Source organism: Mya arenaria, chromosome 11 (assembly GCF_026914265.1).
Source record: "Mya arenaria isolate MELC-2E11 chromosome 11, ASM2691426v1".
Classification (NCBI taxonomy): domain Eukaryota; kingdom Metazoa; phylum Mollusca; class Bivalvia; order Myida; family Myidae; genus Mya; species Mya arenaria.
In genome coordinates, this window is record NC_069132.1 from 21,761,011 (window position 1) to 21,905,189 (window position 144,179).

The window sequence follows — 144,179 nt, forward strand, 5'->3', positions numbered from 1 at the left end:
TACGTTATTAATATTGTTTAAAAGGAAGGACCATACAATTTGCAATTATGTCGCCACTTTTTGACACAAATTACACCTAAATTAAAAAACAACTACAATATTACAGGAAAATCTATTTTTTCGGGTACATCTTAATATTTGACCTTGATAAATAATGACATTGACCTTGAAGTAGTTAAGGTTGTTTGTTAATTTGAAGAACATCATGAGAGAAGCCATATCAACGAGAATGTTTCTCCTTATTACATCTCAAACATTACATCTCTACTGAATTGGCAATTTATAATAGCCATTCGTTTTTATCATTTTTAGCTTATTTTGAATATTGACTGTGTGTACGTCATTTTGAATATCTCCATGGTATCAGCATAAAGGGTGCATTCAAAATAAAATATTAAAAGAACATACATAGCATTTTATTTTGGTTCAAATAAAAGCTTGATATACATTATCATTTTTAAATGATAAAAGAAAGAAGCCAGTCAGATAGTGTATTTTTCTCAAAATTAGCATTTTGACCTCTAAAATGGCCTTGACCTTGAAAATATAAAATGTAAATAAACTTAAATCTGAACAGTAGTGAGTGTATGTTTATACTTAAAAGTGATTTGGATTTAATATTTACTTTTAAAATATCTTAACAACCTATTATTTGATTATTGTTCATATTACAAATTTTGGCGGCCATTTTGAACGCCATCTTGAATTTAGCATGTGGCCAAAGGCAATTTTCATAAACAATAGACTTTCTCCTAACACAAAATATAAAAATAATTTGTATAACATACCGGACATTTTTTTTCTTAAAAATGAGGATTTGGAACCCTGACTATACCGTATCCCTGGTCAAGTAAATTTTTGTTTATTGTGAAATATAATAAAACATAAAAACGTAAGCTACGCCTATGATTATCCGGGGCGGTGTTAAAGCTGCACTCTCATAGATTGAACGTTTTGACAACTTTTTTATATTTTGTCTTTGAACTAGCCATTTTTTGCGCAATTGCATGGGAACCAGTTATATAACACTGCTGATAAAAAAATTGGATTGCAGATTTTTTATATTAGTTCAAAAATTGATGTTTATGCATTTTTCTTAAACCGTTGGTAACGGTTTAAGCCATAAAACATTAATTTACGTACTGAAATATGAAAATCTGCACTTTGATCTTTTGTCAGCAATCTTTTGTCATCGGTTTGCAGATATTTAGGCAAATATTTGCTCTTTCCAAGACAAAAAAATAATAATGTAAAAACAATATATCTGTGAAAGTGTAGCTTGGAACTTTGGAAGTCAAAAGGCGGGGTATTTACCTTTACAGGTAAACAACATATGTTGGCGAACTGCATGCACTCTTTGGTTTAGACTGCATTGTTGGCATAGTAATGCATATATTTGCACGCCTTTGTCGATGTATTGGTTTACGTTGACCTTGTTGTTTCACCACTTAATTTGTTGTTAAAAATTGGCCATCTTACTGAACAATTAAAATTTTTGGTATTTGATTGTTTGAAATTACCCGCTGATAGTGATGAAGTAATGAAGTAGTAAATGAATTTACAGATATAAATGCACCGTATGCCCGAAGTGTGATTCTACAAATCTTAGTAAAATTGTTGTGTTTGTTAAATCGTTGTAAATCGTTATGGAACCTAAATCCTGATTGTATACTACAACTTTCATTTTCGTCCTTTCTATTTAGAGAGGCATCCGTCTGAAATGTGGTTTATCTGATAATTAAAGATGTTTGTAAAATGCATCTAGATTTAAATGACAGTTTCTATCACCAATGAATATAAATGTTTTGATGATGACCATTGCATTTTAATTATTATATATGTGACAATACAAAAAGAACACTTGTAGGACTATCACTTATGAATATAAATGTTTTGATGATGACCATTGCATTTTAATTATTGTATATTTGACAAAGCAACAATAACACTTGTAAAACTTAAGGCATTCTTGTTGGAAGTATTGGAATAAAAAACTTCACATAACTTTACAGAGAAAAGCTTCCGATGTAAGACGCAACATTGTTCTTACACACTTATTTACATGTATAGACATCTGGAACTAGTTTGTAAATTGTAATTGATATTGGAACATATTTACATGGTTAAAAGGCAGAATAATGTACATAACCTTATAGTATTAGACCTATTTCATTGTCTTATAATATGAAACGTATATTCTTTACAATAACAGTGAATATCGGGAGTGTTTATCATCGAGAATTGTCTCTTAAAAATTAACGAAAACCTTGCCCTAACATGCTCATTTCTAGCAGTTAAACAAATACAGCTAATCTCTTATTGGTGGCTTCTGAAAAACGTCACGTATGTTTTAGTTTATCATGATCGCTTAACAGCTAAACAAACAATGTTTCATGAACACCACCAATATTTTTTCCTGCATAAAAAACAAGCTCCTAAAAGAAATAATTATGAACCTTTCTGCTGTTGTATAACACTTTGTTTGAGTGTAGAGAAAGATATTTACCAACCATTGTAAAAAAAACTGAATGAGTCATACAAATAAGGTACATTTTGTATAACTGAGGTATTTCTTATTCGCTCAAATTGTATTCTATATTTTCTAACGAAATTTCGAGGGAAAAAGAGTTTTGGATCTCACAACAGATATAAAGATTTTTGTGTGCAATTTGAAAGGAACATTTTAAGCGAAACAATGGCACTGAATGGGCTTTTACATGCAAATAGTTTTAGAAAATTCCAAAATGTTTGTTTTTCATCATTATCAGATGCCATCACTTATTGGCAAATTTCCTAACTTAAAGAACCTGAAAGTTTGAACAAAAGTGGAATATTGAGGCCAGTTCATTTGGACTTGACGAACTTTGAATGCATCGCGATATATGTAAATTATGTTACACAATTGTTATATTACTAAAATGAAAATAATTGAACAAACATTATGCTGTTTTAAAATGTCGTTAGAATCTTATCTGCTACCAGTATAGTGGAATGTACCTTGGACCGTGTTTTCGCAGCGGGTTTATACCATCTAGCAATGAGATAAGAGAATTAATTGTATCACAATTGCGTACCAATTAACACTTGAAGCATGAATTGAATTACCTTCTTATTCCCCTGACTGTTTATCGTCGAGCCAAATTATAATCCGTGTCCGTGAATTTTGTGTTATGATTTATTCTAATTTGTTTTTGTGTGGTATGATATTTGGGTCAATTTGTAGTGCAATTAAGATCTTGGGTTTTGGTAACATTTCTCAATTTGTTAAAATATATAGAACAAGAACCTAAAACTGACAACATGTCAGAATATATCCGAATTAACGGCAATGCTTTGGGTGAGAATTTAGCGTGTATTACGCATTACATTTCCAACTTCGTTTTGGAATCCTGTATTCTATGATACTATAATTTAACTATGAGGAGTATATGGCTGATATATACTCGGCAAAAAAGTCATGCGATTAGGTATAATTTATAATGTAATGACAACATATTTTTATGTCGTACATAATATAAAAGAATAAATCCAGGACAATTGTTTATTTCAAATTTTATTGAAGTTTATTGCTATGAACAATGCATTTGATCGATTTGATCAGTACAGGGTTCAGGGTGTAAAAGTCACAATACAGCTCGTGACGGCGTATCATCGTTTTGTACGACCAACCAGTGTAATGAAATAAACAGTAACAATATCATCAAATACACCGTAAAAATGAAAAGCCAACAATATCAACAGAGTATCACATGACCTCAAAACCTTACTTTGATTGAATATTTTTAATAAAGGCGTCTACGTCATCCGTTTAAACGTTAATAATGTGTATATCCCCCGAAATTGTCCTTACATACAATCATTCTGGCTCTTAATGAATAAAGGATTTTTTTTAATTTTCTGTTGTGAAATCGCATTCAATTCCTTTTCAAGAAACCTTTGAGATCCACTAGGGTGCTATGTGGTGTTATACACATGAAACAAATGAATTCAGCGCCTGAATCTCGCCGCGCCATAAGATTCTGACGCAACGCAACACTGGACAACACACTGTTTCTAGCGACGTTTACTTAAAGGTATCGGTCTTCCTGGCCGGTATTGGCTCTGGATCGCCATGGCCGCGGCATTTCACGAACGGTCCTTGTCGCTTGAAAACGTTGCCATTAGCGATAAATCAATACACATTGTATGACTTTTGACTGTAGACCCCTATACATTTTTAATGGTTTTATTCTAAAGTAAATGACCAATGAAAAATCTTCAATATACATACAGTTGTTCAAATTGAAAAGTACTCTCACAAAATAAATACCATTATTTATTACTAGATATATTTGCCTTAAAAAATCATAAGGGAATACGTTGTCGCATGACTTTTTTGCCGAGTATGTATATATTGGAAAGCGCGCTTGGTTTAGGTCCAAATTAGAAATGAACAAAAAAGAAAGAGTTGCAGACTTTTTTTAGCTGTAAAAGCAAAACCATAATGAGGATGGTGACTAGTTTAGCAATAAATCTGGGGACGCTTGACTGTTTTATATCGAGATTTAGTGTCGCTACGGGAGGCGCCATAGTTGCCGACCGGTATGACGTTATGAAGGTTGTACAAATCAAGAAGTAGGAGGTCACTAACACAACAAGGTTAGTAAACCAGTTCGACTTAAGAATTCCGCCAGATAAACTACAACCAAAGATTTAGGGTCTACCCCAATGCAAAAAGGGGTAGGGAAGGCAAAAAATGATACGAATATCTTGAAACAAAAACATAGTTTTTTGTATAAAGTTATTCCCGTTAACATGTTAATGCCTTTTTATTTAAACTGATGAAGTCTCATTCTTTAAAAAGTTGATCATAGCTTATTACACCTACACTTGTTGCAACGGATGTATGTATTATACTTGCCAAATATAGAACCTCATCAAAACTAAATATTAAATGATTCTTTAGACATTGACGTGCTTTGGTCCTTCAAACTAACCTTTGCACTGGGGAAAGCCTGTACGGTTAATCAGCTTTTTGAAATAATTTATTCTTTGCTTTAAAGTATGTGTGTGCATTCATCATAATTAATATTTTATACATTATCACTATTCTAATGAATGCCTTTTGTAAAGGAGGAAATAAAGATTCTGTATTGTAGTCTTTTGTTTGTGAAGTTCACATGAATCATGTCACATAACATTTCGAAAACAACTTTGCGCTGCATCAAAATCGTTTTGCTGATCATACCATTTAGCATTGAGAAATGCACATTTTGAATCCGAATAATCAGAAAAGGCCATCAGTGTGTAGGCGCAATAATTTGCATCAGAAGGAAGTGAGTGTTTTGGAGGAAAGCAGTGTCTGTAGAGAGTCATTTTAGGCCTTGAGATTTTGTCAGATCCTACGCAGCTTATCTTTACGACCTCCTAGAAATAAATCGAGTTGAGTCGGGTTTCTGGCGAGTTCCGGCACTTTTCCCTGGACAAAATGTGACAGAAACTGCACACTGAACAAACGTTTCCAACATCTCAATTTTTATATTCACAACCTCATTTTTTTTTATCTTAAACAAAGCTCTATTCAAATTCAAGTTAAATTTTGGAGATGGTTTGATATGGACAAGAGTGAGTTTGTTTGAGACGAACTGGTGTAGCCAGATCGCGCCTTAAGTCTTACTTCAATTATGCCATGTTGTAACCACAAAATAAAACATGGAACTGGGAAACATTGTTTTTGTGTTGAAAGTTGAGTTGAACTGTTGAGAGTCTGTGGCCTACCTTAACACCTCTAAGAAACGTATGTTCTTGAATCTATAACAGATAATTATTTTATATATCAATTTTATTCAATTAAACCAACAATTCACTTTTCTAATTGGAACAGAACACATATTTGACAATTCATAAGGAAGCGCATATATATGTATTGAAGTATATAAAATGTAATTATTATTAGCCCTGAAGCGTTGGACGAGAATGTCTCGTCGTTAATACAAACACAATCTGTAGAAATATGACAGTTTATATAGGAACTGCCAATCATTTTCACCAATCTTCTCTCTGCTGATATATTAATCGAACAATGTGTCAGCCCTTATATCTGTCAAGTTCTTGAAACCCATACACGCAATATTGTTTTCAGATAAGAACAAATTAGAATGTTGAGGAAGGAAATGACGAGGATATAACACATAATTGGCGGTCTAGGCAAGCAAATAAATCACACCAATTCATCATGGCTAGTTATATAATTATGAAGTATTTGAGATTAATTGTTTATGTTGCTGACTCACATATTGTGAGTAATATTTACAAATATTGGTATAAATATTATATCACATCCTGAGAAAGGGAATTTGTAGTCCTGAGCATGTGGTAAAATATATAGATCTTTAACTATTGGAATATGTTCAATGGGAAAATAACTAACCAAGAGAAAATAACTAACAAAATGGGAAAAAAGTCGGTAAGTTATCGAATTCGACCTCTAGTTAATTTCGTACCACACAAAATGGCGAACAATCCAAATTCCAGTGTCTACGTCTGTATTTCCCAACATTTACAAAAGCGAAGAAAACAGAAATTATACATGTTTGGACAATCAAAACAAAAATACATGCATAAAAAGTCAGCGAACGCTTTTGAAAAAATCCGGCGTTATCAAACCGAAAGAAACAATTTATGGTTCATTCAAGCCTGCATTTTTGCCTCAAACATTATCATTACGAGGTAGCTTATTTTGATACTCGTATTTATCATTTGCTTACGTTCTGGTGCGCCCTTTTCACTAAGAACATTTTGTCAATGTTCATCTCAAATCTTATGTTTAAAAATATCCTTTTTATAAACAATCACGGCATGCAATGGAAAACAACACACTAGCATAGAACCAGGAGGGACAATTACTTTTCGAAATGGGTGAGGCATGCCATTCAACTAGTTTGCTCAGACCCACCTTGTTAACACATCATAATGTTTGCCAGACCATCAGTTGTTCACTTTGGACTCCTTAGTGACAAGTTCATTAGCATGTAAATTAGCAATGTTTATCTTGTTATTGTTTGTATTGTGTCAGTGGGCCACGAAACTTGAATCATGTGTTAATTATTGATATGTTGAATGTATTCAAGTTTTAGTATTCAATTCAATTAACGTTTAAAGAATTGAAATGATAATTGTGACGTTATATGATAAACTGTTTTCGGTTTCGGTCGGGTCGTTCTATTTAACAGAATGGGTGAAAAATATTTACTGTATTTTTAAAAAATGATATAAAGTATTTTTTTTAACATTTCGTGAAAACTTTTTATCGAACTATTGGTGAACATATAAGAAATGAATAGCTTGATTTATGTCATTAACGGAGTATGAACGTAGTTGGGCTGTTTTAATTGTGTGTGAAGAACTTAACCAGCACAACTGAGTTCATACCCCCGATTATGACAGCAATCACTGAATTCTTTCCAAAAATAAACATGAAATGTGTCGCGACATGTCTGTCTCCCTCAACTATAATAGCAAGCAGAAATTGTTTCCAATTTTTATGCGAAAACCTACAGAAACAAACTCAGTAGCCATAATGCAGCCAAAGGGCGGTGGCAGATCACATATACAGTCTTAAAAACGCGTTAGAAAGGCGAACAAACTATTTACGTATATACTTTGTCATACAAGAATGTAAAGATTAATCATATCTACGTCGATAAATGAATCTCATATTCGAAGATATGACTTGGGATTTAGATTTGTTTATTGTGTAATATTATGTGGTAAAGGACCATCAAAATGTTAAAACGGTTCAAATAAAACTTATTTTGTTAAATAAAACGTACCTTCGATTCTACTCAATTCGCTAAAACGGTACAGGTTATACCTAGGTGGATGTATTTAACTTTTAGTTTAAACATATTTATTTTACAACGATTATAAAATGAGTTATTACACCATTATATTAATCACTCTCGTTGGCACGATTTTTACGCGAGAGTGCGTTCTTGTGTTGTGGGGGATACGTCGATAAAAGAAACTCATAATCAAAGACTTTTTTGATACCTGTTCATAGTGATGAAGTAGTGAATAAATGACATGGAAATGTTTACATTATATTTGCGTTTGTAACTACATGTATCCTTGTTTTCCCCTAAATCCAGTTGGCATGCATTAAAACGTCCCTCAAAATATGTTTGTAAAAAGTATTATTTATGACTAGGCTTGTGTTTACAGAAACCATGACATTTGTACAAATATTAAAGCTCTGTATTACCACAATTTGCCCTTTATTATTAAAAAATCTTATTAATTTTTTTAAATCATTGTTAATCGTTATTAAAACTAAAATTCATTTGTATACTCCAACTTCCCTTTTCCCACTTATTTCCTTATATAAAGGCATCCGCATGAAATTTGTATGTGCTCTCTGGTTAACAGTTTGTGTGTAAAGAGCATCTACATTGATTTAACAGGGACTATCATTCAATAACATATATTGCTCCATAAATGCATTCTTGTTGGAAAATGATAATGAAAATTGCAGAAACATGCTCAGTAGTCAAAAGTTTAACCATAAACCTCGTTTAATGGCACAGGGTAAACGCCTAAGAAAATAGAACACAAAAACAAAACATCACAAACAAGAAACATGGAACAGCATCACAAAACTCCAAAAGCAACACAGTGCATATATACTATATATATAATAACTAGTTGTGTTTATCAAGGATCAAGACAGAATCTTCATCTTGCCGATGTTACCCAATTTTGTTCATATACTATCATAATTATGCATATAAGGACATATAAAACTATTTCATAAACTGTTCGCGATACTTTGAACTTATCTAGACGGTATAGAAAGCATTATCATATTGTTACAATATATATATATGTAATTCTAGTTCATTGTCTTTTTGTTATACGTTTACGTTTTGACAATTACAGTGAAGAATAGTGTGTGCACATGTCGGATTATTAATAAGAATTACACATTCAGTGTATAATTTTGATATGAAGATTTAGAAGAATATTTGTCAAAAATTGTCACACCAAAATTAAGGAAAATCATACCCTTGTCATAATCTACATTACATTAACAGGGACTATCATTCAATAATATGTAGTTCTGCATAAATGCATTCCTGTTGAAAGCATTGGAAAATAATAGTGAAAAACTGCAAAACATGCTCAGTGGTCAAAAGTTTAACCATAAACCTACTTTAATGGCACAGGGTAAACACCTAAGACATAAAACACAAAAACAAAAAATTACAAACAAGAAACATGGAACAACATCACAAAACTCCAAAAGCAACACAGTGCATATATTCTATATTTATTATAACTAGTTGTGTTTATCAAGGATCAAGACAGAATCTTCATCTTGCCGATATTACCCCAAAGCTATTTCATAAACTTTTTGCGATACTTTGAACTTATCTAGACGGTATAGAAAGTAGAATCATATTATTTCCATATATATGTAATTCTAGTTCATTGTTTTTTGTTATACGTATACCTTTTGACAATGACAGTAAAAAATTGTGTGTCCAAATTACAGTGAAGAATAGTGTGTGCACATTTCGGATTATGAATAAGAATTACACATTCAGTGTAAAATTTGATATGTAGATATCGAAGAATATTTGTCGAAAATAGTCACACCAAAATTAAGGAAAATCATACCCTTGCCATGCTTCTTTCTAGCAGTTAAACAAATACCGTTAAGAAATTAATAGTGGCTTCTGAAAGACGTCACGTACCTTTTTTACATTTTCATGATCGCCTTACAGCTAAACAAACGATGTTTCATGAACCCCGATAAGATCAAATTGTTCCTGTACTTCCTAAAATTAATAATTGTGAATCCTACTGTTGTATAAAGCATGGTTTGTGCAAAAGAATATCACTTATCAATGTCAACAACTGAATAAGTCATTCACTTCATGCTGTAGAACCAAGTGTGTTGAATTTGCTACATAATTATGTTATTCTACATCATTCAACGACATTCGGTTGAAATCTTGCAGCTGGCACACTTGATTTTGTGTACTTTATGACATAATTATATTTAAACAAGATAATCGCGTTGAAAGGGCTTTTCTCCTGCATATCTGTTTAAAAAATAATGAAACCTTTTTCGTTATCATTATAAACGACATCACCTGTCAACTGTCCTAACTGAAATAACCAGAAAGATTTAATTACCGCGTTTATTGATTTCAACCTTTAGAAGTATGTATGAATTACATAATTATCTTTCCCATATGAAAACCTAAAACCTGAAAACTCAAAAACTTTCAAAGTCATTTTCAGATGAACGCATAACTCATGCAACAAAAGGCTAACACTTCAGAATATATCCGAATTACCGGCGGTGCATGATGTATGCATCTAGCGTGTATAAGTATCGCATTTCAATATGCATTATAATTTTATAATAATTGTATGATATATTGATTTAACCATAGGACTTTTACGAACATATTTGTTTTTATAACGTACACATAGTGTATATCTAAATGAGCAAACGAACACAACTGTAAGAATAGCAATATTCTTAAATCGTTAAACCTTAGGCATTATGAGGATGCAGACTAGCATGGCAGTACATCCGGAAACTCTGGCTATTCTGTGTCGGCACTAAATGTCGCTGCTGGAGGCTAGTTTATTGCCGACCCATATTGCGTAATGTAAGTGGTAAAAATCAACAATAGGGTCATAAAAGAATTAGAAAAATTATCATCTCTTGAAAGGGACTCGCTCATGTTTTTGGACTAGAATTATTTTATTATTATTTAGCTTTGAGATATCGAAATTGGAAAATTACAATAACAGTATAAAAAAGTAGTTTGGTTTTTAGAAGGGTGCAAACCAACGCCTGTGAAGTAGAGAATAAACTAGAAAAGACGCCTTTACCACAAGGATATCATGACTTATACAGCAGTGATGGATAATTTGACCTTTTAACAGTACATTGATAACATCATTATGTAAATCAACAAATCGCGCAACAAGAAACCGCTCATAGCCGTCATACAAAAAAAAATCATTTTACCTAAAACATGAACGATTCCCTTTCATTTTTCATATTCTTTGTTTAAATACAGGTACAGCATTCATTTACGTCATTGACGTCCAAAAGTGTATTTGGAGTAGGTTTCAATATTGTAACATGGAAAATCACGTCATCAAAATGAATCCTTGACAGATACTTTTATTCCAAATATCAAATTATATTCTGTTAGACCAATAACACATTTGTTATATGAACAATATACATATTTGACAATCTATAAGAAAGCGATTTCATATGTTTTGATGTATATATACTGTAATTATAATTAGCCATGCAGCTATAGACGAGAATTTCCCGTCGTTAATACAATAATCTGAAGAATTATGACCGTTGACATATTGGAACTTACAATCATTTTTCCAAATCTGCTCTCGGCTGATATATATATCGAAACATATCTCAGCTCTGATATCTGTCGAGTTCTTTAAAACCATACGCACAATATTTTTTTCCGATAAAAAATGCAAAATATTGAAAAAAGAAATATATTTCAAGTTCGAGGAAGACACTTGAAAAACAACGATTCATCGTGATATCATGATATTTAGTAGTTGAACATTTCAAGAATCTATTCTCAGCACAGAATGAAGCTTTTTTGCAGGTAATGACTGTATCCAGTACTTGAAATTACTTGATCAGTTTGTAAGTTTGTTGAACTTCACCATTCCATCCACCATGAACAAGGAGTCACTGGCATCAAAGCGTATCTTCCTCTTCCCTCTTCTCCTCACTCTCCTCATCCTCATACTCCCCATCATCATAAGCATCATCATACGCATCATATTTTAAATTTGGGAATTGTTGACTTGCGACTTTGTGGTCAAATAGCTCCTTCCAGTTTCTTAGGACAGCTTACCTGGTTTTCCAAGTTCCCCACCACCATCTTGAATGTTGCGACTGGACTTTAAAATTGTTTGAAATCTATTTTGAGTATCTACAATTTCCCCGAGTGTTATGTGTTACTAGTAACATACTTATTATGATATATTCAAATATTACATCGACCTCCTTAGATTGATTCTTTTGTAACGAATTGAGTCGAATCGAATTAGCCCATTATTTAATATTCTTTTATTTGTTCACGTTTTCATATTCGTATGACTCAAAACAAACATAATATAACACAGTAAACACATTCAAATGCCAAGTCATATCTTATAGTCCGGCAGCCAAATGGGATATTTTGGCTGAACCTTGCATCGGAGTGTATAGAAAATGTTTTTAGCTTTTTAAGTAGTTTAGACCCCCTAGTTAAGGAATCCGTTTGATGGCCTCACACCACCCTTGGGGAAATCGAGATATTCAAGATGGCGTCCAAGATGGCGGCCAAATTTTACCAAAATCAACAATTGACTAGTAATTTTGTATAAATGCATTAATTCCTGTTCAAAATTATACCATTATGTATTTTTATTAGAAACCGATCAATTCTAAAATATTTCATATCATAATAAGGCCATCATGGCATCCAAAATGACCGCCAAAACAATGAAAATTGACAATTGAGTTAGGTTTTGTTTCAAATACCATCAATTGTTATACACATGCATCTCGTTTTTACATTACAATGTGTTTATGCAATAAAGATATCACAAATGACATTATATAATTACATATTTACCAAGATGGCGTCCAATATGGCCGCCAAAATAAACTTTGATTAACACAGACTAAATGAAACGAGCACAACCGTTTACACATATGTATAAAAAAAACAATGGCATTTTATTTATTCCAATTTACTTCTGAAGAATTACTGACAGAAACATTTGTAAGTGGTGTTAAAGACAGCATGGGTGACCTCAATGAAATTCTTTCAGAGCTGTAATCTAGAAGCAGAACATGAAAGCTATGGATAACTGTGTTATAAAGTCATTGCTGATCATGATTCTTAACATCATAGCTGAAACTGACTAGGGTTTTCATTTGGTAGCTATTAAATCTACGATCCGCTACTTCTTTGCAGCAAGACACGTACATTATGTTAGGTATTGCCGCTCCTATTTACGATCTATGGAGTCAATGCCCGGTTCATGTAAGGAAATATTTCGGAAAGGGGAGCATGTGATGCGTCTCATTCTTGGCGTTTGGAACGGCATTTCGAGTGATATGTTCATTGAGACAACATTTATGAGATACTGGTATGGAAAACAAGGCATTATTGGTAGTACATTGAAATCCGACACACCCAAGATATAGTCGCCTGGTCTACGCAGGTTGGAGGCAGATTGCTCAAGCCTTGCAAATAGTGAACAAGTTAAGCCATCTTATGATAAACCCAAAGAGGAAATGAAGGCAAGAATATTGAGTGACTGCAACCATCATAGATCACTGCAGGGAGCGATAAATGACTGTATAAATCCATTGGAGCCGTCGAATTACCCTGATGAAATCATCAACTTAATTACAGGTCAGATAGCACCAGAAACTGTTAATGTTGATCAAGATGTTAAAATTGGAATCAAACAAAATGGTTGGCCAGGGAGTTTCAATGTCAAGATAAGTCGCAAGATCAGGTGCCGTATTCACTAACGTCTTAAATCTGAGTTTGAGAATCAGGCTCAAAAAACTGAATTCTTAAATGTTTGAAAATATCTCTAATATAACTATTGACAATATATTCTTATGTTATAGCATTTTTATAACAACATTAAATGTTCGCTTTTCTGGGCCTAAGTCTCTAACTCAGACACAGGACGTAAGTGAATACGGGCCCAAAACACAAGCTGAAACACGAAAGGGTATACAAGCTGGTGATACGAAGGTCTTTAAGACATTATTAATTTTTACAAGAGTGATCGGTCTTCAAGCGAGCTACGTGACTTTGATGTGAAAGGTTGCTGACCTATGAGTTGTCCCATGTTCCAACAGCGATGTTTAGAATGTGACTTGCCAAATCCAAAATATGTGCTGAAAAAGTATTTGCAAGTTCAGGTGTCAGCACGTTCTGCAACAAAGCAAGTAGCATCGATAATTATAGACGGCTACTAATTTCGCCTAATAGAGGCAAAACAGCACAGAAACTGAAACACGGGAAAACAGAGGATCACATACGTAGCGCGTACATCAGTTGTCAACTGCAATGCAAATTCCTCCTCAGAAAGAGATCATGTCGGTAGCAACATTTCATTCCTTAGACATGTGAGTGCTTATTGTTAGTGGAGATGAAGGTTCACCAATTGAAGTTACACCAACTGTAATAATTACGCGTCATGACATGCGCAACACACATAAAGAAGCTGACAACATTGTTGCCCATCAAATTGTTAGTATAGTAAATGAAAATGATGGAGGCATTTGAGTACTTTCAGACGATACCGATGCTTTGTTCTTCTTCTTCACCATTACCTGGAACAAAGTTATTACGGAATGACCTGTGAAAGACAGATTATTGATATACATAACAGCCACAGTCAACAAATACAAACGTATAGTTCCAGATTAATTTGCAGCACACGCACTACTACATAGGATTGAAGGTACTAAAAGCGAGTTTCACTCGTGTGTGTTTGAGATGAAACATCTGACTACTCGACAGTCAACCGAGGATCAACTCGTTTCATTTCGCAATGTTACAACATGGAAGTTGTTGACGACGACATGTCAGAGGTTCTACAGAAGGTATTAAGTTCTAAGGTTAGGAAAGCGACGATAACTTTATGCTAAAATGTTCATTTTATCAAATCAATTTCAATGAAAAGTTACGGAATTTCATTGTATGATACTCCTAATAAAAGTGATGAGTAGGGAGTAGGACATTAATGTCATTATAGTCGCATGACAACTGATCTAGGTCTTTTAAATGGGCCATAACTTGGAAGATTTTTTTAACACTCTTCTTATAACGGTGGAGCTGAAATACACAACAGGTATATCAAACATAAGTGTTTGTTATTTCATTTCTTTATTCCAATTGGCATGCAATAAAATGCTTCTCATTTTTTCCCAAATGATATTACTTAAAAGGGTTGTGGCTAAAATGACCATTGAACTTATTTGTAGGAATATTAATGCTCTGCATGCCTACAGTTTGCTCTCATGTATTCTACAATTTCTGTCTTATTAAAAATGTTGAGTATGTGATATCTTTGTAAATCGTTATTCAAATCCAAATCCGATATGTATACTACCATTTTTCGTATTATCCCTCTATAGAGTGAACCGTCTGAAATGTGTGTTATCTGGTAATCAGATTTGAAAGTAAAATGTATCTACGTATAAATGACAGTGATTTTAATAGAAATGATCAATGAATATTAATGTCTTCATGATTACTATTGATTTTGAATAATGATATACGCGCACTGTAAAAAGAATGCTTGTAAAATACGGCATTCTTTGTGGTTGTATTGGAATATATAACTTCACATTTCGTTTTGCCGAGGTAAGACTCAACGTTGTTTTTAAACACTCATATTCATATGTGGAAATTTAGATCATAAACTATATCATGAATTGAATAACACATTATCATTAATTAAACAAATATGTATATGCTGCAGTTTATAAGATTACCTAAGGTGTACTCTAGGTCCACTGTAAACTGTCACAAAATAGTAAAGGAAATCCTTTCCTTAAACTCGCTTTCAAGAAGTTAAACAAATACCATTAAGCACTTATAAATGACCTTTGAAAGACGTCACGTTCTTATTTAGTTTATCATGATCGCTAAACAGCTCAACAAATATCATGTCTTGAGCACCGATAAGATCGCATTCTTGTTGCACAGAAATGTAGCTTCTACAAGAAATAATTGTTAACCTTACTACCTCGGAGGCTGTTGAATATAATCTGATATGTGCAGAAATATTTCAATTATTGTGAAAATACACATCATGTATTCCAATGTTTTTGTAATTGTTTCTTTATTTTCAACATTTTCAACGACATTTGGGGTGAATATGATTTATAACCTATAAAAAATATTGAGAAGGACGAAGGTGTGTAAGACTGTTCTGATTTGTGAAACCGTGAAACCATCTCGCCGTAAGATTAAATAATACGGCATAATTAGTATGTCATACACGTAGTTGTCATGTCATTACAAAACAATGGTATTGAGTACAATTATAAATGACCGATATGTGTACTTATGAACCAACTTTCTATCAATAAAGTTGGCAATAACTATTAACAAATTTGTTTATAATTTATTAAAACTGCATTTAACTTTTCAGTTTCGAAGACATTTTGATTCGTGCGTTCAACCCTGCCTTGGTTATCAGAATGAACTTGTACGAGTTAAAGATTAAATCCTCCAGTTCAGTACCGCTAGATTTATCTTTGATTTCAATTTGAGTTGGCCCCAATAAGAAACATTTATAAATACATGTACACATAGACAAATCAATCATAGAGAAATACTACAAATAGTTAGTACAATATTGGTTTTAGCCATTCCAAGAAGTGTTTTGTTAAGCTGTTGGCCCGCACTTTACCCCCACGCGTAAAACACACAACGTGATAACACCCCATCTAATCAGTGAAGGTTTGCACATTACTAATAAAACTGTTTCGGAAATTTTATGCCAGTCAATTAAGAAAACAACGTGAAAACGTACATGCGAATGCTAATAGCAAATGCAAAATACGAAATATTATTTTCGTTTGTGTCTTAAGGATTTTCTAGTTTACCTGCTACCAACATGGTGAAATGCGTTCACATTGTAGGAGAGTGAAGTTGTATGGGAAATAATTTCGTACCAATAATTTAAGAAAAAAAAGCTCATGAAACATAATATAAATGCTTAAATGAGCATTTCGTCGATATCTTTTATGTCGAGCCACATTTTCATAAAAGAGAGTTTTTTTATTTCTTCGATTATGCTTTGAACACAACGAACTGCTGTAAATCAAGGGTCGAATTAAGAGTGCGTGTTTTGGCATCAAGATGATCAAGAGGTAAAATGTATAAAAAATCCCAAATCTGACAGTACACACCTTCAACCATTTCCATTTTCACAAGCAACGGAAGAAGCAAACCTCAGAATATATCCGAACTACTGGCGGTGATTGAGGTGCGCGTCTAGCGTGTATTATTAGTGATATAAGTTTTTAATCTTATTATATCTCCAACTGCATTTTGGAAACATTTTCATGATGAAACAGTTTCGCCATAGGTACGTTAACGTAAATATAGATTTTTATAATGTGTAATGTGCACTTGCTTTTTGTTTGAACAAGCAAAATAAAACACTAACAATCAGTTTGATTTAATGATAAAAATTAAGACAAACTGGAGAGAAAGAACAATCTTGCAATACATCTTGGGGCGTCTGGCATTTTTGTACCGAAATGAGGTTTCGATGCACGCGGGCTCCTTAATTGCCGACTGTAAGTGCGATATGTAATTGGTAAACATCAGCAAGAGGGTAATTAAGAAACAAAGTTAGGAAATCAGTTCAAGTTTAAAGATACCGTACTAGTAAGTACAGAAACGTTATCACTCTCGTTGGCACGATGTGGCGCGATAGTTTGGTTTTGTGTTGTAGGTTGTAGGGACATCATATAATTAATAAAAACATGTAAAGGAAGTTAAAGCATATTTACAGTGTTCCTAAAATTTTGGAAAACAAAAAACAAAACAACAGCATTGTTTTGTCAATTAGCATTAGTAAAGAAATCGGACCTACTTTAAACAATTTCGCTCGAGTTTATGTTTTGGTGTATTAGTTTAAGCATATTAATAAAACAACTCGATGTCAATGTTCTAGTTAGAATGTCCCTTTCCTAACTAATCCTGATGGTTTCTTGCATTTTAATTGCTGAAATTGTCGCCGATAGTAAAAATTAATAGGAGGCAAACATAACAAAATAATAACACCGCACATGTACAGCACCGTATGTAATAGTATAATCAAATGATATTGTTAAAAAAGAATTCTTTTTAGAAATATATTAGGGCGAATAAGACCTAGGTTTGAAAATAAAATAAACTGTGTAGATGCAATGATGTTTGAGTAAAAAATACACTCAAAACACCACAGCAATAATTGTATATACTGATTTGCAAAATATATTTATATTCTTGGTTTCAATCCAACTTCCTTCCAGAAGACTTAACTATCGATCAACTATCATTTCTCTGAAACACGTTTAACAAGCTTTAGAACACTAGTCATTTTGCTCTAACTCAATATCTGACAAAAGGACCTCATTATCAAATAACAAGAATCTGTGATAAGCTTTCTGTCACGGTTTAATGATCTTACAAAACGAAGGCAAAATGTATATGAAAAACTACAGAAACAAGCTCAGTTACCAAAATTTTAAACATAAACCCCCTTTAATCAAGGTTTAATTTGCTAAATATTGCTAGTGAAACTCAAGGTTCAATTCGTTCACTTTTTTATCGTATTTGATGATAGATTTTACGTTTGTATGACTGGCAGTAATATATGACTATTTCAGATGAATCCACATAATCAGTCGAGGAGCAGACTCGATTGCTGAAAGTTTAGATTATTCAAAATTATATGGCATTCGTTCTTGTGCTGTCAAGGCTAGGTTAATTCAATCCTATAGTCCCTATCTATGCTGTTTTGCGGAAAACAACAAGTTCGTTTGCATCTTTCAAGAGATTGCAAATGTCATGGGATTTTGAAAACATAAGAGATAAGGCTCTCAAAATTAATTTCATTATGAGGAAACTTAAATGCCATATAAACACGATACCAGTAGAAATCCTTTTCTTGTTCATACGAACAATCCTTCAATACACAGTTGTAAAATGGGACAAACATATTGATAGTGAAAAGAACGAACTGCAACAAATTCAGATTGAGGCTGGTTTAATTATATTTAGAGCTTCTAACTAAGTTTCAATTACAAATATCCATGAGTAGCTATGTTGGTCTAGCCTTTTTGATGGACGCCTTAATCACAAACTCTCTCTTCTGTTCAAAATGAAAAATAACATTGCTCCTGGCTATGTATAATCATTTGTCCTTTCCACCGCTAGTTACATGCTGTACGCCCACGTCGCAATGCCCTTGATATTAAGACTGTCATGTCAGGCAACAACTTGTATTGATTTTCTTTCTAACCTTTTCTATACAAACATGAAAGAACTCTCCGAAACGGAACACCATTTTATTTTAACAGTTAAAACATATCTTAATAGGAATTCCCCAAACAGTAATATTTACCTACAAATTATGCATGCTCATCTTTGAACTAAAATCAGTAACATTAAATAATATCTGTCGTACAAAACATTATAATCTTGCCTCGATGAATAAAATATTTACGTATAATTAAGCACGGGCTATAATTAGCAAATACCAATAATACATTTACGAAGGAATGGCATGGTTAGTTATCTAAAAGCTATATTTTTGATATGTATAAGATATTTAAACATACATTCCAGTATTATTATATCTCAATATGTTACCATGGAAATACCGATTTTATCTTTGTAGATTGCGCATGTCTGTACATCACTTACGAATTCAAACAAGATGATAGCTAAAAATAATCGGCGTAATGAACGCTGCTTTTTTTTTTTAAGAATCTTGATATTGAAGACGAATACCATTTTGTGTGTATATGCCTTTATTTTTAGTCATTAGACGGAAATACATAACTATCATCAACTATTAATCTTCTTCTTCTTCTTCTTCTTCTTCTTCTTCTTCTTCTTCTTCTTCTTCTTCTTCTTCTTTAACTCTGCTACTAGATTTGAGCTAATTATGCTATGTTATAATGAAAATAAATCACTTTGTATAGGTAAGGCCACTCCTTTTTTATTTTTTGGTTTACAAGAATTTTTGCGGAAAATGTCCACCGGGCGGTCGAAAAAAAAAAAAAAAAAAGGAAAAAAGTCACAAAACATACTCTTGAAGGGTAAAAATCAGAGAACAACATAAAAACATTGAAAATTTATATCATTTACATGACATTTTAAATTTTTAAACTGCTATTAATGCATGTTTTAATACACTCAAAGTTTCAAAGTTCTAATTAAACACACAGTTTGAATCTTACATACTGTGCATATAAAACATCAATGAAATTGACTATAAAACATGTTTACATGTATAAACTACACTTTTTATCAAAGATACATTGAATATCACTCAGCAAGACATTTGTTAAGCTTCAAGGGTATGTTAAAGCAAAAGTGAATGCAGAACACTAAACTGAACAATATTAAATTGAAAGAAAAGAGAAGGCAATTTTACGCATTAAAACACAAAAAATTGCACTGTATTAAAACAATACATTCTATTTTCTAAACATTGTTTCAGTTATTTCAATATTGGAAAATGCCAATAAAGTGAAATAATTACCAATTTTGTAAATAAGGAAGTAACATTTTATGAAGATATTTGAGCTTTAACTTTGTGAAAGCAATTCCTAAAAAACTAAAAACCAAACTAGACCTAGATTTGAGTTTTAATAACCTTTACCATGGTGGGTCCTAGTTGTGTGTAGCTCGATCCATGCTAAGTTCGGATATTTTCGGACCAGGATATTTACCATGGGATGTTCACCAAATCCATTTCAAATTCAAATCTTGCAGCAAATTACCACATCAGTACATAAATATCACATAACAAAATAATAAATCTAGCATGTGACTTAACTTTATGTACCAATGATAGTTACAGAGAAATCCATAATTATGTATCGGATATTTTCATCTTCTTCCAACTCCGCCATTTTGTGTATACACGAGTTCACAGAGCATCTATACTTCATGCTTGTTTATTTTTCATTTTAAAGAGTATTCCTTGGTTACAACAACAAATCTCATTTATAGAGAAATATCAAGTTCATTACAAATTGAAATGGACTTATTCAAAATAGTTTTCCGTGTTATTTTATCTAAATGTTTTGCACACAACTCATGGCATTAGTATTAAAATGTCATTGAGACATGTGTTCAACTATTTCATTGTTTTTAATCTACTTTGAACCCAAACATGAATAAACATGTAATCTAGAATAAACACAAGCTTAACATTGACTCAATAACAAGTATTTCCAAACCATTTTGTGATTTTCAAATCCATAAACACCATCGACCGAACTTGTGAAACTAGGTCACCGGTGTCAAATTTTACTTTCGATTCACCACTCACACTTAGTGCACTGTTATTTGATATTTAACCATAAAATGTTATAAAATGTTTTTCTCACACATAATTTACAGATATTTGTGTCTACTAATTCGATGGCAGCCGCTGACAATTTTATTTTTATCTATAAACAACAATATTTTCATGACCTAAATTGGCGGGGAATAACAACCAACAATCACGTGACAGTTATTGTTTGTGTCGGCTGTTAAATTTGCCAATGTTTATTGCTATTGTTATTTTAACAACTCCTGCATATTTTAATTAATTATTTCATACAAAGAATGACTGTTGTCGTCAATTCCGCCATTGCCATCAGCGCTGCCATAACAGTTGACTGGCTCACATGCTATCACTATAAATTGGCAAATACGGCCACGGAACAACAAACCAGTCGAGATCTACTGCATTCGTACTCTTATCTGTGCGTTTTTCTTTCGTTTCGAACCAAAATCAATACGGTCGGGAAAATAATTTTGAAAAAATAGTGAAATTCATTTTTTTTTTTTTGTACTTTTCGGAAAATTAGACCCGCCGGTTTTGTAAACCAATTTATATAAAAGTAGTGGCCTAATGCTATTTGTAATAATTCTACATAATACTGTTTTTTTCTGTGTTATACACATTTATATATTTATACCTTCTTATGGTCGATTTTACCTCTATAAATTCTTCAGATCTAGTTAACATATTTGTTAAACTATGCACTTACCTTGTACATTAACATGCCATATCTTAAGTCATGTGTTTAGACAAAATATGTTTGTATAAATCTTTATAAAATGTCTTTCTGTCTGGACATCTTCTCTAGTAGGATCAATTCTGGCCCAATTCTCTCAAGCGCTAAGTAAAAGTTCATAGCAAAGTACTTATCTGTGATTTTATCGGTCGAGCCGTCTTTTGTTCCGTTAATTTTTGGACTTGCTTGCTTCTAAGGACTTGGTTAATGTTATGAAATGTCTCGTTTGTAATGTTTCCTTTCGTCGTTGTTAAGATCTGTCAAATCGTTAGCCAATAAATATATAACAAAGAAATCAAAATGATTTAAACAAATGATAATATTATTTTTTAAATCGTGTATATCATATTTTCTGACAAGTGTGCGTAAAATAATACACAGATGTAAAGAGCTAAATGGGAAATGTTTTGCGCGCGCCAAACTGTGACAAAATACATGATAGTTATTTTATTGTTTGTAATAATGTATTGCCTTGTACACGGTGGGGATTTGTAATGTTTTTATTTTAAATCGACATTCACTACGATTATGTATAATGAAAATAAGTAAAGCGGAAATACATAAAATTCAGAATAAGTTTAAAAGCCCAAAAGTTTACAAAATATCATAACTGGTCGTAGAAATTTTACTTTCCACAAAAACGAATTCACATGAATTATCGAATAAATACTATCTAAGTCCAACAACAGAACAGAACAGAACAGAACTTTTATTAGGCATAAACATTAACATGTTCGTAGCCAAATGCATATATATACATTCACGGCGGTAATATAAAACAGTATTGACATTAATATTGTATGAGAAGAGCATAAATTCAAGAACAAATATAAATATAGCTATTCAAATACTAATAAGCAATAATTAAATTAAATTAAAGCACTTTTGCGCTTTTCAGTGGCAATATAAACAAATTTAGCAAGTTTCCTTAATAATGCTGCATTTTCAGAATTTTCAGAACAACAATTCAAGAATAATTTTCACTCAAGACTAAAATGTAATCCTCATAAAATAATTTATTTAATTTTATTACTGCTTTAGATTTGTTGTTTTTTATGAAGACGTAACTATTTAAAGAATCGTAATTTTTACCGAAGACCAATAATAAGTGTTCCCTAATATACCAAATAAGAGTGTTACAAAACATGCTTCAAAATTCATTAAAAACTTTCTCTCAAAATCAATAAAAAAGCTTTTTTATTCTCAAGCCTTTTAACATAGACTAGATAGAGAACTATATTTTTAATGATTTGTGTCTGCTTTTTCATAGAAAATATGCGTTTTGGGAGCATCTATTGATTCCAGCGATAATATTGATTTTTTTTTTGGGGGGGGGGATTTGCATAATAATAACATGAGGTCCTTGAGCCAAAGTGCTCATTAGATATTGAATGTAAACCGATATTCAACTGAAGGTCACTACGACATTGAAGTTTGTTACACTGACCTCAAAATAAATATTTCTAATATCATGGTAAATACATATCTACCTAGAACGTTTAAGGCCCCAGTGCCGAACTGTTCTCCATGTTATAATCAGAACCAGATTTTTAGCTGACGATACTCTAAAGGTCCTCGACTTTAACATTTGACCAACTGATCTCGAAGTCAAAAGACTTTATCTGTTGGTCATGACCAACCTGCCTACAAAGTTCAACAACCCTAGGGCTAAGCGTTCTGTAGATATTGACCAGAAACTGTGGGGACAGACGGAATGACAGATATCTAAATGCCCTCATTTGTGGAATTAAAATCTCAGTTGCTGAAATAATAACGAATATAACGTTCAGTTATGAGTAAGGTATGATAAAAGCTTTCGATGAAAAAGGATATACTATACTCAGTTCAGAAGGGGTATAATAATAAAAATTGAGCTAGTATTCATAATTTTTTTTTTCAGTTTTTAACTTTAGTCGATTTCCTAAAAAGTTCTGTTCATGGCCAAATCAAGAAAGAAAATAACCTAAATTATATCTATTGCATAAATTAATAAAACCAAAGTATGTTTTATTTTTAGTGATTATATCATATAACTAGTTAACTACTCAACCTAAGACAAATTCTTTAGTTAGGAAATGACTTTATATTTTATAAATACATCCCAAGTAGCATATATGAGAAACGAAATTCAAATTAATTATAATTAATTATAACCATGTTAATGGTATTTGTTACCCAAAATGAGCATTTATGATATCTTAATTAAATTCACATGATTTAATTGGTTTACTTGCCCTGTGATTTCATTTGTTTTAAAGGTATTAATCAACAACCTCGTTTCACTTTTGCAACTTACCTTATATAGAATTTTTGCTTGTTAATTAGGAGGCGTCCCTTTCTAGTACTGCCGTTTCAGCGTCCGTCATGATTTATACCAGAACAAACTAGGTTTTATACACCTAACCACTTGGGTGCGAGACGAACATCTATATCCAACAGGCAAAGTCACTAAACCTACGAAATACCTCTATATTTCGATGCATGTTTGAATTATGTTTTCGTATTCTTTGGCGGGCGCAAAAAGTGTCGTAAATGTTTTGTTTCGTATGATATATGCTTTGATTTGACTTCAGTTATACTTAGGGCTAACATCTCCATTTCTTTTCTTTGTACAGACTTATATTGTTGGATTTGAAGTGTTAAACAAACATATTATTTTGTAATAGTTAACTGGTTTCTAGTAAATCAACAAAATGGTTGAGCCAGTAGCGTTGATGATGACATCATTCCAGAAAGGAATCCACGAATAAACATACAATGAAACATACAAAAAAGTGAAAACATCACACACATATTGGTTATGTTATCCTGCTGAACAATGTTACAGTACAGATGAAAAACTTTATCATTGGAGTTTGTTCGTTTTGTATTACTCTTAGCCTGCTGACTAACCAGTTAACATAAAATTAAGCGTTGATGGATTTGATTTCACAACTCTACAATTGCAAGCAAAAGCCAATATTCAAATTTGTTCTTAATATCAAATACAACAGGCGTCTCGAAAACAGCAGACGAATATTCCCTTCAATTATTTACAGAAGCATTTTTTGCATTACATTGTCTTGGTGCAAAGCTATCAAGTTGTTTAGAAAACATCTATCTATCGACACCACTTTTCAGTATGTGTTCCAATAAAATAAATTATCTTGCATAATCTGAATCGAAAAAACACTTACATCAGCTCATATAGAACGATATCAGAGCAGCTATTTAAAAGTGACTATTCCTATAAAATGCCATGCCAGTGATTAAATTAGCAGTGAAAAATATAATGCTATTAACAGAGAGCAGAGCAGCAACACTGCCGGAACTACTCTGTCAAAAGTAACGCTTCGGGCCTTGTCTGTCAGAAGTAATACTGTCAGTGTGTGTATACCACGTGATAAATTACGTCATATATGCTACGTCGGAAGGCAAAAAATTGCTTAAAATGAAGACTTCAATCAAACATAATTTTTCATTTACAAAACCATTTTAAATGAAACAAATGGAAGTCTATGCCGCTTAAAGAGCCCCGCATTTGTTTCGTATCCGAAATTTTATGAGTTCATTAGTTCATCAAACATTTCAACAAACCTGTTTCCAAAAAATGTTTTGGCCGTATTGTGAAAAGGTTTCTCGAAGTGTTTTAAGAAACTAAACTCGCAATCAAACTCTGGTAAAAGACCTAAGGTAGGGCTCCGAAAGCGGCGTAGACTGCGCCATGTTTCATTTAAGATGGTGAAGAAATAGTGAAGTTATCTTCGTTTAAAGTATTTTATCAACTCAAAATATTGCCTTCCGACGTAGCATTTATGACGCAATTATCACGTTGTATACATACACTGTATATGTACTGTGTTGTTTGTGGAGTTTTGTGCTGTTGTTACATGTTCCTGTTTGTGATATTGAGATGTTTCAATGCATTATTATGTTTAACTCAATTGAATTAAATTATAAGAAAGCATATGATTTGTGTATAGATAACTATGAGGGATTTTTTTAAATATTGGATATGTGGTTCATTTATAAACCGCATAAGTAAATGCTAATATTTTCCTATCAAATGTATTTTGTACCGTTATTAAGTGTAAACCGCTATTGTGCTCCTTCAACTATATATTAATGGACAGTTAGCCACCTACTTACCCCGAAACGTTTATATCAAGTTGATCAAACTATGGGGAATGTTTCATGTATTCATCAGAATTGGAAAATAGATGCTATTTTGAGGTGTGATATATCATACTATTTTTAAACATGTGGTCATTTAACGTGTTTCTACTGCATTATTGTAATTGAAAGCTTTTGAATACTTGAGTTTCGTTTTTTTACAGGAAAGTACTTGTTCCATTGCAAGATTGAAATAAGAGTTTCGGTTTTAGAAATAAAATTGTATTACCATTTTGTGACAAGTTTAACAGCGGCTGTCATGCTGTTCACTGACAAATAATTAATGTAAGGCTAACATGACCATTGGCATTTGCCAATGTAATACTACACTAAAACTTCTCATAATATTCCCAAAACATATTATTTTGAATCTGGCAATTCAAATATGTCCTCTGTTGCATTATGCTAATTGCTCTAGGGATCGTATCGTATGAATTATTTTATTTGCAGATTCCACTTTAGCCAATATTTTAGACATGTAATTAGTAAAAGTACCACGAGTGTATTCATAAAAAAAATATGGATACCATTCATTTCAAATCCAGATTGGATTGTTATAACAAAACTAAGGAAAGTAATAGCTAAGTACGGGTATGTATCTGTTTGCAATGTAGTTGTAGCAAATGACAAATGGCAAAGAGCAATATGGCTTGTCTTGGCCACCATTGCATATAATGGCGTCGTGTTACACCTATAAAATAAGTCGTGCATGTGTCATAAAACTGCATAAGTAAAGCTTTCAGTTGCCATGCATCTGCGATAACATAGAGGTTAATTGTTTGACATGTTTACTTTTAGTGTTCACGAGGTGAAATATATTGCAATCTTTCACTGAAAACAACATTTGTTTTGTTTATTATATATCTTAAAATAATATAAAATGACTTTATTGCAGGTTTTCAGAAAAGCGCGTCATATTGTATGCAAACCTAACGTTTTTCCGGAAATGATGTCGTTGAAATTTTGCCCCAGTCCTTTTTTCACGCTGACGTTTGTTTTGAAAGTGAGAGCGGGCTGCATTTTCAAAAACATTTAACTGTCTGAGACATTGAATCGGCATCGCCATTTTTAATGATAAATGGATTCAAAGGATAGCATTAAACAAATAATATACACATACTTATGTACATGGATAATACTACTGTTCGTATTTGGCTTCAGTAACATCTCATCTTGCAGACGTGCTTATAATGGAAGCGAAAGTGAGGGAAACTTTCAATAACACTATTTCATATTTCGGTTGCGGTTTAATTAGTTGACAGAATTGTGTCAACTATTTTTATATTTGTTTATACTATTAGAACATTTTAATAGGGGAATTGCTGATACGCCCGCCCGTTTGGTCAAGATTAAAGTATTTCACCATATTTACACTTAAGCGCGACAAATCCTACGACATTCTGTTGTGTTAGATTTATAAAATATTTAAAAGTGGTCAAAATAAGTGGTTTGTGTGAGAACAAACTAATAATATTGATAAAAAATGTCAAGTAAGAGCCGAAAATGCTGTTTTAAGCATATAAATTATAAGCATAAATGAATAAAAATCAATAAACGTTTTGATATCTTACGCCAAATGAGCATTTAATTGCATCTTCAATACGATTAAGGTTTATTCCGAGTTTACCGAGTTTTAGGGTTAAATTCCCGGGAATAAACCCGTCCGAATCCGATGACCCAAATTCTTTGTTCAACCGACTGTATCTAGATCCCCGGCCGCGACCAAAAAGTAAATACAGAAGTATACATGTATAAATTTTGAACGCGTTCATTTTGAAACTATTTGCTTTTTTTGATATTGCGCTTTGTAAATTGTCGATATTGATAACGCGTTTTGTATGATTTTAATTGCGTAATCACGCAAAAATGCAGCTTAACGCACTATAATTACCGCACAACATATTACGAATACTAATAACAGCGCTACTTTTAGCACGCTACTCATATGCAGAACGCAGCTCCGGACTTATTAGAGCAGACTGGTCATGTAATGTAGGTCGTAGCCCACCGCAGTTCTAACAGTACTCGTACTTTTTGCATATGTAGACAACCAAACACTATGGCAATGCACACATATGTACGTCTCTCTAAGCGTTATTTATAACTTATCATTGTAAGAATTCATCCGAGAAGCCGTGATATAAATAAAGTAAAATTGCGAAAATTAAGTAATATTGGGACGTGTTAAGAAATATTGATTCTAAATGGAATTCCGGAGGCCTGTTTAAAACTTGATTTTTGTCCAAAATCTAGCCATCCTTACTGAATCCAGGTATTAGGGTTGGGAAGGGGTGCAAGGGGTGACATCCTTATAGCAAATTATAAACAAAACAGGCTTAGAATACAATTTGTTCTTCTTGTCACAAGTCATTTCGTTTAACTGAATGAAGTGAAGGTCAAAATATGAAGATTTATCACAACTTGTAGGTCAGTGATTACTGCCAGTGATAACTGTCCCGTAGCGTCTCATTTTATGCTAATTGGGAGTTTTTATCTTCTTATTACGATCAGATATATCTTAATTAGAAGAAAGAAAAAAATGAAATTGTTAGGAAATGCAACAAACATCAGAATTTCTCAAACTCGCAAACAACAACAAGCCAACCCATTTGATATAACCATTAAGTTATTAACAAATGTTGATTCATGACTAAGAAGTGCAATGCATGTAATGATATATTGATTTTGGATCGATGTTAAGTTCCTGTAAATGTACGAAAGGCATCAAGCATTGTCCATTCTTTAATGTAACCGGTTACAGAAGAATCGTTTGTATCATACGTTTACGTCATTGCAAAGGAAATGAGAACAATGACATGATATATTTGACGACTCTATTCTGTTAAAATTAAGTTGCTCGCCAATCAATGTGGTCGACTTATTTCTGGGAAGCAGTAGATATAATTTGACCGAATTATATTAAGACCGGAAATGGCTGTTTTCAGTGACAGACTAGCTCCTTTAGAAACACTTCCTCAACATGCAAATAACTGTTCCCACACGCTGATTGCACTTTCCGGTATGCGACCATGAACAAGTATATTTCCCAGTACGAAATGCCTGCTTTCCCCGTAATTCGGTCCACCGGCCGGCGAACATGTGAATAGTAGTGTGGATAAAACGAAAATAATAAATGAAATAAAATGGACTTTTTTCTGGCGGTGCACTAGCCGGGACCACTGATCTGCTGGTTTTATATAGCTCTGTTCTATTGTGCTATCGTTTTATAAAATTGAATAAATGTTTCGATCATGTAATGAGGAATTCGTTTGTGTTCAAATTACTTAATAACTGTGTTGAATCTGAATTTTAACTCGATGTTTTAGTTAAATGCGATTTAAATTGCCCAATGACAACTTGACATTTCCACTCCTTTCTCTAAAACATATATTTATTGAATCGTTGGTTTATACAACTATTCTATTCTATTTATCAAATTATTTTCTATTCAACAAAAAACACACACAATTAATCTCGGGTGAAACTTGATAAGAAATTGCACTCATTACGTTTAAATGTATATGTTATATAATTATTTTGAGCTATGAAGCGTACGACGAGAACATCTCGTCGTTAATACAAACACAATCTGTAAAAATGTGACAGTTTACATGGGAACTGCCAATCAGTTTCACCAATCAGCTCTCTCCTGATATTCTAATCGAACAATGTGTCGGCGATGATATATGCGAAGTTCTTAAAACCCATACACGCATGTTTTTCTCCAGATAAGAATAAAGCAAAATGTTTAAGAAAAGAAATAGCACACAATTCGCGGTCCAGGCAGGCAAATAAAGTACAACAATTCATCATGCTTTCGTGATATATTTATTTTTGAGCCTTTCAGAAAACAATTTTGGCACATAAAAACGATATGGTATCAACCTTTAAATTGCTGTCTCAAATACTGGAGTAAAACTCACAAATCCTCGTACTAAATAATCTATCTTTCAGTCTGCTTAATTGACGGTAAGCAATCTTATTGGTTAAACGTATAACCGTAGATAATGTCGTGAACTCCGAATTCTAGCTTACTATAAAATAAAAAGAAGTTTCTAACAAACAAACAGATCTGTATTAATCAGCCCAATGCATGGTTAAATACGAAGACCAGATTTACTTCGATAATCAAAAACGGACATCCGAAATTCCATGCATAAATAAGACAGCAATGGCTTTGTATCAAAGTTCTCCTTTTATCAAACTCTTAGAGAGGCGGCATTGTCAAACACGCTTGTAGAATTTAATTGAATTATGTTTGTTTAGTAAACAACGTAAACAAACTTGAAAAATAAATATTAATAAACATTAATTACCCAGAACTCCTTTCTTTTTATCTTGATGCGTTTATGCGTTTTCGTTTATTATCAATATTTTCGTCAAGTTTAGAATCTCAAATCCACTGTACACAAAACAAATCACGACATGCAATGAAACACAATAAAATGGCGGGACAATTATCGTCCGAAACAAAGTTGAGGCATGCCACTCAACTTTTCTGCTCTGTAACACCTTGTTACAGCAACTGAATTTTTGCCTCACCAAAGACATTGAAACCATAATATCAGCTTTTTCACCTTGGACTTTCGGATAGAGAAACTGTAATGGAGATTAAGAAACAATAATAATTGACAGTTTATTAACATGAAGTGTGCTAAAATATTTTTCTGGTCTTCACGTTATCGAAAGCAAAGCTGACCTTGTTTGTAAGTTTCACACCACGCTCTAATGTTACTGCACGATTGTAAACATGTGATGTATTCTGAAACTGAAGTCTTGATAAAAAACACTTGCACAGATCAATATATGTGTACTATCTGTCTAATAATCATTTATAAATAATTATTTGGAAACCCTTCACAAAAGATACACACAATAATTAGTAATATTGGTTTCAATTATTGCATTAATGAGTGCAAATTAGCGATATCAAATATAATTTATCATCGATTATAAAGATAAATACATCAACCATGGCATTAGCATTACTTTCGTAGCGAATTGTGTAGAATCTAACGTAATACTTATTAAAACAAATAAGTTTTATATCAACGCGTTTCTACATTTGTATGGCCCAAAACAAAAAAAAAAACTTAAAAAGTAAACACATTCAAATACCAACGGGTATCTTTGAATTACAGATTCATTTACTAAAAGAGTCATGATTTATTTTAAGAGTTCAAATAATATATTCCACGAAAAATTAATGGGGTCGGTGATTCTTGGCGCACTTTGGTTCAGACTGTATTGTTGGCTCAGAATCAATTAAATGCATGTTTTTGCACGAGTTTGTCAATTCATTGTTTTACAGCGCAGTTCGTTTTTTGTTTCAACATTTTTTGTTATAAAATGGCCATCCTACTAAACGATCAAGATTTATTGTATTTGATTGTTTGAAACTACCCGCAGATAGTGATAATGTAATGATTGAATGTCATGGGTATGGTTATCGAGATACCAATCCAATATTAATGGGAACTTTAACGGCTCTTGAAAGGGTTATAACTGGGAAGAGTTTTGTAACATCCTTCGTTTAATAGTCGAGCTGAAATGAAATCGAAAATGTAGAACATACATTAGTGTTTGTAATTAAATTTGGTTGTCGCAATTCAATTTGGCACACAACAAAACATTTTGTACAAAATAATATTATTAACAGATTCAATAGATACCATGAAAACAACTTGTATGGATATAAATGAATCGTTTGACTACAGTTTGCCCTATACAAATTATATCTTTTTGAAATTGTTGTGTTTGTGAAGTCATTGTTAACTTTTAACAAAACCCAACTCGATTGTATACTACAACTTTCTTTTTACGTCCCATCTCTTTAAAGATGCATACGTCTGAAATGTGTGTCATCTGGTAATCAGATGTAAAATGTGTCTACATTAATTTGACAAACAATTTTTTATAAACACAAATCAGATAATTTTTCCTGTATAGAAAAGACAGCTCCTAAAAGTAATACTTATGAGCCATTCTGCAGTTGTATAAAACCTGGTATGTGCAGAGAAAGATGTTCACCAATCATTGTCAAAACCTGAATTAGTCAAACAAATAATGTACATGTCGTAGAACTAAGGTATTTCTTATTCGTACCATTGTTATTCAACATTTTGCAATGAAATTCGAAGGGAATATTCAGTTTTGGATCTTACTACTGACAAAGATTTTCGTGTGCAGTTTGAAAGGAATATTTTCCGCGAACAATGGCAACGAGCGGGCTTTTACATACAAATTGTTACAGAAAATCTAAAAAAAAGCGGTACCGGCGTTGCTTGGGTGTCAATCTAGCATTCATTATGTATTATATTTCCAACTGCATTTTGGAATCTTATAATTGATGATATTATAATTTAACTTTGAGTACTTTATGGTAAATATATTGATTTTATAACGAACACTTGATTTATGTTTTTATGAGCAAATGAACAAATCCGAAAGAATAGCAGATTTCTTGAGTCGTAAAAGCAAACTTATAATGAGAATTCAGACTAGTCTGCCTATACATCCGGGAACCTTTGGCTATTTATATCAAAACAAAGTGTCTCTGTTGGAGGCGACATAATTACCGACCGTCATTGCATTATTTAAGCGGTCCACATCAAGAAGAAGGTCTATAAAACAACGAGGCTAGTAAACCAGTTCAGCTTAAAGGGGCTGTACTCCGTATGATGAAACTTACTAACTGAAGTACCACAAAGTTTACAATTAATTTATTTTTAATTTATTTTTCGCAGTTTTTTTCGTATGTTTCCATTTAAAAAGATTACTAGGTATGTCTACCTAGTAAAATTCATTCCTTATGCGTGATTGGCTAGTCGATGTTATCACGTAATATAACAAAGTTAGGTATATATAGCTTAAATATTCCAACCGTTTAGGGTGAGCCTTCGTAGCACAGTGGGTACAACACTAGACTTTTTTGGCGACACCGGTTCGAACCCGGTCTCCGACTCGATTTTTGTTCTACATTTTGGTATTTTTTATTACAATTATGATATCAAATAGTAAAACATTTTTTTAAATAATTGTCCTGAGATTCGTTACAGGAAAAAACTTTTTTTGCTGCCAATCTGGTGTACAGTATATCTAAGGGTTCAAATACTTAAAATATTGGACAATTAATTTCATTTTCGTCCAGGGACAAGTGACGCAACTCGCCAGAAACCCGATATTCGAGTTTGGTCAGCTAATATCTGTAGAAATAATCTGCGCAGTGGTTTGACCGCATTATCTCAAGACCGGAAATAGCTGCCTATTGACACAGGCTACACACAAAACGACTCAGTTCCTCCTTGTGCAAATACTTGCAACTTCAAACTGATGAACTTTTCTGATTAATAATTGTGCATTTCGCAGTGCTAAATAAAATGAACAGCAAAATAGGGTTTTCTCATGGTTATGTAGGTCAATACCGCTCTATTCAAATTTTAAGTGAAATGTGTATGCCATTATAAATGTACATTGCCTTTGCCAAAGCGATAAAAAATACAAATTAAAGATACAGGGTCTAGGATCACATGGCAAGGGCCCAAACGATAATGAATTACAGACACAAATATACTAACATAACATACACAAATACAAACAACAAAAACAAACTTTTACCAAATACAAACACCACAAACAAACCATACTTTCATCAAAATTTCTTTTTTCGTTATGTGATGGGATTTCCACCTTGAAACCATTTTAATGCAACGGAAAGTTGTTTTTGAAACTTCAACTTTTCATTTATCCTTTTGTAAATCTAAGAAACGTATATTTTTGAATCTTTGACATATACTATTATACCATATATCAAATTATATTCAATAAAACAAATAATCCAGTGTTCTTATAGGAACAGAACATATATTTCACAAGTCATAAGAAAGCGCATTTATATGTATTGATTTATATAGAATGTAATTATTATTAGCCATGAAGCGTTAGACGGGAACGCCTCGTCCTTAATACAAACACAATCTGTAGAAATATGACAGTTTGCATGGGAACTGTCAATCAATTTCACCAATCTTCTCTCTACTGATATATTTATTGAACGATGTGTCAGCCCTTATATTTGTCAATTCCTTAAAACCCATACACGCAATATTGTTTTCAGATAAGAACATATTAGAATGTCGAAGAAAGAAATGACGACAATACGACACTTAATTATTGGTTCAGACAGGCATATTAAGCACACAAATTTATCATGCATAGTTATATATTTAGTATTTGAGCTTTTCTGAACACTATTTTAGATAAAGAAAAACGATATGATATTATATTTTAAGTTGATGCCTCAAATATTGTGTGTAATATTTACGAATATTGGCATAAATAATATCTAAAATCCTGTGGAAGGGAATTTGTAGTGATAGCCCTGAGCGTACGGTTTAACGGATAGGTTGTATCATTGGATTATGTTCAATGGGCAAAATTAAAGAGAACATATCTAATCAAGGTACAATATAATCATTATAAAATTTACGGTAAGCTATTGAATTGGTTTAGCGGCGATCCCTTGTAAATTTCGTACCACACAAAATGGCGAACAATCCAAATTCCAGCGTATACTCAACATGTGCAAAAGCAAAAAAAACACAAAACAACATAAATCCGAAAGTCCAAACATGAATAAGACAGCATAAGCCTTGAACAATTCGACGTTCTTGAACCGGAAGAAACAATTCAAAGGATATTTTTTGCTTCAAAAATCATATTTACGAGGTAGTTTGTTTTGATACCCGTATTGCTCATGAACGTTGTTGTCAAGGTGAACGTTCGTCTCAAATCCAGTGTACAATGTTTTTTATTTAAAAATCATGGCATGCAATGGAATGGAATACAATACACTCGCATAGAACAAACCTGGACAAAATATTGTCCGAACAGGGTGAGACATGCCACTCAACTGGTTTTTCTGTCCCACCTTGTTACCAGATCTGAATGTTTGCCACACCATCAGTTCGAAAGCAAAATAGTTAGCAATTTTATGATCATGAAATGTGCTAAGACATGTTTTTCACCCTGTACTTTATCGACAGCAAGCTGGCATTATTTCGATGTTTGCCATCACGGTCTAGGAGGTTACTGCACGACTCTTAATCAGTTTATTGAAACAGCATTTTGCATATTTACTTATTACGGTCTAATGAATATCTTATCACTATCATTATACAGACAATATTGTGGATAACTAAACAATCTTTAATAAATAATAAATACATGTTTTACCTAATCAAAAGCGATGCCGCTTGATGCATTCTGGAGTTCAACTCTTTATGAAATGCACCTTGCTTAGGCCAATATATGTGTACTACTCGTATGTCATTTTTTATAAAACAAATAATTAGAAAAATTAAAACACATAAACCCACTATACTTACTTATGTTGGGTTCAAAAATGGGTGCGACTTAAGCAAAATCACATATAATCTATCTTCATTTATAATAATAAATACATGTGCATCCATCTTGGTATTACCTTAACCGTCTGATTGAAGTTAGTCGAATCGAACGTACGTATTATTTAACAAAATTAGTTTTATTGACACCTATTCATATTTTATGTTCCATAACCACATAGAATTACGCTGGAAACACATCCAAATGCCAATTCGTATCTTTGAATATGAGTTTCATTTACAGACGTAGATAATATTTATTTTAACATTATTATAAAAATATCCATGAATAATTAATACGTTATTGAAACTAATTTTGAATTAAAAACATATGTCCGTGAACAGCGTGCTCGCCCTTTTTAAGACTAATGTGATCCTACTGCATAGTTATAATTAAGCAAAACAATGGCCTTGATTTTTTTTATACATATCGTTGTTAAAATAGAATGAAATCTTATCTGTTTATCATTATAAATGCCATCACTTGCAAAATGTCCTAAATAAGATAACCTGAAAGGTTAAACACATTTGAATTACGCGTTTATTGTATTTAACCTTTAGTATCATGTATGAATTAAATATATTTCTTCCCATTTAAAGCGCTATCAATTTAGGGTGGAAATAAGAGCTCGTGTTTTGGCAACTATACTGAGTTTGTTGAAATTTAAAAACGTAGTCACATAAACCTGACAACACAACAACTCTACAAATCATTTTCAGATGGACGCATAACTCATGCAACAAAAGACTAACACTTCAGAATATATTCTTATTACTGGCGGTGCATAATGTATGCGTCTAGCGTGTATGAGAATCGCATTTCAATCTTAAATTTTATGATATATTGATTTAACCATAGAACGTTTACGAAAGCATACTGTTTTTATTACTTACAATTTGTTTATGTCTAAATGTGCGAATGATCAATACGGTAAGAATAGCTAACAATCAAATCAACAATAGGGTCATGAAAACAACAAGGTAAGAAAACCAGTTCGGACTTGAGGATTCAGCAGTAGAAAGTTTTATGAACAAACATAACGAAGTTGTAAAATAAACAAAGGAAAACAGAACAACAAAAACGTTTTTTGGATACACTTAAAGAGTTTTTATATTATTTAACTTGTCCCCAAACTGTAGGCGACGGTTATTTTTTATAGATTGGTTTACGAACCTTGGGACCCAATTCGTCAAAGCTCCGAATAAAAGTTTCGTAGGATGACTCGCTTTAAAAAAAAATCTGATATTGATTAATGAATTAATTTGGAAACTCTTTGACAATTTATTATATATAACAGTATAAATGATAAACTGTATGAACTGTACGTAACCCAACTACGCAATAATCATTGCCGTATCATTGTCTGATTACCTCCCTTTCTTGAAATTAATTAACTTAGCTTCCAATTAAAATAATTTATAAAAATATCAGTGAAACTTTGATGATTTTGTTTAAAAAATATTTAAACGAATTACTGCCCATTTAAATATAAAAGTTAATAGTACATGTATATAAAGCAATATTATAATCTTTGCGTAAGGAAAGACACGTAATATGCAAATATCTTAGTGACGTTCTGCGCGCTCAATTCAGACTTTACTTTCGGTTGTAAGTCATATTTATTAATGCCGTGAAGGAATTTGATGTTAAAATGTCAAAAAGGTAAAAGGGAAGTCATTTGATATACACACATTTCGAAAGGTCTACATTACGGAAAGATACTGGGACCGAGACTTTAAACATATAGATAATTTGTCGTTTTATGAATACAAGTTCAGTTTTATTATCTTTCCTCATTTTAACTGAAAGAGTATAGAATATCCTTCTTCAGCCAAAGCTTGCGTCACACTAATCTCATGACTAAAACATTAAACCTTTATTTTATAATTGTTAGTATCACAACACGTAGGATATTTATACTCACAAGGGTGCCATACTGTTATCTGATCTTTTGTCCGTCAATATCCAGAGACACGGGGGTTGTCAAACTTTGTAGGCAGGTTGGTCTTGACCGGCAGATAAAGACTTTGAACTTTAATGTCAGTTGGTCAAAAGTGTTGTCCTTAAGGTTACCTTCAACTGAAAATCGGTTTCATATTAATATATGAAGAACATTTTAGGCCCAGAGATATCAAACTTTCTAGGTAGGAAGATCATGACCATCATATGAACTTTATAGATTTTGGATAACTTCAGTTGAAAATCGGTTATTTTTCAATATCTAAAGGACGCATTTGCTCAGGAACATCAAACTTAGTAGTATGATACGGCATGACCAGCATATGAAATTAATTTTGAAGTCAGTGGTTGTCAATCAATAATCAATTGTCAAGTTGGTTCTGACCTTAAGCTGAACATCGGTTTCTGATCAATATCTGAAGAACGCTTTGGCCTAAGGACGTCAAAATTTGTAGGAAAGTTGTTTATGATATGTGTAACATTGAAAATAAATAGTAAACGAGAAATCATACCATTCCATTGGAACAATTGAACTATGGATATTATGTAGAAAACAAACAGAGGTGTTTTATTTGCCTTAATCATTATATTAAGAAAAAAATATCTTAATTATTAATACGCTAGCGTGCACAAACACACGCGCACACCCGCACACTAACATTTTAGTTTGCATGCAAGCTAATACGCACGCACGCACGCAAGCACGCACGCACGCACGCACGCACGCACGCACGCACGCACGCACGCACGCACGCACGCACACTCTATTCTTCTTCATTGGGACAATACCAATAATCAGTTGTTTTAACCCCGTAGTAATTCCTGGTAACCGTATAACCCTATTAAAGAATAAGATTTTATTATATAATTATTTTGTTCACTTGCCAGTTTGTCATATTTCGTCCAGGGACAAGTGCTGAAACCCGACAATCAAGGTTGGTCCAACAATCTCTGGGAAGCTGTAGAGATAAGCTGAGAAGGGTCTGACCAAATTATTTTAAGATCGGAAATGGCTGTCTACAGACACAGGCTGTCTCCTTTAGATTCACTTCCTCATTGTGCAAATAATTGCGCCTACACATTGTTAGTGTTTGCAGACAGGAGACGATCCGAATAGTGTTTCTCAGTCCTAAATGACATGGACAGCATTGAATGGTTTTCTCAAAGCTTAGTGTATGTAGACCAATGAAGTTCTTTTCTAATTGTTAGGTAAACGCGCATATCAATTTAAATGCCCATTGACTCTATTCGCTTCTTGACATTTCAGCACTTGTTCATTCAAGATATGTTAATGCATCGCGTTAATTTCTTAGAAATGTCAACTAAACATTCCTTTACTGGTTCTTTAAGATACCGTGTTTCTTCATTCCTTGACAGATACTTTTATTCTAAATATCAAATTATATTCTATTTAACCAAAACACAATTGTTTTACGAACAATAAACACATTTTACAATTTATAAAAAATACGAATTCATGTTTTCATGTATATATACTGTAATCATAATGAGCCATGAAGCGATAGACGAGAATTTCTCATCGTTTCTACAAAAACAATCTGTAGGATTATGACGGTTGACATAGGAACTGCCAATCATTTTTCACCAATCTGCTCTCTGCTGATATATTAATCGAAAATTGTGTCAGCTCTGATATCTGTCAAGTTCTTTTAAAGCATACACACAAGATTTTTCAGATAAGAACAATTAAGAATATTAGAAAAATAATTGTATTTCGCGTTCCATGCAGACAATTGAAAAACAACACTTATTGTTATATACTAATATTAGTTGAACATTTGAAAAATCTATCCCATGTTTAAAAAGGCTTTTGTGATGCTTGTGTGAGCTTTGTAACATTCTCTCAATATGTCCAACTATAAGAAAGACGATATATCATAACACATTTTAAAAGCTATTTAACCGGAACGGTTTTGCAGATTAAACATCGCAAAATAGCTCTTGCAAAAATGTTCATCAGTCTGTTGACAAATCCGGCGTCCTAGAAGTCGAAGTAACATTTTAGGTGATTTTAAACCTTTACTTCTGATAATGTATTGAATACTTGGCGTAAACCAGGACCGAAGAATTACTCTCCGAAACGGCTGAAGCATGCCACTCCAGTGAATCCTTCCAACATGTTCCCACATCTGAAATGTTGCCAAACGGAATTGAAAGAAACCCTTATTTTGCTATGCTTAAAATTACATCCGTGTTTTAAGATTGGACATCTTAGAAGAGGAAAATGCATTTTTGCATATCGGACAAGTGTTTCCGAACATATGACCAGTATAGGAATAATTGATCTTCTATCCACCATTGAAAAGAGCTACTGACAACAAGGCGCTAAAGCGTTAGATTTAACATTAATTAACGTTATTTCCCCCTATTAAAACCTGTAATTTTATGAATTTTGTACTCGATATGGCGATTCCCTCACGAAAACTATACACGTTGTGAGCAATGTTGTTCTTCTGATTTGAGAATGGGCCTAATTTTTACATTTTTTATGAAAACTAAGGCATTGGCACAAACTTCCTCTCTTTCTCCGCATCATCGTCGTCGTCGCCGTCGTCATCATCAGCATCATCATCATCATCATCATCAACATCATCATCATCATCATCATCATCATCAATCGTATTGTTTGTGGTCCTATATTTCAAAATTGTGAAACGTTGACTTGCGTCTTTGTGGTCAAACAGCTCCTTCCGGTTGCCAAGGCAAGCTTACCTGGTTTTCGAAGCTAGCCACCAGGATGTTGGAATGTATTACAGGACAGTCAATATGTTTGAACACCATTTTGGGTATCCACTCATTCTCCGAGTGTTATTTGTTACTAGTAACAACAGTTATTCAGACCTAATTGTCAATATCAAAATATTATCAATAACAATAAATCAGTTATTTTAGATAAATAATTGTGATATGATATATACAATTAATACATCAACATCGTTATACCGTTTCTTTTGTAGGATGGAATTGAGTCAAATCGAGATAACGCATTATTTATGCGTACAGTATTCTTGTTCACGTTTTCGCATTTGTATGACTCAAAACCAGCATAATATTACACTGTTAATTCACTTGAATGCCAATTCGTATCTTTAAATGACAGTTTCATTTATCGAAAAAGATAATATTTATCTAAAGATTACTTTTTAAATTTTCATAAAAGATTCATACGCTAATGAAACTAATTTGAATCCAACAAAAGCTGTGCTCGCCTATTTGCATGTTTTTTTAGAATTCACTCAGAAACGTAAATCTAGCATATTCACATCATTACCGAATCATTGTTTAACAACACAGTTCATTGCTGTTCATGTTGACCGTTATGTCAAATGCGAATAATGAGCGATGTGAGTGGTAGTATTTTACACACAGAAAACAAAATATGGTCATTTTATCAAATTAATTTCAGTCAAGAGATATGTTATTTCATTGTATGATACTTCTTGATGAAAGTGGTGAGTAGTAAATAAAATGTCATAATAGACGCATGATAATGGCTTAATGCGAACGTTAACCAACTCATCTTGGTCTATTAGAAGGGCTATAACTTTTATGGATTTGTTACACAATAATATTGAACGTGGAAGTCGAATTTGTTTACACTGTTTCAGGTATTTAAACATCCGGGTAATTGCAAATGAATTCAATGCCTTTTTCGAGTGCCAACAATATGTAGATAAGAGATACAGCAAAAAGCAGTCAGTATTACAGCGTGACACACACAATATTATTGTAAACCTTTGTTGATGTTGTATTCTGGGCAGGAGGCCTCTACTTACAAATTAATTGTGTTGCGTTGTGACACAATTCGTTTAACAGCGGAGCTGAAATATATATATATATATATATATATATATATATATATATATATATATATATATATATATATATATATATATATATATATATATATATATATAACAAACATTAGTATTGTAGTTCCATTTGATTGTCTTTATTCCTGTTGACATGCAATGACATGTTTTTCATTTTGTTTTCTTCAAAATGACATTATATTACAAGGGCGGTGGCTATTGGAAATAATTTGTACGGATATTAATGCTCTGCATACTGACAGTTTGCTCTCAAGTATGCTATAATTTCTGTCTTATTTAAAATGTTGATTATGTTAAATATTTGTAAATGGTTTATCAAATCAGAATCCGATTTGTATAATACAACTTTCCCTTCTCGTCTTATCCATCTTTAGAGTTATCCATTTGAAATGTGTGTTATCTGGTGGTAGGATTTGAATGTAAAATGTATCTACATACAATTGACAGTGACTTTCATAAAAAATGATCAATGCATATTAATGTCTTCGTGATTACCATTGAATTTGGATCATTATATACGTGCTTTAAAAAAAGAACACATTCTTGTTGGTTGTATTGGAATATAGAACTTCACAGAAAGACACTTCATTTTGCCGAGGTAAGACTCAATGTTGTTTTTAAACACTCATATTCATATGTGGAAATGTAAATCGTGGTTTACACATTATCATTTATTAAACACATATGTCGATGTTTCAGATTATACGATTACGTAATTTGCATTGTAGTTCCATTGTAAAATGTTGAAAATTGTCACGAAACAGTAAAGGGAAATCCTTTCCATAAAGTCGCTTTCTAAAAGTTAAACAAATACCATTAAGCACTTATTACTGACCTTTGAAAGACGTCACGTACTTCTTCAGTTATTATGATCGCTTAACAGCTCAACAAATATCATGTCTTGAGCACCGATAAGATCGCATTCTTGTTGCACAGAGACGTAGCTTCTACAAGAAATAATTGTGAACCTTACTACCTCGATGGCTGTTGTATAAAATCATGCATGTGCAGAACATATATATGGACTTCAATCATTGTTAACATACACGTCACGCATTTTACGAAGTTGTGCGAATTGAAAAGAGGGTATGAAAGAAGTAGTGTGTTTCACATTATGTAGAACCAATAATTTTGTAATTGTGTCTTTATTATTCAACATTTAAACGACATTTGTGGCAAATATGGTTTATAACCAATAACCAACATGGAATGCATCTCGCCGTTGGATTAAAATATATAGCGTAAATAGTATGTAATACTCGTGGTTATCATTGTCATTACGTAACACTGAGTATTTGAGTACAATTGTAAATGACCGATATGTATACATACGATCCAATATGAGCAAACGTTACGATGTGTAAACTATTATTAACGCATTTGTTTACAATTTGTAAAAAATGCAACTAACATTTCAGTTTGGAAGAAATTTTAATTTGGGTGTTTTACGTTGCCTTGGTTATCAGAAAGAACTTGTACGAGTTAAAGGTTAAGTCCTCTGGTTCGTTACCGCTACGTTTATATTTTATTTCAAATTGTGTTTGCCTCGTTGAGAAACATCTAGAAATACATGTAAACATACAGAAAACAATCATACTACAATTAGATAGTACAATATTTGTTTTAGCCATTTTAAGAAGTGTACTGTTAAGTTGTTGGTCTGCACTTTGAACACAACGAACTGCTTGTGATTGTGATGAGACACTTTGGTCAATCAAGGGTTGAATTAAGAGTGGGTGGCTTGGCAACATGTCTAAGGATCAACAGGCAAAATGTATAAAAGTCACCAAAATCTCACAGCACACAGCTCCATTCATTTACAGATGGACGCATTTCACAAGCAAAGGCGCACTATTCAGAAAACAATCCGAACTATGCTTGAAATGTGCGCCGAGCATTTATTATTAGAATAACAAGTATTTAATCCTATTATATCTCCAACTGTATTTTGGAAACTTTATTTTTAGATATAACAGATTTGCCATCAGGAAGTTTATATATATTTTATAATGTGTAACGTACACTTGGTTTTTGTTTAAATTTCAAAAGAAAACATTAATACACTTTTTGCTTAAATGGTAAAAAGTAACGCAAACTTAAGACAGATCAGTCTGGCACAACATCTGGGGGCATCTGGCTCTTTTGTACCGAGAGTAGGTTAATATGCAGGAGGGCTTCTTAATTGCCGACTGTTAGTGCGTTATGTAGGTGGTAAAACAGCCAGAGGGTAGTTAGGAAACCAGTTCGAGTTAAAGGATACAAGTAAGTACAGAAACGTGAAGAATTATCAGCTTTATACCAAATCCTTATGGGTATGTCATATTGTGTGTTTAAAAGATTGCATCGCATTTACCATTATTAATATGTTTAATACACCATCAATATATAAATGCATTTTTATGTAAAGAATAATTGTCGTATTGTTCTTTTGGTTGTCCAACTTAACATTAACAATTATACGACACGTTTTCATACACATATATATTTAATAGGATACATGGTATTGGCAGTTAAATTATACTAGTGTTTCTAAACATGTTTGAAAACAAAACACAAAACAACAACGTGGTTTTGCCGGTTATAGTGTATAACGAAATTGGAACAACTTAAAACATTTTCTATCGAGTATCTGTTTAGGTGTTTTATTTCAAGCATATAAATAAAATAACACAATGTGAATGATTAAGTTTGCAAAAATCATTGGATATATGAAATCTGTTAGGTTGTCCCATTCCACGATCGCTGCTGAAGGTTTCATGCATTTTTATTGCCGCAATTGTTGCCGATGGTTAAAGTTCATTGTCGGCAATCATAACACGGAACTGAAACCGCACATGTAGAGCATCGTAGGTAATCGTATAAAAATATAATTGTTTATATATGTTTATAAAAGTATTGTTTTTATCAAAAAAAAATTGGCAAACAAAACAAAGGTATTAAGTCGCAGATGTAATGATGTTTGAGGTATCTTGAAATAGAAATAAACACAAAACAACACAGCAATAGTTTAGCATACTGATTTGCAAAATATATTTGTATGCTTCGTTTCAGTCCAGTTTCCTTCCAGAAGACTAAACTATCGATCAACTATCAGTAGTTCTCTACAACATGTTCAACAAGCTTCAGAACAGTACTGAGGATTATAATAACGTCTGGCATATGTACCTCCTGATTAAGTTACAGGAATCTGTGAAGGGGGAAAGCTTACTGTCATGGTATAATGATTATCTCACAATACGAAGGCAACATGTTGTTCTCTCTGGTTCAAAGTTTAATTTCCTTGATATTGCTTGTGAACCTAAAGGTTAAATTCGTTGACCTCTTATCTTAATTGATGACCCAGTTAGTAGGATTGTCAGTAATATAAGATTATTTCACATGAATCTACATATTTTAGTCGCGGAGCCGTCTAGACTATTGAAAGTTGAAATACTTAAAAATGATATTGATTGCATTTGTAGTTGTGCTTTCAAAAAATAAGTTAACTTCAATCCTATAGTCCATATGTCTTTGCCTTATTCTGGACAACGACAAGTTCGTTTGTATTTTTCCAGAGATTGCAAATGTCGTGACACTTTGATAACGTTAGAGATAAGGCTCCGAAAAAAAACGATTATGAGAAAACTTAAATTCTATTTAAACACGATACCTAAATAACTATTTCTTGTTCATACGTCCAATATTTGAATACACAGTTGTAGTATTGGACAAACGCATTGATAGTGAAAATAACGAACGAGTTACCTGCATTCAGAAAGAGGCTGTTTTTATTGAATGTGGAGCTTCTAAGTACGTTTCAATTACAAATATATATAAGGAGCTCTGTAAGTCTAGCCTTCTATCGGACACCTTAATCATAAGCTCTGTCTTCCTTTCAAAACGAAAAAAGCATTGTTCCTGGCTAATTATCACCACTCATCCTACCCACCGCTAGTTCCATGCTGTACGCCCACGTCGCAATTCCTCTGATATGTTGATTGCCATGTCAGGTACCAACTTATATTGCTTCTCATTCTTACCTTTAATATACAAGCATGGAAGAAACTCTTTGAAACAGAACAGCATTTTATTTTAACATTTAAAATATATCTTAACAGGAATTCCCCACATGGACCTTCCTTTTATTAATATGGCAATATTGACTTACAAGTTTTGAACTCATAGAACTAAAAGCTGTAGATAGCTGAACCGTCTCAAAGGCTAACAATTTAAAAAACAACAACATGCAATATAATATTATGCCGATGACCACTTATCGTACATGTTGCAATAACCGCACAACTTTGTTAACAGGCAAACCCGCTTTGAACTGCATTAACACTGAAAACCCCCCGATAAGTTTACTTATCGGCCAATTACGTTGACCATAACAAATGTCTAGTTGCAGAATAACGCTTTCACTCTATCATCGCAAATTCTTTGGCCTAATCAATAGAGTAAGTCCTCACAGTTCTTTAAAATATTAACACATAACCATGCATGTAAATATACATCGCATAAAATATTAAAGGATTACCATACGAACATCTGCTTTCCAAGAATAGCACTTTTTGTATGAAATAGAAAATTTGATAATAAAAATCTATTAATTCCTGGTCGTACTCATTTTAGTGCTTATGACACATAATGCTCATATTAAAAAAAAAAAGGTCGCCTTTACGTTTGGCATTTTCAAAGCCTTGCCCATCAGAAAAGAGCAATAGAGTGTTAAAACAAATATAAACATGCTACGCTATTGCTTGACCTTTGATACGTTGTATAATAATACAAATGTCTATGAAAGAAACGAAGTGTTTTCAATTTGTTTAGCAGAGAATATTTCTGTATTTATAGCAATGTGCTTTCATGATATATTTTAATACATATATTCAAAATCCAAACGTTCAATGTAAATTTGTTCAAGCTTTAAGTTTTAACAACAGTTTTGACAAAATCACATTTGTTTCGATGTTGTTGTTTGTCGCGAGTACGTCTGTTTGAAATGGGTGAAACACTATTTTAGCTCGGAGCACAGGAAAGAGAACTAAACTCGTCAGTTATCGAATTATTGTTTTTATTTAATAAATCACCATTTAATTGCGCTCATCGTTGCAGCTGCATTTAATGTTAATGCTTCCCCAATAGGATAAATCGTGGTCCATTTCTCTCAAGCCCCAAGTAAAGGTTCATAGCAAGGTACTTCTCAGTTTTTTTTATCGAGCCGTCTTTTCTTCCTTTGATTGTCTAATCATCTGCGTCTCTAGTGTGGCTTTAAGTGATCATTAAGGCACCAAATGTCGTTTCATAATTTCCGTCTGATAATAATCACTTGCTTCTAAAGTACTTGTTTAATGTTATGAAATGTCTCGTGTGTGATGTTTCCTTTCCGTACTTGTTAAAAATTCAGTCAGATCGTTAGTGAATAAAAATATACAAAATAAATCCAAACGATTTAAAAAAAATGATAATATTATTCTTAAAATCGTGTTTATCATCTTTCTTTGTACAAGTGTACGTAAAAAGTCCATTTTTATAAAAGAGTAATGGATTTTTTGCACGTCTCAATCTGTGACATCAAAATACATATTTGTAATACTAATCATATTGGTATTTGTAAATATCGCGGGAATATGTAATGCTTTTGTTTCAAATTGACATCCACTGAGATTAACTTATTTCTTTCAGATGTTTAACTTTTGATTATATTACAACAGCCGAACGCGAGAGAAATAAACACATTAATAAACGTGAACAACAACCAAACTGTTTACTAACATATTTACAAAAGAAATAAAAAGAAGTAAAGCGGAACTACCTAAAATGCAGAATAGCGTCAAACTTTCAAGAAAAGATAACAAAAATGTCACTGATTGCGGTAATTGTATTGTCCAACGACTGAAATTCACACAACTTGTTGAAAGCACTATATGACCACCAGCAACACTCTCAGAATACTTTCAACTCAAGGTTGAAATGTAATTTATGAAAATTCATTATTTTAGAAACTTCTATACATACATAACTTTTCAAAGAATCCTCAATTTTACCAAAGACTTATGAGCAGAGTGTGCTTTTAAATAGCAAATAAGAATGTCCTAGAATTTTTCAAATTTCCAAATTTCGTTCAAATTTCGGATCATTCATCGCTTCATGCGATAATTGTTTTTATAATTTGCTTATTTTTACCAAAAAACTTAATTTCTTTAAGTACCATTATTTTATTATAGTGGATTACTAAGCTATTGATTCGTTCCTGTAGTTTATATTTTATTAGTAAACAATATCATAGTTATGTTTCGGCTATTTTTTGGTTACCAAAGATTCCATTGTATTACTGTTCTACATTGATTTATTGATTTGTTTTGTGAGAGTTTCATCGAATAAATAAACAACGTCCTAGTATATGTGTAGCTATTCGTTTGTCCCAGTAGTTTTCATTTAATGAATAAATTGCGGGATTGATGACATTTCCGGGGTATGAGCGCAGTTGGGCTGGTTCAGGTATGTGAGGTCCTAAGGACTCAACGCGTAGTTTAACCAGCCCAATTGCGTTCATCTCCCTGAAAATGACATCAATTCCGCAATTGTTCAAAGACATATATACCAAAAAAACAACAACAAGAGCGCCTTTGAGCAAACATCAAACGCTCGCCTGTTGTTTGTGTTTTTCATTCGAAAAAGGACATAACAAGAAAGTATTAAAACCGAGGTAATGGGCCTTATTGTTAGTGTGCGTATTGTGTCTGACAACATGTGCACCAATAAGACAATAAAACGTACAGGGACAAGTACAGTAGCAAGGGCCAATACAACAATGACAAAAATACTATCACGATCTCCCGACATATGGTTTGAAACACAGAACTAATAACATATGGTGTAGATGCTATAATATAGTTCGTTAACACGGAATGTATATTTATCTGATAAACTACAGAAACAAGCTCAGTAGCCAAACTTTTTAACATAAACCCTGTTTAATGGCACAACGCAGAAGACATTGAACGCAAAAACAAAGAATCACCAACAAGCACAAAACATCATAACAACAGAGTGCATATATATTTTATAAACAAACTAGATATGTTTTTCAAGGTACCGCCTTGGAACGGTCAGTAAAATGTAAACTACAGGGACGTGCCCAATGGTAAAAACACAGATACGTATTTAACCTGTTAAGCTGGGCCCAAACGAAACTAGAAGAGACACGACAAGAGTGGTTTAAGCGAGATACATAAGTCGTTTTAACCATATAAAAAATAACACGTATGTCAACTCTTTGGCACCGTACTTACCGGTATGCCAAGAATAAGTTTATAGACAGTCGTTTTAAATTCATACTTTCGGCTAGACATTGGTTTCTGTAATGATTCATCAGCGATTATAGAGTACATTTTGTGTATATAAACATATTGCAGCAATCTTCTTAGTAACCCAATTTGATACCAGACTATTTTTGATGCAAAGCATCAAGGACGCCGCGAATAGTTTTGAAACATGACATAAAAGAAGCAGATGCAGTTCACCAGCAGAAGTTAGGGGAACCTGGATACAGTATTTCTGAGCTGTTTGTTTCCAACGAAATCAGATTTTCAGCTCAAGGTCACCACGACCTTGACTTGTGAACAACAAACGTCAAAAAAGTTAGAATGCTGGTCATTCTGTAGGGACCTCTTCCAAGTTCGAGGTCTCTAGGTCTAAGCATTTTTTTTAATTATCGATAAAATACTGCGTACAGCTTACCGTCACAACGATCTATAACTTCGACACACTGACCTCGAAATCAAAACGGTTCATTTGCTGCTCATTACCTACCTGCCTACTGCGTTCTTCAAATATTGATCGGAATCCAATTTAATGTTACGGCCACCAACAACTTGACCTTTGGTCCACTGAACTCAAAATAATTATGTTTCCTCTGCTAGGCATGACTATACTTAGTTTGAGGTCCATCAGCCAAAGCGTTCAGGAGATATTGAATGTAAACCGATATTCTACTGAAGGTCACCACGACCTTGACCTTTGTCCCACTAACCTAAAAAATAGTGCTCATATTATGGGAAAGACCTACCTAGAAAGTTGAAGGTCCCAGAGCCGACGTGTTCATTATAAATTGATCGGAAACCATTTTCCAGCTGAAGATAATCTTAAGGTAGCTACAACATTGATCATTGACCAACTGACCTCGAAATCGAAAGGCTTTATCTGCTGGTCATGACCAAGCTGCCTACAAAGTTGAACAACCCTGGGCCTAAGCATTCTTCAAATATTGATCAGAAGCCGTGGGGACAGACGGATGGACGTTTAGACGAACAGATAATTATATGCCATCTTTTGTGGCATTAAAATTTCAGGTGCTGTAATACTAACAAATATAAACTTTTAGTAAGGTGTGACACAAGCTTTGGGTGAATAAGGGTAATTCTATACTCTTTAATTAAGAAGGGTATTGATGATAAATACTGAGCTGGCATTCATAAAACATCTTTAGTCATTTCTTAATTTAAATCGATTTCAAAAAGTTCTGTTCATTGCCAAATTAAGAAAGTAAATAACATAAAATTAGGTGTATTGCAAAAATTATTGAAACCAAAGTATGTTACATTTTTTAGTAATTACATGTATGACCAGTCAACTTCTCAACCTAAAAAATGTTTTAAGTTAGGAAATGATAATATTTTTTTATGAATACCAACCCAGTTGCATATGTAAGAAAATAAATTCAATGTTTAATGCTATTTATTACCCCCAAAAAGCATTTATGATATTTAAATTAAATTCACATGAGTGAAAACTTAAAAATTAGCAAGAAACCAATTGTCTGAAAAACAAACTGATCTGTATTGAGAGCAATGTTAAAAGTACATCGGGGTTCGTATTACAGAAGAATTATTTATAAAAATGATATGTTTCCAAAAATATATTAGAAGATGTTTGTAATACTTTAGCATGATAATAGTAGTATTCATTTATTAATCTACATTTAACAACAAATATCCTTAAAGTTTAAAGTCCAAGTCGCATTATATTTTTGTAATGCATACGCGTACTTATCGAAATAGTGAATTCTCTTAACCTTTTTGACATTTTTGATATTTTTAAACCTCAGTTTGATAAACGTCTATACGAACTTTGTATAACACGAGACATTCTTAACTTAAAGAATACAATATTGATTTATAAACGAATCTTTTTCATAATTTAACTAACAAGTAATTCATTTAAGTCTTTAAACGTATCCAAAGGTTGTACATACGTTTTTTGATGTTTCCTATTTCTTTAATCAGTGTATACAGTTATTTGTTCATGAAGTATTTTTTCTATCAAACATATTTTATATATCCATGTTATAATTATATTGTTGACTGGTTCAAATTGATCACGTGACTCTCCATGGTACAACATTGAAATCTTTTCCAAACTGACGTCGCGTTTCCGTCCATGAAAGCCGAGCTCGTTATTGTGAATTCATATAAGGGAATAATTCAATCAGACTCATTCTTATTCGGAATGCTGTTCAATTTGATTGACATATGTGCCAACATGTATATCTTAATTCTGTATTTCGAAACATTGACAATATCTCTATACTATCTAACAGTCCTTTTATTGGTGTTAGTCTTATCATGACATGTGAACGGCATGCATTTTCAAAGTGAACTACACAAATATCACTCTTATTTGCATCCAAGTGCTCTCATTTTGCCATATCGACATTGATTGTCACACAGGAAACGCGCACACGCTGCGTGACATCTGGGAGCTATAGTTTATAACTGATTTATACAATATTTTATGTTAGAATGGGATCTTTTTCAAAACACACAATATTTGTCCTACTCATCATTGCGTTGAATTTATCATTAGTTGTTATTAGCTTAAACTTTAATTGTTGTACTTGCGTGGCGTTTCCATATGCGTAAACAGGATTAATGATTTAAAATATACACAACTTCGTTTCCGTTTGGCAACTAAACTAGGACAGCATATTAGCTTATGCTAAATACTTGAAGGAGTCCTTTTCTTAGAACCAATGGTTTCAGCGTCCTTCTTAATAGCTGCAAGAACCAACAAGGGTTATAAACCCCTTACCATTTTAGTGCGAGAAGAATATCTTATTTACCAGGCATAATCTTCTACATTTCGATCCACGTTTGACTTATGTTTGCGTATTCTATGGCGTGGGCAGAGCGTCTGTTTCGTTAATGTTTGGTTTCGTATGATAATTGCTATGAATAGACATCAGTTATACATAAGGCTAACATCTTCATTTGTTTTTCTTTGTAAATATGTATATTGATAGATTTGATGTGTTAAACAAACACATTTATCTAGACGAGCCAGTAGCGTTGATGAAGACATCACTCCAGAAAGAAATCCACGAATACACAAACAATGAAACATACAATATAGTAAAGACATCGCATTCACATTGGTCATGTTTATAATCCTGCTGTTCAATATTACAGTACGATAAAGAAACATTATATTTTGAGTTTGTTCTTTTTGTATAACTCTTACATAGCCTCCTAACCAGTTAAAATATAATGTAGCGTTAACGGCTTTGATTTCACGACTCTAAAATTGCAGGAAAAGCCAATATTAAAATTAAAGCTAAATGTCAAATGCAGCAGGCGTCTCAAAAACAGCACACGAATATTTAAGATAAATGCCCTTCAATTATTTACAGAAGCGACTTTTTTGCATAACAATGGCCTGGTGCAAAGCAATAAAGTTGTTTAGAAATACATCTATCTATCGACACCACTGTTTCAGTATGTGTACCGATAACATAAATAACCTTATATAATCTGCAAAAGAAAATGCATCTACATCAACCCAAAAAGAACCATACCAGAGCAGCTATATAAGAGTGACTATTTCTAAAAACTAACATGACAGTAATAATATTAGCAGTGAGCAGCAGTGCTGTGGAACAAAGTCTCTCGAAAAAAATGGTATTAACAGAGAGCAGCAGTACTGTGAGACCTAGTCTGTCAGAACCTTGGCGCTCAAAGGTAATGCTATTCGCAGTGAGCAGCAGTGCTGTAGAACCTAGTCTGTCTGAAGTAATGATATTTGCAGGCAGTGAGCAGCAGCGCTGTTGGACCTAGTCGGTTAGATGTAATGACATTAGCAGTTAGCAGTGTTGTGGAAGATAGTCTGTCCGAACGAATGATTTTTGAATTGAGCGGCAGCACGGAACAACCCTTTTTTCAGCAAGCGTTTTATCGGTCGTTCTACTGCGTCTCTGCTCTATTGCGACGGCCTGATTGGCTTTCAAGTCTTTGTAACCACCAGAACGGATGTATTCCTTCTGTTTATTACGAAATATCGTCGTTATTTCGTTTAAAGCTTTTAGTATTTTCAAAGCCTTCATTTCGTCGTTGGTGTCATAATCGACGTACAAACACTTTGACCTTGACCATTACAAGGTATTAAATGAAGCTTGGTATACATATTGTTGATTCCTTGTTTGACTAAGAAACACAACAGACGAGCGCAGGCATTTGCTTGACAACCTTTTTATGTATTTCAAACGTTTTGGAAAAAATGTCAAATTTATGAGTGATGTAGTTCGTTTGAACATATGTTTTTACAGAAATAATACATGTTCGAATGATGATTTTTATGAAAATGATCCTTACACTTTTGAGGTCATCAATTTCTATCACCAACATCATTTATGACGTCTGAAACTCACTCCATTTATGTTTATTTCATTTTATCATTAAACTACTAATATGTAAGGGCTAACGTTGAATGCGTTTTGAAACATGTACGTGCCTGTACATATTACGGTTGATTACAAAGAAATTCTCAATGATTTCAAACAACATATTTATCTTTATTTTACACAGACATGGAACTAGAGTAATATATCTTCAAACTCCATTAACGTTTCGTTAAGTGCGTACTGTGATTGCATTTGAATAATTGATTTTATTGAGATTTATGAGGTTAACAAGAGAGCTGAAAATATATACATTTTACATGAACCTGTTCCTTTCACCATGAGGCTCCAAAATAACCAGTTGCGCATTTGATTTTACGCCATCCATACATACCCGGAAAACACCAAATGAGGTTGTGGTCAAATACTACTTATTAAATAGGTATTTTATTAATTTATTCGTTGATTCCAAACTGGAACTCTTGATCAATGATGTTTACTAATCAAACTTTTTGCACTCAAACATGTCTTTCTAATGCAAAGTAATTTACTTAACATTCCACTTCTTTTATGTTCGTATGTGCATGTTTTTTAGCGTTTAAACATGTTTATATGTGTACGATAGTTCATCCAAATGTTGGCGGATGTTATCGACACTGTTGTATACACAATTGTTGTATTTTTGTAGAGGGTTACCCCAGGAAACTTCCTAAAAAGTTTCATTGAACTTGGACTGGTAGCTTCAGAGAAGATGCTTTTAAAAGCAAAACAGGAAGTCGGCCATTTTGTTGTTGTTGTTGGTAATCGTGACCCCTTGTTGTATTTTTGTAGAGGGACACCAAAGGAAGCTTCCTGTAAAGTTTCATTGATTTTGGTAGTTTCATGACATGTTTTTATGCAATTGTTGACGTACGGACGGACTGACGGACTGACTGGCGGACGACGGACAAAGACCGATAACAATGCTCTGGTGAGCTAAAACAGATTAGAACATGTATAATTATAGTTAGAGCAAAAAAGCAAAACATGTAAATACCAATAATCAGCCATAAGCACAATACAGTATTGTTGTTGCACGGTCATAATAAAGTACAAATAAGATATCAATGGTCATAAGTTTAAGTGGAACCCTTCTGTTGTAAATTAGGATCAGCCGATGGATACCTTTTCATGCGACCGAAATGTTTTCAAAATGAAAACGAATGGATTTCCGTCATATACATGAAAGTAAATGTACAATACAATCTTTCCAAGCAGAGTTAGTATGGGCAACATTTCATAGCTGCACAACTGACAAAGATTCACCAAAATCAAATAACGCTTATATGCAAAATATTTTGTATATACGTGGAAGTATAAACATTTCCACAAAACATTAGCAAAAACATTAGCAACACACAGTCTATTTCAGAACCAGCATTCCACATAAAGGCGTCAAAGTATAAGGTTTTCGATGCGATACATAAAATCGTCCTTACTCTTGATGATGACGCAATATATTGTCCACGCATCTTTTAAAACCTGTTTCCTCAACGTGTTACGTACACCGCCGTATTCCGTGTCTTTAAGTTTGTTGTTTGCTTGAATAGTTACATTCTTGAGAAAGAACTCGTACTCTTTATGTTTCGAGTTTTGCGACAATATTGACCAGCTGCCGGACCGTCAGTGACCCATTTATAACACTGTTTTCACTACTGTAACGTGCGACCGTGAAACAAACAAACACCAGAGAGCCGAGCTTTCTGAGGTATTGAAACAAACACCAACAGATCCCTTCAGGGAAAAGCATGCTCGACCCTGAAGGGGTCCACTGGTCTTTATATACACTAACTTCTCTATTCTCACACTGCCCAGGATTTGCTAATTTGCATATTACCAACCAAGTTTACATCCGGTATGAACGTACTTCCGTTTATACGGAATATTATTATGAACGCACCTCCGCCGCTGTAGACCTCTGCCGCCTACAGGGGACCGTTACACTTCAACCATCAGGAAAGCAAAGCTTTAAAGATTGTTGAAGTTCCAACTTACTATGCCTCACAGGACAGCTGAGCTTTCTAGCAAGTGCATAGAAGTGGAGACTATGAACGCACATCCGCCGCATACAGCGGACCGTTACACTACTTTCCACGTATTACCAAAAATCTCTAGAAATGATATTAATTTGTTCAAAGTAATTAATTGTTCAGCCAATTTTGGTTTATTGGTGAAATTGGTCATATTTATAACTTGCTTGGCACTTTCAATGAAATTCTAAGCTATGTAATGGTCTGGTGATTTATTGGCATGAATACCTTTACAAACATTTGATGTGACCTTTTACGAATTGATCCCTTTCATTCAAACCAATTTGTGTAACAAAATAATGATGATTCTTCTCTAACTGGTTTTCAATCTCTATTAAACTATTATCTTAACTTTGTATGCAAAGTTATGGAAAAAAGAAACAAATGTTTATTATCTTTAGATATCATCGCCAATACAAACAAATGATGTGAAAAATGAATGCATTTCGCCTTTCATTTAAGGTGCAAAATATAGGTTTCCACTTCATAGATGCACAAAAGTAAGTTTTAGTTTCAATGCATTATTATGCCTAACTCAATTAAATTGATTGATTTGTGTTAAGATAAATAGATATTAGCGATATATAGGTGTTGGTTTTTAAATATTGAAATTTATGATTCAATTAAAAAAAAAACCTTTATAAAGACCAATATCTTCTTCTCTGTACACAAATCATGGCTATGTTTTGTTTGATCATAATACATTAATTTGTTTTGTACAGTAAATAAGTGTAAATATTTGTATGAAAAACCTCTATTTTGGCCCTTCAGCTATATATTAATCGACAGTTAAGTGTTGTAGTATTTATTTAAATTCAATGCTGCATTGATGTGGCCCTTGATGTGTCTGTTACTAAGTAACTTGTACTACTGGCTGGGACGGATGAGAGGTTGATTTAGTTTACACCGATCTATGCCTTATAGAGTACGTTTGGCGCATACAGTGTAATAGGGTTACAGGGTTAGTAGGTAACTTGATATATCGGGCCACCTACTAACCGCGTAACGTATATCAAGTCGATCAATTTATGGGAAATCATGCATTCTTCGGAATCAGAAAATAAATGTCATCTTGGGGCGTGATATATAAATATATAATACATTTACTAAATAGGTGGTTATTTAACGTGTTCCTGTAGTTTCGACTGCACAGTTGTTACTGACAGATTTACATGTTTGAATCTCGTTTTTTCAAAGGAAAGTATTTATTCCATCGTCTGTTTAAAATAAGAAGTTCGGTCTTAAACTTAAACGTTACCATTGTGTGACAAGTTTTGATTTAATTGAGCAGCGGCTGTCCTGCTGTTCACTGACATATATGTAAGGTAAGGCTTAGATAACCATTAGCATTTGCATATACCAAAACATTGCAATGGCACATAATATTCCAAAACAATGCTATTTTGATTCTAGAAATTAAAAGATGTCCCATGTTACATTATGCTTACTGCTCAATGGCTTCATCGTATTAACTATTTGACTGACAAATTCCACTGTTGTTAATATTCCAGAAATTTGATTTGTAAAAGTACCATGATTCTTAATAAGAAAAATATATGGCACAAATAAATAAATTTCAAACCAAGATAGGATTGTTCAAATGGAATTAGGAAAGTTATAGCTAAGTATGTATCTGTTTGCAATGTACCTGAAGCTCGCAATAAGCAAATAGCAAATGTAAAGGGCAATCTGGCTGGTCTTGGTCCACATTACATATGATAGCGTCGTGTTATACCTGAAAAATAAGCCGTTAATGTGTCATTAACTGCAGAAGAAGAAACATTCAATAATGATGCATCTGCGATAACATAAAGGACATTTATTTGTAACATATTCTTTTGGGGTTCACGAAGTGAACTTTATTGCTATTCTTTCACTGAATCCTACATTTTGCTTTGTTTATACTTATATGCCTCAGTTAAGATATAATATGTACTAATTGTAGGTCTAAAAAAACGCACCATATCGTATGCGAACCTTACGCCATTTCGGAAATGACGTCGTTGAAATCGTGTCCATGTCCTGTTTTCGCTGAGGTTTGATAAGGACGTGAGAGCGGGCTGAAAATTCAAAACAATTGTTGTTTTCACTGTTTGAAACATCATCTTTATTTCACTGATAAGACGTTTTAAATCACACGAAAGCGTATTTACACATAATATACATATATGTATATGGATAACTACACTATTCTTCTTTTGGCTTTAGTGCCATCTCATCTTGCAGACGTGCTTATAATGGGAACTAGTTTGAGGGAAACATTCAATCACACTCATTCATATTTCGGTTGCTGTTCAACTGTTTGGCAGATGTGTCAACTCGTATATCTTACTATCTGCGGAAACATGTTCCAATCTATTTTTGTTCTTGTTGCGAATTGATTTAGAACGAATTGGAACAAGGAAAAGGAAATTACATTTTTCTGTTGATGCTGTAAGGAATATGTTTATAGAGGTTTTGCTGATACGCCTACCTGTTAGATTAGCCATATTTTACAATTAATTTCCCGTCGAAATTTATTCGTTGTGGTAGACCCATAAAATATTTGTCGTTGCCAGATCTTGCAGCGTTCACGAAATATACTTTGAATGTCACAAAGTCTACGACTCATTACAGATGATTTGACTATTGGAAATTTTCAATAGAAAAAAAATATGACGTGGTTATGTAGTTGGTGTGCGTCAAGTAAGTCGTGCGAAGGTTGTCGGGCATTGCCTGGGGCTGTTTTTCACGTGATCAGCCCTCAACGTTGTCTGATCCTATAACGGTTCGTGAGAAAACATTTCAAATGTCTCATTTTTGTCCTGCGAGAGTCGTTCTTTGACTTAACAAAACTATTCTGGTAAACAAAACAGGATATTTATTGTACGGACAGACTCACTACAGCCACACGACATAATCAAAACGCTTAATGTGCCGGAAGGTTTTCGACCTGCTACGCTTTGTAAGTATAGTCATGCAATTGTAAAACAAATAAACGTAAACATCTAAAGGCATGGTTAAGAAAACAAGACAAACGACAACAACAAAAATCAACAACAAGAATAATAACAACAATAACAACAAAAACAACATCTTATCAAGCTGCTAGTTAAGAAATGATACTGCTATTGCCACAAAACGATATTAAACAAAATACAAACAAATTCAGTGCCTCTCCTTGTTGAAATGTATAATTTCATATTTGTATGTTTCTTACCGACTGGGGTCATTTACAGTGTTAAAAAAGTCAACAGCAATGATGTCTGTTATTTACGTCCAACTGATAAAACATCTATAGTTGTCACATCATTGACAGGTCGTGACGCGTGCGTTTAATGGAAATTTTTTATACATGAAGCGATTGTGCCTAAAACTGGTAGAGACGGTTAAACAATAAAACTTGAACCTTAAAAGTTAGAAATGATCGGAACCAGTTTTCTCAGATATCTAAACGATGGTCATGAAGGAGGCTTTGGTGATATATTCATATATAAGTAAGACTCGCTACGCGTTAGTTATCCTTGTAAGAAATAATCTGAGAAGCCATGATATACAAATAATAAAATTGCAAAAATCAAGCAAATTAGGATGTGTTAAGACCTATATATACTATATGGTATTCCAGATGTCAGTTCAAAACATGATTCCTGTCAAAAATCCAGCGATATTCTGGATTCCAGGCATTAAGGTTGGAGGAGAGGGTGCGAAGGGATGGGATCCTTGTAGCAAATTTTAAACGAAACAAATTGTCATTCTAATCATAAGTCATTTCGTCCAACTAAGTGAAGGAATGTCTTACATGGTCGCTATGTCACCGAATACTTGTGATTCTCTGATCGACCAATGAGTGATCGTAATGGTGCGACTGTAAAATGATGAATGTTCGATAACGACCTTTAATATTTGTTTTCAAACGCTTGATTCAGTGATAAAAACTACCTTGCTGGCTCTAAGACCTGATACATGATTTACAGTGGTATGATGCAATACTGTCATAATTGCATGACGTTTTTATCGCCTGATATTCAAGTATTCTTGAATTAGCACTCTGTCCCATTTCTCGAAACGTCTTAAGCTTGAAATACTTAATAGGCTCATTTCAATCGGGCAAATACATACTTAATTGGATTTTGATAAATAAAAATTATTTATTTGTGAAAATCATAAAGATAATTCCTACTTAAAGCCTAAACACTATTAAAGAACTAAATATTGAACAAATTATAGAAAACAAAACTAGTGAGCTTAGCATTATCCTGTTCTTAGTGACATACGATGTGTGGAAACATTGGGCCCAGAAGAAGAGTTTCGTCGTATTGCTTTTTGTTATGTCATGCAACACGATTCACCGTTGATGATTGACCGTAAAGGGTTGCCCAGTAATTTGTCATGATTTATTTGACTATAGAATACTACCGATGCCATAAAAACAAGGATAATACTTAGATTAGATCATAGATAGGTTTTAACGATACGACCGAGTACCAGTATATAACTATTGGATGCCCGGTACCCCATAATATTTCCGTATAATTTGAAAGGTGTTTATGTGCAGAGAAAACATATGCAAAAGCTATCATGAATACAATTTTACAAACAAGCTTGTATGGTCTTGATATAGTGCGAAAATTTTCATTTCTCATCCAATAGTATTTGAAACAAAGAACTAAGGTATAAACTGAAGCAATTTTATCTGTAATGTATTTTCAATTACTTTTCGATAAGGACTTATTAAGCAATTTACTTTCAAACAATATTAAAATCATATTGGGTCATCAGCTTGTAATATTTATCATTGTTGCCAACATGACATCTTCTGCATCGGAAACCTCGAACGAATGTATCTTAAGTCTTTTTGAGTGTGAAGCATGGCGTTGCGATAGCAAAATAATTAGATACATGTTCTTAAAGTGAAACATACATGACCCGGTGGGCTTGTCTTAAATGACCCATTTTTACAATATATAGCTGTGATTGAACATCGCCTATGCATTAAATGTTATTGTTGATGGTGATGATATTGATTGTAATAAAATTACGCACATTCCTTATAGGACATATTTATTTGCCTACGGCAATATTTCCACGAACATCATTGCTGCATACACGTACATACACGTGCTTTAATATTGACATATAACGTACACGCACAAATAAGCTAACACCAACGGAGATCACTTTTATTGAACTTTGAGAATGACTATTCCGATAAGAAGGTGGGGTCTCACCCAGCTTTAGAAATTATATCCTTCCTTGGAACGTAATTTGTCAGCAGTAATAGTATTAGCAGTGAGCAGTAGCACAAGAGACAAGCACTAATTATTTTCTGGCGAGCGTGCTATCGGTCTCAGCTGCCTTGGTTCCCCTGTTACTCTCTAACTTGTTTCGACTGTCTCATCGATGTTACATTCTTTTCCTTACAGCAGAACGGATACATTTTTTCTTACATGTGCTACCCCCGAAGGCTGCTGGATGTGTCCAAAGTCGTATTAATTGGTCTTCAGATTTACGAGCCTTGCAGGATAATCCTGTGGTGAGTTGCCTTAGTTTATTGAGATACATTAAAATATTATCATTTTGGGGGTTATATTGTCATGAAGTATAAAAACTTTTTTTAATCAAAATTGACGTCCCGATAATTAATTATTGTCATAATATATCAAGGCTTTATAACATACTATGAACAATAGTTCATTAAAACAATGATATCACAGATTTCGCTATGATAGCATAGGTTATGGAGAAGTATTAGCAAACGGCACGAGAAACCTATGATATCAACCAGTATCACAAGTTATTTTGATAACCTTGGATATTGCGAATTACTGTGCAAACGGCTTCATATCATAGGTTTTTATTGGTCTGTGAGAACTAATATCATAGGGTTTTTATTGGTCAGTTAGATATGATAGCATAAGTTTCCTTTGGCGATATTTTATCACTGTTTATAGACACTGGTATGGCGCGTCGGGTTTGATCTGCTTTATTATTTATTTATTGTTTTATGTGTAAAATTTTAATGTAATGGTTTTCACCCACCAAACTGATGTTAATGATATAAATGATCTAAAAATTGAAACATGGTTGGTTCAATCCAATCGGATGAATTAAATAATGAATTATAAATTGCCGATCTCTCAATTACTTCTTATTTCAATTTGTTTTGAGGATAAGCAAATAAAAGCCTAAAAAGGACTTAATCTTAATATCTCTTTCATATTCCAAAACTACCAAATGACAGCCGAAATATTTCCTTATCGAAATCACAGGCACCAATAAGATGCACAAAACAGTCCCAAGCCATGGAAGTCTATATATTGTATATTTCACCTATGCAATTTCATTGAAAACTAGCGAATGCTGATTATGCAGGATCCTCAAAATCAAAAGCCAAACTGTCGCCAACTTAGACATTTTAGGCCTCCTGTAAAGAATGATGCATCAAGAATGATGCATAAAGATTGATGATATCAAACAAAATTTATTGATCATTGAATAATTAGCATACATCGCCATGTCTTTATCAAAGTCTGCCAACATCCTCTGGTTGCATTATGTTTGTTAAAGCTGCACTCTCACAGATTGAACGTTTTGAAATCTTTTTCATTTTTTGTCTTGATACGATCCAATTTAGCGAAAATCCATGGAAACCAGTTTTATAAGACTGCTGACAAAATATTCGATCGCAGAATTTTATATTTAAGCTCAAAAATGATGTTTCATGCATTTTTCTTAAATTGTTAGTAACGGTTTAAGCCATAAAACATTAACATTCGAACGGAAATATGTACATCTGCGATCTGATCTTTTGTCAGCAATCTTTTATCATTGGTTTGCAGATATTAACGCAAAATTGCTCTTTTGAAGACGAAAAATAAAAAAGTTGTTAAAATGGTAAATCTGTGAGAGTGCAGCCACCGATACAAGGGATACAACTTTCCTTGGTTATAACCAATACTGAGTGCAACGTTTTTTCCCAGAAGCCTACTTTCAATGCTTTGCGCTAGGCAAGGGGGTGTTACTGATACCAACTGTAACGTTTTTCGGTTTTACGCGGTCGGGAATTAAACCCGCGACCATCTGCACCCGGAAACTAACGTTCAATGCAAGAAAGCTTCTGATACCCGTTGAAATGCCTTTCATTATGACGCGGCCTGAGACTGAACCTGCGACCTCCCTCAACCAAGGCTAATGTTATAATACCACAAGGCTATTGAAGCAGTTCAAATTTTATATCTGCACGGGACAACGAAACCCATTTAACCAGAGCCTTATTCAGAATTTAAGTCGTGTTGACATATACGACGTATGCATATACAGGATGTAGGGCGTTAAAACTAAGCTTCCCGGTCGCCCTGCTGATCTATGTTGCTTTTGACCAATACCCTACACTTCAAATGGGCTTAGATTTAAAAGAATGTTACTGGTAAGCATCTTCTAAAGCATCAAATGATGATGTTGTAATTTATGTTCAAAACAATCTTCTTGACGATTGCTTTCAAACATCATAGGAGTTAAACATTTTTTCCGACTTCCGACACTGCTTTTTAGTCAGAAGACCGCGAACAGTACAATTATTTCTTTCACCTAGTCGTGACACATCATGCTGGAAACACTGTAGACGCTACCAATAGGCACTGATGAATGGGATACTCAAAATTGCTGAACCACCAGATGGATTCATTTTCCGTATGGCTAACACTATGTATTGTATTTCTCTTGAGATACGTAAGACGTTTTCGACGTAATCGACGATTTGTTATACAGCATGTTGTAAACACTTATCTTCAAAGTGTAAACATTTTCTAATTTGATGATTCCCTCAAGATTTACCTTTCATTTGGCAAGAAATTGAACTGAACGACTTATTTAATTTATGATGTGTAAGCATACACCTCATGAAGTTTAGCGATGAAGTTGAAAATGAGAGTACATAATATACTTGCATGCACATCATTTCCGTCTTGAGTCTGGTCATTTATTACTGCCTTAATAATGGGTTGATATATCTTTCATGGCTAAAGATAAGTTGATATATCTGTAATGGCTGAAAATTAAGGGTGATATAGATGTCATGGCTAAAGATAGGTTGATATATATGTCATGGCTTAAGATAGGTTGATATAATTGTCAAGGCTAAAAATAGGTTGATATATATGTCAAGGCAAAAGATAAGTTGATATATCTGTCATGGCTAAAGATAGGTTGATATATCTGTCATGGCTAAAGATAGGTTGGTATATCTGTCAAGGCTAAAGATAGGTTGATATATCTGTCATGGATAAAGATAGGTTGATATATCTGTCAAGGTTAAAGATAGGTTGATATATCTGTCATGGCTAAAGATAGGTTGATATATCTGCCAAGGCTAAACATAGGTTGATATATCTGTCATGGCTAAAGATAGGCTGGTATATCCGTCAAGGCTAAAGATAGGTTGGTATATCTGTCATGGCTAAAGATAGTTTGATATATCTGTCATGGCTAAAGATATCTGTCATGGCTGAAGGTAGGTTGATATATCTGTCATGGTTAAAGATAGGTTAATATATCTGTCATGGCTAAATGGTTGATGTATCTGTCAAGGCTTAAGATAGGTTGATATCTGTCAAGGCTAAAGATAGGTTGATGTATCTGTCATGGCTAAAGATAGGTTGATATATCTGTCATGGCTAAAGACATGTTGATATATCTGTCAAGACTAAAGATAGGTTGATATATCTATTAAGACCAAAGATAGGTTGATATCTGTCAAGGCTAAAATTAGGTTGATATATCTGTCATGGCTAAAGATAAGTTGATATATTTGTCAAGGCTTAAGATAGGTTGATATATTTGTCAAGGCTGAAGATAGGTTGATATATCTGTCATGGCTAAAGATAAGTTGATATATTTGTCAAGCCTTAAGATAGGTTAATATATTTGTCAAGGCTAAAGATAGGTTGATATATCTGTCATGGCTAAAGATAGGTTGATATATCTGTCATGGCTAAAGATAGGTTGATATATCTGTCATTACGTGAACAATTGAAATGCTCCCACTTTTCAAATCATTTTGAATGCTTAAGTTTATGTTCCGGTTTTTGATACATATTTACTACGTTCTATACCGTACAGCATATAATTTCAGTGGCGGTTTAATTAGGGGGCACAAGGGCCTTGGCCCCACATCCAGTTGGCCGTCAAATGAACCCTAAAACACCTAATTTTTACCTTAAATCGATCCCTTAATAATCAAAACGCTGCAATATAAAGTATATACACAGTCGGTCCTCCACCCCAGTTAGGAATTTCTGGATCAGCTAATTTACTCGATGAACAGTATTTCCTTCGGGTCCTTCCCTGATGATGTTATTGAGAGCAGCGTCTTTCGTTATATTATGTTTTTTGACATGTATCTTACCGTTTAAGCTTGTTTTCAATTTAGGTAACACATTTTACCACACTACAAAATGTTATATCAGCTATCGTATGAAAGTGTTAAGATGCAGAAAATATTGTCAAATTATTTAGATCTAGGATTGTTAACAAACCAACATAACTAAGTATTATAATTATGTGAATGTTCATTTACATTGTTTTCGTAGCTTGCAATGAGCAATAAGATATTTGCACGTCGTCCCTACTTGCAATACATAGTATGGTTTTATGTTAAGCCTCATCTATAAGTCATTTATTCGTCATAACTGCGTAGACGGTGATTTCGTTAAAGCTGCATCAGCTATAATTACACTGTTCTTATTTCTTCTCCTCTAACCAATCACATAAGAAAGGACAGATGGTAATTTTGGATAAACGTGAGGGGAACATTCAATCATTTTCGGTCATATTTCGGCCGATGTTCAGTTTATTTAAACATGCGTCAACTCGTATATCGTATGTGCCCGTGAAAACATTGGCCCCACCACAAAACAATGTTGCAGTTGTTTTTGTGCCGATGCATATCTTCTCTAAGAAACGTAAATCCCATTATCGGTAAAGCTAATTGTGTGCGTGTGCCGTTTGTTGGTGTTGTTGGTATGTATGTATGTAGACGGTGCGTATACGACTGTGGCTCTTGTTTACAGTTGTTTTTGCCCTCTCCTTGTGCAAATAAGCAATGTTTATTTTAGATTCTTTGATAACTTGGCTTGTCCCTGTAGCTTCATTGTGTTCATTGGGTCCTTTGAACACATGTGTTTCCTTATGATATGATATAAAATGTTATGCGTTTTTGATACATATACCACGGTTATATAATAGAAAAAACAACAGTAGTATCAATACAAATAGTATTGTTATAGCGAAGTTTATATTTAGTATTACAACATACATTTTAAGCAATGAGAATGGGCTAACAAACAGCCTAACGGGACGTTAGATAATTATTTTTAATGCCATGCAGTGAGATAATTAACATATGGCTATTATATGTTATAAACTTATTTTGATTAACATAAAATAATGTTTAAACAACTTCTAAAAACGTCTGAATTAATACTTACCCAAATGAAGATGAACTGTATAATTCGTGTCTTGTATTAGAGCAATGTGATACAACATACTTACCTAACTCGTAAATAAGTTTCACCAAGATCGACACATACATTTATGAAATATCAAACTGTAAACATGGTGTGCATTATACAATTCAAAATTGGGAAATGATTCTTCAAAACTTTATTTTTCCGAAAAAGAATCGGCACATCCGGGGACTTGACATTTAGTTATAGCTACCTTTAACCTCCATTGGATACACATTGTACTGACCGTTCGAAGGCGGTATCCTAACGATGATTAATTAAGGCATGTGCTTTTTGTCTGCTGTATCTGACAGTTTTTGTGTCTCGATCGATGACGTAGGCCTGCTCGTTTGAATAAACTATTAAGTTTGAGTCATATAAATGCATCATATTATCTGTAACTTATCATAAGATGTGTTATTTGAGTACGATAATGTAATTGACAAGAAACCATGAACAATGTTAATAAAAGATTTGTTTCGTTTTTAAAGAATGAAAATTAACCATTGCAAGTACAAAATGAGTTGAAATAAAAATGAGAGAATAATTTTATGTTCTGAATCTTGGTCATTTAATTGATATGACACTTAAGTAATAAGCAGACAATACTCGAATGATTCTTAAGCTACACGGGGTCACCAATCAGGCATCAACATTATCATAATGATGAACGGAAAAATAAGAGAAGTAACATATTCATGGATCAAAAACCTCTTAACTTGAAAATAAACGACGTTATAGGATCCGATAAAAGAGACATGATTCTTAGGTGCTGTTTTTGCAAAGTTTCTCATTTATTTGAAAAATCAGATATGCACGAAGATCATCGAACCTACAGTTCTCATAACTAAGAAGAGTTTGTTTCCTAGAATGAAATTTAAAAAAAACAACAACCTTTGTTTCATTATGTACTTTTGAGTTGTCTTAGTGTTAGGGCTCGTGTTCTATTTACTACTTAGGTATAAGTTCCACTGAGGTCAATATTATAGTCATGTACATTAACAATAACATTAACAAGAAATAGAAAATCATATAACATAAATAAATCTGAAATATAGGTACAGTCAAACCTGTTTTAAGTGGCCACCTTTGTGAAAAGGTAAAGGTGGCTGCTTACTACAAGTGGCCACTTAGTCCAGGTTGGACTTTCCTGACACTTTGGCTTTGTTAGGATTGATAACAAAAACGTATGGAAAGTAGTATCTTTGTTCGAAAATGCATCTGTTGAAAACTTATGTTCAATGTTCTTTTATCTGGCAATACGCAATTGACAAAACATAAAGCGGCTTGTCCTGACCGGTTTCGTGTAGTTCCTGAATAATAAGTCATGTTATAAAACCTAATAGATAGGGATTCTGTCGATTACCATCTGTGAGTGTATAATTTACATACATATAGCTAATGTTATTAACCGACGTGGGATATTTTGGAAGGCAACATTACATATGTAAATATCGTGAAGAGACAAAGTTAAGCATGTTTTGTTAGATAGCGTCATTCAAAATAGTTTGTAGACTGGTGAATGCAGCAGTTAAATGTTTGCTCGTTTTCAAACGTTGGTAATATGGTAATGTAAAACCTTTATTTAATTTTAGTAAATCGAATTCGCTTGGTAAATACAAATAGTTCTTTATCAGGGATCTCTTGTCCAACAAAACCGCTGAAACCAAACCAGTTAACACAAGTAGGCCGAATCTTTTAAAAAAAAACAACAAAACTTTATAGTCTAACACATTATTGTTTTCAGATACAACGTAGTAAAATATATCAGATTATGAATGAATTGCTATTTTATTATCTTATATATTAACGATTTAGTGCATGATATAATTATGCTACCAAGTAGGTGACATAAATTCGACGTAATATGGAGTGGCAGAATGTAAACAAAAAGTGTTGAACAAAGAACACATATCGTGACATATTTCTCAGATATTGGCGAGTGGCTTTGACTATCACCTTTGTAAATAATATGTTTTTTAAATCTATACGCATATACACACATTGCAACAAACAAACACCATAACAAAATTCAAACGATATATTTCTTCCTTCAGATAGAAAATAGTCTATACATGTTTGACAAAGTTAAGTATAGCACACACAATTGCTTGAACGAATATGAACACGTGTTTTGCCAATGTTTAATTTGATGCCAGATTACAGGTTCACTAAATATGAGACGAAAGTTGTGAAACAATAATACTTCAAAGATAATCCACAAATAAAGGCGATTATGAAATTAGTACACCAATTGACTCGAACGACTGGATTCAAGTTGTTCAAACGACTGTGAATGGCGTTGATTAAACACGGAGTCTACATATACATGCCATTTAAATTATTAATAGAAGAAAGGATGCTGTTCCTTACAATGGACCAGTGCAGCAAGAGGAAGCATGTGCTTTTTCTTTTTTTATCTAAATTTAATTACTATTTAAAATGTATATTTGCAACGTAAGAAAACATTTTCTGTTATGGTACCTTATTTTTCAGAAGTAATGCAATTGAGTTTAAACAGATTTTATTCAACATGTACATGTATAATTATTACAAATTAATCATCAAATTTAACATTAAACACATTTACAATATTAACATATGATATGTTGAATCGAATTGAAACGAAAGCAACAATTATTAGGTTTCTCTCCATGGAAATTAAAGTACACATTTTGCAGAATAATGAGAAGGTTAGCCGATTTCATATACATGCATATATGGTGTTTATGAAACTTGTGAAATAATGCAGAATATTATGTTAAGAAAACTAAACAATGCATGTGTTTAAGTGTATTAACATGACGATTTAGGCAACAAATATAAAGAAAGAATGAACAAAGAAAACATGGATGAGAACAGAGATGGTGAGAATACATGAACGAGATTGATGATAGTTATAATCATGATAGTTGGGTTCATAGACTATTTCGTGAAATAATCAGCTATTTGAAATGGTAAGTAGCATGAGGTAAGTTTCGAGCGTGCTATCGGCTTCAGCTGCCTGGGTCCCTCTCTGACTTGTTGCGACGGGTTAACTTGATATGCTCCAATATTTTCCACAGGTTGCCACTTTTGCCCAAAATTTGTTTATTTGTCTTCAGATATAAGTCAGTTATTTACGAACCTTGAACAACAGTCTTGCTGAGCGGTTAAATTGTGTATTGAGTTACATCAGTCGCATTTATAAAGACATTATAAACATTTACGGGCTTATTATCTCGTACGGATGTATTTAGTTGTATACTTTGTTGAACACTGTTTTCTTATGAACTATGATTCTAACATATTGATTTCAAAAATAACTTAAACAACCTTTTTTGGAAATATTCCAACAACTATTGTATCAAGTGTTGTTTATTAAGAAACGTACTTGATGTTTAGCTATGACTATTAATGTTGGCGTCTGTTGGGTATTTCCTCAAAGACATGGTCTGAGGGTTTTATGATACCATGACTGAAAACATGGAAATAAAATGATAGAAATAGTTATAGGAGGATCACATTGTTGAGAACCATTGGTAAATTACAACATTGTATATAGAGGCCGAGCGGATATCAGGTCACATAAATTAACTGTTGACAACACTTCCATCTTATTCGGTATTATAATTCATATGTTAAACCAAGGTAATCGTTTACTTTTTCCCATCATTTATTACACAAAGGCTTTTGATTATGTTTGTAGAGAGAGCCTATGGTACAAACTAGTTAAACTTGAAATTAGAGGTAACATATTAAACATTTAGTTTTATCAATGTATGATACTGTCACTTTTAATTATGAACATAATGATTTGTTTCGAGTAGGGTTTGATTGTGTGCTAGGTGTACGGCAAGGCGGAAGTTTTTCCCTCTCCTGTTTCCCGTGTTTTTAAATGATTCAGAAGATGCTCTACACACAAAGCCCTAGATGATATAGATGCTGATATGTTTAAAATATATTTGTTTTGTTTCATATGCTAATGATTTAGTTAAATTTGCAAATTTTGAAAATGAACTACAATTTATTATGCTCTGTTTAAAAATATTAATTGATGGAAGCTTATAGTACTTACGAATAAAACTAAAAGTATAATGTTAAATAAGGAGGGATACGATTTTTATTACAACAATGATGAAATAATGCTTACCAACAGGTTTCGTTACCATGGTATAGTGTTTGGGAATGGAGGATTCTTTTCTGGCCCCAGTTTCTCGAAACTTCTTAAGTCCCTTAAAACAGGATTAAGCTAATCGCACTATTTTTCTTTGTCTTTAAATCGAGTATTATCAACTTCAATCAGAGTTATTGGACTTTAAATAGAAATTAATGTTATGGTCATCACATTAAACCATATTTTATTTAGCAAATTCACATTTAAGTATGTGTTCTGTCTTATTGAAATAATGGACTTAAGCCTATTAAGCTTAAGAAGTTTCGAGAAACTGGGGCCTGATGCTCAAACTACATAAGCTGGTTAAGCATTGAAAGCTATTCTTCCAATGAATAACTATCTGCATAAGTTCACTAGCAAATCAGTAAGGAATAGACGTGATTTATTTGGTAAACACCTATTCTAAATACTGCTGGAAAGTCCTCGGATTTGCTAAAGGCATCCAAGTTGAACGGGTTCATTTACAATTTTGCAAACATCTCTGCTTTAACGATACGACAAAAATTATCTGTACGGAGAGATAGGAATACTGGGTATAACTATTGCATGGTAATGATATTAAGTATTATAACAAATATTCGTATCATGCTGGAACAGCATCATAACAAACCAAATTGGTGTTCACTCACAAAATACCAGCTTTGTGGTCTAGGTCTATATGATGCCAGGTTTTATCAAGAAATTGGAAAAGTTTTTTTTTGTTAAGTGAAACAAAGATTAAAAGATAATTTCATACAAGATTGACATAGTAGATTAGACATGACAAGTAGGGCTTGATTTTACAAAAAATGTGTCTGGATTTGATTCCAACAATTATTCAACATATTGAGTATAACTACATTTAGAATATCGGTTATCTTCACTAGTTTAAGCATTGAAACGGCTCGATGGAATTGACAGCAATCGACGCCCCTAAATACTTGTATGTGCACTGTTTGTATTTTTCTAGAAGATGAACACTACTTTCTGCTAGAACGCACATTGAATAATGACCTAAGAGTTAGATATATAGGTATTATAGATAAAATACTGTCTGAATAAGATGAGTTATTAAATGCAGGAAATAAACGTATGTTTAAAATATTAGTGCGTTTATTTATAAGGCTTTCGGACATAGAAATAATACATTATATCCAACATTTATAGAAATTCAAACATGAACTTTATGTGTTAAATCAGTATCTTAGCAGTGTATGTGTACGTAAGCACGAACTTGTCTTTGTTCAATGTTAATAAATATCTAATTACTAAAATATATAATCACTAATAAAGTCATTCATAATATGTATTGTTATAATGCTGATTATAAATCATTCATAATTGATCATGACTTGTATGTTAACATGTATACTCTTAAAAAGTTTAAATACATACAATTATTGCATTGAAGTAATGGTTTTGGTGTAGAAAAATATTTTTTGTGCAAATAAAACGAAAAAAAAATCATGCCTTATTAAATATTGATTTAAACACGATAACTGCATTAAACATAAATTGATTATATAACATTCTGAGAAACATTATCTAAATCATGTATTTTGTAAGTACTGTTAAATCATTAATGTTCGTGGGCATGAAATTTCGTGGTTTGCCGAAAAAAAAAAACAATTTCGTGGGTACTTGAATTCGTGGATTTTCATTTTTGAAAAAAAAAAACGAAGATGCGATCGTCCTAGATCGTCTGCATAATATCCACGCGCTGGCCCGTGATTTCCGTCTTCTATGTCACTCGGTTTATGACACTCGCAAATGTGGTACGACAAGCCAATTAGTGCATATACCCATGTCACTTATCGATTTATTTGGGAATAAAGGTAATAAAAGAAGATGTATCCTGATCATAAATACAGATAGGGGAAGCCATTGAATGCCAATTAAGAATTTTGCAAACTGTGAAAACAACGAAAAGGTGCGTATATTGTCACGTTCGGTGCTTCAATATACTAGTAATCGATTAATTATTTTATTAAATAAAAAAATCGAGTATGGACACTCATCACGCACGTCTTGTAAACTTGGAGATTTTCATTAACAGCACACGTTTAAACACGTGCTTATAACTGTCATTTGCTGCATAAAACACATTTAATTGATTTGGTTCATTATTTGTTAAAGGCAGTTATAATATATTAACAGAATAATTATCGTAAGTTATACAGTGAGACAGGTTTTAACACTGTATACTGCGACCTCTGTAAAGAATATACTAGAGTATGTACGTAACAAGGCAATTGAAAAAGTGAATAAGGGTTTATATTTCGTGTGATCTTGAATTCGTGGATCACCCAACCCACGAAAACCACGAACATTAATGCCCCACGAACATTAATGATTTCACAGTAGTTAATGCATAATCACTCAAAATATATGTTTGTTATGCATGTGTATGTTTTGATTTTTAATACGAATATCACTTTAATGCATATAAAATCTTCATTTATTTTCGAAACCAGGATACGGTTGAAATATGCATTTATCAATTAAAATGTTATCATTGGTATGTCATATGTTGTCATGTACAAATATTTTGTTCTTGTCGCCATTTTGTTAGATATTCGGCCACATGGGTGTATGATATTCGGGCTAAAAATGGTCTGATCTGTTCACTAAACGGATCATTTCAATTTTTAGTTTGCACTGTTCTGTATTGTTCTAAAACATTAATCTGAATGTCAGACTGAATCTTGCGTGCTATTCATTATGCAACTTAAGGGATTTAAATGATAAACTTATACCTATATTGGAAATACAATTTGTCGAAAGTGACTCTTCTGGGAATAAAAACCTATTTGCACAACATAAATACCTTTCAAAAAGATACTCGGTCGTAGAAAACCAGCGGTTGACTAGTTTATGAAGTGGTTTGAATATTTCACCATACTAGAGATTGTTCCTGGTTAAATTGTTGAACGGTTATGGATATTTAGTAGTTGGTTGCTCGAGGAAAAGAATAGCAATGCAATACAGTAATTGACAGAAAACAATGAAAAAAAACTTGCACACTTTTTCGGATTCCGAATTCGTTTCACGTGGAGAAGCTTTGACTAAACTTAGATCAATACGGCGTAGGATGACCTAAACAAGATTATCGACTTTGAAACAACCACAGCGCTAAAAATATCGTTTATTCGATACTCATATAACATTTTACAATGGCCAAGGACATTTCGAGTTTCACTTTACAACCTTTACAATAGCAAATGGGATTTCTAGTGACATTTTAAATAACCAATGATGATTTTGATTATATCCAATTCATCCCTGTTTAGTTCACAGAAAAATGTTACTTATATATAATCATAAATTTTCGAAAAAATTTCAAGCTTTCAGAATCATCAATAAGGCATATAATCTAGCAAAGGTCACATTTGTATACTTTTCCATTTGGTAAATATATAGACTCAGACACGACTGCACAATGACTGTGTTGCTGTTTTTGCACTTGGCATTTCAGTTGAACTTAATATGTCGAATACATCCTGAAGAAGAACGTTTGTGCGTAAGGCAGTGTGACAAATATGCATGCAAGCACTAAAATCATAATTATATCTTCGGATACAGTTCGATTAATGGAAACAAACAGAACACGTTACAGAGGCAGATCAGGTCAAGTTTCTTTCCGAACAAACGAACATGACTTATCATGCTGGCAAGACTATAATTTCTGATTTCATGATTCACTACAATGCACATTTTTTTTTGCAAAATATTTAAACACGTTGCAATTTTTTTTTATCAAACAGATGGGACTGTTAAAAGAACCTCATACACAATTAGGCAAAGAATTTCAAAATCAACGTAAATATACTAGCAAGAACGTCTACAAATTAGCTGGTCCCAGCCGGCATTCCATTTAATGCTTTTTTTGGAAACCTGAACGATAATTCAGTTAGACGTCATCACCGCGTAGACAGTGATTTCATTAAGGTTGCATCTACGGTTGTATGTTGTAACAATTTAAAGAAAATCACAGTTCTAATGCAGCTTCCATGTCTTCTCAGCTAATCAATCTGATATGAAAGACGAGTCAGTAATTTTGAACAAATGTGTGAGGAACATTCAATCACACTCTGTCATATTCGGGCTGCTGTTTAATCAACCGTCGGATTTGTCAACTCGTATATCTTGATAATGTTGTTTGAAAAATTGGCCATATCTCAAATGAAATACAATTACTCAAAATAGTAATGAAGGTTTCTAGACAATGTAAAAGCAGATCGAAATATCAATAAAGTTTGTAGACATTCAAATTTCATTTAAAACTTTGAGCAGTTTGGCTGGGTCTAATTGATCTCACTGCACCAATTATTTGTGCGCGACTGTGCTGGGAGCCATTTGACGTCACCTGAAAAGGCAGCAGTAAGAGCAAAACGATTTACACCCCAAACTTAACGTTTGGCTCTGTGTTGAACATTATCATAGACTTGATAATATTTAAAACCGCATATACTTGTGCAATATTCCAATATTCGTACAAGACAACTGTCGAATAACATATGAATACAAGCCGAGGTCTTTAAGGCCATGCATTTTGAAAATAAGGCTGCCCAGGGCTCTCCTGCTCTGCGGCCAAGCACTTTAGGGTGAGGTAAAAAGTAACCTATGTCTATGAGGACTTTTCCGAGATATCTGTACTAGAAAACTGTTTCGAGCACGGTGTCAGCAATCTGGAAACAGTAATTAGCTCTCTCGTCCGTGGATGCCGGTAATGCATGCATTTATATTTAGAAGCGTTTATGAGGACTCGCCATTTCTTGCGCAAGACGTGAAGAATATTTAGCACAGTTGTTTTTTGTTGGCAAATATATCTACTATCATCAGCAAAGGGTAATATGGACACCGGATAATCATCAACGTCCACAGCAATGCCTTGGTTATTGATTTCAGCGACGAGGTCATCAAAAATGCAGCAAGAAATGTCGGCGACAAATTATTTGCTTGAGCTACTCGAAACTTGCAGTCAATCTCTTCTGTCAACTTGTTAATTGTAATGGCGGACGCTGTATTATTTTAAATTGACTTAATGATGTTAAAAGAGTTACCGCTGTCATACAGAAGCAATAGTTTGCAGAGCATCATCTCAACATTACTTGTGTCAAATTTCAATTTCAATCGGATACAGTTTTTGCAAAAGTGCGATAATTGGTGTTTTTAGAACCGCACATGGAATAGAGTCAAGATCACTGACTTCGTTTTTGTCCTTATAACATATTTCGTTACTTCTTCTAACGAAAATGGGTGGTCAAGAATATCTTAAGCGTAAGCGTTGAATCAGCCATGTGTAATTTTGTGCTCATGTTTATGGATTTTTGCGCGATAATAGAAATTCTAATCAAAGACGTTCCTATTCACACTACTGTCTTTCAAAATCCATTCGCCAGTGCTCATGGACTAGACTTCTATCGGTTGTACTTGTGCCATTTTTGATTTTTGTCGACAATTTCAGTGGTTATTGCCGTGTCCTTTCTCGGACCTAGGCATTTTATTTTATCCCATAATTCATTTTAGTTGTTGAAACTGTTTCAATTTCGGTCGAGACCGTGCGTGGATAATCACGGTTGATTTGCTTTAGTCGTTTATAAAAACGCTGTCTGGCCTTAATGTAAAATGCTCGCAAATAAGAACAAATAATATTCGGACCCGTGCATTTCGTAAAGTATTTTTCCTAACATGAAGCTTCTGCGAGAGAATAGAGAGTTTATCATTCCAAAATGTTTGTGTACTATGTATCGCTTCCCGGTGCAATTCATCGTCGTATGTTTAGATAAAGGCGCATTTAATCGTTTAGTGCTTCGCATGGTTTTGTATATTTTAAGTCAATTTCAATCAAGGATATCACTTCAATAAATGCATAACGTGCAAGAACACTATCCATGAAATTGCATTCTTTTTTGTAAAGTTTGTTATTCGGATGGTTAATGTTTGAAGCAGACTTAGATGCTCTTCATGTTTTCATTCTCCGCCAAGCCGCTTATTGTGAACTGACCCAGTAACAGTGAATGATTAAACATCTTTGATTTCTGTCCTAAATAGCCGTGAAGGTTATAATTACTAACAATAGACTGAAAAACGTTTTTCAAACGATTAACAGTTATCATACAGGTCGTGGGTTATCTATAGATTAATACATGGTTGACCATGGCTTTTGGTTGTTAATTGCCCCAGTGAAAATAATTGCCCTCAGGCTAAAGCCTTCGGGAAATTATTCCTTTCACTGGGGCAATTATCAACCAAAAGCAATGGTCATCCATGTATTATCCTGTATAATACATATGTTTTGTCTTTTGTCAATGATTTCAAATGGATTTGAAATAGGGATGGAAGCTAATATCCGAGTATCCGGATATCCGGATATCACGCAAGTATTCGGATACCAAAATGGGTATTCGAATATTCGTTAAGAATTAAAATTTCAATGAAATAGCTTAGCAGAGACATAGCAATTGTTATAAAACTTTTCAGATGAAATATTTCAGGTGATCAACAGTGTCTGTCGCGAAGCGGGTATGTGTCACAATTCGTCTTCTAATTGGGTGTTTGCACAAGGCGTGATATTGTGTCATTGTGCAATACCCTGTGAAGTTCTATGACCTTGTTTACAATGACAAGTGTTGTTTTATGATCTCAGATGTGCTTAATTGACACTAATTGGCACTAGTTGATATTAAACGGATTGATCATTAATCCGTAGGAATTGATCGTCCAATCACATGATAAGGGTCGTGCAATCAAAGCTATTAATGACCAATCGTATTTTTGATGAATATGCATGAAGAAATTATTGCTATCTGAACAATAAATACAAAAACAAATTTGTTAATCCTTTCACTTTTCAATCAAATTTCCATCATTTTGTAATTGTGTTTTGAATTATTAATCGTTATTCCTGTATCACGATTTATTTCCTATTTAGTATTTATTCACGTTTTATTTTGTGTAGTGTATTTTATTTTACATACGATATGTAAACATGTTTTGTGTATTGATAAATAAAAAAAGTACACGCATGTAAATAAAGAAAAATCAGATCGTCTTTTTGTCTTCTTATCTTTTCCGCAATTATATCCTTCATTACAAAACACCGCAGAAATTGTAGGTATTGCATTAAGTCAAACAATGTAATGAAATAAAATTACAATCAACTATCAAATAATCAAAGCGTCATTTAACATAAAACCTGCTGATAAATAACAAACTCGAAAGCACGTGGCAGTAACCAAGCAACCACCTCCGCCGAAGTGACTATCAAATTCGCGAGGTATTTATGTGGTATGAGTTTTATGACGTACAATAAGTTGATTAGCTTTGATTATAACATTATAAATTATTAAGACTGAGAAAGAATGAATGAAAAAGTGAAATTGCCATATGACGAATTATAAATTAAGTGGACAATTATGTCAAATGTGACATATAATAGGAAATTTACTTATTATGAAAAAAATTTGATACGAGTATCCGGATAGTATTCGAATACTTGATACGAATATCCGGATACTGATTTGGTATCCGGTGTCCATCCCTAATTTGAAAACATGACTTTGTGGAATAATGATGGATATGTCATATAAGTACCCATGTAGTCTGGACGCCTTAAAAATGAGATATAACAAAATGGTTTTGAATGGCATTAGGTGCGAAAAATAACGAGTGACTGGAAATCAAAATAGCAAACCTTTTCGTACGTGTTTTCAGAATAAGCCTGCAATTTTTCCATTCTTCAAATATGTCCTGTTTTAGAAATCTAAATCGGCTGATTGTGATGTTCATTTCAATAGGTGAGCACAGCTAGGGAGTCGATCAAGCCTAGGAGCGGTTTCATAAGAATCTCGGCTTGAATGACCCCAGCCATTTCGCTGGAATAATTAACATTTCTAAGCGAAAAAAAGTTTTAAAAAACTTTTCAACAAAACATTTCCTTGTCTCACTGCTTTATGACCTTTACCGAATGTAAACATCCGGTACGGTTTCGGGTAGTACTCGTTGCTGAAACACGGAAGATGTCATTATTGGTAAAACTAATTTCACTGTTATTGCACCGATAGTTCCATTTTAATCCCTTTAAAGCTTTTAATGTTTAATTGTTTGCCTACCAAGTATACGGTAGCCATTTTTATTTTCGTGAAAACGACGTCAGTGTGCACGTTTTTGTCTTCGGCAATTATGCCATAATCGCCCTGACGTGCCATGATAATCTCACGGGCGGAGACGATAATCATTATTGCGGAAACGAATTTTTATAGTAAAATGTTACTATTTATAGTAACATGTGTATTATACACAAATAATCACCCACATAATTGTCTTTGGTTGAAAAACATGTGAACCCATTACTCACTGTGAAACAGCCATTTTGACTATTAGCTTAGCAATAACAGTTCGTGAAGGTAAGTGGTCAACTTTATGCATTATATCCGACAATTAAGTTACTTGTTCATGGGTTCGAGTCACCCGATAACAAAATAAAATCACAGTTGTTAAACACATATATCAATGAATCTCTACCATAGACCGGACATTCTGGAGGTAATAAGCATGGGAAAAATAAAACTTGCCTAGAGCACATCGGAAATCGGTGCGGTAACTGCTGCGGGTGGCATTAGTCCTGTATGACGCTGCTTGATTCGGCCATTCGTGTCAAAATGGAAGACATGTTCATGAGGTAGCCCGCGCAAAAAGCTCACGCGTCAATTAATCTTTCGGCATGGGACTTACTGCTCTATAAGAAAACTTGAGCATACGTAGCATTGTCATAAAGAGTCATTTTCTAGCTTAGGGGAAAAACCTTTCAAGAGAGCGGAAACTTATTTTAACATACGGGTGCTTGTTCTGAATTCGGGATGGGGTCGAGTGGCCCCGTCAGACTGACACTATCTGAAACTTATTGGCATAGACCATTTATTAGTCACTTTGCCTTGGTGAGTATGTCCTCTCCGTCCGTGAATGGAACACCGCTGGATATGACAGTGACACTTTGTTACGTCATGGATTGTTTTGAGGATTGCGCGGTTGATTACTCGACGAGTTACTCAAGAAAGAATCGCACGGTTTGTCTGCCGTGTTTACATGGCCTTGAAGCTCTTGTTCATTTTTCATCAGCGTATATTTTTGTGAACTCTGTCGGCCAAGCTCAATGGTCATGTAATCTTTCAGATGTTCAATTTTCTGATAAATGTAAAGAATCAAATCATTGCGTTGCTTATCAATTTTATTGTCTTATATATAAATGTATTTTCTTAGTCTTTTCTGTCCTACTTTAAATTTATAAACAAAAGAAACTCAATTTTGATGTAACAATCAAGTCTATTTTCATACAACTTGTTGCATATCCCAGTTATTGAACGGCTGGCTATGGAGCTGGAATCATGACGCCAGGTTTCGTCATGGAAGCGGACTAGGGACAAAATAATCGAATACAGGATCGGTGAGGACGGAATCTTCGTTCGGGCACAGAACTGCACTTTTCCCCCCGATAATGTAACTAACAGAAATAAGTATCTTCTATTTTTTTGCTTTTCTTTCCTTTCCTGCACATAAAAAGCTCTCAGTATCCAAAGTCAGTAATCAATGAATATAGTGAAAACGATAATACGCAAGAACAATTTTATTGCCTAAGAAATTTGAGTATTTTGAATATTTAAACGACGAACCAAATATTTCGTGGCCGCCATATTATCGATCACGTGTAAAACTTTATTAAACGTATGAAATTACTAGCTTGAGAATGCAATTAACGCACCAATAACATACAGCCAGATAAGAATGAACTCAATGCCTTATCGTGTTTTGTATTGTGTTGATAATGAAGTTGAAGCGCATATGAAATGCCCAATCAATGTAATTTACGTCTATCTGGTAAAAGCTCTCCACATATATATAACGTTATTAACAGATCGTTACGAGGGCATTGCCCACACGCAAATTGTTAACTTCGACATCGTGGAAAACACTGTCTGATAACACAGTAGGTTTTCAGATATTTACTCTGTCGATGATCTGTTGTAAGTACCGTTGGAATCTAAATCTTTTAAATTGATGAACGACGCATATTAATTGTTTCACTGGTTTAAAGAAGCTATAATTACTACCGGCCAATTACAATAGGGTAGTTTATACGAATGCATGTTCATTATGACTAAACAAAAGCGCACAGGTAATTGAAACTAGCGAGTGTCTCTTCAAGCACCAGCGCGATCCAGATATACGCTTTTTAAATTGTTTATAAAAGAGCCATTGAATTTTCTTACATTGGTCGAATGCAAGCAGGTGATGGTCGTCTCTTTAAATCAAATGAACTAGAACATACATTTTGTTTAAAAAGGAATGTAATTGTTGCTGACTCTTCTCAACGTCCTTTTAAATGGATCCAGCATGTACAGGAGATAACACAGGTAGAGAATAAACAAAGTAGACGGGATCCTAACTCGCGTGAGAAAAAATATTATGCTGTGCTCATAATTTGTCACAGAGTATTACTGTCAGTACTAGGCTGTAGCGCAAGGATGTAAATATTTTGCGGAGAGTGTTCTATCGGTCACAGCTGCCTGTGTTCCTGTTTCCCTGGCTTTCTGATGATGCTCCAAAAGTTGCTTACAGCAGAACGGAAAAATTTCATCTTAAACGTGCTACCTCCCAAAGGCTACTGGCTGTGTCCTAACCTTTATTAATTGGTCTTTAGATATCATTCAGTAATTAACGAGCCTTGAAAGATAACCTGTGGTGAGTTGTTATGTTTATTGAGATATATTGATTAGAGTTATCAGAGTATAGTTGGATTTATTACTATACTTATAAATTTAAATGTGTTACATTTATTGAATAATTGTTTTAGACTATTGAGTTGTGTGTATAAATGCAAAAAAATAGTTAAGATAAACACCAACAAGTTATGTGTGTCAGACATATGTACCGGAAAAAATGAACGATTATTGAAGAACAGTATAAGGTAAGATAGCAATATAAATAAAGTGAAAAATAACTAATCTTGTTTTTGTTTTTTTAAATCTCTTTATCTTGATTCATACAAAAACAATAAAAACAATGTCAGTTGGCCTACAGTGGTATCTTTTATGTTTATTATCAAGTAAAGCTATTTCTTTGAACATCTAAATGCACAAACACAGTATGAAAAGTCCATGTTTATAAAACATATACATTTTTAATCTTAAGATGCATCTATGAAAAGCTCATTGATCGGCTTGATATTCATTTTCAATTAAACGGACAGACACGCCGAATTAATATTTGATTAATCGATAATAATAAGACAATTAAAAAGAATACATTTTGTGTCATTTGGAATATATAATTAGAACGTTTTGGTAATTAAAATGACAATTTTTGCATGACATAAGAATCAAATATAGTAAGAAGTGTCAATTTATTTAGTTTGTAAACATTGTTTTTCCCAACTATCTTACAAGCACATTTTATGTCAAATTGTAAACAATAACAAATTAAAAAAACAAACAAAGATAAACTGTGTGTGAACTTGTTGTTGATAAAGTAACAAAGCTAAACAGTCAATGCTTCATGATGACTCTCTGTCAGTCCCTGACTTGAATACAATGGTTACAAAGTCATAACAGCATATGTGCATTTACACTCTCAGCAATTCTGACTAGTAGTACTTAGAACAAGAAATAATCAACATAGTCTGAAGGAAGCTCGAGAAAATGAAATAACAACTGAGCATTTTTCTAATACTATTTTATTAGATAATATATATTACAACTATAGCTGAGCTATCATTCTTCATCATTTCAATGATAATCGTATTCAACTGGTCATTATCCGCTTGTATAGTTGCTATTTCGGCGGCTATGCTGTTTCACTCAATTATAAGTTATTTCCTTTTTTAACTAGGCCAAAGATACATAAGCGGAATGTTAAAAAAACGCAAAGATATAGAACTCTTCGGCCCTAGAGTACAAGGCCTCATTCTTCGATTAATCGATAACGGCAAATCGATATCGCCGAGAAAATCTGCCAACCACTAATAAAAACACGGAAGGACTATACAACTTACCGTGGCAATGCGTTTATCCAACCATTTATCAATGACGACATCGTGATAACTGTGTAATGTTAGTTGTGCCTCCAAACAGGATATTGGTTAAGTTTAAGGCCACTAGGTTTGTCCCTGTAATTGTCATTGTTTCTTAGAAAAGCATTACCGCTTTAATTATGTAATTGTTTGCTCGTCGTAAACTTTTGGAATTTGATATCTCTTTCAATTCTAATTCTGGTAAAAGTACTGGTGCCCGTCCACGAAACCCTTGTCTTAAATTACATGTTCTGAAAATCAATTAGTATCCAGGCTGTACATCATCAATCAATTTTATTGATATATACGAATATCTATGGGGTAAAACAGTTCCTATTTTTTAATGAAAAAAATGAGCAAAATACTCATTGAACTGTCTCTGAAATTCAATTACGGGAATTGCGTTTTTATAATTTAGTGTGTTATCCTTTATATACTTAAAGCTTATTATTTTTAAATCAATTACATTAATTTTGACAGGCAAGCGATCCACGATATTGTCAAGAGTTGTATTTATCTGTCTTTCTACACTGGAAAAGACAACACATGTCAAAACTCACGGAAAATAATTTAACTTTATGGCTGCTGATAATTTCCGAGAATTACAAGTGTCGCTATCAATACTCCACTCAGTCTACACAAAAACCTTCTATAAGCAACAACAACAACGATAACAACAACAACGATAACAACAACAACAACACCAACAACAACAACAATAACAACAACAATAACAACAACAACAACAACAACAATAACAACAACAATAACAACAACAACAACTTTCAATGCATTCAGGCAATAATGCCTATAGCATACAAACAGTTTATGAGCAAACAGGTAAAATTCAACGAGAAGTATAAAAATAAAATGTGAACAAAAAGATAAATGATTGTCAGTCAGTAGTGGTGAATTATTTTGCAATTAAAGATAAATATACATTAATTAATAAGCACTTCTACAGATAACGATAAATTGATGTTAGCAAATTTAGGAGGTATTTTCCAAGCCGGTGATAGGTTTTATATATGTACGTATTAAAAAATGACCTTGATTAATCATATATTAATGTTCGATAGTGTCAGCATCAGTATATACACATCATACATATATATACATATAAATCACACAAACAACACAAATGTGTAAACAATATATATAACAAAACATATAACGATGACACGAGTTAACTGATGATGTATTTTGAACAACAATTCCACAAGAAAGGTAATTCATGACATACGGAAATCTTGCTAATATTCCTTTTATCCTGTCTCTCGCATACAAATCAATCCAATTACAAGGTGCCGTGTAAATTCTAGTTTATTAGGGTAGTTGGCCACGTGATATATAAGTAAAATCAGTTGGTCATGTGACGGCGAAACGGACCTTTTTTCTATTCTGAAATGTCAGAGGAAAAGCACACATAATGCTTCAGTATCTTATTAATAGTCCGCCAACAACCGACCTCAACAATTACTCGCCCAGAAAGTTACATCACACTACATGATAATGACACTGGCAAAGAAAATCGGCCAGAAAATCTACTTTTGCAATAACCTCACCCACCGCAGTTGCTGAAAACTGTGCAGCATCCAACGATAATTAATTCCATTTCTGTTGTGAATGACAAAATCTCTATTACATCATAAATGAATTCTCTCTTTACCGGTGCAGTTCTGACCATCCAACATTATATTCTTTAATATCAACATGAATTAAATATATTTAACATGTGGCGGTTGTTTTTAAACAATCGTGCATTTAAACCATGACTTCTGTACACTAATGCAATAATATCGTATGTTACTTACTTAATTGTTTTATCATATGATAATGTTTGTTGACTGATCCATGTTTACGCAATATAATTTTGTTTTGTTTTGAATTGATATTGACGTATTAAAATAAACTACTTTGACTATAAATGTATTGGATAAAATTGAAATTGAGAAGTCTTGAGAACTATCTTTGGGCATATTTAAAATAAAAGAAAAAGTTGTCCCTCTGTTTCGAATATACTTGTTAAGGTTAAGGGAATTTATGGTGTCTGTTTGTTTAAAATAAGTATCAGGATAAATAGACTACTAGGTTAGTGCCGTGGATAGTGAGTGTTCATCCGGCACGGCTACGGAATTTATTTTTAAAGTCCACCACGGCAATTCCCTAGTATTCTCTGTAGTCTGGCAACATGTGTATTACTTTTAATGTGAATAATGTAATAAAGACTTTGCACGACAACTTGATTGGCGAAAAAAACAAGGTGATTGTTACCTCGAAACCTCGAACTAATATGCACGTTAAGTACAGTTTAGAATAAGACACCCACTATCTTGTTTTGTTGCGAACATTACAGGTTTGATGTCATTAGCAATTGACGTTGCTAAAGTGCTAATATAGTTTGTCAGTTTATCAATAATATAATATATTATTTTTTGTTTTGTTTTCAATTATTCTAACTGCCGTTCAAATTGACGCTAATGATGCTTTATGACGCCTTAATCGGATAACGACAGCTCCCGATCATAAAAAAGTACATATGAATTAGTTTGTCAAGGGTTTACTTACCATGTGACTAGTATATACCTGCATTGGTTTAACTGTTTCGACTATTAATATCAGGGTGGCTAGGCGTCATGTAAATTGGCTCTGTGTAGGGGATTTTTGAGTGCCGTGCACTCGAGCATATTACTATTGGGCGTCCGCAGATATTAATGCATTCGGAAAGATATATTATTCCTATATAACGGCCAATCTGTCAATGCCTAAAAGACACTAAACGAGAGACACAACGCCACAATGAATATAAAATATTGTTATAAATAAATCTTTATGATACTGCCTTGAAACAATGAGTGAAAACAGCATACCAAAGTCATTAAAAAAAAAGTAATGTAGGTAAATGAAAAAAACTGCATATGTATTCATGGACGATGAACTCGTCAATTATATATGAAAATAGTTTGCAAATGAAATGAAATTGCAGAAAACATTAATGTTGCCTAATAGTATCTATAACGGACCCTACCGACTTATCTGTCAAGTCAAAAATCCACTCCCCCAAGGAAAAAAGAAAAAAAAGTTACACACACATCGTTCTAGAAATACTGTAGACCAAAAACAAGTAAGCACGGATTTTTTGGATGATTAAAACTGCTGAATCATTCGACGGGCGAATTGTAAACACTTTGTCTTCTTATGCTCATTGGTGGACCCAAGTAATAGTTACTTGTTGTACTGCTGAGAAAAAATAAACGTGCTCGTCAATCCGGTAAAAAACGTTGACATTGCGCTTGATTTGAAAATCACTTTGTGGATTTGGATGGAGCTAAAGCCACGGCCATTAAACGCTACAAATACTTATGCTACTAAGTTCATTTGGTAAAAAGTAGTATATTCCATACATATTGTTTAAAAGTACAAACACATTTTTGTTCTGTTACGTCCATTAGGTGGTAAATGGTTGTAAAAAAACATTTTTTTTATTTAAACTGAGTAGTGCGTGTGCTGTATTGGAACAGTAATGATTTGATGCCATTATTCAAAACAGTTCTATGTTTTCGCTAATAAGCTGTAAATACTTGTTGCCTGATTATACAACAAGTCTGCTTAAACATTGACTTCCAAAAGACTGTTTCATCAGTTACGTAGGTTATTTGTGCAATAGTTTTCATAATACTTCGCAAGTGGATGTAAACAAGCATAATGGTTTTTGGCATGCGATGATGATATTTGAAAGAACGTGAATGAAAATCGATCTCCGATTAACCACTTTACAGTGCATTTTTGTCATGAAACCGCATTCCGCAAAAATAGAATTTGTGAAACTAATTTTCTGAGAGGGAAATGGAAAAATGGCTGTAAAAGGTCAGTTTAAGTTTATATAAAGAAATTACAAGCAACAACAAAAAAGGTTACGCATTATTAATTGATTTCCTTATACTTTTCATTGTTAAAAGTTAAACTTCATACTGGAAAATATGCCATTTCTACCGTTTCACGTACATAATAAGCATTTCTTTTCATATAAATATGTTTAAATCCAACTAATTTAAGCAATAGGAAAGGTGTGTCATGTTTCTTCTATGGAAATTTATTCACTTTAAAGTAAGGCACTGTTAATGATTCATGATTCTAATCCAGCAGGAAATATATTAATCCCTGAAAAATTCGTTTCTTATTTTTTTTACATTGCATGTATTGATTAAGACATCACCTGCAAATAAATGAAAATCCGGAGAAACTAATCAAACTCTCCCAAAGAACAGGCTGTGTTTATGATGTGTTGTTTTTGTGGAAACAAAGCAAATAAGCCAATTTCTTGTTTTCTTTGAAATTCAGAGCTGTAAAAAATAATCATTTTACAAGGTATCATATGAATTGTAGTTTGATTTAACAAAGTATCTACCGCCATGTATATATGTTTTGTATATGACCTCATTTGCCGTCTTTATAGTACGAGTGAATAAACGGTGTTTGACTTGACTTTGACTAGACAGGCATAGATTTATACAGATAAAGAACATCAAAACGGCTGTTAACGTACTGCCAATTATGTGATTTATTAAATCGAATTATTAAAGTGCAAAGCTGTGTTTCTAAACAATATGTATTGACATTTAGCAATGCTTCATGTACATTGTCTGAAAACCTTAATTTGTATTTTGCGTATTTGTTTTTAATTTGATATTTGGCCAATGTTCTCAAACAAGACAATATTAAGATAGACGAGTTGACACATCTGTCAGTTAATTAAATAGCCCCCCTTAAATGACAGAGTGTGATTGACTGCATGCTATTCATATAAGATAGGGAAGCCAGATAAGAACAGTGTACTTTTCTAAAACGTTAAAACATATAATCAATTATTGCAACTTAAATACTGTCAATGTCTATGCGATGATAGCGTATAACTGAATATTATCGTTCAGGTTTGAAACAAAACCCTCATATGGAATGCCGGTTGATACAGGCTTATTGATAGTTACACTTATAAAATGTTATATTTTGAATAAAATCTCTTTTTAAACTTCTTACCTAAAATACATTGTGCATGACAGAGGTTCGAAACTGTCCCATCAAGATGGTGAAACATGGTCTGTTTTTATGTTTTGCAATAAAATGTGCCTTTTTTACAAAATGGCAATGCTTTAAAATAATAACAATATATGTCGTGCTAGTTTGTTAGAAAAGAAACTTAACCTAATGGACGACCATAACTCATACAGTCGTTGCCATTTAAAGAAAGCGATCCGAAGATATACCATTTAACTGCTTACATGCATATTTGTAATACTGCCGTTTTCATAAAAAAAATCAGGATGAATTTTATTTAATGATTAAGCGTAATACTTAATACAGGCCGATGAGTCTTTGCATAGGCTCAAAATTATGTAACAATTAAAGTACCATTGGAAACTATATTTCTTATAGTTATGAACAAACGCAATATGGTACGGGGTAATAGAAAAGAAGCAATTCTATTTACTACCAACCAATTAAAATAGCGTAGTTAATATGAATACATGTTCATTGCAACTCGACACGAAGCGCTCAGGTTATTCAAACAATCGAATGTGTCTTTAAGCGCCGTTGCGAAAACGTAAGAAGATTCTAGATATATATGTTATTTGCATATGTTCATTTCATGAGAGCAACCGATGGATTTCCTAACAATGGTCGAATACTAAAAAGAAGTGCAAAGAGTAAGTTAATAATTGTTATATTTTAGAATGAAATGGTTTATGAAAAAAATTGTTTAGGAAGAAATGTTTTGTCAAGACTATTCCCAGCGTTTTTTACATGCATTAAACATATACAGGTATCATTAAAGTAACACAGGAACTGAAGTAGAGCATTCATGATACAACAACTATTCCCGCAAACAATGACGGCGGAGTGTTAACTCGCGTAAGGAAATATATTCTGCTGTGAAACCTAATTTGTTACAAAGTGATACTGGAGAACCAAGCTGTAGTACAAGAAAAGGTATAAATATTTTGCGGCGAGCGTTCTACTTGTCTCAGCTGCCTGGGTCCCTCGGTTTCTGCGGCTTTCTGATGCTGCTCCAATAGTTGCCTACAGCGGAACGGATATATTCCTTCTAACACGTGCTGCCTCTCGAAGGCTGCTGGATGTGTCCAAAGCTGTATTTATTGGTCTTTAAATATTATTCAGTAATTTACGAGCCTTGAAGGATACGCCTGTGGTGAGTTGTTATTTGCTTATTAAGCTACATTGACTACATGTTTAATACTTTAGTTCGGATTGTTTTAATATAATTGATTTTAATGTTATTACAATGATAGAACACCATTTATTCTACTTAGCTGTGTGTATAACTGCTTTAAAAGAGAATTATTTCTGTCAAAATATGTACCGGAAACCCTCGAATGATTATTAAAGAAAGGAATTAAGAAATACAGTAATTTAAATAGTGAGAAATATTTATCTTGATAAATAACAATTTTGTATTGATATACTTTATTTATGAAAATGCAACAACGCTAGGGTTAAAAATATTAATTATTGCTGATCAATTAATGTCTAGCATAATTGTTTGTATAATGTTTGCATCAGTTAATTATTGTTACAGAGGGTGATTTTAATAAGAAATGTCATTTTTTACTGACAATTGTTTTTTATGCTTCTGTTGATATATACTCTTTGGTAAACGTGAATCTTTGAAAAATGAAATTTGTTTGAGGCCTTTTTAAATATTATTTTGTATTTATTGTTATAAAACACCACGTAGTATTGCTTAAAGTGACACTCTTATTCAATATCAGTACATACACATGTATAACAAACATCAATTCATCAATTTTGACTGATAAACCTTGAACTACTTACTAAATGATGCATTTATGGAAAATATTATTTACTGATAACAAGATTGGAACCGTGTATTTAATTGCAGAAAGCGCAAAAACATTAAATGATTGGTGAATGCTAAAAGATTTACTGTGGTCTACTATAGTTACATAAGGTAGAAGTACCATGTTTTATGCTCATTTCTTTCATATTAAACTCGGGTTTCTTCATAAGAACCATTGTTTTCGACATTTATTCATCCTTATATTAATATTAAAATAATATCATTAATTGTGGTAAACCTGATTTGGGAGTGAGAGTGCATCTTTAAAGTAAAAGGGTATTTACAAATTGTTGAAGACATTTGATTTTGTATAAAAACGACATTCAAATTGCTAATATTTCTTTTTGACATGACATACACAATAACAAATTTAGAGAATAGTGTATTTCGTCACGTCACTGACACGAATGGAAATATATACACTTTCTCTTGGCATAAGGTTTCACCTCTCGTCTCAATCTTCAAGAGTTCAACCGAAAAGTTGTGGTTGTTTTTAAGTTTGAAAATTAAGTAAGTAGTTCCAAATACATAGAACATATACAAAAGTGCATACACAACCTTGATATATTGTAAATAGATCATAGTATATTCCCAGATGGCTTACAATGGTAAACTTTTGTGTTCAATGTCAAGTAGAAACACCTTAAAGCAAAGCTCACAATGTGGATAGTCCAGGTTTTAAAAACATGTACATTTTTATCTAACTATGAAGCTAAAAAACACGAAACAACTTACAATGTTCTGACCTTGGAAATGCGTCTATCTCACCATTTGTTATTTACGACATTTTGATAGATGTTTAATGTTTGTGTATTCCTAGGTTGTGTTTGCCTAAGTTAGAATTTATTGCAGCTCTTAACAGAATTGTAGTTAATTGCTAGGCTACTGGGCTTGTACCTGTATATTTAATTGTTTCTCAGATAAGCATTTACGCTTTGATTTCAGTAATTGTTTGCGTCACGTTTAATTTGAAGTTTAATGTGTCTTTCAATCCATATTCTCTTAAAAGAACTGGCGCAATCCATTAAACCCTTATTCAAGCTTAAATGTTTTTTTTTCTAGAAAATCAAGTATATCACCAAGCACTTTTAAGGATATAAATTGAATATCTATGGAGTAAAACAATCTCCTATTTTCTAGTGAAAGCAAAAACGAGTTCAAAGGCAGTTACTGTAGTTTATTTGTTGTGATTTATGAACTTCAATGTTGTTTTTCTACTCTAATAATTTCTGGAAAAAAATAGTTATCAATACCCAAGCCAACACAACAGCCTTCTATATACACAACAACAAAATTTGTCAAGTTACTGTTTGTGATTTACAAAAGATATATAGATTGTAAAATTCGGCGTTAAAGTTATTACCAAAATAATCGTCATAAATGCATCGTAAACAACGTATTTACTAGCCTTTCTTGACTTATCCACTGCATGTGTTGGCTATAGTTAATTTAATACCAATTCAACGAAATAATTTAAGGGAACGTTTTTTTCTTCATGATGTATGTAAGTCGATTTTACTAAGTAAATAAAAACAAAATTTGAGGTCTGCCTGTGTTTTTCATACAGTGGTGTCTCTCGTTTACAATGCTTTGGTTCTTAGCACTGTGTCTCTAAATAGGGCCTTTGTGGATGTTTTGCTGCTGGACTAGTAATTTTAATTATACTTCTACAAAAAAAAGATTGAATGATTCCCGCTCCTGTTAATATAAAGAATCGTTATGTACGTTACAGTAAGATTAAACGGAATGTTTGACAATTTATACATTTTATATAGGATCAAAGACAATACTATTGAATAAGTAACATTCCATTTTCGCTGATAGTTCAAAGGTGGTTACCTAATATACCGATAGTTATGTATATGGAATCTGTGTATTGTTGTAATTTGACGTTGTGTCATCGTAATATATTTGACTACTGGGCGTGTTCATTTTGAAGCACACAATGGAAACTACACTGACAAACCCGATAGCTATGACAGCAAAAGCACAAAACTCCACAAACTACTCACTGTGCATATATATCAAGCTTTCGTTATTAGAAAGCAGCATACTTTGTAACTCGTACGAATGTCAATGCCTAATGTATGATACAAAACTTAACCATACTCATATACCTTATAAATACATGTAGTAATTTTTATTTGTTAATAACTGATCTGTCGATTGCCATGCATTTTATGAACTCTTAATATTTCATCATTGATCATGGGTCATTTTGACATAATTCAATGCGTATATGTCACGTGTTGGATTTGACATAAACGTCTGTTCTGTTCTGTTCTGTTGATATTGGAGAGAGTTCCTTTCTTTTGGCATAAGTTTGACCGGTAACCATTTGGCAAAGTTCTGACGCGCACTAAATGAAATATTCAATATACGTATATGCATATTGCATGGTTAGTGACAATGTTGTACCAGTTGTAACTACATTGAAATTGTACATAGCTTGGGTTTTAAACGACGAGTAAACTTGACTTGATTTGTACAATGACTTAAGTTGATCAAATTGTATTGCTCGTTTGTATAATCATCAATACATAAATAGCATTAATACATACATACATAAACAACATAAATGTGAACGTAACCTAACATTTCGATGACACAATACACACTGTTATGTGCGCATACAATTAGTCGCTTCTTAACAAAAATGTAATTCAATGACTTTTAATTTCATTTTTAGGCAAATACGTGAAATATAACTTTTGGTTCTCATTTGGTGAAATATATTACGACCTTTCACTGGATCAAATACAAGGGCAATAATTCAGGTACGCCCATGTTTACTGATTTACTATTTGGGGTAAAAACGTCCTCGGTTCGGTGAGTATTAACACTGATTTCTATATGTTTAAACGATATATTCAAAAAACGACATTGCGCATGGAGAGCGATTGGTTGTTTACGATGACGCATGTTTTAGATGGAAATTATGTCTGTATGGAAGATACCTCGTGGAGAACAATACATGCATTCACAAGGCTTACCGAGTAACTCGATGCACTTTAATTTTCAAGTTTTCAAGACAATTTTGTACCCTTCTCTTTCGAGCACAGCTTATCTGATACCGCGTTGTGGTCAATGACAGACATTTTACTGTTTTTCGTGTGAGGATCGCCAGTGTTAGAGCTAGAATGTCTATTGGTTCACTCTGTGCATTTTTAGAATCAGATTAATCATAAATCTTGATATACACTTACATAACGATTTAAAGACGTCGAAGGTTTTTTTCCCCAAATCCATGTATGTGTACTAAACATGGGCGCAACTGAAATAAAAGTCCCTGAAACAAGTATCGTCTCTTACCACATACCAATTTTTACTAATATCGAATGAATCTGGTAACGTGTAAGTTAAACATATTTAAATTACATTTTAGATTTGTCAATAACATATTTTTTTTTTTTAATTATTCGCACTGCCGTACAAATTAACGCTATTGATTTCACGCTTGAATCGGATAAGGACCGCTTCCGATATATACCAGTTGTAAAACAAGGTAATATATCGATTCCAAGTCCATGTGCATTTGCTTATCATGGGTAATCATGTGATTAGTATATCTCTATCGGTTAAACTGTAATGGAAAAAAAACCCAGAACAGAACAGAAAAAAAACGTTTATTAGATTTATTTATTAGTTCATTGTCCTAAAGCTGCACTCTTACAGATTGACTGTTCGACCACTTGTTTTAGTTTTGGTCTTGGAATGAGCCATTCTTTTGCGTTAATGACTGGAAACCAGTGATATAAAGCTGTTTACAAAATATCATTTCGAAGTTTAGTTTTTCATTTCTATGTTCGAAAATTGATAATTTATGGCTGCTTCAAGAAAAATGAAATTTTCGGCAGTTTTTCTCTTACAAATGAGATTTGCTCTATCTTGAGTTATCGTATAATTATAACTGAATTGTAAACATTGACGTCAAAATCAGAATTAGCATACTCTGAAATTGAGAATATCAAAACTGTCAATCTGTGAGAGTGCAGCATTATTACATATAGTTTTAAATATATTCATGTCACGTATGTAAACACATTATAAGCTCATGAATTATTTATTGGTTAACATTGGCAATGAGAACAATTATCATTACTTCTTTACGAAGTTGTACTATGAATAATGAGTTATTTAATGACTGGTGTGAAACATTTTGCAGGGAAGTTTCATTAGAGCAATATTGTACACTTTAGACCAAATTTTGTACAAAGGTCAAGTTATGTTTTCACTTATGGGGACTCAATTAAATAATGTATTAGTCAATATATGTATCTTGATATTATGCTGTCAGTGCAGCTTGATTATAATATTATGACAAGAATCATTACTCAAAGTGAAGGGCCCTTGGTCTTCTCATATCCACGACTAATGAAGGCCTGTCCTATGATGTCCATACCAAGTTTACGACTAATGAAGGCCTGTCCTATGATGTCCATACCAAGTTGTACACTTCATATGTTGTCTCAATAATTACATATAACACTTCACTATGGGGAACAAAATCTTTCTCCTAAATTAATGCTGTTCACTATCGAGCAATGAGATTATTCTTGGGCACTGGTAAGTACACACCCAATGTAGCAGTCTAAAGTGAAACGGTTAGAAAACCGAGAGGAGTAGAGCAAAGTTATGTGTATATTGCCATTGGCAAAGATGTTCTCACGTTTAAATAAAAATATATTTGACTGTGCATGTTATAAAAGTGGTCGAAGGTATAAACACTTAGTTTTGTAGTTGAAGATAAATTGATGACAGAAGGACAACATGCTTATGCACAATTGACTTTTTTCAAGAAAACATATGATTGATAATTTATCACAAATTATGTTCAATACTCATACCAATCAGTGGAAAAAAAATGATATTGAAGGTGTGTCTAGCATGAATGGTTTTGGCAGAAATAAGTTACAGAGAATACTAAGTTAGTGCAGTTGTTGGAGGAAGTTTATCAGGTAAGGCGGACGAATTTATCGGGTGAACGAAGCCGGATAAACTGTCTCCATCCACGGCACTAACCTAGTATTTCATTTAACCTGTTTCTTTAGTTATCAAAACACGAACAAATTACCCTAAAATTATCAAGTTACTTTTAAAAAAAGGGAGACAACTGTTTTTTTTCTGTAAACATCGACACACTAGGTATCCTGGTTGAAATATGAATTTATTTCAATACGTCAATATCAATTCGAAACATAAAAGCCATGAAGCGTGATTAAACGTGGATCAGTCAGCACACATGGTTCAAGATCACGAATGTTTACAAACAGTCGCCACAATGTTCAATGGATTTAATTCATGTTGATTTTAAAGAACAACGTGTTGGGTGTTCATAACTGCATCGGCAATGAGAGCATTCATTTCTGTTGACTGAAATTTTGTCATTCATCACAGAAATAGAATTAAATATCGTAGAATGCTGCACATTTTTCAGCATTTGCGGGTGGATTAAGTGCACTTGTAGATTTGTTGGCTGATTCTCTTTGCCAGTGCCATTATCATGCAAAGTGATGGATCTTTCTGGGCAAGTAATTCTTGAGGTCGGTTGTTGGCGAACTATTGATAAATTTCTGAAGCATTATTTGTGCTTTTCCTTTATCGTTTCAGAATAGAAAAGAAGTCCGTTTTTGAGGTCACATGACCAACTGACTCTAGATAACATAACGAGGTCAATTATCATAATAAACAAAGTTTACACGGCACCTTGTTATCGGGTCGATCTCCATTCAAGTGTGACAGGATAAAGACAGATTACAATGTTGAGCAGTACCGTATAATGAGTTTGCCATTTACCCATAGATATGAACAGAACAGAACAGACAGTTTTTCGATCTGCACTAGCTAGGATTAAATGTGATGCTGCACCCATTCGATTGAAAGCCAACGACTTAATCTATTTGGCTGCAATTTTGTAGAATCAGGAATTCTTGTTCGTTATAAATTTGTTCTACTGAAAGAAACTGCTTAAATCAAAAAGTGAATTGACGATTAAAAAATTGAATGATCAAAATAAGTCCGCTGTGACATTCGACCAACCCGACTTGATAAGTATGTTAACATAATCTGTTTTGATATACTTAGAACTAGATATAATGTGCTGCATAATAAAATTTAATTTTGCATAATTTGTATAACATATGTCTTGCCGTTTGTTTCTTCTGCAAAGACATGTTGAAATCTATTACTGATATCTACATACTATAAGGTATCTTTAAGCGAACACACTTTACTTTTTTTAGTATATTTTTGATAAATAAGTATAAGATATGAATTTGAATAATTGTTTTAGTCTCTCTTTTTTTTTCTTTAAGATCGGCCAAGTACGTGTTTGAACTGAATTATGTACGTATATTTTGTATGTATGCAAATGGACGAGACTCTAAAAAAACTATGAAACTATTACTACTACTATCACACCCTTAAAAGGTGTGGTTTTACCATTTAACCGCACATTAGTCAATGTTTAAGGAACACTTAACCATAGACACAGTGTAACAATACCGCACACTTAGACTATAGGAATATTGAAATATCGTTACAAATGAATGTTTGTGCTAGCCTATCCCACGTTATAAACATCAAATTAGAGAAAACAACAACAAGAGAACTTTAAGAAAACTTACGTTTGTATTGAAGGAACTGCACGCGTATTTAACCCGATAAGCTCGACAAGTGTATCCGAGAGTAATTTTCGATTAAATAAAATGAAAGAATACAAGATATAAGCATCAATAAGGGACCATATCGACCTAGCTGTCTAATCAAATTTCTATCCCGCAGGAAGGTCTGTAGACGCTACAATAGGCTCTGATGAATTGGATCCCCAAAATTGCTGAACCATCAGATTGGTTAGTTGTCTGTACGGTATATACAATGTCCTATAATTCTCAGGTGCTCTTTATTTAATTGACCATTTCTGGTTGGACCCGAATCACATGTTGAACTATCGTAATGTTGTTGCAAATAAACGCGCTCGTCAATGAGGTAGACAAAAAAGATTTACTTTCATTGCATTGAAAAGACGATCAATTGTACCGACTTCACTGTCAGCTTTAAGCTGTCAGCTTCAGTCTTTCAAACGTAAATGTATACGCCAGAATTGCTGATATCGATAAACGTTGTCATTCGATGGTTGAAGTCATTTGACAGATCATAGACGTTGCTCTTGATTTAATATTCACTTGGTTGATTACGGCTGCGCTAAAGCAAAAAGTATTCAAGGCTTAAAATACTTAAAAAACTAAGTCCATTAGAACATACATATTGTTGAATGTTACAAACACTGAGAACATTTCCGTGACAGTTACTAGGTGGTTAATGGGTTAAAAGCCAACTGTCTTAAATTGAATTGAATGGTTCGTGTGTTTAATTGTACAACAATGCTTAAATGCCATTAATCAGGACATTCGTATGTTTTTACCCATAGGCTTGTGTTTGTAGGCTTGTTTAAATTAGATTCTTGTAAGCTGCTTACTACTCTAGCGAAATTAAAATTCCACATTTAAAACATTTCTACGTAATTGTCCCCATGTAAAGTCTAACTATATGCCTATCTTTTTAAGTTATTACGAAGATATATAAATATATAAGCTTAGACATTAACATAAATAAACCTGTTATGTCAGTTTTGTATTTGATGCGCAAAAGATTCCATATTACTTCTTGGCGAGTTTATGTGAACAAGCATTATGCCTTATTATAACATCTCATTTTTTGGCATACACTGAAGATATTTGAAAGAACTTTAATGAATACCATTCTCCGATTAACAGTACATTTTTGTTGTGAAACAATGTTTCCGACAGTGCATCTGTGAAAATAGTTCTGTGAGTAGTCCAGTCAAACGTCCGAGTTTAAAATCAGCAAGTGGATGGTTTTTAAAAATGTATGCATTTTATTTCCAACACTTAATGATAATAATGAACTTCTTAAACCTTTGTTGATTACTGACTTGCCTTGTGCCCCTACACTGTGTTAATTTCTTTAATGCTCGTCAAAAAGGCTTGTCCCTGTAGTTTTCAATTTATTTTCAATGTGTACATCATGCTACAAAATGAAATGCCATGTAACTTAACATAGCATTGTTCGATAACGCGAACGTCTATCCCATTTTCAATTATTGTAATTTCTTCTTTTAATATCTTTTTAACCCTATCTCATGTCTCGATAATGTCATAAAATTGACATTTTATTTAAAGACTGAATGTTTCAGTATTGAGGATCAACTGTGAAATCCAAACTGATCTCATGTTTTCATACATCAATGAACTGCAACACTAAACTATTCCATTTATATTTTAACACTCATTATTTGCAACTTGTCTCAGGGAAAATTCAACTGCGATGTTGAACACAATGCTAAAAGGAAAATTGAACGTAGTATAATTGCAGCTGTTGAAATAGTGTCAGTTTAATGGCGCCATTGACATCACGTTATTTTGTCACAATAAACCGTAATTTTGGCCAATCAAAAGTGTCGGTTGTGTTGTACTATCGAGAGTTATGACGAAAAGGTTGCTTTCATTGGGTTATGGAAGCGAGTTAAAACAGGCTAACTAATGCGTTGCTTTTACATTTTAGTATGCCCATCTTATATATAACCTATAGTAAAACGCAAAGGCAATATTTTCGACTGTCATCCCACACTATCACATTTTGCCGCACTGTCATCCTCTGACGTTATCAAAGTTTTTGTTCGATATGATTAAATAGATATGGACTGCTTTGAGAGTGACAGTGAATATTGTCACACTTCGGAAAATACTAACACCTTGGCTTCGCCTCCGTGGACAGTAATTACCACAGGTAAGACCGGCCTTTGCTGCTATTGTAACTGTCTCTGTAGTTTCAATACAAATGCCTTTTTGTTATAACCGATCTGGACTCTGTGTTTTAAAGCTAAGTCTTGAGAGATCGGGTAATAACTTCTGACTAAGACCCGCCTTTGATACCCAATAGTTTAGGAAGTTACTGTAAGAATGTGGTTTAATTTCATGTTCCAGCTACCGCGGTAATCATCTACAGACAGCAATTTTCATAAGTTTGTTTACTTCTTAGTCAAGGTCAAAGTTAACTGAAATGTTTATTGATAAATCAATACTTTTTTAAGAACTGCTAATAAACAATTTAAATGTGCAATCTATCCAATAGATAATCTATGAACTCTTTAACCAACTGCTATGCAATTAAATGAACCGTACAAATGACAATTTAAACATATTGCCTTTAATGTAAAGAAGGCCTTATACATATGAAAGACATATGCACTTACCTAAATATATACCTTAATCAATATATGTTGATGCATGTGTGATATATCAGTGAAGTATTTTCTATGTTGTTTGTTTATATTGCTTTTTTGTGCGCTGTGTGTACCGACTGGGCTTTGAGCTTTTGCCTTCAAATAGGGTCATTGTTATTCTGTGCTTGCTACTTGGCTTGTCCCTGCAGTTTTAATTGTAATATTGTAAACGTAGTTTGCATTGATGTAATAAAGCATCAATTTCAGACCGTTATATTTATTTTTCCTTTCCCTGTCATAGAACCGATCCAATTGTGACGCGTGTTTAATATAAGAAGCCAATATGATATAAGAAACGGTACGTATGTAGAGTTACCAAAGAGCTTATACACGTTTGAGGGAACGCAGTTGCTCATTACATATGTTTCTCTGTAGATTCAGGATGAGATTTGCTTTCATTTATTCTGTAGTAGGCAGTCAAAGTGTGTTTACTAGTCCCCGTTGGGATCTAATGAACGCGAACTCGGATCAAAAAGACATGTTGGTCCCTTGTTTGCGGCAAATAACCAATCAATTCCGACAAGGAAATTGAATTCATTGCTTCGTCTTTTGTCTTAAAAAGCTGTAAAAGTAGCACACATTTTTCTGTTTGTGTAGTTGATTTCATTGAACACTTCTTGCGTTCAAATCTATATTTTTAACATTGAAATTAAATTTAAAGGAAATCTAATTTGATTTTATTATTTTGAATAATGATATCTTGTATAACCATACAAAAACACATTTAATATGATGCACGATCAGTATACTGTTTGAAATTCATATAACGTCCTCTTTATTATGCAAGGTAACTTTATCTGAAATGGCTTGGGGTAATGCTCTAGTTTAAGCTGAAAGATGTCAACAATGTGTTATTCCATGGGGACCATATGGGTTTGTCAACTGGCCTTTTTGCCGAATTTCAAAACAGGAGTCTTGTGGGATATAAAATCAATTAAAGTTGATTGATGCACGAAGAAAGAAATCCTAAGGGTGCTGAAATTCATATTGTTCTTTCAGACATTCAATAAGCCCTATGCATTGTGACAACAAGACAAATGTCAGCTTTAAGTTAGCAGCAATATTAAACGTTAAATAAATCTACAACCCGTGTATTATGTTGTCGGATAAATACTGTAGAATTTCTTTGTAGCATTCTGTTGCGATATTATATGGGCATTTTTGTCAAATCGTACGTTTATATTGAATCATATTTCATCATCTTTAACAGCAACAAGCATTTGACACACGCATGCTAAAAGGTCAGAAAGCTGTGGAAGGCGTTCAACCTTCAGAATTTAAATAAAAAAAGTTTTAAATATGCACCATCCGAAACCATGTATTGGATGAGTGTTAAACAATTACAGCGAGTTTTTATTTTGCTGTACAAATGATAAAAAAAAAATTCTAACAAAAAACAAAAAAATTGAAAATGGTTTTATGTGATTTACAAAAGTATGATCGCGAAACATGTGGAAGTATAACTGCTTCGTTGTCATCCAAGACGGTTTATCAATTACTAGGTCACATTTTGATATATTATCTAATTATTTATCTAATGTGCAAAGACAATTTCTGACTTGTCTCATTTGCGATTCACATATTGAACAATGCTAACAAACACCAACTGTTTACACGAATGTTTTCGTTCTCGACATGTTTTAGCATTCTAGTTTTCATTTTATCATATTGATATATTTATAAGGAATGAATAATTAATGGTGTTGTTCGTGCGGTCTGTTTGTTGTGATTGTAATAAATATATAGGTATATTTGTATGGTATTTATACGTTTGTCAGTCTTCTTAATTGTCACTACAATCACAAATGTCAGTTTGTTTTTATTTCAAGAGTATCTTTGGTCCAAAAAGCCCATATGATAAATATGTCACATAATTATATTGGCTGGGTTTTTTTTGGCGAGATTCACGATCAGTTGTTGAAAATGCACGTACATCACGATCACTTGTCGGTGTACTGCCAAAAGAGTCAATGTGTCCATCCATGCTTAAGATCATCGTATAAAAAATACCATGGAAGTTATATTTGTGGCGGTATGAGCGATCAACAAGGTTTTATAGTCACTCGTTGTTTTACATAATGATATACAGACTGATAGGCCGAGGATAAAAGTTCAGAATGTCATCCCCGACGGCAAGGGACAACGGTTTCGACTTTTACCGAAATTACCATGAAATAACTGTTTCATTACTTGAACAAAACAAAAGTTTATTCAAAAAAAATAGAAAAACATAATTAATTACCTGAATTCTTTTAATAGAACAAAGTGTTGAATAGATTAAAAAAAGTAAATGATATGCCGCATAAAAACATTTAGGAAATTCCAACGAATGCGTGAAAACTGTTTTATGGTGACATTTGAAGCGAGAAATAGTTATATATAATTAGCGTCCTAATTATTGCCCCAAGACAAGGTTTCCATTATGATACAGACGACAGTCTGCAACAAGGGATGTAGTAGCAATGTGGTGACCATTAAAAAGGAGTTCCACACGGGCATTTTATCTTCGCCCGTGGGGAAGATAAGAATTTCTAGCATGGTTAAATTATTGGATCTACTTATCTGAGGTGTGAGAATAACAGTTCATACTGTTGACCGGGAGTTAAATCCAATATCATGTTAAATAGCAAAAAGTGACGTTCGTGTGCAGTTTACTCGCAAAACGTGCGAATGCTATGCCTACGAAATATATATTGTCAATTATATATGATTTTAGCCTCACGGCCAATTATTTTCGAAGAAGAAAAAACGTTCAACGTATCTGTTTTTAACTATCCAAAAGGACGAGGTTCAGCGAAATACGGAAAAAAGTAGTGATATGTACACTACTCAATAAACTGATGCATTTATGTTAATATACACTGAATGTATTGTGTAATGGCATTTATTGCTATCTATATAAAATGATTTCCAGATAACTTCTTGGTGAATCATTGTGAACAATTCATACCATCTGATTTCTTGGCATACAAAGATGGTAATTGAAGTGAAGTTATAACAAGCTCATCCTAGATTAGCCGCTTAACAGCATGACTTAGTTAAAGAAAAAAAATGATGCAAAATGCATCGGTGCGTACGCCATAAATGAATATGAAAAGACATCCATCAAAACACAAGAATATCTGATTGTTCATGCACGTGCAAATATATGAGAGTTTGTCTGGTGTTTACCCTTCAGTTGTAACGTTGTTGATAAACCCTTGTCATATCTTATTGACATTTCATCGATCAACTCACAAATCAGACATTTCGTACAAATATATGGATATACTCCTTCAGGAAATGTTATCAAAACAAGCGCATTGCAGTTGAATTTGATTTAATTTGTGCTTTTGTGTACCTACAAGAAAAATCGCCGTCAGTTTTCGATATGGAACATCATTCACTGTCCTTTAATATTTATTTCTATTGAATAATTTTACCTACAACAAGGTTATTTGGTACATATTCTCTTTGGCGGACAGACGGTTTTGCATTGGAAACAGTTCAACAGAATACATTAAATATATATAACAATGTGTATTTAATCATAGGAGAGACGGTGAAACATGCTTTGAAGTAATTATACATATATACTAAGAAACTATCCCAGACTGTTAAATATATTGCCTAATCAATCTGAAATAGTCACGAAATAAACACAATTAATGGGCACATCGGCGAAAATTGTCTTTAGACTATTTTTGGTCGAATTTTATCGTGTTCACTTTTAGAAAGCAGGTCAGCTTAACTCAAAACAATAAATCATAGGAACAATGCATATGACACTTTATAAATTCAGATTGTACAGGAATAAGTTTACCAACGTAGTTTAGTTTCTGAAGGAGAAACCTCATATAATATAATTTTATGATGATCAAAATCAAAACCATTCTTTATGAATGCAATATAGATTACAGGGACAGGCACTAGAGTAAGTGTAAATAGATTGTATTTTCAGTGCAAATGTACGTTCCTTATTTTAGAACACAGTTTTAGTTCAAATACATGTACTTACATAGACGTGTCATTACAGTGATTGTTGCATAGCATTGTTTAACTATGTCATTGATACTGCATATTTCCATTTGTTTCCAATATTTGTAAGTATGATGATTTTTCCGTAGGGGAGAATGTTCACTTTTTTCACATTTGACTATCACTGCAAAAGTATCAGAGACAACTAAAACTGTGTTGGTGCTAGTATTTTGGGTCTCTGGGGGGTCTGCCCACTTATGTAATCAATGTGCCTGGAGTTTCTGTCGTAAAAAACCCATCTATCAAATAATTTGATGTCTTATTGATGTTATGCATCTTTTTTCAAGAAGAGTACATTGAATTTTTGAATCCTTTAAAGAGACTCCTCGTTTTTTTCAATTTTACAAATGCACATGCGTACTTTTAAAATAGCAGCATCAATCAGTCTTGTATAACTATCTTAACGATACCATATATTGACAACCGGTAAACCAACTAATGTGTCCTACACCAGAAAGAAATGAGAATTAAGTCTAATAGGGATTTTCCATCGATAAAACAAATGGACAGAAAACATGATAGTTGCCGTTCAGTCTCATTCATCGTGAAGTTATCCGGGCCCTATCGACCTGGCTGTCAGGTCAAGATCCTATCCCGACCGTTACAAACTATGACGTATCTTTGTGGAAACGCTGTAGACGCTAAGCCCAGGCAGTGATGAATGGAGTCCTGATACTCCTGACAACTGTTAAAACATTTTGAGGATTTATTTTCTACTCTGTGAACTTCTATGGTTCTCTGTTATAAATGGTGTGTCTGATGCAATGGACTGTATGTTTTGAGACAGTTTGTAATTATTTCAAATTACAGAACTCGGCATACCATAGGGATGGAGAAGGTTAAGATGATATATATAAACACACATCATTTGACAAAAGTTTGTATTAAGATAAAGTGACGATTGCCAATCGAATACGAGCTTTTAGTATCACTCAGATACATTTTTATAATATTTTCAAGAAGAGCATAACACATTTCAATTGATAAATATTAATTTTGGATGAAAAATACAAAAAAAGGCTACCACGCTTCTGAATAACAAGGGAATATGTCAACAATTGTGTCAATGTGCATTCGTTGATGACAAAGAAATACTATATATTTCATATACTTCACCAACCATTATATGCATAACAAGTACGTAGAGTATTTTAATTAACAAGCGTATGTTCGATGTATCATTTGATAACTTCAGTACGTGTTGGCCAAATTGGTAAATAAACCCTCGTTCTGGTTTGTTGTTCTTACTTCCAGATTATTTGTACTGGTCGCTCCACCTACTACCCGAGTTATTGAAAATATACACGAGCTTGAAGGTTACCATCTCCAATGAGAATTAATGAAATAACAAAAAACAAAGGAATCACTTTCCAACATGGAACAAATTAAAATTATGTTTTACAGAGCTCAATGCTCAATAATGAATCTTAATATTTACAGTATACATATGGCAATAGGGCAATTAGAACTTAGAAGTAGTATTGTAAGACTCATATCTTTCCTATTTAATTTCTGTGAAGCAAGGGTATCGTTATAATTGACATCTTGGCAATGATGGTAATTGGCAGAAGGTTAATGCAAGCTAATCTCCTATTAACCAATACATATTGATTATGAAACAAAGATGTGCGGATAAGCAACAGTACATGTTTTTGTGTAAAGAGATAAACTACTTTGTTATCTGTATAAAAGTTAATATTTGTGAAAGTATTTAATACCCCAATAACAAACAAATTATTTAACGAATATAAATGTTTCTACTAAAAATATGTAATTTCTTTAATAAAATTACACAGTTCGATATGAATTGCCAATGTAAATTCTGCAATTCATTTGAGATGTGTTACAACATACCAGAATATCGGATCACTTCAAACGTCTGCATGAGGCATACATTCAGTTAAAACCTCAATACTACATTACATGTGACTTCAATTTCTTAGATTATAACATATTTACTTAAGACTCGGAAACAAATTATGACGTCATGTCCGTAAAGTAGTTCATTTTCTGTGTCTAACGATTAAGCTTGGTACTTTTGGAAGACCAACATGCGATTTCATTAGCTGGAGGAGGTTTTCATCTCAATATATCATAATTGATCGAAATGGAATATTCAACAATCGGAAGTTAACTCAAATAAGTATTTTGATACTTGCAAATCTTCGTACTGGCACGAAAACAGACATTGTGATTTTGTGTTGCCTTTTTATGCGTACGCAAACAGATTTACAACTGGAGATCGTAAATTGACATATCAACAATGATAATTTAGACTGAGCGTATCCGTACTGTTAAGTTAAGGTGCAACCAATGCATAATGACCGAGTTTTAACTCAATTGCTAAACTTGCAGCTAACGTTTTAACCATTCGGAACGTTACTAAACGACCATTTACTCATATTACATAACACCTATGGGGGACTCTCTCATATTCTACAAGGTCAAACATTTTTATGTAAGATTACATAAACACTGGTAAATAGGGATTTGATGTTATCCTTATAAAAACATAGTTCAAAAATACTTAAAAATATTTATTGAGAAAATGCCCCCATCTTGTCAAAAGGTGTAAAAAGACAATTAAATAATTTCAGGCTTTTATTTATAATTGTTCAGTCTTATTTTTAAAAAATGTCTTGCTTTTCCTTACTTTTGCTTATGATTTAGGCTTCAAATTATTTTAAAACATGTTTAAACACTGTTGCCAACATGTAATCTGGGAGGTTATTGTTTTCATACACACTGTCTTTGAGCTATGCATTTTAGTGCCAAATCAGTTATGTGCATTCGCTATCAGAAAATATTCTGAATGAATCCTGTAGAATAAACAATACAATATCGGTAAAATACCTCTCCTACATACATATCACATGCATTATACACTTCCTAGAGATGCGGTTACCAATTACGGAAGGTTATTTTTCTAATCAGGATGTAGTAGTCCATTAATGTTGCTGACGTTGCTTGTCCTAATATTTTACCATATTCTCTTGGGATCTTGTTAGTCGTCATAGCAAACGCGTTCAATACATATTATTCCGTTTAAACACCCGACTTTCTGCCTACATTATTATAAACAGTGTTGCAAATCAATTTAAATTCAATTGACAAATGAAACTTAAAACACGCTTTCAACCTAAAGGAATTCTGTGATTACAAATTTACATTTCAATATTTAAAAAAAACAAACTTGGCCTTATTAAAAAACCCGACCCTAGCAGTACAAAGGGTTCTAAAACAACACGACCCTACCAGTACTAAGGGTTCTAAAACAACACGACCCTAGCAGTACTTCTAAAACAACACGACCCTAGCAGTACAAAAGGTTCTAAAACAACACGACCCTAGCAGTACAAAGGGTTCTAAAACAACACGACCCTAGCAGTACAAAGGGTTCTAAAACAACACGACCCTAGCAGTACAAAGGGTTCTAAAACAACACGACCCTAGCAGTACTTCTAAAACAACACGACCCTAGCAGTACAAAGGGTTCTAAAACAACACGACCCTAGCAGTACAAAGGGTTCTAAAACAACACGACCCTAGCAGTACAAAGGGTTCTAAAACAAGGGCCAGGATGTATTGTATCATGTAATGATGACGCCTCACTCAATAATGATTTTCAGTCCTGATATCAATTTGACAGCATTTCTCACGGGTAACAAATAATTGTAGAATAGCAAATGTTTCGAGTGTATTTGTGAAAATGATGTAAATATGTTTCTGTCTATAGATCATTGTCGTTGACCTGACCTTGTTCCCCTTAACATTGGAGAAACAACGTTCTGTCATACATTTAAAATGCTCCAGCGAATCTTCCACAAAAAGGAATTGATGTAAATAGAAATGCCTGTGTGTTGTATTAATGTAAATGTTATAAACAAAAGTATAACTCTGATCGTCTAGAACGTGCGAAACTAGCTCATTGTTAACAAAAATCTGAACTACTTTATGGACATGACGTCATAATTTGGTTCCGAGTCTAATGCAAATATGTTATAATCTAGGTAAGTGACGTCACTTGTAATGTATTCTTTAAAATCTTACTTACTAAGAATGGCTAGTGCAATCGTCTGGAACGTGAAAAACTAGCTCAATGTTAACAAAGACTTAATCTGATTTTCACTGCGATGTCGTTGTCCTGAAGGTTAAAGGGATTAACTGGCATATTTAAATGTTTGTTGTGGACAAAAGGTTGCTTGTTTACGAGTTGCTATACTAGTTGCACTAGGCTTAACTGTGTGAACGCTATGGTGCCGTCATGTCCTTTTGCCCCCGCCGTGAGTAAACGGAACTTAAGACGGTCACGCTGTTGAAAGCACAATCCGCTTAGGGCGGAATTCTGCAAACTGCATACACTAGATGGATTCACAAGTGTATTTCCATAGTATTAAACTTAGCTTAAACTTAAAGTTCCATTTACAAAGGCATGTTCTTTCGTTGAAATAGAATCGATTAAATAATATTTTTTTTGCTGTGCATTTTCTTTCGAATCTGTTGGGATCATACATAACATAAAAAGTGTGTTAGTCATGAAGTACTATCTTTTTTTATATACGTATGCATGAAAGCACAAACGTACATGGCCGTTGCAGTAGAATGTTAGCTGGAATAAACCATCGTCTTTTATCAATATGATTACGATGTCATTGGAATTAAATGAATACGACAGCTATCTAATCATTACGTAGAAATCGCAAAGTATATCTGCAGATAAACAGTCGATTATAGGAAGCAGGACAGATACATGACAGTAACCTATCAACCTCGTTTATCATAATGTTAGCCCGCCCTATGGACCTATCAACCACAACCATTACACCGCGGACGATACAGCTAGACACTGATGAATGGGATCTTAAAACTTTCGATGCATTAATTTTCCGTACTTTGAGCAACGATACAAACGATGCTGTGTGGTTATTAACAGTTGTTTGAGATGTATGCAATGGAAAAAAGTATAATCGCAGAATCTTGAGTTTAAGAGGCGAGTTTTACCATTCAGTGATTGAAAGTAAAAAAATAAAAGTTGCCAAACCGGCACCTAAAAATAGTGTTCTGTCTGTAAAATTATTGTTTGAAAAAAAGTTGAACACATTCCTTGTCAGTTGTCTTGTGCTGTTAACAATTCGTGGTGAAGGGGCCATTCATCCATTTGAAAACAAGACCACATATCACATAGCCGCTGTTGATCAATGAATTCATGCACAATCACACATAGCCGCTGTTGGTCAATGAATTCATGCACAATCACACATAGCCGCTGTTGGTCAATGAATTCATGCACAATCGCACATAGCCGCTGTTGATCAATGAATTCATGCACAATCGCACATAGCCGCTGTTGGTCAGTGAATTCATGCTCAATCACACATAGCCGCTGTTGATCAATGAATTCATGCACAATCGCACATAGCCTCTGTTGGTGCACAATCACACATAGCCGCTGTTGGTCAATGAATTCATGCACAATCACACATAGCCGCTGTTGGTCAATGAATTCATGCTCAATCACACATAGCCGCTGTTGGTCAATGAATTCATGCACAGTCACACATAGCCGCTGTTGGTAAATGAATTCATGCACAATCACACATAGCCGCTGTTGGTCAATGAATTAATGCTCTATCACACATAGCCGCTGTTGATCAATGAATTCATGCACAATCACACATAGCCGCTGTTGATTAATGAATTCATGCACAATCACACATAGCCGCTGTTGATCAATGAATTCATGCACAATCACACATAGCCGCTGTTGATCAATGAATTCATGCACAATCACACATAGCCGCTGTTGGTCAATGAATTCATGCACAATCACACATTGCCGTTGTTGATTAATGAATTCATGTTCAATCACACATAGCCGCTTTTGATTAATGAATTCATGCTCAATCACACATAGCCGCTGTTGATCAATGAATTCATGCACAATCACACATAGCCGCTGTTGGTCAATGAATTCATGCACAATCACACATAGCCGCTGTTGATCAATGAATTCATGCACAATCACACATAGCCGCTGTTGATCAATGATTTCATGCACAATATTGTTATTGATAGTTTTCCCAATTTTGGATTTTTCTGTTTCTACGAAAAGCTCGTTTGTGAGATAACCTCATGCACATTTGTTCAATACAATCTTGACAATTTGTTCTATTCGTTTGTATTTAGGTATATATTCGACCTTTATTCAACAGAAATTAATTATCAAATTATTGTAATAAGTGCATGGTAAATTTGTACATCCCGGCTTTCTTTAAATCCTTGGAGACCTTGAAGTATTGATGTATCGTGATCACACCAAGGATAGGGTAATTGACATCTAATTTGGCCAGGGAAATATATATATGTGTGTGTGTGTGTTTGTGTGCGGTCGTGCTCGCGTACGTGCAGGCGTGCGTACGTGCGTGTGTGTGTGTGCGTGAGTGCGTGCTTGCCTGCGTGCGGGCGCGCGCGCGCGTGTGTGTGTGTGTGCGTGTGCGTGTGCGTGTGCGCTCACGTGTGCGTCTCTGTGTGTGTGTGTGTGGGGGGGGGGGTTATTAGACTAATAAAAAAGTTATAGAATCAGCTGTTGTGGCATCAATGCCTTCAATTCAGTCATGCAAGTTACTGAATTGTTTAAAAAGCTACCAAAATTTTATTTTTCTCAAAATAACGTAACGGAACATTTCCTCTGTAGTATTGATAATCATAACCCCACTCACGTGGACCGTTAAGGGCGACTTTAAGTATCCGATGTGTTGTGCATTGGCTGTTCGAAAAATAAAGCTGATTGAATCCCGACGAATTACATTTATGAAAGAACAATATAGTTCCAGACTCTATGCGTTTACAATTACCGAGGGAGCTATCAGGAGTAATCAGTACATGCGATTGCTCATTATGGCTTGCCTTCCCATGATTTTATATCTGTATATTCAGGATGTATTAGATTTTCATTAGTTCTTATGGTGTTGGTCGAATCTTCAGCATATTCCCTTTGGGATCTTGTTAGTCGTTACAATACACATGTTTCTTAGAGGATTGGTGCCCCGTCTATTTGGAAATTACACGAGTAAAGCCATGGTAGGTCGTAAATGCAGGTCATGGATGAGGATCATCTACCGCTAGTCAGACTGTTCAATTAGTTCTGAGTAAAATGAGTAGTTGTTTATAGTTCGTTTAAATCAGTATACTCGACAGCTCCCAAATACCATATACAAAATAATAAAAAACATGCGTTCATGGGGGTGGCTGAAAGGTTATCTGTATTAATAACATTAATTCAAGCAATGCGTGTTCGTAAAATACTTGGCTGACAGTGGGTGGGACTAATTTTCACTTTATGACTTTATGAAAAACTTCTCCACAGAAACCGCTCCTTATCAATCCTCTTCCAACCATGTTGGTGTGTAAAAAACTTGGCCGGCAAGGGACGGGAGAAGTTAAAATACCCTCCATTGTTCATCAAAAGCATTCATATTTTTACATTATTACTTATTTCCTATCTTTGCTTTTTAAATTTGCACTCTCACAGATTGAACGTTTTGGAACGAGCCAAGTTATGCGGAAATTCATATAAACCAGTCATATTGCTGACAAAAATAAGATCGCAGAATTTGATTTTTAAGTTAAAAAATTGATGTTTTATGCATTTTTCTTAAAAAAACCCATTAATTTGGGAACGGATATATGCGATCTGATTTTTTGTCATTGGTTTGCAGATATTTACGCAAAAATTTGCTCATTCCAAGACAAGAAAAAAAAAGTTGTAAAAACGTTAAATCTGTGAGACTGCAGCTTTAACATATGTTATTTTTCTTTAAAATCATCTTATAAAAAAAGGAAAAATACCATTTAGGTGATAAGTTTTCGCTCAGATTGTTTATACATTTATGCCTCCTGGCTTCCAACTATTCGACTACACTTTAATCCATTACATATAAGCATAACATATTAAGCCATCAACCTGTTAAGAACCAGCATCAGCATAAATAAAAAATACTTTGAATCGAACAAAAGGTATCCGCCATTTTAAAGATTTGAACCACTGTGTGACTGTTTCCAGTATAAATAGTAATCGCTACCATTCCGCCGTTTTGACTGAAACTTGGGGCGTCGCCTTCAATAAAATATAATTTGTTCGCATGCGATGAATGTAACCTCTTGCTGTTTGAAATTGTTGTCTGAATACGAACTTAAAATAGTAGCTGCACATTTAAAATTTGAGCTGATTTAATTACCTGTTTCTAAAAGTGGGCGGCTGCACCCGAAAGTAACACTTCTGTTAAATACTGCAAAATTATCAGAGATTTTCGTCGATTTTCATCGACATTATTCCAAAGAAAATACTCTGCCTCTGGGTTTTATGACAGTGAATTTGGTCTTTATCTTTGCTTATCTTAAAAAGTTTAAAGAATTCCTCCCGGATTTGAAAAAAATACAGTTATTGTCGTACTTTAACAAGCTTTCTATTAAAGTAGGCGAGTGACGACGTGAACTCAATCTTTTCTGTCTGCCGTAACATTTTATTAAATGGATAAAAAGAGTGTTGGTTTCTTGTTTATTTAGTGTTTTTTTGTATGTGACCGCACGACAAGAAACCCATACCATATGCTTATTTGTTTTAAGGTATAGGTTAATGTTTATTGTGATGTCTTTATGGAAATTAAGCGACAAGCCTTGCGCAGATAGGCGAACGTTTAACTTACAAATTACTTCAAAATAAATTATATGATGGTTGAAATCAGTTTTGCTCCCATTTGATCGAGTATGTTTTCGCTCCTATCACTGAAACATGTACGCGTAGGAAACCGAAGCAATATGTATACAATCATGCAAGAACTATGTTTTGACATTTTAACATGTCAGGTTTTTGACATATTGTTTTCTTCTTTAGTTAGTAAGCTTAAATAAATTGTCATTGCAATACCTTTTTGATTCAATTTGCTTAACTGCACGTGAGGTTGTGTTATCTTTGTCAATGTTTCTTCAAGCAAATCTTCCAAGGGCTTTTCTTTCATTCATTACAGCCACGTTGGCGTCGTTGTCATGAACATATAAATTAAAAACAGTAAATGACTATCATGTAAATCCGCCTTTCCGGCAAATACCCGCATTTTTTATTCAGCACTATTATAGAAGTTAGACGCCTATGTCTCAAAATAATCAGTAGCAACTATAACGCTTCAAATTGAAAATGAAAGGCCCTTTATAATATATAAGCGATTCAGCCAATAAGTATGGCCAATAAAACGTTAATGAACTCGAATAATTTGAAAATAACTGCCATCCCATTGGTTTACCCATTATGAGTATATGCGTCAATGCGTATATGCGTCAGTTTAATAAAACGGTCTGGTTCTTCTTTGTTAATCGACTGAGATCGCATGTGTCCATTATGTAGAACATCATTGCTACGTTTACACTATGTTCCCGGTGGCCACGGCAGCCCCGTTTCAGACAACCGTTGAGAAAACGGGATAAACGTGAGACAGCGCGGGGAAACGGGATATGCAAACGTGACAGACCGTTATTACCGTGCATGCCGGGCCAGAATTTTAAACTGTCAAAAAATTTGCCACAGCAGCCACGGTGTGGATGAGAAACGTAGTAGGTCGTAGTAAAACGGGGTAAACGCAATGACACGTGACATTACGTGACAGTACGTAATAGGCCGTTACACAACTTATAAATCGTCCGTAGGGGGGCGGGAATAATATGTAATCCCCGACATCTGAAGTTCCTTTCTAGTTTTGTCACGTTGTGCTTCGTTTTGTCACGGTTTTCACGGCAAGCTAGGGTGGACGATAGCCGTTTCGTTACGTTTCATTTGCGGTGAAAACACAAAATCTTCTTCATCTTGGGAATTCATTTTTACTTGTCGAAGTATTCTGAAACAGTGATTGCTGTTGCTTGGGGGATTTTCTTTATACCGTGGACACAAACGTAATCCAAAGCTCTGCGGTGTTCGCGTTCGATTCATAGGTCTTGACAAAACGTGGAAAACGCATCAGACCTGGATGAAGACGTGAACAACGTGAGGTATCCTATCAGAACGTATCGGACCGGGACGCAACGTACATGCATCCCTGGTAAACCGCGCCCGGACCTTAGTGCGCCTTGGACGAACCACTTTTTCGCCCCTACGGCTTGTCACGGTTACCTTGATAAAACGTGAGGAAACTTAGCACAACCTAACAAAACTTGTTTATGGAGACAAAAATGACCAAAATCCCACGGCGCAATACGTTTCGGGCAAACGGGGCTGCCGTGGCCAGCGGGAACATAGTGTAAACGTAGCATAAGAAGATACGGCACGAACGTATACTGTTATACATCTAACTATTCACGAACAGTTGCCAATGCACGCTCAATGATGGAAGAGTATTGTCGTTTGCGAGTAAAGACTTTGAATTCGATTAATTGGAATTTTGTGTAAAAATCACAGAAATCTTCTGCACTCACACAAAGAAGAGCTAAAAAAGGCATTACTGTTTCAATGGTCGGCGGTGTTTTATATTGTTTCGCTTTCCTAATTGTATAACGTTCTAGCAAAATTAAAAATAACACTTCACTGGAGTTTAAGAACCAGGGGTTTACACTTGCATCAGGAAATTTTAATCAAGACGTGTGCGGGATCGCAGAAAAAGGCCAATTTGCATCAGTATCATCAACATTATTTGTTTTAAAAATCGAAAGCAAGACTATTAAGATTGCCAAGAACAAGAAGCCAAAAAGACCATACAATTTTCCTCTGGAAATATTGTTGTATTGCTTTTCCCTGGTGATCTAAGAGCCCCATTCTTTTCGTATTTGGCGTTATTTGATAAAGCTCTTACTTTTGACAGATTTACAATACTACTGTAACTCTTTCTACTGTTAACCTATTCATTTGGTGGCATGATTTTACATTAGATGGCGTCTTGTAATTGATTAAAAGTATCTTTAAATCATTGAGAAGAAAGACGAAAATGTAAACGTCAGATGGAGCCGATAAGGAGCTATATAGATATAGCGTTAGATTATGCTTGTCTCGAACATTGTTTGGGCAATATCTCCACTTAATGCACTCATTTTGAATTGCTCACGTCTATAAAGTGTCAAAATATCACTTGAAGATAATAGTGATCGATACTTGGGCATTCTTATCAAAGAACGTACAATGACCTATCATAAGATCAATATAACTGAAGTGTGATTCATCAAATTCAGTATTGATACTGATGCAAATTAAGCCGTTAGACACAATTACTATGAAATGGGTTTACATTGTATATATGTTCTGTGCTTTAAAAAATATATGAATCTGAATCTGTTTGCGTGAGCTGTATACTATATATATATATATATATATATATATATATATATATATATATATATATATATATATATATATATATATATATATATATATATATATACTTGGGACAGAAATTGCAAACTATTCCTGCTCTTTATTGATCTGATTGAAGTAGAACAGTTTCAATATATAATTGGCCTTCAAAATATTGCTTTAATGATTGCTGCAAATGGAATTCAACCTCTACTTTAAATAAACACGAAGATACCACAGTATTGTCTGGCGAAAAAAGATTATTGATGCAAACCCATAACTTAAAGGTTGCTGTCATATTTGTTAATTGAGGCAGGGTTCTATATTAATTATATGGATATCATTCTGGAAATGAAATTCTTACCGCTGTTTTTCTTGACTTTCAGAAGTTCCTTCCCTAAAGCTGCACGCGAGTGATTAGATACAATATAAACGCATTAAAAGACATCGCCGCGAAATATAACATGTTGGATCTTAATTGAATATTGCTGCAGGAGCTTATGAAGAAAACAAGTAAATGAGAGAACAGTGAATAAAAACCACCAAAGACACTGAATTGACGCGACGCCATCGACCGTCAGTTCGCAATAAAAGAATGTTCAATTTGTGCTAAAAATGGTTGTGCCGGATGCTTCAAAGAACGTGACAATGGCTAGCATTTTCGTTGTAAAGTTCAAGTAATTTAGACACGTAATGAATCCTCAATGTGGCTTAAGGTCCCACACGTATCTCCAGTATAATTAAAGACCATTTGTACATGGTAATCAGATAAAGACCATTTGTACATGGTGCTCAGATAATTCAATTACTATGTACTAGAAGCACTGTTACTTCACTAATTGTTCGCAGTCGGCCTATATGTTACTGGAAATAGTGAGGGATAATACATTGGCGTAAGCAAATCGTTTTCAGTCTTTGCAATATTGACATTTGAAACAATAAGTTATTCAGATCTCGGATATAAAGAAGTTGGTTTATCTATATGGATATATAAGTGGATCGTAAATCTGTATGATGTTTGTGAATGAAAGAGTTCATTGTGAAATATACACCTTGGATAATGAACACCGAAATATCTACCATCTTTTTCGAAAGTGTCAGTGGAGTTACCAGAGATTACACACATGGATATGGATACTTAGAAAATACGACGGGAAATATATCTGCCACAAATACAACTGCAGAAGAAGCACATACCGCTCCTAATGTCTTACAGATAATCGGAGTCACCATTGTCGTGGGGTTCATTTCCATTATAACAGTAGTTGGAAATCTTTTGGTGATAATTGCCTTCAAGATTGACAAGCAGCTGCAAACAATTAGTAATTGCTTTTTATTGAGTCTGGCTGTAGCTGACTGCACAATCGGACTAGTGTCAATGCCCTTGTATACACTTTATCTGGTCATGGGCTACTGGCCCCTTGGTCCGTTCTTTTGTGATTTATGGTTATCAATAGACTATACCATGAGTTCAGCATCGGCAGCAAACCTACTTCTCATATGTTTTGACCGGTATTTTTCCGTTACCCGGCCCTTAACGTACCGGGCTAATCGAACCCCGCGAAAAGTTGGAATCTTTATAGGATTTGTGTGGACGTTGTCTGTATTTCTATGGACACCGTGGATATTTGCATGGCCTTATATTGAAGGCCAACGCACAGTGCCAGATGATGAGTGTTATATTCAGTTCTTGACCACAAATGCCATATTGACTATAATCACAGCAGTAATAGCTTTTTACATTCCTATTACAATAATGACTGTTTTATATTTTAAAATTTACAAAGAAACAGAAAAACGACAAAAAAGAATTCCAATGTTGCAAGCTTCATCGAAATTGTTTAAATCTGATATCAAAAGGTATCGCCCACCGGACTATAGGCGCTCAACCTATAGCACAAACGGCGATCTCTCCATGGACGATGACGAATATTTACGGGAATTATCACTTCGTTCACATGACCAAAGAAGTCGATGGCCACTTTTTTGTTGTAGCAAATTACTTGACCGAGATTACGTACAAACGGAAGAGGATAGTACAAGTGACCCACCGACATCACCTCACAGCGGCAACATTACCCATACTCCATCGAGACATCCAACTCATATTTTGACAAGAGAATCAAAGTTCATAAAGCATGTTCGAACAGATGAAATTCAATCACCATCGTCATGTGATTCTAATCGATGTCAATCAATGGATTCAAGAGAGGGAACCAGTGCAAATACTGATGTCCCATGTAAACCTTTATTGAATGACGAAGTGACATACACCATCTTAATTAACTTGCCAGGTGAATTAGAGGAAGAAAGTGCAGGTAAACCGTCTATTAGATTATTATACGATGAAGTACAAGACGATAGCAGTTTTCAAGATGCCGATCAAGTCCCAAGTGAACAGTGCTCGAATATTGATAATGAAATATCACGTATATTTTCACACCAAGACTCAGAACAATTCTTCGATGATGATGAAGAAGAAGAAATACAAATGATTGAAAACGAATCCCATCAGTTGTCCAGGACCCACACTGAAAGCTCCATACCCCCTAGGTGTGGTACACCCGCCCTCGGTCGGCGGACCAAATCCACAAATGCGGAGAAAAACGCCACCGAGGCTCATATTGCCTGTCAGGTTGCGAATAAAATGGAAAGTCAACGAGTTCGCCGGAAACGCCAAGAGAGACGACAGGAACGAAAGGCGGCTAAGACACTGAGTGCTATTTTATTGGCCTTCATTATAACATGGACTCCATACAATATATTCGCCGTCATTGGTTCGTTTTGCCTCACATGTATTCCACCTACAGTGTATGCTTTTGGTAAGATAAACATGTGATTTCATTTATTTAAATTAACATTGATGACATCTATATACGGTCATACACTTATATAAGATGTCGAATGTAGTATTATATATATATCCCCTCAAAGTTTGCATTTTAAAATGTATTGAAAACAGACGAGAAGGCCTTTAAGGTTACTGCGTGCCGCGTACCGCTATACGTTTCAAATACTACTTTAATACTGCAATATGTCTAAAAAAAAAAATGTTTATTTGTTCCGTTTAAATCAAAGAACAGAAATGTTATTGAATATCAACTAGAAAACAACAAATAAAGATCCCTGAATTTTATATAAACTGTAGAATCAAGACGGAATATGCTTTTACTCGAAGAGTTGAATGCAGTGCGACCATGAATATCAATTATGGGATTGCTTTATCACGTTGAATAATTAAAAACGATGGGTACATTATACAAGTTTGGAATGGTTCATTGCTCAGCCAGTTCTATTTCCCATTCAGACTTATGCCCCCGCCAATGGAAACGTCGGACAGACACATTTAATAATTTAGAAGAGCTCAGACAAACTATTCCGTTAAGCAGGTTGAAGCCATCAAATTTACATTACACGTCATCAGTTGGTTTTATCAAATGGGTTGTTGGGACGTTTACGCATGCGCGCTGACTAGTATAGACTCATTCAACACTGAGACATTTAGCATTTATTTTTGGTCTTCTAAACAATTTAGTCGAAAACCAAAACTTAATAACAATTATCTTATTGTTTGGCGCTAAAGGTCTATATAACTGCATGCGCGGACAGCTATCAACCAATTATGTCTGAAAAGTACATTAGTAGTAACTTTCGTCAGAATCGTTCTTAACTATTAAATTTCATACCGGCGATCCCAAATGGCGACATCTTTAATTCATTGATTTATACTAAGAGATTTGTTGCTTGTCAAATGTATCACCAGCTGAATGGTCACACCTAGCTGCGAAAAATGATACTTCAGTATTTAACCGAAGAAACACAAATAGACAAAAAAGAATGTCTTGTATTTGAATTTTGTAAGACAGATGCAACATCAATCAGATTGAGTTTTATGTATATCTTAATGAATTCCATTCCATACCATATCAAACGACCATCAGCTATTGGATACATCACAAAAGGGCAATGAAAATGCAATCATGCCATCAGAAACTCTCCTTATCTGATCGCGACTGGTTTATACAAACCCTTATACGTGCTCGCATTGCCTGTTATCATGAGACCTTCGACAGCCAATGAATATTTATTGCCCTATGAATTATTCAATAAAACACAACTCAGACTGTTTCTGTTTATAAAACTTTCCATTTACATGTAACTTATGTCAGACGAAACTTTATAGGATTCCTTTACAAGATATATTATGTGCTGTTCCAATTTACATTTATTTTCTGAGACCAATTGCAGTCCAATTAAGGCGATCAGAAATAAATAGAATTCAGATTGAAATTGTGCTGCTCTTATTTATCTGATTGCTTCTGATGGATCGCGTGCTGGTGGCCTGAATTATTTCTAATCGTCATTATCGGCTATTCATTGTCGCTGGATTGCGTGTCCACACTCGTAAAATATCAAAATTGCAATTAACCGCACAATATAACGACATTTGGGATAATACATTCAACATTTAATTTTTATATGTATTTACGTTTTTGCGCATTCTTCAATTTAAGTCATATCTATGTACAAACATGGCTGACAAGAATTGTGATGAAGTTATTACTTATGGTATTGAGCACTGACAACCAAAGATCAATTAGAATACAGCCGACATTTTCAGCCAAAAATTGCAGATAGGTAGAATGAGAACATCGCTTACAAGAATTTCAACTTTCGTGGTTGTTTATAGGTCCACCTACTGTCACTCATTCGATACACACTCCCGGTGTCTGATCTAGCCGTGAGGTTCGCTACGCTCAACCCCCCCCCCCCTATTTAAGCATTAAGATTTTATTTCATGTCATCTAACTATAACTTAAGCAGATAACAATACCGCAAAATTTCTATTAAGTAACAAAACAACAGCCAAGTTTTCATTCACTAATACAAAGGCATTCGCGCGACATTTCGCACCGAACAATGAGAAAGAAAACATTTATTTTTGGTCTACTGCGCCCGTCAACCGACATACTTGTTCAAAAAAACAAAAAAACAACAACCCATAATCTATTATTTAATAAAATCAAATTGGTTTATAAACTTATTATTAATTAACTTATAATTATACACCAATTTACAAGTTATTACACAAGTACAATAATCACTGCCGTGGTCCGATGTTACGCACGATTGTGGTCGTGTACAGTGGGAGAAACCGCAAAGCCCGAAGGACACCGACTTGTCCGGCTGGTAACAACATACCAAACTCACATTCACCCAGGCCGGGAGTCGAACCCGTGACGTAATTGTGAGAAGTGAGTGCGATAACCACCCCCATTCTAAGTTATTCTGTGGTTAAATGTGCTGTAGATAGTTCAGATGCGTTCGTACCGTTATGATGCAGAAAGCATAACTACACTATAAGTTTATACTATTAGCGTTATTAATGATTGTAATGTACAAACTTAACTTGCTAAGTCGAACTCTCTTATTTCGAAGTTCCGGTTATGTCGAACGTTTCGATGGTTTTGGTTTAGTTTACACGTTTTGTATTTCGGTTATATCGAGTGTTCGTCATCCCAAGGTATTAACCGAGGTCCCAACGACTTCGTCATAGCGAGGTTTGACTGTAGCTTCATGTTGACAATCGTATCAGGTTTCGAAACACAAAAATATGCAGTTAGCTTTGCATACCGTTCCTATGAGGAACAGGCCCAGTATCTGTAGGGTTGTCATCTGTCTAAACAACAAAATTTGAATAAAGTTACATTGACAGTGTATTTTACTTTATTTTTGTATGCATTTAAGGAATGAATTGCGGGGTTGATGTCATTACCGGGGTTTGAACGCAATTGGGCTGGTCTAAGTGTGTGCAGTCCGAAGGACTCCTCGCGTACTTTGACCAGCCCAAATGCGTTCATATCCCCGATAATGGCATCAACCCCGCAATTCATTCCTTATATTTACACCAATAGTTTATTATTTTATTCAAGAAACGTTAAAAAATACTCCATTTCATTTCGGTAACCTTTCAGTAATCCATTCTTACCCATTCTGTAAATAGGAAGACCCGACTGTTACCGGAAACATTTTGACGTCACAATAACTCGGGAAAAGATCAACCACTTGAAATCCATTTCAAACGAAAAATTGAAACACTTTTGGCAACAAAACATTTAAAATATAATGACTTAGCACTTTCTAGAATGTTGATTTATATTTTACGGGACCTGCTGACACAATACAAAAAATAACAAGATCAATAGTTTTCATGTATATTGTTATGCGATGAATTGCAATCCGAACATATCCGAGGATGTTGCGTTCATCGATTGATGAACGCAATCGCCGATTTCAGGAATATTCGGAATATTGAGGTGTAAATATTATATTTTAGGGGAGCATAATTATGTTTGATAAGTTACGTCCTAACTCATGAATATTTTGTACTCCTTGGTTTTCATGTACATGTGTATCATAAGTATCTAAAATGTATTCTTATCTTATAGGACTGTGCTCAATACACACCTGTATAAATCAAACATTGTTTCTAATGTATACATGTTTCAGGGTATTGGTTATGTTACATCAATTCAACAGTCAACCCATTCTGCTACGCCTTGTGCAACGCCAACTTTCGAAAGACGTTTTGGAAAATTCTAACGTGTCGTTGCCGGTTGCTGTCCAACGGTCATTCACAGAGGACCGCACAGTTGTCCCGACAATCCGCACAGCAGGCGTGGTTCAGAATATCCAGATCCTGACACAACTGCTATAATGTTACGGCAGTAACTCATTTGAAAACATTTGAACATTCATTTCATTATTGACCTCCCTTTAATTGTTGCTTGTTTTGTGGTCGTAAGAAGCGAGATAAAGACTAGTGTTTTTTTGTCTTCTGATTGTTTTGGCTCGTTGTTTTCTGAACAAAAATGTAAAAATATTGTCGTAGTCTTGACGTCGCTGTTGTTTACTTGTAATTGGCCATAACTCAATCATCGTTCAAGATATTAAAATCAGGGGCGTATCCAGGATTTTACATTAGTGGGGGGCATTTTTTGGGGATACTCCCCCAAAACAATGTTAACACTTTCTGGTCCCAAATGATGCATTTGAACGTATTTTATTGATATTTTTTCTTCTATTTTGAAAATAAAAAGTAAACTTGGGCGATTTTAGGGGAAGGGGCGCCGGATGCCCCCTCCCCCTGAATTCGCTAATAAAAATGAAAGTTAGTACACTTGGTGCAATACGAACATACTGTTTATATATCCAAGTCAATAACCAATTTTATACTCGTCGAGAGTAATGCCCCTCATTCGACTAAAACAGCAGAAAACCGCGTAAGCGTTCGCTATGCGGCGCTGTTCAATTTCACATCGACCATAGACTGGTTTCAATACATTATGTGGACAATACATGTTTTATCAGAGACGTTCTTTGATGATTGGACTTGTTTCAGAAAAATACACGATGAATTACCAACTAAAACACATTGGCAATGAGTGGAGTTTTTTGAGTAATAGAGTTATAGAAATCTGAAAGTGTGAAAAAAATAAACCTATTATTAGTTCCTCGCAAAAGTAGTCAACCTGTATGTCCATCCGTCCGCTCGTCCATCCCCATGGTGTATGCTACTTTAATAAATTAAAAAGCAATACATAGATAAACTTCAAAGCTCATTCATCTATTACAGTAGCAGTTTGATTTTGTCAGACATATAATATAAATCCTTCTTTAACATTGTCAGATTTTTGATCATTTGAAAACGTATTCAATGTCAGCAAATGAGTAACTCTGTGACACATTATTTCCAAATCGCCTCACTTAATAAGAAATATAAGTCAAAGCACACTTTTTTAAAGAAAAGTTCATTTAAATTGACATACATGTATTGTTAAATGGTAATATTTGTTTGAGTCGTGCACATTTCAAGAACCATAACTCTTTGACCTAATTTCCTCACTTGAGTTGGATGAATATGTTTGAAATTTTTAAGCATAAATAGAAAGAATGTGAGAAATTGTGTTGTACAAAAGTCATGACTGTATGAATAACTTCTACCAATTTGTGTCAATGTTTTTGACATAATTTAATGAGACTTGATAATACGCTGTCCCTAAACATAACTTCCCTTAACAAATTAAGTATTCAAGTAAGAGAATGACGGTGGGACAGTGGTTGAGGACAATATGATTTTGTATCCATACAACCACATTATGTGATCCGAATGCTATCTCCATTGATGTTTATCATTATGTTTTAGTAAAATTATACTAGCTTTTGCTTTGAACAGAATCAGATTATACAATTGCAAGAGAAAAAAGAAAGAAAAATACTTACATTTTTTTACATACAATTGACATCGTTCAGGGAACGAATACTGTATTTGCTGATTTTTGGGCCATCTTGTGTTAAGTCCAGTTAAACAATGTTGATTATCATCTGACACTGGGTTAAGTATCGTCGTATTTTATTTTACGAGTGGGCTGAGAAAAAAATATTTTCACGAGTGGCGTAGCCTTAAGTGAACTTTTTTTACGTCCACGAGTGATATTATGATCTTACACTGCAATTAATATTTTTTCATGCATATGTCGTGTGTGTTTCAAAAGATTTTTCCTCTCTCTTGAGACACACTTGTTTGGCGACAGTCCCTTTTGTGGGTATCTCTGCAAAGTGAAAGTGTCAAAAATATGCGCGCAGTAATTTAAAATATGCAAAAAAATAAAAGTTCTCTAAATAGTTCTAATGAGTGAGACCATTATTTCTTAAATGTATCTTAAAAAGCTTTTTGGTCCCATTTGAAGCTAGAAATGATTCAATTCGATTTTAAATATTGCCATAAGAAAAGGTCTCCATGTTGCTACAGACGACGGTATTCAATTGGCCGGAATTGCGTGATAACAATATTTTTTTATCTTTGGACCTGTTCATGATGATAAGTATCCTCCATGACCAAGAACGTTAGATAGGTTGATCCCAACCCGAGGGATCTTACCTATCTCAACCTATCTTACACGAGCGGCTATGGTGGCTGTTTTTTTCCCACCTCAGTTAAACAAAATGAAGTTAAAATGTATTGTTTCGCTTGAACTTATTTGTGCGTAGTAAAAATAATTTGCGTATAGATATTTGATAATTCATGGTTGTCATGGATATGCACACAGTGATTCAGAATATGTAAATAGTCAAATAGTTCTTCAAGTAGTTCTGAGGAGAGTACAGCATTAAATGTTGAATGCAACCCCAAAACTTTTTTGTGGTGCCATTTGAAGCGAATAATAATTAATTAAGATTTTAAATATTTACACAAGACAAGGTTTCCATGATGCGACAGACGACGGACTTTAACAAATATCTTTAACAAGGGAGGTAATTGTGTGATGAAAGGAGTTTCATACGGGCACTTGTTTTATCTTTGCCCGTGGGCTAGATAAGAATTTCCAGCTTGGTCAATTTTTTGGATCTACTAATCTGAGGTTTGAGAAAAAGGTTTTTTTCAGCATGGCCAAATATTTGGATCTTCTTATCTAGGGTGTGACAATACAGAATCTCATATATCATTATTTACCAACAAAAGTAGGCATCAGCATTTGTACAAAAGAAATCATCTATGGTATGTGAATTTCACGTTTATCAAATTTAATTCACTTTTTAATGAACCAGTTTTGCAGAGATAAATGCAAATATCTCTTTAAAAGTTCAATGGTAAGAAATTAGAACTGTATTTTAATTTGTGGTTGATGTTAATTCAATGAACTCACTCCCTGTGCCAGGGTCCAAGCCCCAGGTGAATGTCATCCCATCGCACAATACGACATTCTGCTCCTGTCATCATGCCAAAAACTGAAGTACATATGTACCACATGGTCTGGATGAGGGCTCGTGTACTGGCATCACCAAGAAAATCAATCAGATACATCTGCTCCAGATGTGTGTCGGTAAGTTTCTCGGCTGCTCGTGGTTTTTGTTGCCTTTGACGTCATCTGCAGATTTTTTTTTTCCGTTTGCTTTTCATGATGTGTGTAATTTGAGAAAATTCACAAAGCTTCTGAGATTCAATGACTCAGTCTCCTCGCCATTCTGTTTTGTAACAGATAAGAGAAAATGACGCAGATATTATTTCTAGGAGCTCATTTTGACAAAAAAAATCATTAACTATTTTTAAGTCGCTGTTTTCTCTTTTTCAATATGTTTTGATTGATGTTTTCAAAAGGGAATTGGTCCAAAACTACGGTCTTGAACATAACTTGCTCTATCTCTTTATGTTGTTGTTTAATGTAATTTTGTCGTTTTGCTCTGGCGTTTGCATAGTTGTTGTTCACAATTATATTCATGATTTTGCATTCTTATTTTTTTTTTTTTAAATTCCTTGTTTAAAAACATTTTTTGCATAAAAAACAGGTCAGCAAAATCCACATGAAACACTGATTCACCCATTGGTCTGTACAACAAGCATATATACTATACGTGTATGATACATGTATTTTTTGAGCTTATCTTACAAACACTAAAAACGTAGTCCAGATTTGTCTGCAAGAGAAATCATTTTACTTTAGCCGGAGTCAAATAAACTACCATTACTAACACCGGTACTATCATGCCGATATGCATAAAATAAGACTGTCGTATATTGACAAATCAGTGACAATATTTAAAATCAACATTTGAGATTAAAAAATCAAGGAGAAATTATCATATATATTCAATCGATAAATAAATGATTAACAACCCAGATATTTAATAGAGTTGTACCTCGACAGCTTTTCCTTTTCTTACACGGCTAACTTTTCCGTGAAAGAAATGTTATTTATACTGTACAAAAAAGAAATCAAATGGAAGAACTTTTGCAAATTATATTAATTTCAACAGCTAGCCATAATCCCATTCCATAACAAAGCTTTTTTATTTCTGAAAAAAGTAGAGCTATGCTTACATGACACCCACACACCCACGCACGCACACACCCACGCACGCACACACACACACACACACATTTTGTATATAAATAATTGATTTTATCACAACACGAGATATGATGCTAAATTTTCTACATTAAAATGTCTCCATCATTGTCGTGTCTACGTATTTGTTATGAAAAAAGATACTGTCAATCTATGTTTCACTTGACATATTTTTTAATCTACTGTACATTAATTATTCTGTAAGAGGTATTTCATAGAAATTAAAAAAAAGAATATATATCACAATTATACACCAAAAGCTGTGCTCGCATTTTTTTCACTGACCACTGTTGAAAATGTTTCCAATGGCATTTATTCAAGGTATTTACTTTGTCATTGCTAGAACGCAAACATTAACCATAATTAAATGTTTTCTATGCCAATCACTTCTACATGCCCCCCTTCATGTTCTCCATTCTGCTTTGAGTTTATGGTTGGGCTGTGTTATGACCCCTCAGCCAAACAGGAATACCCTCTGAAGAGAAGATGGGAAGCCACCATAGACAATGACTGGTCAACGTCCTCATGCTTGTGGACACAAAGGAGGAACCCCCAGCTTGATATGTAGAGAGAGTGAAAGTCTTCGAAAAAATCTGTAGAAACATAAATGAGACCGCCTTGCCTGAGCACCGATAATTGCGAGTTGTTGTTGTCAAACAAATGTATGTGGCAATATGTGTACCAAGTGTGATTGAATACGAATGATGCCTTGTCGATACTAAAATTTACAGACATGCTCGATTTTTCACTTCACATTGAACAACAGAGCTGTAGAACGATCATCAACGCTCATCGTGTTTTCTGTTGTTCAATCTAAAAAGGAGCTTAACTCAACAATTATTAAAGTAAGAGTTATCGGCCTTGCTATAAATGAGTGTTATGTTATGTTGTACGCTAGCCATAACATATACTCGATGAATAGGTCATAATAACTCAGCATTTTAGCCTTTTTCCAATTTTATGTTATGAACATGTTGTGTTTCAGCAATTGTTATGAATGTATTCTTTATATAACTTTTTTAAAACCCTGCAGCTGAACCAAAAAGGCCAAGAAGATCAGCATGCTAGTAAGACGTATTCTTGCTATTTCATACTTAAAAATATTCACTATCATTATTACATTGTGATTATCTCTCTCCATGCTATCATTTGTGTTTTTAACTTATTATATATTATCAAAATAAATACTTGTTAAACCACGAAGATCAGCTCGAACGCATTTTTGTTGTCTTTCGCTGAATAGTCGAGCTGCAGGTAGTGTTGGTAGCAAGTACCCTCATTTCGTTGTAAAACATATTGTAAATTATTTAATGTGACAAAAGGTAGGTGCAGTAAAGCAACATAATAGTCTCTGCTGACCAACATTCCTATTTATTTAAAATAAGTGTGCTTGCAATTCTATTGGTGCGACACAAGACCTTTGCGACATTTTGCAGCCAAGTCAAGGGCCATAAAAAGATAATATGACTTGACATGATAATGTGACTGGAAATTTTAGACAAGAGACATACCTATGGTAAGATTAGGTATAGTTTAATAATAGTAATACTAATAGAAGAAGCACAACAGTCCATGTGAGTAGATGCAATAATTTTGGTTGCAATATTGTGAGACGGGACGCAACTCCAATATGGCACCAAGATATTTCTATCTGGGAGTTTACAAACTTTAAACATGGGCTGCATAGCTTCATCGGTACACAGAGTGGAGTGTTCGGTGCCTGATACCCGAAAATCAATTACCAACTTGTCAAACTAAATTATCTTGTTATTTTTCCATTCTAGAACTTGACGTTCATCGAAGCCAAAAAAATCACTTTTTACGTACCAGGTATCTGTATATCTACCAACTTTATACCTGAAAACTTTGTCCTATCGACCCGTTCTGTTACTCCTGAAGTTTGTCTATAGTGGATTTTTGTATGTCTTATGTGTGACCAAGCTGGTTAGTTAGCCAAGTTTGTTCTTGCAAGAAAAGATAAAATACCTGCAAAAACATCAGTTTCCCCCAGTTCAAATTTAAGTAGTTAAAAAACTAACAATTGACGTTAGTCGCTCTTCTAGTCGTCACTTTGTTAAAGACAGGAATGCATTAATGATGTTTGTCCTCTCAAAAGCAATCAAGAACAATAAAGAGTAAAAAAAGTCACTCAAAAGGCATTATGCTACTTTGTATATAGATGATTATGGAATTACGTAACCCAATTGTGTGATGGCCTTGAACAACAGTTTCTGTGTGAATTGAATGAAACATTATTTGCGATCCGAGTTAAAACCCAAAGCTGTCAAAGAACTTGAACCAATTTTTTTTAGTCGATCAAGGGCCATAATTTATATGGGCTTGACATCAACGCTTACGGTTCTCATGAATGACTTCCTTTCCATTTCCAAGGCTCGTCATTTATGATATAAACAAATAAAGCGCGAGCAGGCCTATTGCGTTCGACCTACATTTATCAATGAAAATCAATACGGAAGCTCTCGAGGTACGTGTACTATTTTAGATCTGCACTTTCCATGTTCTCACTGGCCTTACACTTTCATTTAAAGCATTTTGTTTGAGCGCTCGAACATTTCCCGTAATAGCATTTAGTTAGTTAGGACGCCTCAACATATTTCATTTCAGGCCAGGTATTTTGTTTGAGTGCTAGAACATTTTACCATTGTGTACAATCTGTTTATTTGAGCAAACATTTTTTTAGTCAAGACATTTTGTTCGAGCGCTCAAAAAATATGTCACTGTAAGAAGTCCGTTCGAAATTCTCTTCAGTTGAGCACCGCAAGGAAAAAAGGAATAAGGCTATCAGATAATAATAAGTCAATAATTTATTTTTTACACAATACATAAATAACAAAATATGCCTGTCTTAATTTCATAACACAGTTTAGTTTTGTTAAAACTTATTCATTTTACAACGATTGTGAAACAAGTAAATATTACAACATTATATTAATCACTCTAGTTAGCACGATGTTTCGCTTGAGTATGCATGGTCTTGTGTTGTGGGTGAAACTGGTGTACCAGGAGGAAACCACATGTCTGGCTTGGTGACCACAAACCAAACTCACATACTCCCAGGCTGGGAATCGAACCAGGGTCGCCTTGGTGAAAAGCCAGTGTAGTAACCACTGCGCTTACCGGACAGCCAACCAGTTAAGTGATAAATGGTCGTCTTTTTAATTAAATTTAGAGAGCGGGCACTGTAAACACAGTCATACCAATTCAAGTGCCATAACTCTGGAGTGACTTAGGTGACAAGGCTTGTTGTCAAACCTGATTGAGATATTCTGCCCATACACATTCTGACTAAGTGATTATTGGAAAAGGCTTCTTAAGTTATTGATCAGACAATTTTAGGTAATTTCTATAATCAAAGAATGATAACTATTGTGTGACTTAAGTGATATGGCTGGTTAACAAACTAGTCCAAGAAATTAGTACCCTACTCATTTTGACCAAATTTGGTAAACATTGGAAACAGCTTCTTCAGATATTGATTGAAAGAAACAACTTCTAGGTAATTTCTACAACTAAAGGTCGCTAACTCTCAATTGACTTAAGCGATACAGCTGGTTATGTCCTAAATATTATGCACATTATGACCAAATTTTATGGTGATTGAACAATGGCCTATTAAGTAACTGATTAGACTATTTACAGGAGGCTGCCTACCGGACAGCCCATATCCTGCAGATAAAACTATAATACAGATAAAACTATAATACGTCCTGCTCTATGAATGGGCGTATGAAAAGAAAAGGACAAAATAATTTATATTATCCTTGGCATGAAAATATCAGAATAATACAAGAGTAGCTATATATATATATATATATATATATATATATATATATATATATATATATATATATATATATATATATATATATATATACAGAAAAAAATCATATGTTATCAATACAACTTAAAATTCATGATATAGTTTCGTTTTATAACAGCTGAGTTATATGTCATACAATAACATAAATCAAGATTAGCTCAATTCAACAAATAACAATCACTATGCCCTATTTCATTAATCTGCTGTATATGTGTTAATCTACAGTAAAATAAACTTTTGCAGCTAAAAATTGATAATTATATTGAAGCAAAACATCTAATACATTCTGCAACGTTGCATTAAAGCACATAATGAATTCATTACTTTTAATTATAAGACAGTAGCAGCTAATTGTATAAAACTTGGAAAAGTTGTTCACTGGCTATATTTGGACATCTTTAACCATACCAAGGACTTAACCAGTTTTGTTCAATTGACTGCAAGAAATTAAATAAAAACATAAATATCAACAGATATTATTACTATTAAATAAATATACTAAAATCAAGAGAGTAATAATCACTATATTCTGTCTATTTGCCACAAAATAGCAGAACAATTTATACAGTGGAGAAATGTGAAGAAAACCCATATATATGTATAATTATTGTATATACTCATTTGCAAAATAAGTCCTTGCCCCTCAGGTTTTCTTCAGTGAAGTCTTCCCCACTCTACACTTTGGTTTGTCCGTCAAGTACCTTATGTACTGCTCTGAAGAAAAAAATAGGTTCATGTTATGAGCTTTTACTTATGATTTCTCACAATTTAAATGAATAAGTTAAGATTCAAAACAAACAGAAAACAAGAAACGCCGCAATGCGACGAAACCAGGTTTTCAATGATTGACAGACGAACTTCAGCCTGTGTCTGTTTTTCTATTTTTAGTAACAGTGATCTTGACCATAGGGACCCCAAACGCAATCACACAAGTGGGACACAAGTCTACATACTAAACAAGAACTGTCGTAGGAGTGATGAATATCCCCTCGATACAGGAATGGCAAACTATTTCTTTGTAAATAGGCCATACCTCAAAGATTTTTGTACACTGCATTTCCACCCATCATGCTTAACCAATAAGTGTTGTATTATTAAATTTATTGAGTAATTTAGAAGTTATGCTGATGACAAGAAAAAGTAACAAAGGGCAATCACTCTGTAGTAGGCTGAAATACAGTAATGGTTCTTCTTCATGTGAGCTAAACAGCCATATATTTTCCGTTGAATTCAATATGAACAGATACATGAATTTAAAATGGACCTTCATTATTTTGGTTGTGTCATAAACAGGATTATGTCGTAACTTTTATTCATTTGACGTGTTTCTAGACAACCATATGAATGTGTAATTAAGGTAGAGCATAATGGCATTGTCATGTTGGAATGTAACTGTTTAAAAAATCCAGTAAAAAAATGTTACTGGGATTTAAATTTATGTTTATTTTCACATTTCACACACTTCAAGCTGTGATGGTTATGGGACTCATGGTGGGGTCAAGCCATATTGCAGCAAAATTGATGCAGGAAGATCATTATAAACTCTAAACCGAAAACATATGTATTGTGTTTGAAATAATTCTACATACACCAAGTTCTTGTGTGAAATATCTCTTCTGTTTAGATCTGATTGAAAACAACAACAACAACAACACAAAACCTTTCTTAATGATGACAGCATCATACCAAATGCTCTGCCCATCTTCCATCCACTTTGCAGACACCTCCTCCCCATCACTGAAGTCCTGCAATATTATAACAAAAGTAACATATTGAAATACAATACTATTTTAATTACCACCATCAAATTCCCTTACTTTTCTTGCTTTTTTTAAAAATTAATTATATCAAATACTAAATATCTGAACATAACGTGTAATACACCTATGAATTTCATTTGTTTGAACTTAATTTGAATACAGCAAACTTTTATCAGCACATCCAATTACTTACTCAACCAATCCCAAACAAACAAAAAGTAGTAATCAGAACTTACTTCTCTCATTGAGTGTTTCTCTTTCAATCAACCAAAGGATTCCTTCAGCTCATCATCAAGTTCCTGGAACCAAATGCAATCTTTTAAAGATATAGTTTAACTAAATGAGATCCTAATGACCACTTTATACCAGTGGCATAGCTGCCGTTATGCACAATTTGCCCGTGCGTACAATTCGGCACACAAGTAAAAAAATATTTGGGGCCAAAAATGCAATAAAAACTGAAGAAGGGGGGGGGAGCGTTCGAGGGCCGCCTATTATGAATATGTGAGACAATGAAATAAAAAAAATCCTATAATTCAGTCTGAAATCTAAAAAAATCCTATTATTCAGTAAGAGCCTCGTTTACCGTTTAGTTGAAGGAACACCTTTTTATCCATGCACTATACAGAGCCAGTAATATACAAGTTATACAAGCCTGGTGAGTAGTTTCCCTTATTGTCCAAAACTACCTGGAATTTAGAAGGCTGATCTGCACCTGGACAGGTCTGTCTTGTAAATGTTCAATGTGTAAATAATACCTTTTTGCTTTAAAAAAAAATACAAGAAATTGAGAATTATAAGATGTTTCACTGAATTTCTTTTATCCTTTGTCTTAACGGAAAAGGAGTTTTGTTTTCTGACAGTGGGATGGCTTACACCCACTGGACAAGATATGGCATTCAAATACCAGAAAAGATTTCAGCAGACTTCTGTGACTAAAATAACACTTATTAAATTAAATTACATTGGCTAATATCTAATTATGATTGTTCAAATTTATAAAACATCTGTCCAACACATACAACTACTTGTGTTTTTCTTTCGGCAAGTATTTTGTTTAGGTGTTACGACTTTACTTTTTCAATTAACATTCTTTTACAGTGATAGGTGTACTATCAAAATAACATGATACATATCAAATCTCCTCTAAGCAATACTTTCAAAGGATTTTTCCTATCATGCTAGATTAATTATGTTGTTCTTTTTAGAAACTACACATCGATATACAAAGCTGTTATTCCCTTTAATAGTTTGCTACTTACAAATTTGCTTCTTCAATGTAAATGATTACTCTTTAAGTATTACTTTTGAAACAACTAACCATTTTACAGTGGTATATCAACTAGTGGAACCGTGCACGTGTGGACTGGCCGTATAGCCGGAAAAACTTATTGGTGTTATCACTGTTCTCGATGCTCCAATCCTATTTTCCTATTGTATTTGTATGCATGCTGCAATATGTGTTCATTATAAAATATACTTTTATTTCCAGGTCACAAGCTCACTGTTATTTTATTTGATATGTTATGTATGTCTGTTATTCATGTCGGAAAATAGCTCATTGAGCTAATGTTTCTTGTTAACACATACCCAACTTTAAATAAAGATTCTTGTTTGTGTCTTGTATCTTGTTCAGTCATAAATCAATCGTCGATAAATACTGAATATATCAAAACGATGTTTACAAGGCGGCAAGTTTCAAAATATCAAACGCCAACCTTGAACCTCCTCATCTTAACATGTTCAAAGATAATCTTCAATCAGTTGACAATGCTGATAAACTAAACTCTTAGCTGCAAAATGGGAACATTTCTATGAGTTTTCCTTCCCAAGGTGGTACATTTTGTTTAGGTTATTTGTGAAGCATAATTAAATGTGTAGTGCACCATAGCATTTGATATAAGAGGACGATACAGCACACATTTAAGATAGAGGTGTCTGTTTTAACTCTAAATATTCATGATATATCTTGATTTTAAATATCAGATAAACAAATAGTCATTACAGATATTATCAAAGACCCATTTCTCAAAATTGTCAAATACACTGCAGTTACAAAATATGCTTTATGAATGCTTTTGACTTGGCAAAATGTTAATGGCTCACTGCAGCTTGTGTTTATACTTATGAATACGACAGAAATTGTCCTAGACTTTTTCTGGAGTATACCTTCTGTAACATTACATTACAATGTGAAGGATCTTTTTATATACCCTCCTCCCTCCCAAATTAAATCTGTCGTCACTTGTCCGGGAAATCGAAACATAACAGGTAATAGCCTGACATCTTAGCCCAGAACAAGGAGCGACGTATCACATTACTCTTTCGGTTGTAATTTTATGGAGTAATCTTTGACAATTTCCTACAGTGCATACTTTAAACGACTTTTTGCTATGAATAGAAATTTGTTTTGTGTTGAAAATGTTAAATGAGCTTAGGAAAACCTTTTGACAAATGTTCATATGCTTTTCATTATTTCAGACAATTATCATGTTTGAATTTCCTACGAAGCCGTTTTAGACATAGCATTTTTGAATTGAATATCTAATAGTTGATGACATGAAGTGAATTCTTAATGAATAAGAATGAGCGGAGTGAGTGTAGCGAATGAGCCCTTCTTAATTATTAAGACTAATTAAACTGACTTAGAACACAACCTCATTGGCTGATACATCATCAACGCAGAATCTGACACAGGGAATGTGTATCTGATAATTGTCAGTAGGCTGATCTTTAAAAATGTGCGGAAGTTGAAATTCTTAATGATTAAGTCTACTACTTAATGACTGCCTATCTGGAATTTCATTGGCTGAAAATGTAGGATGTATTCTAATCATTGATTATATGCTGATGATCCTGTACTAATAGATTTATTTTGCTATATGGTATCATTCTGACCTATGACAAAACCGAGAGCTCTAGGGGGGTGGAGCCCCCATGCCCCCCCCCCATAAGGACATTCCGCCCATTTCAACCACAATTGTGCTTATACTTCGAAACGGCCGAGCTACGCCCCTGTATACATAAACACATCATACATCATGTGTTCCAAGTTTCAAGTAATTTTTATCACAATTAAACATACTGCAGAATTTAAAGTTTTACGTGCAAGAGAAACCAACAACACACAACCTTGACCTCTGCTTTGAACACCAGAAAAAGCAATCATAAGCAACCTTCAAGAATAGAAAAAAATGTTAGTTATAATAGGTAATATTGAAAACTTTGTTGTGTTGTAATTACTTTTAACTCTTTAAACTCAAGTGGTGTTGAGGATTCCTCTGAACTTGCAATCACTCTTTCCTGCAATAACTCAATGTCATCTCCAGCCTGAAAAGAAGACATTTAGACAATCTTAGATTCTTGGTCATAAAATCATTTGTGTTTATTGTACTTAAGTTTTGTCCAAAGAACAAAGCTGCAAGCTTTAACATTACATATTAATTACATGCCCATTGTGTTCATCTTTCAATACACATAAACCTAACACTGTTATTATGAAAAAAAAAAATGGAACCTAATGCTTCCCTAAGGTAAAAAAAGTTATTTATAAAACTCAAACCTATATACTCAATATGTTTTCCTACCTTTCTCTTCTTGCTCTTCTCCTCCCCATTTTCAAACTTAGCACTGGCACTGATGTGTTTAATTAGCCATCTGACGAAAAAGATAAAAATCTGGAATTTGGTATTACTTTTTTTTTTTTTTTTTTTTTACTTCTGATATGATAATGCTTATTATATCTCTATTTAATAAATTCCTGAGATAAAAGAGTTGATATTAAACATATTTTTATGTGTCCACTGTTTTAAACATTCAAAAAAAGGTTGTCTGGTTAGTGCAGTGTTTAGCGCACTCGCTTCTCACCTCGGCGACCAAGGCTCGATTCCCGGCTTGGGCGCATGTGAGTTTGGTTTGTGGTCACCAAGTCGGACAAGTAGGTTTTCTCCAGGTTCTCGGGTTTCCCCCACAACACAAGACCACACTCTCGCGTAAAATTGTGCCAATGAGAGTGATTAATATAATGTTGTAATAACTTGTTTCACAATCATTGTAACATAAATATGTTTAAAACTAAACATTAAAAAAAATTCATATCATGAATTTCACTTTACTGAAATGCTAACTAGAGTCATGTGTCAGCACAATCAGGGTTTGGAAAATGTATGTTTGATGGCCTTTTAAACTCTTAAATGATATCAGACGCACCGCGCGTTATAGGCCTTTGGACAAAATTATTACAAATGAAATAATCATCAATAAAAAATGGCAAAACAAATTATTTCTCTATGTATAAGCTAATTGTAATATTGATACCTTAATGTTGCACGTCATTTCAATTGTGTACTTTCGTAAGTACATAATGTGCGTGATGTCAAATGTAGTTTTCTAAATGTGGAATACATGGTCTTTATTGTGAACATGTATCTTTCGAAATATAAGTGATATCATTATGAGATTTCCAGTATTGCTTCGTTTAATTCAAATATCCAATCAGATAATAATAGCCAATGAATGTCCGTAGAGCAAAATTCGCGTGATGCGGCTCATATACAAGTATTTTATTTTGCCTTGCAATACCTTATCAATTAACGATGTGAATTAAGAAAGATTTGTGGAACTGCATTAATTCATAGTATCATTAAATGTTAAACAAATGCTCACATCAAACTTTTGAAGTCTTTGGTTCTATTTTCAAGGGCTTCAAGGGCATCCCACTTGCGGTCGGGCAGGACCTTCATCAGTATCTTTTCAATATGTGTTGACAGCCTGTCCTCCACCACTCTGCAACGCTGCTCCCAGAGGCTGTCTTCAAGGAAGCCACAGCCATATATAGGGAAAACTTTACAGGTTCTGAAATAAAACATATGTATTTCAATTATTGTACTTACCCTACCTATAACTTTAGCTCTGAGGTCACCATCTTCATGCATGCTAATGCAGAAACAAATCGAGCACAAAGTTCCATGAAATGCCCAGAGACTGCATGAACAGCCTTACATTATCGCTATCACAGTCTCAAAACTAGAAACAGTGTGGTTTCTTTTATTCTTCATTTTTTTTAAAATCATTCATGACATGACAAATATTAAAAATAAACTTAGTATAATTCACCTCTCATATGCTGTCTTGTATGACTCATAAAGATTTATTAATAAATGTTAAGATGTTAAGATATCAATGTGGTTTTACAAAATCAAGTGAGGCACAATGACTGACATAACATTTTATGAATAATTTAGTTACATCCTCCCTGAAGATCAGGCCAATCCTCCTCGTCCTCTTTTTTGAGTCATGGTCCTCTGTCTGGCCTCACATCTCTCATAATAATAGCCTGAAAAGAAATAAAAATTAAAAAAAATGATGAAATAATGAGCATAATAAGAAGGCTGAATATGACGTCATAAATATTTTCTTCCATGATGCAACTTGTTTGATTAAAAATTAACAGGTATTTTAAACTAAACAACATTTATCCCAGTTTGTTTGTAGTAAAGTAATTGTATGTACACATCTGATGCTACTGTGACACAGGATTAGAAAACAGTGTGCAATATCGTAAATATTTTACTGTAACAAGAGTTATGGCTTTTGTGCACTACACTTGCCCTCAATGAGATCTATCTACCTATTAAGTTTCAGGTTGATACCTCTTATAGTTTACGATATATGCCCCTGACAAAATTTAAGCTTGAAAATTAACAAAGGGCAACAACTCTAAACATACAGATGCAAGAGTGACGGTTCTTGTGCACTGCACTTGCCCTCAATAAGATCTATCTAGCTACATTTATGAAGTTTTAAGTTGATACCTCTTATATTCTTCAAAATATGCCCTGGACAAAACTTTAAGCATGAAATTTAACAAAGGGCAATTACTCTAAAACTAAGAAAGCAAGAGTTACTGTTATTGTGCATTTCACTCGTCCCCCATGAGATCTATCTACATATGAAGTTTCAAGTTGATAACTGTTATATTCTACAAGATATGCCCCAGACAAAACTTTAAGCATGAAAATTAACAAAGGGCAATTACTCTGAAAATATGGAAGCAAGAGTAACAGTTCTTGTGCTCTGCACTTGCCCTCAACAAGATCTATCTACATATGAAATTTCAAGTTGATACCACTAATAGTTTATGAGATATGTCCCGGAAAAATGAAAATGGGAAGCGACGTTGCCGCCACCGCCTACAAAAGTAACCCCTTTATGTCGCCTTTTCAGGCGACACAAAAATATTCCAATGGTTAAAGTAATGCCGTATGAAATAAGTTAAAATATTAATTGTATATGAAATTGATACTCAAAGTTTTGATCTACCATAACAAAACACATGTATTTAACAAGTAAGGGTAATGGAAAAGTGGACTAATTTATTTTAAAGGGTTATTTTTAATTATGTAAAAACTAGGCTCTGAACTAGGCTCTGATTTGTTTCACATTCAGAGGATATCCATATAAATTTATCAATAGAATGTTGCAAGAAAATCATTGGCAAACTTAGATTATAAAACATCTCAGAAAGCACAATCAATTCAAATCTTTTATCTAAATGAATAAAAAAAACAACAACAGTGTACCAAATATGTGTTTTAATATTATGAATGTGAAGCAAGTTTGCTTACAGAAACTATATTATGTGCCCTTTGACCTTGTTTTTATAGAATCAATGAACTTCTTCACTGGATTTTAAATGTATGTTATTGATATATAATATAGAGCTGAATAATGATTTTGCAGCACCAAGTTATCTAACCTTGTCCATGAACGATAGTGGCTTCCTCAGCTCTTCCTGCACGATGTTGTGGTGGAGACCGAGGGCTAGGGCATTCACTCTTGGAAATGGTGTTGCAATACAGGTGGCACTGCACTGCACTAGATCAAGTGTCTTCACACTTTAACACCTTAAAGGTAAAAAACAACAACCTACAGGCATAGTTATAAGTGGTGTTACAGTATTGAAATCAGGTCAAGAAACACAAATAACCAAGCTAACCATAACAAATCATCCATGAAAACAGCAATCCATTTACATGGGTGAAAGTTTGAATTTTTCAAAATACTGAAAATAGGGTGTTTACATAGGAAAATGCCATTTTTACAATACATTATATAGGATAAATATTTTCCAAAATACTGAATTCAGTATCAATACTGAAAACTTTCACCCATGCATTTATGAAATAGAGGGTTTGAAGGAAGGTTTCTGAAAAATGCTGTGTATTTGAATTTAATTTGGCTTTCAAAAAATTGATCCTAAACAACTATAGCAAATGAGAACAAACAGTCATGCTGGAGAATATCAAATATTGAAGTTTAGTGAATATTTTTCACCAATATTCTCAGTTGCAATGGTATCATTCACTGTAACATTTCTATAACATGCACGTCATAAATTGAAAGAAAGAAATGTTCAAAATAATACCTTCACAGTAGCAGTTACAAATACTTATTTCTAAAAGTAATGTTTGTTACATTTACATTGTTTACACAGTTTACCAGATATGCAATTCAAAATACCTGAGTTCTTGCAGCACAGTGCAGGTAAGGTTTCCCAAAATTGTCTGTATCTGGCAAGAAGTCGGATCCATAACTTGCCCCAACATCTGCTGCTGAACAAGGACATATAGAACCACTAGCTGCCCATGAAAATTCCCTTGGAATGAAGACTGGAGGTCCTGTACATGTTCATGGTCCACTGCCCAGGTGCAGACTTTCCAGTCAGGCCAAACCAAGCTGCTTATATGGACAGGAAGTGAACATAGGAAAAAAATTACAGAATAATTCTTTGTAGTTGGGGCCCTTTTACATATTATGGTGAAGACATCCCTACTACTACTACTCCTACTACTATTGCTACTGCTGCTGCTACTCCTGCTGCTGTTGCTGCTACTGCTGCTGATACTCCTGCTTCTGTTGCTGCTACTGCTACTACTACTATTCTGACAGTTACTTGCATTTGTGGAACTAATTGAACAGTGAGAAAAAAGGATTTTTTGTGGAGTTTTGATAAATTAGGACTGATTAAAAGTATACTGATTTTATTATCAAATTTACAACCACAAAAAATCATAACTCATCATTTTCTATTCATTTTACACAAATTATGCTCTTTGACTTTGTTAACAGATGCACTCTTATTCCCAAATAAGATTTACCACAATTAATAATAAAGTTTTGATATTCCAAAAACGATGAATAAATGTAAACAAGAGGGCCCTGAAGGCCCTGAATCGCTAACCTGATCAAATAAAGATCATCAACAATAACATTCTGATCAAGTTCCATGAACATATGGTCATAAATGTGGCATCAAGAGTGTTAAATTACTTTTCCCATTATTTAACATGGTGACCTAGTTTTTGACCGCACATGACCCAGATTCAAACTTGGCCTACAGCTAATCAATATAAACATTCTGACTAAGTTTCATGGACATACGGTCAAAAATGTGACATATGGAGTGCTAACAAGCTTTTCCTATGATTTGACCTAATGACCTAGATTTTGACCACACATGACCCAGATTTAAACTTTACTTAGAGATTATTAATATAAACATTCTGCCCAACTTTCATAAAGAAACATTTACGAATGTGACCACTAGAGTGTTAACAAGCTTTTCCTGAAATTTGACCTGGTGACCTAGTTTTTGACCGCATATGAGTCAGATTCGAACTTGGCCTAGAGCTAATCAATATAAACATTTTGACTAAGTTTCATGAACATAAAGTCATAAATGTCACCTCTATAGTGTTAACAAGCTTTTCCTATGATTTGACCTAATGACCTAGTTTTTGACCACAATTGACCTAGATTTAAACTTGACTAAGACATTACTAATATAAACATTCTGACCAACTGTCATTAAGATACAGTTATAAATGTGACCTCTAGAGTGTTAAAAAGCTTTTTCTTAAATTTGACCTGGTGACCTAGTTTTTGACTGCACATGACCCAGATTCGAACTTGGCCTAGAGGTAATCAATATAAACATTCTGACCAAGATTCCCGATGATACAGTCATAAATGTGACCTCTATAGTGTTAACAAGCTTTTCCTTTAATTTGACCTGGTGACCTAGTTTTTAACCCCAGATGACCCAATATCGAACTTATACAAGATTTTATTGAGGGTAACATTCTGACCAAGTTTCATTAAGATAGTGCCCATATTGTGACCTCTAGAGTGTTAACAGTCAAATTGTTGATGACGGACACCGACGGACGACGGACACAAGGTGATCACAATAGCTCACCTTGAGCACTTCGTGCTTAGGTGAGCTAAAAACAATGGTTCTTATGAAAGATATCGAGTTTCATTTGAAAGAAATGAGACTAACATAGATGCCATAAATCTTTTACCATTCACCAGTTATTTCTATTTTTGCGCCTTCTGCTATTAAATTCACAGTAACAATCTTGTTATCAGTAGTTAATATTTTACATAAATGCATGATTTGGTAAGTACAGTTTTAGTTTAAGGTTTTTCAGTCAAAATTTATGTTTGTTATACATGTTTATGTATTAATTTTGAAAAAGAGTGTCTCTTTATCATTTGGCTTAGAGATATTCCAAAAAAAAGTGTTATGCAACCATTTTGTGTCAAGTATTAAGTCAATTGAATGTTGAAGGGTCTAGTCAAGAAGTGATTAGTAAAATCGCAACCTGCCCTCAAACTTCAACCTGGCACATTGTGACCTTAACTTTAATCTAAGCTCTTATGTTAATCAGGAGCCATCATTTGTATTTAAGATAACATGGAGTTATGTAACCTCATTGTGTTGTTGTCTGGTCTTGAACAACTGAGTATGAAGTATTAAGATAATTGTTCAAATGAAGTATGGAAATGCCAACTTGCCTTAAAACTTTTACTGGACGCAGACACCAGGCCAAGTAGTACAGTCTTTTTTTTATCAAAAAGGGTTGTTTAACTTTTAACTTTACTTTCAAATAGTAACAATTACACATTAAATGTTTTACATCATGCAGGTCTCAAACATTAATGTGTTCATTTATCTTTATCATAAAAGTTTAAACACTTTTGAAGGATTGCGCATCATTTACAGCTTTCTGAATTGTTTTCAAAATTAATTTTTAAATAATTATTTGGTACATTATTCCTAGAGGCAATATACAGAATAAATGTATACACAAACACTGATAACTAATGTAAGTGATAGTAAGCACTTAAAGGAGAAGAAGAAGAGAAAATGCAAACATTTAGACTGATAACATTATACTATTTTTCATTTGCACTTTGTTGAAACTGCAGTGCTATTTCTTTTCAATTTCAGTGTTAAGGCCCGGTCACACCGCCCGAACTTTGTTGGAGCGTTCCTTGAACGGTAGAGAGAGGGGACCGAATTTCGACAACGCTCGTCACCGCGCACAAAATGGGAAAAAAAACGAAAACACGGGTGTTGCCTTAGCGGTGCACCGCTGAAGCCGGCGTTGCTATAGCGTTGGCTTAACGGTAGCGAGCGTTGGTTTAGCGGTGACGCGAGCGTTGATAGAGCGGCGTTCTGCGCATGCGGGCGTTGGCTCGGCGGGGGTTTAAAGTTGGTTTAGCGGCATAGCGCTTTTGACTACGGAGCTGAACGGATCGCTTTGATAGAAGTTCTGATAGATTTTTGATAGTTCAAGTTCTCCTTCTGTCAACAGCTTGTTGCAATCTGAGGAGGTTCTGCTTCTGCTGCTGGACTAGTGCACCAATCATAGCAAGTCTCTCAGCATCCATGGTAGTACAGTTTTACTGTAACTTTGAGCAAATTCGATGTAAATGAGGTCTGCACTCAACGGCAGCTCGATTCCAAATGGGCTCCTGGTCCATTTCTCCCCGTATTTATAGCCAAATTCTGGTCCCGCTCCGACACCTCCATACCAACGCCAAACCAAAGTTCATCACCGCAATGGATCGCTGCTTCAACGCCCGACACCGTTCCAGCAATCCTGTTTCCGCTCGTAAAACGCTTACAACCGCTCCACTAATGTTTGTGCAACGTTTAATCACCGCCCGGGCAAAGCTGGCGAAGCAGCGGTGGTCCAGCGTTCAAGATTTCTGCGTTGGCCTAGCGGACCCAAGCATCCACGAACTTGCGTCTAGCGGTGCCAAACTTTGACTGGGCGTTGTTGGAGCGATGGTGAACTTTGCCGGAGCGGAAAATTGCCCGCTCCTCACCGCTCGCAATATTTTGTGCAGCTCAAAACTTTCGGAGCGGTAGGAGGGACCATAAGCGGTGGCCGAGCGTATACGGCGTTGCCTTAACGGGGGCCAACTTCTGGTGAACGGTAACGAGCGGTGATGAATTTTTTTCACCGCTCCAGGAACGCTCCAGCAAAGTTCTTGCGGTGTGACCGGGCCTTTACAAAGAGTAACAATTATTTCTCTCCAGTGGCTAAATACAATTTATTGCTCAAAGTTTAAGCACAAATATCTATTAGAACAAAAACTTACTTGGGTTTTGAAATAAGTACTTGTTGGATGGCTGTTCACCAGACTGATGACTGTTGACATTCTGTATTTTAGCATTGACCGATTGCCTCAACACAGGGCAATCATCTGGCAGGGCAATCATCTGGCAGGGTGGCAGGGCAATCATCTGGCAGGGCAATCATCTGGTGACACAATCTCAGGCACAACACGGACACCCCTGAAAAACAACATTTGTAAAACTTAAGACTATTCCTATCACTGAATGTGATGAACACCCCAAATTTACCACAATGCCACAGGAAAAAGAGAAACATTTTCAGTTATTTTGTAATTATATTATAAGTAAGCAATAATAAAAGCACAGATTCTCGAGAACCCATGGACTGCCTCTCCATTGTATTTAAGGGAAAATCATATTTATTTTCCAAACACCAGTCATTGGAATTGTTTTTAACAGGATGCAAAACTAAACCTGTTTAATGCTTGATTAAGACAAACATATTGTAATAAAGGGTGAACATATTTATCCCTATATGACCCACAAGAAAGCCTATTCCAGTATGCAATATTATAATTGGTTTGGAGGCACTGAATCAAACCTGAACAATCTTAGATGAAATATGTGATCAACCTATGACTTCTTGTCATGGACTAAGACTTTAATAACCAACAAACATGCCACACATATAGAATTTATAAATGAATTGAAAGTACAATTTTACTGATCAACTATTACAAACCAAAACTCTAATCTCTAACCTTGCCTCTCAGATTTTCATCAAGGTCCTAGGGCGCCTAGACTACAGTACCCGGTAAGCTTGATTTCTATATCCCACATCCCATTGCTACTACCGTAGTCATTTTAAAATGCCATCCTTGCTAATTTAATGACGTCCAGGCTAAACATCATTAAAAAAAGCCTGGACAGCATCTTGGAATGATAATTCCCTTTGCCTATCCAGATTGGTGGCATCAGTTTTTCTAGTAGTCATTGATCATACACATACATAATGTTAAATTGTCAAAATTCAAGTTTCTCAACAGATTTTGCCTTATGATGACAGTACTGTACAGTATATTTTAGTAAGGCTTGTTTTATACTCTTTCAATAAATTTTAAATAATAATAGTAAAAATTACCAATAATAATAATAATAATAATAATAATAATAATAATAATAATAATAATAGTAATATTCATAAGACAACACACATGTATGTATCATCAAATCGGTTATATACAAAACTTTTGACTCCCCCACCACTCTCCAACCAACCTCAACCACGACATATGTTGTACAACCCACTTAAACACAATACAGTTTTAAACCATACTGCACTGTATACTCTTTTGAATGTACTTAGAAATATGAAAGGTTTTTTTGCCACCCCAAACCCTCCTCCGACTTCCCCACCCCTCTCCAACAAATACGGCATTCAACACACGAACACAATAAAGTATTGAATCCGGGCGTTAAAACGAACACGAAAACTCACTCTTATATATACTTAGGAAAATGAAAGGGTATTTCGGTTCTTCCCAGTATTCCGGGATTCGGTAATTCCACCGACCGCATTATTCAAATATTATTCTGTTCATCATGAAAATGCTATCATAATGAAAATTGCCAACAATCTTTCATTTTGAAAACTTAGATAGTAATTCAAAGTTTAATACATCAAACCACTTTTTTGCTGAGAAATTCTTGTCTTGTTAACTTTTATTTTCTAAATTACAGCAAATGAACAATAACAACTAAGGGAGTCAATTGAGGGACGGTTACATTCCACTAATTACTGTATGCCAAAACCTGAAATCATCACACAAATTATGAAGTTTAAATTGCACGCGGTGGGGATCCCAAATATTTTTATAATCTACTAACACAAAAAAACTTTTCATAGTTGTTATTATTAAATTAAACTTTATTTAATTATGCTATTCGCGAGGCAGTTTGACAGCCGAATAAAATGGTTTTTTTTTTACAAAACTTAGATTGTAATTGAAGACACTTTGGATTATCTTATGGATTATACTGAGAATTTGAGTAAAATCTTTAAAATTTTATTTTTCGAACACGGTATTTTCGAAAAAATCGACCTTCCCGAACTCCTCAGAAACAACGGTTTAAAAGCTCGGTTCGCTCGAGGGCCATCCACTCGCGACAACAAAACCGGTTTGAACCGGTTCAGACGATTACAAGTGCCTCTAGGCTCGCACCAAAATGGGCCAAGTTGGCTAACCTAGGCTCCCCATAAAATCGCTCCTGGAAACCGGTTGGAACCGGTTTAAAAGCTTGGTTCACTCGAGGGCCATCCACACTCGACAACAAAACCGGTTTGAACCGGTTCAGACGATTACAAGTGCCTCTAGGCTCGCACCAAAATGGGCCAAGTTGGCCAAGTTGGCTAACCTAGGCTCCCCATAAAATCGCTCCTGGAAACCGGTTGGAACCGGTTTAAAAGCTTGGTTCACTCGAGGGCCATCCACACTCGACAACAAAACCGGTTTGAACCGGTTCAGACGACCCAATCCCGCCCATAATCGCAGCCAACACGATATCATATATTACCCAATGCCTGAATTCAGCCCAAACCCCGCCAACACTTGGCAGCAAACAGCAAAGTGAGCCCATGTCTATGGAACGCTATAACTGTCTTATGTTGTGACATCTTTTGTTATTATGCCTAACTGACATGCTGGTATGTCTAACGGACATGTGATTATGTCTTACTGACATGTTATAATGCATAACTAGCATGTTATTATGTCAGACAGACATGCTGTTATGTCTTAATAACATGTTATTATGCCAAACCGACTCATTGTTCATTTCCATCGTATCATGTTTAAAAGACGTTACGTTATATTATGTCAACAATTGACATGGTAGTACATGTACGAGTAATATCAAGTAGAAGTCTTGTCAACAGAGCTTGCCAAAATATGGTTATGTTTTTTTTATATTTCATTATCACAAAAGAAAAGGTCGATTAGACATAATCCCATATTATTTAGACATAATAACAGGTCAATTAAACAAGTTCACGTATCAC

At 33.9% G+C, this 144,179-nt stretch overlaps 1 protein-coding gene and 1 long non-coding RNA gene across 5 annotated transcripts; one reads left to right on the forward strand and one right to left on the reverse strand.

The window, feature by feature from the left end:
• Window positions 1-60,321: 60,321 nt before the first annotated feature.
• On the forward strand, window positions 60,322-120,298 carry LOC128207141 (muscarinic acetylcholine receptor M1-like). 3 transcript variants are annotated; one of them, XM_052909913.1, is made up of 3 exons: window positions 60,322-60,481; window positions 113,566-116,001; window positions 119,690-120,298. In XM_052909913.1, the coding sequence occupies exons 2-3, from the start codon at window positions 114,204-114,206 to the stop codon at window positions 119,881-119,883; spliced, it is 1,992 nt and encodes a 663-aa protein (XP_052765873.1). In that variant the 5' UTR covers window positions 60,322-60,481; window positions 113,566-114,203; the 3' UTR covers window positions 119,884-120,298. The 3 variants fall into 3 exon arrangements, with proteins under 3 accessions (XP_052765873.1, XP_052765874.1, XP_052765875.1); XM_052909914.1 differs by lacking the exon at window positions 60,322-60,481 and adding an exon at window positions 80,131-80,325; XM_052909915.1 differs by lacking the exon at window positions 60,322-60,481 and adding an exon at window positions 87,768-87,860.
• Window positions 120,299-128,051: 7,753 nt separating this feature from the next.
• Window positions 128,052-142,233, reverse strand: LOC128207142 (uncharacterized). Of its 2 annotated transcripts, none has more exons than XR_008256657.1 (11): window positions 141,883-142,233; window positions 141,145-141,340; window positions 137,209-137,424; window positions 136,445-136,592; window positions 134,935-135,022; window positions 134,353-134,541; window positions 133,275-133,344; window positions 132,931-133,017; window positions 129,924-129,986; window positions 129,614-129,672; window positions 128,052-128,641 (listed from the first exon to the last, which is right to left on the reverse strand). It is a non-coding gene; the product is annotated as an uncharacterized LOC128207142 (long non-coding RNA). The 2 variants fall into 2 exon arrangements; XR_008256656.1 differs by having other exon boundaries at window positions 129,588-129,672.
• Between the last annotated feature and the right edge of the window lie 1,946 nt (window positions 142,234-144,179).

Bases quoted from the DNA above. Each gene is read 5' to 3' on its own strand.
- LOC128207141 (XM_052909913.1), top strand. From the start codon at position 114,204: ATGAAAGAGTTCATTGTGAAATATACACCTTGGATAATGAACACCGAA. The intron at 116,002-119,689 runs GTAAGATAAACA...TACATGTTTCAG, and splicing joins ACCTACAGTGTATGCTTTTG to GGTATTGGTTATGTTACATC.